The following is a 144179-nucleotide window of genomic DNA, read 5'->3' as shown; positions in this document are numbered from 1 at the left end:
CCAGTGAAAGTGTGATTTCTATGACAATTCAAACCTTATTAATATTCACCAGGCTATTTATTTTCATCTGTCAGAAATATCCCTTTGCATATTATCTGTGTAGCAGGTATAATAACTGTTCTGTATACATATTTGTAAACACTAATCATAAAGCCTTTCTTCTGGCCAAGCATGGTTTCAATGAACATGTATTACACTCTCTGAATTAGTGCTAAGCCCCTTCAGCTGTCTCCCATAGAAATTTAAGCATTTAATCACTTGGGAGTGAAAAAAACATCATTTAACCAGAATAGCAGAGTGCCTACTCCAGAGAGGTCTCAGGCTCAAGCAAATTGAACCTCAATCTCATTAACATGTTGAGGTCTTGGCAGTGGTAAATGGGGAATCTCTTCCAATGTTGGATGACATTGATTTGGCTTGAGTGCCCTCACACTTACATATACTGAAAAATACATGTTTCTTAATGAGAAACAAGGCAAATACAATATTATTATAGAAAAATTTTATGGTAAATAGATCAAAGGCACAACTTGAAGCTGAAAAGTCCATTTCAATTTCATTTGTGAATTAAACAACTCTTTATAAGGTTTTCCCATATTTGTAGTACCCTGGTTATTGAATGGACTATATTAGAAAAGAGTTTAGGAATGCCAGCATTGATCATTCAGTAAACTGTGAATTAAAGGAGATAATCTGTAGTGACGTAATATTAAAGTATTAAAATGTAAGATCTCCTAGACAGAGGCATTTGTGAGCATTGAGAAAAGGCTCTTAATCATTCTGAGGTTCATTGTGCAAGGTAGTATGGCCATGCTAAGAACAGCAGCAGCTGCAGTCCACATGGTGACATTTTCATATGTAAGATGCTGACTGATTATTTATTGATGGTTCAAGCAAACTCCAAAGAAAATCCACATGTTACTGCCTCAGACTGTGTTTACTTTGACAATTGTCTCCTCAATTGAATAAGCATCTTTTCCCAATGTGTGCTCATTAAAGCATTTCACAGAAAAAATGAAAGAAACCCCAATAAGTGCCTGTCAAAACAAAAAAGTAAACGGAAAGTCAATTACTGAGGCTAAAACGATGACTCTGCCCTTGCAGAGGACCTGGGTCGATTTCCATCACCTACATGGTGGCTCACAACCATTAATAACTCCAGTCCTAGGGAATCTGATGCTGTCTTCTGACTTCCATGGGCACCAGGCATGTGCATGGCGCACAAACATGCATACAGGCAAAACATCCCTGCAAACTAACTAAATAAATCAAAAGATAATTCATGTATTTTTGCTATCACTCTGTATCAAAGAAGTTAGTAAAGAAAAGACTGACACAATATACTCTTTTCCTTATTAGTACTCGATATTGTCCAAGTTGACATTACCAAGTTGATGATTAGAAGAAATAATAAAGTCCGGAGATACTAAGGAATTGTCAAATAAAATATTACTTTGACTAGAGAGATCGCTCCATAGCTAAGAGAATCAGTTGCTCTTCCAGAAGACACAGGTTCAATTCCCAGCGTTTGCATGCTAACTAACAACTTTCTCTTAACTCCAGTTCCAGGAGATCCAACCACCTCTCTGGCCTCTTCTGGTAATGCATGCATATGGTGCCCAGGCACATATGCAGTCAAAACACCTATCCACAACAAAGTTTTCTTTAAAAAATCTCTAAAAAATAAGTTAATATATGTTATTTATTTATTATACAAAAGATATGCAGGTTATAACACTATAACAAAATGGAACTGTCTTCCAAACATTAAATGTTTATTTCACATTAACTGTAAGTTGATTTCCAAAGGTCATGCCTAGACATAGTTTAAATTCTTGCTGTGTGCTAAGTATGGGCTCACTATTTTGACATTATTCTCAGAGAGCTCATAATTTCTGTTAATAAATTACCTGTGGGATGATTTTTTATAATTAATGTCCCATTTGTCTCACCTTAAAGTTATGTTTGAGTTACATGTTAAGGACTACTATTTGAAATTCGGGAGTCAAAAGCTTTATAATAACTAGAACTAAATTTCATGCCTTCAAGATTAACCCCACAGTAGTTTTAAAGGGAACAGGACCTCAACACAAAAGGCAGTGATTTGGGGAACAATATTCAAAGCCAATGAAGTATTACAGAGACAGACTAAGGTGATTTTGAGAATAGAATGCCTACCATGAAGACTCATGCTTATACAACATGATGTGAGGATGACCACCAAAGAATTATGAAAATGCTACTGATGATGTTGGGTGGCGGGCGAGCTTGATTTTTAGCCTGCTAACAAGGCTGCCGTTTCTCTGATATTTTTTCACAGCCGACAGTCAGAACTCCCGAAAGAAGGAACAGTGCACTGCATATTCTCTCAGCGAAGTATTTTATTCCTCATTGAAAAGCTAAATAGCTTCAGAACATAGCTCTCACTGGGAGACTTGAAATCAAACCAGTTTTGGATTTTTCTGACTCAGGCTCCTTGCCACTAGGAGATAAATTTGTGGTAGGTGCCTCATGAGGAGCCCAAGAAATGCTATTCTAGGTGTGGTTAGTGAGTGACTTGCAGACAGAAAAATGTTCTTGTAAGTCTAGTGGAATGAAAGACACAAAAAATGCTTTCCGTTCTGGGGTAGAGTTCCGTAGTCCATTAGAAAGAGCATGTGGCAGGATGAAGCCTCCCTGGGACTCCCTTGTCTGGTTTCTTACAGTGAGTAGGAGAAACCCTACTTAGTAATTCTACAGCAAAACCACCAAAGTGAATCATCCTGTAGGGGGCAACAAAGTGTGACTCAGGCTCAGAACTGCAGGAATCAGGGAGGGACTGACCCTGAAGTCTGGAACAGTCTGAAACACACACACACACACACACACACACACACACACACACACACAGAGTAGGCAAGCTTCCATTGTATTATTGTCCTCAAGAATATCTAATGTTCTATAGTAATGATAAGTAAGGAGGCAAACCTTGAGGAACAAGTAGTGAGGCCAACCATAGTTAAACCCTTTGTAGTGGAATTTTCTTCCCTTTCCAAGGGCTTACGTTAAATACAATCCCACATTGAACTCCAGTAGCATCCTTTAGTGTTCAATCCCCTGCATTTGCCATACCTGGCATGGGTAGGTAATCTTTGTGAGCTACCAATGAGTCCCTCAAACTTTAGAACTTTGAACTATGCCATACTTTCCTGGGCTGTAGAATGAAAGTCTATGTTCACTGCCCCCATCTTTGCAATTTTTCTCTGCCTCCTTGCTGCAGAAATAAGAATCTAAGAGGGTAGGATTAAAATTCTCATGCTGATGTTTTCCACTTCTGGTTTTGTAGAAGAAAATGGGACAGATATAGGTGTAGCGTACTTTCCATAGACCTGGTAAGACTCACCTGTCTGACTCAGGTGGAAAAGGAAAGCCAAAGAAGGAAAAATGAAGAGGGGGGAGGATTGGTGTAGGTTGTGCAAAGACATGTGGTCTATTTCTATACATGTGTAAAAAATCTAGTGGAGATGAAGGATAACAGAAGGCATAGTATTAACTTTCAAATACCCATACTCTTCTTACCTCTGTTTCCTTCCAAGAAGAAAAGACCTTCCTGGCTGTATTTTCCATGTAGACTTCGAGTGATGGGATAATAGTTCTGTAAAGCCCAGGGTACAGGATGAGATGAATTTGACACTGAGCTACATGCAAGAAAGAAAGCCCCTGAGAGTCGCTAGAGTAGCTGGTAAGGGATAACTTTTTTAAAAGGTTTACTTTAACATTATGTGTATATATGTGTCTGTGTGCATATATGTCCATGTGAGCAGGCTCCTGCAGTGTCTAGAAAAGTGTGTCAGATCCCTAAGAGTTGTGCTATAGCCTGCTGTGAGCTACAGAATGTGGGTGTTGGGAATTGAACTCAGGTCTTCTATGCACTCTTAGTTGCACCCCATCTCTAGAGCCCACAAAGGGTGGGTCTTAGCAGGAAGACAGGCAGACCTGGAAGCAAGATAACAAGATATAAAGTGGGAGTGGATCATTTGAAAGGTCTGTGTTAGCTATTATAAAGAGATGAAGAATAACAAAAGTATGTAAAAAATAATCCTAAATCATGTGGCTTGTATTCACAGTACACTATGTGACTTCGAGTGTTTTCCCCTACCAAGAGACCTGTCAAGGGTCCAGTGGTTTTACTATTTGAGAACAGTCTACTTAAAGGACCCACTTACATTCAAGTTATAACCCCACAGCATATTGATCTGTAATGCAGTTATCTATCTGCCTTATTTACTTTGTTTAGCTTTCTCTTCACTTTAAGTTTGGTAATATGCTGTATCCAGGAGCAATAAACCTAAAAAGAACATTAGAAATGTATTTTAAGTCAACAAAAAAATTCCTAAGCTTTAACTTAGTAGGAGTAGTTTTTCTGCCAAGCACGGTAATTGTTACTTGTGGAATTTCCTTAGAATGGCCAAGTCTTTGACTCAATAGCTATAGTGCTGGATCGAGTGTCTGGGTGGAGGCACCAGTCTGTTGGAAAACCGATGGTAGTTCAACTCCATATGTTGCAAGAGATTTCTTGAGAGATCCACGCTGTAGATCCAAAACACACAGGGTGTGTTTGGTTCAAATTCAACACAGAATTCCCTTCATATTTGATGTCTGTATTCTTTTCCTTTGAACCATTTTTTTTCTAGCTTCATTTTTTTCCTGTTTTAATCCCAGTGACAACACCTATTAAATTACAATTTTCACATTTACATGCAAGGATCACACTCAGGTCATGTTAAGAAGTTGGTAAGGCAATCGGTTACTTTAAAGCACACTTGTCCTGGTGACAACCCCAAGGCTGTGAAGTATTTAGAGATGAGATAGTCACAGGACTAGGGCTCATCTAAGCAACACAGCAGGCACAGTTCTGAGCCACAGTACCAAGATCTGGGCTTCAAAATTCCTGTTTTATGGAATTTGAGTTGTAACAGTCTTTCCTTGCCATGGATTTTAAGATGTCACTGAGTGTATAGACACAAAGAATATGGATATAAGCCAATCATTTACCAGGGATGTATTCTAAATGCAAGAGTTAACTTAGATGTATTTTCTATTATTTTGCTGTTAATTTATTTATCCCAATCACAGAGACTCCCTTCTCCTTTTATTCCCTCCTCACAAAGCCCTCCCTCCATGTCTTCCAGTCCTTCACTTCTGAAAAGAGTGAGTTTCCTCCTGGGTACCAACCCACCCTCACACCTCACTTCACAGCGGGACTAGGCACATCTTCTCCTACTGAGGCCAGACAAGGCAGCCCAGTCAAGGGAAGAGGATTCACAGGCAGACACCAGAGTCAGGGTAAGCTCCCACTCTAGTTCTGTGGGGTGAGGAGGAAGACCAGCATAAAGACCAAGCTACACATCTGCTGCACATGTGCAGGGGTCCAGGCCTTGTATGTTCTTTGGTGGTGGTTCAGTCGCAGAGCTCCCAAGGGTCCAGGTTAGTTGACTCTGTTGCTCTTCTTGCGGGGTCCCTATCTGCTCCGAGTTCCTCAATCCTTCTCCCATCTCTGTCTAATGTTGGGCTGTGGGTGTCTACATCCATTTCAGCCAACTGCTGGGTGAAGCCTCTCAGAGGACAGTTATAGACTATGGTAAGAGACTAGGCTTCTGTCTGTAAGCCTAAGAATATCATCACTAGTGTCTTGGTATATATGGTTCTTGCCCATGGGACGGGTGTCAAGTTGGGGCAGTCATTGGTTGGCCATTCCCTCAGTCTCTGCTCCGTCCTTGTCCCTGCACTTCTTATAGGCAGGGCAAAGTTTGAGTCGGAGGTTTTGTTGGTGAGTTATTGGCCTTATCCCTCCATTTGGGAGTCCTGCCTGGCTATAGGAAGTGGCCTCCTCAGGCTACAGATTCCTCACTGCCAGGAGCCTCAGCTGGAGTCTCTATTCCCCACCCCGGGGCTCTGGCATGTCCTAGAGATCCCCCACCTCCACCCCACCCCACTTCCCACCTCACTCCCTATCGCCACTCATTCCCCAAGCTCTCTTCCCCCCCCTCCTTATATCCGATTCCCCCACTTCCGTCCCCCGTCCCCTCTCCCACCCAGATCCTTCCCTGTATCCAACTCCGATGAACATTCCATTCCCCATTCTCAGTGAAATTCAAGCACCTCCCTAGGGCCCTCCTCCTATTTAGCTTCTTCAGGTCTATTAATTGTAGCAAGAATATCCTGTACTTTATAGTTAATATACACTTGCAAATGAGTACATACCATGCATGTTGGGTCTGTGTTACTTCACTCAGGATGATATTTTCAAGTCCCATCCACTTGCCTGGAAATTTCATGATGTTCTTGTTTTTAATATCTGAGTAGTATTTCACTGTGTAAATGAATCACAGTTTTTTTTTTTTTTTCTTTTTTTTTTTTAGGGGTATTTCATCTTTCCTGGTTGCAAACATCCCCTTCCCTCCCTTCTTATGGCTATCCCCCAATGAATAAGCATTCCCTGTCTTTACTAGGATATTCATTGCTACCTATGAGGTCAGAGCCCAGGGTGGTCCATGTATAGTCTTTTGGGGCTTGTCCCAAGCTCTGGTTGCTTGGCATTGTTGTATATGGGGTCCGAGCCTCAAGCTTTCTTCCAGTTCTTTTTCTCTGATTCCTTCAACAGGGATCTCAGTTCAGTGGTTTGCTGCTGGATGGAACAACTTTATTTGTACATCCGGCCCTGGTCTGCACTTCTTGCTTCATCCATCTTGTCAGGGGCATCTGGGTTGTTGCCAGTTTCTGGCTATAACAAATAAAGCTGCTGTGAACATAGTGGAGCAAGTGTACTTGTGATATGATGGAACAACTTTATTTGTGAGTATGTGAGTATGAGGGTGTGTGTGTGTGTGTGTGTGTGTGTGTGTGTGTGTGTGTGTGTGTGTGTGTGCCCATGCAGGCACACTTGCTGTGTCTGTAGGTGTGGAAGGAGTCCAGGAGGTGTCAATTCCCTGAAGCAGTGGTTAGAGGTGTTTGAGAATGAATATATGAGGGCATTAGGAGCCAAGTCATTAATCTCTGGTCCTCTGTAAATGTAGTTGGCACTCTTAATCACTAAACTTTTTCTAAACCTGAAAAAATTAAAAAAAAATCATCTGTGAATGCTTTGCTCCATCTTTAAAGTATTAATGTGCATATGCCCAAATGCAAAAGGAGAAATTATTAATGAAAAATTTTAATTAAAATTATGTAGTCTCCATTTACTTGATTGTAAACTTGATCACAAGGAAGTTTCTCCTTCCCTGTTATTACATTTCAGCTGATATTTGTGTGAAAAATTCATTTTTCTTTTCCCACTTAAAGCATCAGCATGAGTGGTTAGAAGTGTGCCTTTCTTCGTCTCCCACTGAGTGTTCACCAGCTGTCACAGGAAGCTGTACAGATCTGATCTGATGTCTGTACTTAAGTCAGTTCATTTGCATATAGGTCACGTGTCTCTGGATTCTCACTCCTCTATTTTCTTTTTCCCCATCTTAAGGGGATTTAGTTTTATTATCTTGGAGAATAATTGTATCAAACCAGAATGCCTTCTTTTTCAGCCAATATGAATAAAAATATTCAGGCAAACAAAACCAAATTTAAAACATTAGTCAAACATGGTTTTTCATCTATAGCATTTAAAATCGGGCCCAAATTTTATAAGCAGGCACTTTCCAAAAACCACATTTATTACAAATTCAAAAATAAGTGAGATCATTCATTTCAACCTTGTTTGAAGTTTGTCTTGAGATTTTAGGGCGGATATGGCAACCATGCGAATGTTCCTGAACCACAGGCAAGAAGGGAATGCTACAATCTATTCCTCTTGGACTTGGCCAGACACTAGAATTTCAGAATTGGGCACTGTAATCATGTCAAGGGCACATGATTTGCAAATGAAGTAAGGCAGAGGTTGTCCTCCAGGTTCTGCTGACTTTGCTGATACACTGGAGGAGCTGGGGTGCCCATGGTACGAGTGGTCTTGGGAGATACTTGATCGTTCAGTGCATCTAGAGCAAAGCCACTTGTAGATTGACTCGGGAGCTCAGGGGTGTTTCTTCCAGGACTTGGGCTGCAGTTAAACACACAGAACAGGGCAACAGTCCCAAAAACGGCTTTCAGATTCCACACTCCCCCAACTGTGGTCAAAGTAGCAACTTCCTCCACGGGCCAGCATTACAGAATCTCTCTGTAATTATTCTGGGGTATAAGCTAGACTCCAGTCCTGCATGGCTTTTAGTGTCTCTTATAAAAATCTTATTCTTTGATTTCAATCATGTTCTGTTTAAAATACTTTATTTTTCTGTTATCTGTAATTGAATCCAGACTGACAGCAAAGTTCTCAGAGAATTTGAGGATCTGTGTCCCACTAAACAATGGGTAATAGTAATCCTTGCCGGCTGGTGGGGAAGGGCTGAAGCCATTACCAGCATTTACCTGGAATGGAATGCCCATGGAAAATACAGATGGGGTGAAAAGTGCCATGTCACAGTTGGAGGACACGGTGAGCCCATTTAACAAAAATTCAGACTCTGACCGTCTGCCTTTCTGAGTCACAGTGTAGGTTGGAGGTCGGCAGAAGTCTTTCCATGCTTCGTGCCAAGACTCACCTTTCTTTAGTTAGGGATCTCTGCTGATAGAGTGCCGGTTTCTCTTAGTTTTACCCTGTACAGCACTCATAAGTACCAAACTCATAAGTAAAATCTTTTCCCAGACGTCAGAGCTAGAGCTGGAAAGATATTTTATCCTTCAAAACACCAGGAGGTTTTTCTAAAGGAAGTGAAAGAAGTAAAGCTGCACCAGAGTAAAAGGCCTTCCTTCAGGTTACAGATGTTACCACGTGGAACCAACGTGGAAGCATCTTATACCCTAGAAGAGTGAAATGGCTCGTGTGTGTGTGTGTGTGTGTGTGTGTGTGTGTGTGTGTGTGTGTGTGTGTGTGTGCATCTGTCTGTCAGTTTATTTCAGTCATGCTGGGATTAAAACCCCAGGCCTTATGTCCACAAGGCAAATGCTCTAGCAATGAACCACATCACAGTCAATTCAGACTTGAAGATGGTATTTATGAGAGGACCACAGACCAACTCTCTGTATGCACCGGCTCCTTTTCCACTGCTCCGGTGAAACACCGTGACCTACGAGACTTACAAAGTAAGGAGTTTATTTTGACTTACGATTCAGAGAGATGAGTCTATCCTGGCAGGAAAGCGAAGCAGCAAACAGCAGACAGAGTGACCAGAGCAGGAAGCCGAGAACTCGCGTCCTCAGTGGTGACCAAGGAGCACAGGGAATGAACCGGAAGTGGTGTGAGAACTTTAAGCCAGCAGTTCTCAACCTGTGGGGTTGCAACCTCTTCCAGGATTAAATAATCCTTTCACAGATATCCTGCATATCACATACTTACATTATTATCCATAACCGTAGCAAAATTACAGTTATAAAGTAGCAATGGAAATATCTTTATGGCTGGGGCTCACCAAAATATGAGGTGCTGTATTGCAGGGTGGCAGCATTAGGAAGGTTGAAAACCACTGTCTATAACTCTCAAAGCCTCCTCTAGTGACACACTTTCCCCAGTAAGGCCATACTCCTTAAAATTTCCTAAATAACACCACAAACTGAGGATCAAGTTTCATTCAAACCACTACATTGTGAGCTGATATCTCAACAGGAAATGAAATCTTGTCTTAACCAGTGACCTGCTTATACATGGGTCTGGATCAGAAGTTCAGCATGGCTTAGAGCTGTCTCTGACTATGGTTGAAAGAAGAAAAAGGAATACCAAGTGGCAAAACAATAGCAACAGCAACAACAACAACAAACCCTGTCTATCATATAGGCAACTGTCATCTAAATCACTGGTTCTCAACCTCCTTAATGCTGCACCTCTTTAATACAGTTCTTCAGTAGTGATGCCCAACTATAAAATTATTGTCATTGCTACTCCTTGACTATAATTCTGCTACTGTTATGAGTTATAATGTGAATATGTGATATGCAGGATAGCTGATTTGTGACCCCTGTGAAAAAGTTGTTCAACCCCAAGAGGGGCCGGGACCCACAGGTTGAGAACCACTGATGAAGCATTCCGCCCATAACGATGAGCACGAAGACTCACCATAGCTACTGCCGTCAATTAAGATTTGACTACCAGCAGATGCCTTCCTCAGGATATTATCCTGACTCGGTTAGAGGTTCTACGGCTGTGATAAACACTGTGACCAAGAGCAGCTTAGGAGGAGAGGGATTATTTCTTGGTACAACTCTCACTTCTCACTCCATCACTGGGAGAAGTCAGGGCAGGAACTCAAGGAAGAGACCACTGATGGGAACTGAGTCAGACGCCATGAAGGAGCAGTGCCTCCTGACTTACTTCTCAAGGCCTGCTCAGCCTGTTTTCTTTCTTTCTTTTTTTTATTGGATTTTTAAAATTTACATTTCAAATGTTTTCCCCTTTCCCAGTTTTCTACCCATAACCCCCATCCCATCCCCTCTTCTTCTTATATTTTTGGTTGTGAGCCTAGCCTTTAACGGCTGAACCATCTCTCCAGCCCCCCCTTCTTCTATAAGGGTATTCCCCCACCCATCTACCTACCCCTTCCTGCATCCCCACCCTGACATTCCCCTACACTGGGAGGGGGGGTGGGTAGAGCCTTGGCAGGACCAAGGGCTTCTCCTCCCATTGGTGCCCAACAAGGCCATCCTCAGCTACATATGCACCTGGAATCATGGGTCTGTCCATGTGTACACTTTGGATGGTGGTTTAGTCCCTGGGAGCTCTGGTTGGTTGATATTGTTGTTCTTATGGGGTTGCAAACTCTTTCAGCTCCTTCAATAGTTTCTCTTACTCCTCCATCGGGGACCCTGCTCTCAGCCAAATGGTTGGCTGCAAGCATCTGCCTCTGTATTTCATGCTCTGGCAGAGCCTCTCAGGAGTCAGCTATATCAGGCTCCTGTCAGCATACACTCTTGGCATCAGCAATACTGTCTGGGTTTGGTGGGCTGGATCCCCAGGTGGGACAGTCTCTGGATGGCCTTTCCTTCAGTCTCTGCTCCAAACTTTGCATTTTCTCCTATTAGTATTTTTGTTCCCACTTCTAAGAAGGACTGAAGCATCCATACTTTGGTCGTCCTTCTTCTTGATCAGCCTGCTTTCTTACACATCTCTTGACCACCTGCCCAGGGGTAGCACTACTCATAATGGGCTGGGGCCTTCCACATCAATCATTTATCAAGAAAATGCACCACAGGTTTGTCCCATAGTTGGATGTGGACATTTTCTGAACTGATGTTCCTTCTTTGAAAATGACTCTAGCTTATGTCAAGTTGTCAAAAACTACCTAACCAATGAACTAACTGACAACAACAGTAACAACAAAACTAACCAATGCAAATCCTCATTACAAAGAGGAGTGTGAATTAGTCTATCTAGTATTGTAGACAGAAGTGTGGAGTGGCAAAGCTGATTCTTTAAAAATATAGTATGCACGTAGCATAAAATCGAAAATGAACAATAAAGGAATGTATAGTGAAAGAGTTTTTCTTTCCCCACTGCCCATCAGACTCAGATACTAGGGAACCCTGGAAGGCTGTTACCAATACCTGGTGTTTCATTCTGTATATGTAAATACAACACACACACAGGCATATACAGTTATCCTAAAACTAGTTAGGACTTGGTTTTCTAATATCTTTTATATTAATATATCCATCTCCTAATTTTGACAATCATTACATATTAATGAAAGTCAAAACTTTTGTAGCTTTTCCTAACTCCTACAGTGTCCATTGGCTATATTAAGCCCCATCTATAAAACAAGCCCTATTTACATAACCCCAAGTCCTGTCCAATGTTTTGCAGGCAACACCTCGATGTGTTTCCTTGTTCCTATAACTTTGTCCTCAGGCTCACAGATACAAGCTAAAATCCTAGAAATGGCATTTGAGTAAGAAGATGTGTACATTTTAAACTTACTACTACTTTCACACGACCTTCCAAAAGGGTGATTTTTGGCTTCTATTCTCATCACCCACTCTTGCTTTCCGAATGTTCCTCGTTTCAGGGTGTCCACAGATATTTTGCTCTCTATCAGTCTGATAAAGGGGACTTTATTGTGGGCATCTTTTCATATAGATAAAAGTAATGTGTTTCCCCAGTCCTAAGCATTCAGAGCCTCCGCCTCCTGAACTATTTAGTACTTTCTATTTGATTTAAGGGAGCAACAGTTTTGTTGTATAGATTGGGCTTTTTCTTTTTGTGTATGGTACTTTTGTTCTGGGAAGAAATGAAATTTCATTTCTCTGCTTTTAGGGAATAACTTTATCTTTTAAACAAATCCTTTACTTTGTTTATAGGCTTTAGAAAGCCTTTGCTAGTTGGAAAGTAGAAAACTTTCTTTCACAGTTTCTTTTCAGCATGTTTATGGGTTTTTGCCGCATCAAAAAATCTGGCAGGCTTTTCAATATGAAGAGAAAATTGAGACTTTCCGCCCCTTCCAGATTGTAAAAATGCCTTTAATGACTACATTTTTCTAGTTTACCTCTTTGATGCTGTGATCAAATTTCATGAGCAAAAACGAGTTAGAGGCAATGGGATTTTTTTTCGACTTGAGATCCAGAGGAATAGAGTCCACCATGTTGGGAAAGGTTAATTAACAAGGTCAACAGTAAAGGGAATCACAGTGGCAGACGGTCAGCAGCTGATTTTCCAATATCATCAGCAGGAGAGCTGGCTGCATTTTTTATCCATTCATAGGTAAGGGAGAGGATAGGGATGGGGGACAAAGGAAGAGAGAGGGGAAAGAGACAAAGGACGAGGGAGGGAGAGAGAGAGAGAGAGAGAGAGAGAGAGAGAGAGAGAGAGAGAGAGAGAGAGAGAGATTAAATAGAGGCCATCTCAAAAAGACTGTCCCTAGAGATAAACTTTCTCCAGCAAGGCTTCACTTTCCTAAGCGTACTAACAACTAGGGACTAAGCAGATGAGCCTATGGTGGGGATAGTTCTCATTTAAACCACTACACTCTGGGACGTTGTCTTCTTAAGATTATCAGAGATGACCTAATAGCTTTCTGTCTGCCATGTGCCCTTTGGAATTCAGTAATTCATCAGGGACATTCAAACTATTTCTTCACAGCTAAGGCCCATTTCACTTTTTATTATAATTGAAAGACAACAGTGTATGCCTAGCGAGCAGACACAGACAAGCCACCAACAGACATATTTTAACCAAGTCTCATGTTGTTCAGGAAAGAGCAGGGAAACTCATGTCTTCAAGGTGCTGATAACCTTAAGGTTGTGTGGAACAGACATCTGTCACCATGTCTTATTTTTCAGATCTGAAATAATGTTCTCTGGGTAACATACCCCAAGTGGGGGGGGGCAGGGGACAATGGGAATGTACATGGAAAGTGTTGATCACAGGACCGCCACCCTCATGAATAAATTAGTCCAATATCGTGAAAGCAGTGGATCAGAACATAGGCCATACCACATGTCAAACCTCTTTTATCCACAGAAACCATAGTCACAGTGTCAGGGTGGCAAAGTCTGTTGGATCCTCCAAAATGGGGCTCACAGGGAAACCACCCTCGCCTACCTGGAAGCTCTAGGACAGAAGGCATTCTGTCTCAAAAATCAAGAGGGACAGCATCTGAAGAATGACACCTTTGGCCTTTACATGCACAGGCACAAACACACACACACACACACACACACACACACACACACACACACATACAGAAAGAGAGAGACAGAGAGAGAGACAGAGACAGAGACAGAGACAGAAAGACAGAGACAGAGACACACAAAGAGAGTCAACTGTTAACAAGTCAATAAAAACAAAAAACAACCTGAATCATTAGGCTAATCTGTGTTTGTGAACTCTTCAGCAACACCTCCTGAGAGGTAAAATCTTAGTGGTTTGCATGTGATGGCTCAAGTTAATCTGGTTGATGCAGCATCCATGATCATGTGAGGATAACATATAGATAGTCATCGGGAGAAACCCAGGTAGACAATTAAAAAGTAAATAACAGGAAGTGGTTCATCCAAAACTTCAGCATCATGTTAAGTGATAACACTTATAATACTCCATGGAATAGGAAAAAACAAAATAGAAAAAAAATCACCAAAATATGAGAGAGGAAACTAACCCCCCAACTATTATTATGTTCTTATGTAAATAAGTAAACTGGCCTCAGAGAAATAAAGTGACTTTCAAGCCCAGAAGCAGTGAATGCTAATCCTGGCTAAGACAATGCTAACCAAGTGGAGCAAAAGAAACTTTGAAGTCTAGGGGCCTCTGAGGTCTGGGACCTAGAAGCTAAGCATGCTGGGAAGCAACAAATACAATAGGAGTGGGAAATCTTGCCCTCAAGTGACCTGGACTATGTCTTCCTAGGACCCATTTCTCCCATTTCTCTGTAGCCCACTCTGGGCTTGAAATGGCAGTACAAGAAAGATGTAGTAGCTTCCTTTCTGAAGGCAGAGGTTGGTCACCTGAGAGCAAGTGGAGAGACTGATCAAAGGAAATGTGAGGCTTCACCATTCCTACTAACTGGACCCCTCTTGGACTACTTGTGGCTAGAAGATCAAGGCTTGGTCCTGGCTGACAAGAAAATAAGGAGACGTCCAGGGATGCCTCCCCTCTGCATTTGCCTGGCACACTGACATCTAGAGTCACAAGTAGGTTAATAGACAGACACCCAGGGAATGCCTTCTGCATCTGCCTGACACATCCACACACTGACTACAGAGACAGCCCTGCTGAGGTTTATAAAGACTGTAGATTAGACTGTAACTCTCTGCTGCAAACTGGAAAGAGGGAAGGATCCCGGGGACCATTCTGACCTGGTGTGGAGCTCCAGAACTCTGTCTTGTATCTGTTCACTTTTCACGTTTTCCCCAAAATTCTTCCAGTCTTGAAGCCTGCCAGGCATGGCCCAGGAGGCCAGTGACACATGGAAAAACCTTGTCTGTTACTGTGACACTGGTGGCTCTCAGAAAGTTGGCAAATAGTGAAAAAGAATTCTATGTGTTTCTGAGATTTGGGATGCCTAATTCTTTTTAAATAAGCTCTCATGTATTTTGTGTGACTTTGAACTTAAAGTTTAGGAGAATGGTTTTAAAATGAGGTGAGAAGGAATCTGATTGTGGTGCATAGATATTTTAGAGAAAATAGACTTCAGCTTTCTGTAATGTATTTTTTTTTACTATAGATAAATGTATATTATTGTTTTAGAAACTTGATTATTTGATCAAGTGTTAGACCCGGCAGTGATGTCCTAATATTTTATCAATTACAAGGTCTTACAAAAAATATGTTATAATGTATCCTCAGCCTATATAATAGTATATGCCATTTGCAGTTATAAATTCTAAGTTTTAACATCCTTCTTAGGGACCCTAAATAATTAATTTTCTTTGTAGTCTGTTTCTGATCCAAATTGAAAAGAACAGGAAGGTAGTTATGGTGACTATATAATATAATAAACTCCTTTGTGTTTATGTTGGTAAATAATTTATGCAATTAAGTAATGGTGGGCATGGCATGGGCTTGGAAGCAGTTACAACTGGCATAACTCTGAATTCTGCTTTGTCATGTGTCGCTGTGTATTTGTGGATAAATTAATGCCTCCACGCTCTCTTCGGTCTTTTCTTCTGTGGGATGGTGATGATAAAATCCATCTTGGAAGGTATGAAAGAGAAGAATAGCATCTAGCATTACTTATTGATGGTGTTAGTTATTATTTATAGTGATGTGGAGTGGAAATTGTCAGCCAAGAGCAAAACGTGTGTTCTTTGAATATGAATTGCATTCCTGGACTGAAGTCAGCTAGGGTTACTGTGATGCAAATCGAACCACAGTCGTCTCAGATGGTAGGGATCGGTTTGCATCTTTAGTGGAACTGAAAGACGAAACTCTGAAGCCCACGGGAGACGAGTAAGGACCCCAGAGAGTGGAAGCGGTCCGTTGCCCCACCGAGGGTGGCTCAGTCACTGTCTGCTACAGTTTCATTATTTCTAAACTCCTGGATATGGGGAGCCACTTTGGGCTTAAATGGAAGATTTGGTGTTTCTGTTTTGGGACATCATTCATCGATATATTTTTTTTTAAATTTGTCCTCCATGGCTATAAAAAGTATTTGAAAATGCAACAAAATCAAGGAGTAAAGGCTCGCGGTATGTTTTTCTCTCATGGATGACGAGGTGCTCAGTCAGACTGCTTGGAAAAGATTATTTTCTGTTCCGGTCAAAGTGGCCTACTTTCTTTTTGTGTGGAAGAGCTTTGAAATGAGAAGCTATTTGTATTTTCCCAGGGAGTGTCCACTTTAGGAAGAAAGAAAATTATATGCCTGAAGAACATGGTTGGCTAGCGCATTGTTTATGTCTACCTTGGGCTTGCAAGGGAGTGAGTACATAGGCTTTGAGTTCATTCTTTTCTGGAAAATATAAAACATCATGTCTCATTTCATTTCATAATGGTATAATATCATTCTCCTTATTTAGTGACACTTAGGGGTGTCCTCTCTGAGTATGGGGTTAGAAACTAAACCAGACCAGACATTTAGAGAAATGGAATAAACAAAAGAAATTTTAAAAAATATCCTCAAGTAAGAAAAAGTGTTTCAATTGTTTAAGTATTTTGACTCCCTATACTGTGCTGATTTTAGCAAACTTTATAAGATCAACTCTGCAATCATTTTATTTGAGAGAAAACATCATTAAGTGTAGGTGGGACATCAGGGGATTCTCATTATGAAGGGTGGAGCACACAGAAAATAAATTAATGAGTGAAGTGTCTCAAGTACTGGGAGAGGGATCTTTAAAGCTGGTGTCAGGATTACCTCATTCACTTGTGCTAGGTGCCCTCTCCTGGTCACTAGAGGTAACGTTTACTGGCTTCCTCTGGCTTGCTCTGAAGCACACGTGCACTTACACACGAACTATGTGCTGGGCTTCGCCTTCTAAAAATAGAGAACATTTAATTTACTGGAGTTGGACTCACCCACCTCAGTCCAGAACTTTCGTTCACCGAGCAGTGCCTGGCTGGCTCTACGTGGCAGAGGTGGCCTTTTGTGAACTGGAGAACTTACTCATCTTTTTGGCTTTACTTTCAGCCCAGGGAATCCTACTTAATGGCCTGTTTACACAACAGAAAGTGACAGACTTGTGGGACAGAAAAATCATCTCCAATGTGAGCAGGCCCAGAAGTGAGCACCTTCCCAACTTCACCTCCACAAGAGTCTGCAGTGCACACCCCTGTTCTCATGCCCAGGGAAGGGGACCCCACTGAGACCGAGTGTTCAATCTGAAACGGTCCCGAAGTCACAGGCGTGTGCACTTTACCATATGTTTTGGGAATCAGGGAAAACTGGGGTTAGTTAGAGCCTGAAGCTTATTTACTGGGAAACTTGTCTTGGTATGTCTACCAAGAAATTATGATCATATAGGAGTTCTCAGGAAAGACAGCCTCAAAAGGACGAAAGGATTTTAGCTTATAATCTATAAACCCTCAAAGTAGGAGTGGCTGTAAATGTCTCTAGTTCAATTTCCAGCCCAGGATATACATGAACTGTCCACTTGTTGTGAGAGATATGGTAGGTATATTCTTCTTCACAACTGATTACCAACCAACCAACTAACCAACCAACCAGGCAACCAACTAACCAATCAACCAGGCAAAGAACCATCAGCACCACTAGGCTTGCTTATTGTTCGTTATATAATAGTCAGTGCTCTATAGCTCTGTTGCAAATCTCTGTCAAACCTATGTGCATCTGTGGAGTCATGGCAGAGAAAAGGAATGTGTTGCTGCTGCTCCTCAGGCTGCTTCCTATGCTGTAGGCAAAAGTGCCCTGTGTCTATGTCTTCAGGAATCCCTGGGTTTGGTCAACGAAACAGAAAAAGACTGGCTTGCAAGTTTATAAGTAGCATACAATAAAAGCCTAGAACTGACAATATGCTTCCAGTAAGTTATAGTTTTCCCTATATCCTATAAGCGTCTACTTCCTTTCTCTATGAGTCAGGTACTAGACCAATTTCAGCAGCCAATTAATTTCCTATTCCACATTGATAATAGGCTGTCTATGGATATCAGTACATTTAGAATATTCAGAATATGTACACACACAGATGATATGTTTCTCATCAGAATTCAAAATTCAGAAGTCATTTCACAAATGTTTTTGCCTTGATTTTTAAACAATAAAATAGCCCAAGCCTGTATAGAACCAATTTAAACTTATCCCTAATTAGCTTAAAATAAATAAGACTCAGATTACAGTTATTTTATTTGGCTTTGACAATTATTGGGGAGTAACTTCTACTTTTTTAACTGCAGACCTGGGTAGCTTCCCAGTGATGTGCCCCAGATACTTCTTGTTTCTCCTAGCCATGTGCTAATGGTCCATCTCCCCTCATGGTAGCCTCCTCCTTCTCGCTTTTGTCCTCCTTTTCCTCCTGCTCTCTCCTCTCTTCTCCCTGTTCTCTTCCCCCAACCAGGTAACTCCAAACCTACTTACCTCTAACCCCTCCAGTAATTGGCTGAAGACAATTTTATTTAACCAATACTTTTAAAGCAAAGAACAACGTTTGCACAACAAAAGCCTGTAAATGTGAGAACCCTTCAGGTACAGAATTTAGCATTACAATACATAGCAACAGACCAATCCTCAATACCAACCCACCATGGACTTGATGCCTAGTCCTTGTCCCAACTAAGATAAAGGGAGTGAATTCAGTCAACACAGAAAACAGGAGTTAATAATGTTGATATGTTTTAAAGTGAGTCAACAGAAATTTTGTTAACTCTGTGATGGTGAGCCCAACATTGCTTCTCAAGCCTTCATACAGACGGTAATGGAGGGCACATAAGTCACATAAATAGTGATTCCCGGAGGGATAAAAACAAAGAGATCATTAGTTAAGAGTGGTGTTATTTTCCTTGAAGGCATATCGTTCTGATTATTTTTTTATCTTCTCTTTCAAAAGGTGAATAAGAAAGGTGAGTTCCCATTTAGAATCTGTGTCACTGGATTTAGGTTGTGTCAATAATTTCACTAGATCCAGGCAAGCAATGGAAACTATGGCATTTCAACGTTAAACATATTTCTACCTTATGTAAAAGAATGGTTAAAAAGGTAGCATGGAAAACAATTATTCCTTTTAAGATTAAAATATAAATGAAGTATTTTCCGCTTCCGTTTCCTCCCACCAAACCCTCCTATACACACCTCTCTGGATTCTTTCAAGTTTTTCATTAACTATTGTTATATAATTTGTGTGTGTGTGTGTGTGTGTGTGTGTGTGTGTGTGTAGGACAGAGGAAGATGTTGGGTATTCCTCCTTATTCCCTTGCCATGGATCGATCTCTCACTGAATGTAGAGCTAGGATGATAGTCAGGAAGCCTAAGCATCTTGTCTGTGCCACCTCAGTATTGGCACTGTAAGTACCCAGCAGTGCTCGGGTTTTTATTTAGGAACTGGGGATTACAGCTCAGGGTCTCATGCAGGTACAGTAAGCACTCTGACCCACAGAACCATCTCCAGTCTCTTCATCCCTCTCTTTATTGTTCTTTCTAGCATTTTACATTATATCCAGACCCTGTTTTAATCTTAACACATAGAGCAAAGTTTAGAATCAATTTTCTAAGACCCACTTCGGCGAGCTCTGAATTTAGATGAGAGTGTTTCACAAGGGAATTTTTAAAGGCAGACCTTTAGACTCAAGCCTGAGCAATTACATTATTTATTAACAGACTGCCTGTCTGTCAACTACTTCCCCCAGGAAGGTGAAAGTCTAGAACTAGGCTTAATTCTGAGGAGCAGTAGAGGAAACTGGCTAACCATGTGGTAACACTTGAAACACCAATATCCCATTAGCTATATTCACCATGGTGCAACATAGCCCATGGTTACTTCGTGCTCCATTATGTCTATTTGCTTTATGTACCTGCCCATGGATATGCCTTTCTGTGATCCAAAGTATAACACCAAGAGATTTCAGGCAAAGAGGGCTCCTAACTGAGACAAGTGAGTACTGTCAATTTGGGAACGCAAATAAGAAAAGTGAGAATTTCCCGATATTTGGTGTAGCTAGTGGATTCTGAAGGAAACAACATTCTCATAAGTCCTTTTGCCCAAAACTGGAAAGGCAAAGGAATGTGGTCCTTGACTCTCTCCTACATAATCCCCTTCAGCTCTTTTGCCCATTTCATTATAGACATGAAGAAAACAACTCCACGCACAGGTGTTTCCTCACATAATAGAACAGCTTTTTATTTTGTCCTTACCAAGGATGGATTGACAGATCCCTGGTGAGCCTGTAACAGCAGAACTACAAGCTCACAGGATGATGAGTGACTCCCATGTACATAGTGCCCGAAGCTAACTGTCATGGCTCTCAAAACATAATCATTTCTTCCTCTTTCTTGTTTATTGCTCTATGGGTTGAATGGACCTAAGAGTTAATGGCACTATATGTTCTCTGTTAAAGATGCAACTTAGGGGTCTGCCAGATAGCTGAGGAGAAAGAGGCACTGACCATCAACCTTGATGATCTGAATGTGATCCTAATGGTGGAAGGATGGAACAAAATTCTGTAAGTAAGTGTCTGGCCTTCATATGCATGCTATATATAGCCTGTGTGCACACAGAAGCACTAAAGTAAATGTAAAGAAAACAAAAAAGGTTGCTACTCAAAATAAGGCAAGAATGTTTTCTCCAAGGTTGCAACTGGATATTTGACTCAAATATGAAAGAGAACAAAACAAGTGTTTGTTTGTGTGTGTGTGTGTGTGTGTGTGTGTGTGTGTGTGTGTGTGAAGTGAATGGACTAAGAAGTAAATAAAACTTACAGAGAAACACAAGGATATAGAGTATTCTCAAAGCATTTCCTTTAACCTGGCACCAGCAGGGTCTTCAATCATGTACATATGTGTGTACATATGTATGTACATATGTGGTTCTGATGGTGTGAAGGCCAGCCTCGTTTCCCTGGCAGTCAGTCAGCCTGTTCCTCAGAACAAATGTTCTCATTTTAGCTGGCTCTTTTAACAGGAATATCAAGTGGACGTGAAAACTTTCTTAAAGGAATTTAGTGATCAGTCTTAGAGTTTTGAAGACAGCAAAACTTTAATTGCTTTTGCTTATCTCACTTTGGGGGCACTATCTAACCAGTACACTAGTAAGCCATGGATTCATGTCTGTCCTTAGGGAATTTCACAGTCGCAGTCCTTGTTCAGCGAGAGCATGGTTTGTTTTTGTTTTTGTTTTTTTTCTTTTAGATTCGGCATTATAATCTGAATAATTTAACTTATGTCTGAAAGACGTAAAAACTACTTATTTACATTGTAAGTCAATAATCTTAATGTATTCGATAAAAGGGACTTGCTAAACGGGAGGCTAGCACACAAGTTGATCTTAGTTTCTATGAGAATTGAACTGAATATCACTGAAAGAAGACAGTAAAGGACTTGAAATTTCTTAGGCTAGTAATTTACAACAATACATTTAATTCTTAGCATAGGAGTAAAGGGGGCATTTTAATCATTAACTTAGTATGCCAAATAAACAAAAATTAACCCAATCAAAATAGAAAAATGGTTTTTCCAACAGTAGTACAAAAGTTAGAGTCTCTCAAGCACTTTTCCCTGAAAGAAAAGCCATTTGATTTTATGGATGGGTTCTCCAAGGGTTAAAGGACATTGCTTGCTTCTTTTTAAGATATTTTTTCCAGACAGTAAACAAGAGTGCATATGACACAGAAGAATCAAGCTAGACATAGTGGTACAGTCTTTAATCCCAGCACAGGAAGACAGAGGGAAGCAGATATTTGAATTAAAGCCCAGCCTGGTCTGCAGAGAGAGTTCCAGGATAGTGAAGACTACACAGAAACTCTATCTTTAAAAAAAAAATCATATAGAAGAAATGCTTCAAACATGAGAATCACGGGAATAGAAACAATGTTCAAAAAGTCTACAGAGAAGAAAACATTAAATATATAAGGTGAGAATGAAGGGCCTCTGGGAAATTGTCCAGTGGCTTCACTTATGCCAAAGGAAAGATGAAAGGAGTTGAAAAGTAACTGCCCAATCTCTCCAAACTTATGGAGAGCTAAAAATTTACATGCGCAGTAAGAGTGGTCCCAGCTGCTAGAAACACCATGCAAAGATTCATCACAATTAAGTTTTGAAAAACCTAAAATAAGAATAAACTTCTCAAAAGAAGCTAGGAAGGAACACGAATAAAATGTTCGCTGCATTTTTCAAAGAAAAAATTTAAATAATAAAACAGGGAAACATTGTTTTGAAGAACTAAAGGGAGAAACTCACAATTTAGAATCCCGTGCCTAATTGGTTTTCAAAACATAAAAGGCTTTTATTTTTTTCTGAGATATTCAAAAGCTGAGAGAGTTTATCAGCAGATCTGAACTAAACTAAATGTAAGCCTTCTGGAAGGAAAGTAATAGAACTAGGAGCGGACATTCATAGAAGCAGGGCATCGGGAAAGGCGTGAGTGCGGACTGGTGTTTGTAAAGGTGGGGATTTACTTTCTGAATATACTTGACATCTAGTAGCCGGGTTGGAGAGATGGCCCAGAGGTTGAGTGCTTGCTTCCTTTCCAGAGGACCCAAGTTTGGTTCCCAGCCCCCACATGGTTGCTCACCATCACCTGCAACTCAAGCTCCAAGGAGTCTGGAGTCCTTTTCTGGCCTCTGAACACACAAGCACGCATGCACAACTACATAAAACATTAAAATATTTAAAAATGATAATGACTATTTAAGACAATAGTGATGTATTGCATAACTTAAAATGATAAATATATGAAAATGGTAATAAAAATCCCGAGGAAGGAAATGAGTAAAGTCTCACAAGGATATTAAACTCCGCAAGAAGTGGCCAAATGACCCAGGCTATTGCTAAGACAATGGGTTGCTCTCCAAGAACTAACAGTGGCCCCATTGCTGCCAATACCCACACAACTCAAAGAGATGGAGAAGTTGAGCTGGTGCCTACGTGGAGCTTTCACCCTGTGATCTAGTGTCTACAGGAAGGGACTCCTTAGGCTACCAAAAGAAAGCACAAACATCCACCCAGCCACAAAACTTTTGACCTACGATCTGTCCTGGAAAATATGCTAAGGGAATGGTGGCACAGAACATGTCAGGGTAACCAACCAATGTCTGATTTGACTTTAGGCCAACACTACCAAATGGACCCCTTCCTGACACTATTTGAATGACCAAGAACCAGAGAATGAGTAGCCCAGACACCCATGGTAAAACCAAACACTACTAGTTTTTTAAAAAAGGTATTGGTAAAATGGCTCCTAATGATATCCAGCTACACTCAGATCAGTGCCTTACTCAGTTAGCAGCACAGAAGCCTCCTCCTGCAGCAGATGGCGAGGGATGCAGAGACCCACAACCAGATATTATGCAGAGTGGAAAGAGATAGAGAAAGAGGGAGAGATAGATAGATAGATAGATAGATAGATAGATAGATAGATAGATAGATACACAGACAGACAGATAGAAAGAGAGTCTGTGCTTGGAATACACAGCTCTGCGTGGGATGTTCCTTCCCCATGTTCCCTCCGAACCTAGAGAACTCCACAGCAGAGGAGGCAAAAAGAGTGTAGAAGCAGAGGAAAGGAGATGGAAGATATTAGGAGAACAAGACCAAGACCCTCAGAAACAACTGATGCTAAAGCAAGTGAACAGCCAAGTACAAACAAGTAAATTCTGAACCCATCATAGGATATCATAAACAGAAGTTAATTCAAATTTAAAACCTAAAATTAAAAGATGGTCAAGAAAAAAAATGGGAAAAAAGTATTTTCGATTTTAGGTCTTAAAAAAGAAACCCAGCAAAACTGACAATAAGAAAAATTGATGAAGTATGGCTCATTGAAATTTAAAATACTCATTTTTAACAGACCTTTTTAGAGAGAATGAAGACATAACAAATGGCTTTTAAAAACTCTCGAAAGTTATTTACACCATCGTGGATAGCTATACCAGAACTTAAAAAGGACACTCAGAATTCAACGGCATGTAAACCATTAAAGTGTTTTAAGTGGGAAAAAGATGTCAGCCATCTGCTAACCAAGATCTATTAAGAATAACAAATATGTAACTGGGTTGGTGTTTAAAGTTAGTCACCATTAGTCAAATCATAGTGAAAAATTGCAAAATATCTACTAGAATAACCACAGTCCAAGACTCAATCCCGTCAGTCCCTGGCAAAGGCAGAGAGGATTCCTAACTCCGACGTGCTGCTGTTGGTAACACAATACAACTATTTTGAAGCCAATGTGGTTACTTCCCACAAAGACAAGGAGACACCTGCCAGATGGTGCAGCCATCCTTCCTAGACACTCACAGAAGATGAAAACAAGATCCACTACAAGACCGAGATACAAATACCCATAGCACCGTTATTTGCCATAGCCAGAAGGTGGAAATGGCCCGACTGCTTACCAATATGAGAATATAGTAACACATTTCGACATACCACTCAGCAGAAACATGACAATCAAGGAATACAGTAATGTGGATGAAACAGAACCTTTTTTTTTCAAGTAGAAGAAGCCACAAAAGAATAAATATGGTGGGGCAGTGGTGGTACTGGAGCAATGATGGTGCCCACCTTTAATCTCACCAGGGAGGCAGAGGCAGTTGGTCTCTGTGAGTTCGAGACTAGCCTGATCTATAAAGTGAGTTCTAGGACAACCATGGTTGTTACACAGATAAACCCCATCTTGAAGGGGAAAAAAGGAGTAAGTATTGTGTGGTTTTATTTGTGTGAAATTCTAGAAAAATAAACTATAGTATGAGAGGTTATTACCGTTGACCTGGGCTGGTAGATTCGGATTGAAAGTGCAGGAGATAACAAAGCCTAAGAAAGCTCGTGCAAATGGTGGACATGTTTACTGTCTTTGCTATGATGGCAGCTTCATGGATACACACACATATTCACACACACACACACACACATACACACACAGTTTAATATTCATAAAAGAGGGACTTTTTTTGCAAACATTGAATCCAACAGCCATTAGCTTATACAATATTGGACACACTTAAGCTGATGTATCTAATATAGAAACATACAAAATGCAGTTTATTGGGGGAACTCAGATACTGTATACCTAATGACCGGAATGTCATTACCAGTATAAAATAACCAGCCTCAAATATTCCTAGGGAGAGGATCTGATTTTCAGTTGGATGATACAAAAGGTGGCTGATATGTAGTTAATATTGGGTCTGATATTGGGTCTGCAGACTTCCTTCAGCTGCTTCGTGTGTCACTGCTCTGAAATTTCTGACTCCTGGATATGGTGTGCCTGCACATCCCACACATCTACCACCCCCCAAATTCGACAAAATAAAATTCTCACCTATGCTTTACTAGATTTATACTACTAGGTTCATGATCAAGTGGAACTTTCCTATCAAAATTATTTTATAAGCTAGAAGCAATGCTTATTTTTATTATAAACATATTCTTAAATAATTACACACACACACTCTCTCACATTTGAATTTCCCTCATCCCCCACCATGTCTTATCTTTTCTTATGATGTCTTGTTTTGTGATCTACTGAGCATAGTCAGGGCTCTCTGAGTACCATGGCTATAAATTTCCCAGAAGAGCCTGGTGCTTTCATCAGTGGGTATACAGCTCAAGATAACGACTCCTCCTCACCATTCAAAATCCTTTGGAAGATAATAATTCAGCATTGAAGGCCAGAACCCCATGAATCTCTATCCAGTCCATGCCTGGCTGTTTTTACGCTTAGTCTTAAATAAACCCTGAACATTCAGTCAGGTCTGCTGTGAATTCATGATCGCAAGGTTTGCAGCAAACAGAGAAGACGACATCTCACAGCCCTTTTTCTACTGTCCAGTTTTTAAAATCCTTCCCACTCCTCCTGCAACATGCCCTAAGCCTTTGAGGAAGTAGTGTAACTATCTTTAGGACTGAGCACCCAAGTGTCCCCTTTTCTCAGCACTCGCAACAGCCAACAACATGTGTATCCACCCCCACCGACAGAACAGAGAGGCTTTCTAATTACACTTGAGAGTAGAGTGTGCCTATGGTTGTAAATGTAGGTGCTGAGAAGGCAGTTTGATGCGATGTCCATTTAGCTGAACAACAGCGGTAAGTAAGGCTGGTGTGTGTGTGTGTGTGTGTGTGTGTGTGTGTGTGTGTGTGTGTGTGGGTGCTCGTGTGTGGTGTGGGGGCCACTCTCGTGTGTATGTATGTGTGTGTGCATGTGCATGTGTGTTGTGAGTGTTTGTGCGTGTGTGTGCACATGCACACGTGTGTGTATGTGTGGGTATGTTTGTGTGTGTGCATGTATGTGTGTGTATGTGTGTGTTTTGTGTGTATACGCACGTGTGTGTGTTCTGAGTATGTGTATGTGCTAGCGCATATGTGTGTGTGTGTGTGTGTGTGTGTGTGTGTGTGTGTGTGTGTGTGTGTGTGTGTGTGTATGCTAGGGCCTATGGCTTCCCGCAGCCTTGAATTTTTGACCGTGTTTACAGCAGCACCAAGCTTGAATTCTCTCCCTTGGAGCGTACCTCCAATCCAATTAGGAACAGGTGGTCACCTCATAACTGTATTGCAGCAGTGGGTGTGTCTCGCTTAGCTGATGGGTATTATACTTCATAGAGTTCACAGCTGGGTGACACTCCTGATGTTTCTTCTTCTGCAATAGCCTTCATAGTACTTTATATATAAATTACTGTTTGGTTTCAGATCCTGAGACAAGGGACGGAGGTGCATATTTTACATATCAAAGAAATTCCGGAGTCCAGATCCTTCTAGCATCCTTCAGTCCCTACTTGGCATACCCTGTCCCCAACTGTGAACTTTCCAATGTCAGCGCTGCCATTCCCCTTAAGGCTTTTCCCTATATAATCCAGACACTTTGGTGTTCACCCTCTCTGTGGGAGGGGGAAAGGTAGCCTGGTTCCTGGTTGAGCTAAGGCTTGAAGCCCTGGAAACCCTGAGGGGACAGTAGGTGCTTCTCCTGATTCCTCCACACCAAGCCCCTTTCACTAGCCACAGGCCCCCATAGATTTGTGACCATCAGTCACGTAGGGGAAATGCCCTAAGCCCCTCCGTTTGTAGAAGACATGATCTGTGGTCTCATAGGCTCAAGAAGACAGTTCTCCATTTTAATGAGGTACCTAAAGGCCTGGAGGGGTTAGCCAATAAACTTTCCTTTGTACACTCTTCTCCCTGCAAAAATCCTCAGGCTCACCCTGAGGTGTTGGGTTTTACTCATCCACTTTCTGCCATGACAAAAACACCTTAAAACCATGGACTGTCTCTTTTCAAGAGGATCCGCCATGAGGAGCCATGGAGGAGGCCTTCCCCTATAGAGCCGCAATCTAATCTGTAGACTGCTTCTCTGTGCTCCCAGCCACAGCTGCCTCCAAGCTCAACCCAAGCCAACCATCAAGTCTACAGCCATCGAGCCAAGGACTCATCTCCTTGGAACCAGCTGGAGCTTACCCCGTTTTGGCTCCCCAGCCCGCAGGCTACATCCATCCCCACTCAATCTTCAAGTCTTCCACAGCATCCAGCGGAGCCTGGGTGTCTGGGAACCTGGCCTCCTTGTAGGCCCGGGGATCCCTGAGCCAGCTCCAACTGTCCTGTACCTCAGACTGAGCTTCCCTACCCCTGGAGCTGTGTCCCCGGAGCTTCCCTACAGCCCAATACCCACCTGGTGACAGCGTAGGGTAAGTGCAGTCAACTTCCCAATCCTGCCCATGCTGAGCAGTCAAGCCCAGGACCCCAAAACCCTACACCTCTCCTCCTTCTCTCTCTGCTCACACATCCCCTGTGTATCCCCCATGGTGATTCCCCTGGCCTCAATCCTTGGAGCCAGTGAACTCTCCCGAGAACACCTTCCCAATAAACCTGTCTTTCACATATTCTAATCTGGCTTGAATTGGTTCATTTCACTGGTGGAGAAATAACCTAGCAATTACCATGTTTAAAAGTTTGACATTAATAAAAATATAATATAATACAAATAAGAAACAAATGGGTTCTTCAGCCATTCTATAAACTGTGGATCTATTATGATTGATATTTGACAATATGACAAGGAGGAAACCGAGCCTGTATTAAGATGAAATACAAAATGTATACACTTGAGAATGTAGGCTGTATCTTTTCAGGTGTCCAAGATCTACATAGCCAAATAAAGTCGATGTCAAATTCTATCTTAAGCTTTAATAATTTCTTAGCCCCACGGTTCTCAGGTCTCTCATATTTAAAACATTGTCACTCTGTTCTGAGGTCCTTATCTTTTATTTTTTATCAAAATTTTTATTGGATTTTTTTTGTATTTACATTTCAAATATTATTTCCCTTTCTCATTACCCCCCTCTTCCATCCCCACTTCCCGATATTTCAGCTCTGAATAACGCTGTTCACCCTCCTGGTGGGTTAGTTGGTTAAGTGTAACAGTTAACAAGCATTTGTAGTTCCAACCCTAGCTTGTCTGATACCATTCAGAAATCCACATTGCTGAATGAGTGGGACATACACACAAACAGGCAAAGCAGCTATGCATATCAAATAAAAATTCATTGATCTTAGAAAAACAAGGCAATAAACTACAAATCCATTGAAATAGACCAAATACACAAACTGGTTAACTACTTTGATGGTCATTCTACTCAGCAAGAAATTCCAAGTCCTCCTTATCTTTTTTTCATTTTTTAAAAAATAAATTATTTATCTTGGATATTTTATGTATTTACATTTCAAATGTTATCCCTTCCCCACTCCCATACCCCACATCCCCTCCCCCTGCTTCTGTGACGATGCTCCCACTCCCATCCATCCACTCCAACCTCAACGCCCTGGCATTCCCCTACATTGGGGAAATGAGCCTTCACAGGACCAAGGGCTTTTCCTCCTATTGATGCCAGACAACGCCATCCTCTGCTACATATGTGGCTGGAGTCATGGGTCCCTCCATGTGTACTCATTGGTTGGTGGTTTAGTCCCTGGGAGCTCTGGTGGGGTCTGGTTGGTTGATATTGTTGTTCTTCCTATGGGGTTGCAAACCTCTTCAGCTCCTTCAGTCCTTTCTCTAACTCCTCCGTTGGGGTCTCCTTGCTCAGTTTGATGGTTAGTTGCAAGCATCCTCATCTGTATCAGTAGGGCTCTGGCAGAGACGCTAAGGAAACACCCATATCTGGCTCCTGTCAGCAAGCACTTCTTGGCATCAGCAATAGGGACTGGGTTTGGTGGCTGCATATGGGATGGATCCCAAGGTGGGGCAGGCTCTGGATGACCTTTCCTTTAGTCCCTGCTCCACTCTTTGTCCCTGTATTTCTTCCTGTGAGTATTTTGTTCTCCTTTTTTTTTAATTGATTATTTTTCTTTACTTACATTTCAAATGTTACCCCCTTTTCTGATTTCCCCTCTGGAATCCCCCTATCCCTTCCCCCCTCTGTCCCTATCTTAAGATTATGTATTACATTCCACTGTATTTTTATTAATGACATACATGGAGTAATGATGTTTATCAAATAATAATCCTTCCATCTCCAGGCCCCGACTTACTCCTGTGTACCTGAGACTAAGCGAGTTGAGACTTTCATCCCTGAATAGGCAGGATGTTATTTAGCCTGGTTTCCAGAAAATAGAACTTCAGTCATTACTCCTTAGAGGGATTAAAATACAGCCCCCAGCAAGAGAAAACAGCAGGGAAATTTAAGGAGATATGAAAAGGGAAAGAATTTTCACCCCCACTCCAGCCCCAGGGTCTGGCTGGCTTAGACCAAAATTTATGCGAACAGCCACGATTGCTTTTCTGACAGAACCTCACAATCTGATGAGGAATGTGACAATCTAAGTACTGACTTGACTTCTTTATGCCCTTTTCTGACCTACAGTTTTCCCTTATCAGCCTACGAGTCTACACAATGAACTTCATAAACCATCTTCTAGCCTTGTCTCCTGAAGAAACTTCCTTAGGTAAAAATCATCATGTGTAAGCATTTTTAGTTAATATTTTAAATCTTCTGAGCAATGGAATTTTGAAGCCACCTAAAATCATGTGCATACAGTTTTTGTTAAGACACTTAGTGGCACTTTCTTGAGAAACCTAACACACCCTTCTTAAGTATTTACCTACAGCTCTCCTTCTCCTACCCCTCCCCCACGCCTGTGCTTAAAAGTATATTGAACTATATTAAAGCTTCTAGATAAGTTCCAAATAAGCTTTGAAAATGAACCAATTGGTAAATATTAGTTCTTGCCCTCAAAAAGTGTAAAAACGGTCATAGCTAAATGATAAGACCTTATTAAGGAGAACAAAGCTTAAATCTGTACTCATTGAAAACGGCAAAAGTAGTTTTCACAGGGCAGTGCATGATTAAGTATCCAGTGAACATTCCAGAAAAGGATCACTACGGGATATCAGAGGTTTGTCATAAATTGAGCCTGTGGACATAGCTTTACTTAAAAGGAGCGCGCCTGAAGCTTGGTCCTGGAGAGTTGTGCAACGGACCAAATGTTTGGCTAGACAGAGGGGACACACAATTGCTTTTAATAAACTGTGGGCCCATGTTCTGTGTTTAGAGAGTCAATATGTTCGGGGAATGCGTTCTGCCAGTAAAGCCAGGCCCTGTGGATGATGCTGGTTCCTCTGCCAATGAGTCTCTTCTCCCAGGCCAAATAAGCAGTGTGACTGGAGTCTCTAGGGGTCACTTAGAAAGAGCGCACTGGTTGGAACTGGGCTGTGTTTGTGGAGCTGGTGAAGCACCTGTGCCCACCCATGACTGGACGTAGTTATTAGCTCCTCACTTTTACAAGTGGCAAACTTGTTCTCAGATGTTCCTGCAGGGGAAGGAAGTGCCCCGAGTTTATGCAGCAAATCTGTTCTGAAGAAATCGTTATGCTCCTCTGAGGAAATACCATCGTTATTTTGGTATGCCATTAATGTTGGAAATTTTTATTATTTGAAAGGCTGACCAAAGGCCTTTAAAAAAAATCCACAAATAAACATCACATTCCTGTTTAATATGGCGAATGTTATTGGCCTTTGAAAAATAAGGAACAGGCAGCTCATTCTTGTCCCCACCCAGCAGCTTAGAGACCTTTCCGGTATCAACAAGTTTGACACATCCCCTTCTATCCTGTCCTTAATGGAATGTCTACTTCAAAACCTTGAGTCTGTGGGAAGGTCCCTTCTACTCCTCACATGGCTGAAATGGTAGCCAAGAATTGGCAGTGACCAAATATTACTAAGGGACATTTCACAATCTCTCCCTCAAGAAATTCCTACTTCATAAAAACTATCACTGGTTCTCTTAAATTGAAGCCCTTTTCAAAATGAGTAAATACAGGACAGTATAGCCGGGTCCTCTCTTTATTCCTCCTGCCTGAGGAAATAATTGTCTCTTAGGAAATCAGGACAATCGAATATAAGTTGGTTGGTTTCTTGTTTGTTTTGCTACTTCATACACATGAAGACACTTGGAGGACTCTAAGGACATTGGGAGTAACTGGAGGCTTTCAATGTATTGCTTTAGATAAAAGTTGCCTCAAACACCTTCGTGACAATTTGTCTGTGGGTGTGAGGGAGTGATTGGGGCTGATGGAGTGACCCTCAGACTCTATTCCTAGCTACCTTCTGTTACAATCCCAATCTCCCTTCTTCCGTCTGCCTACTGAGTGTGACAATGACATTTGCTACCCTAGATATCCTGAACCAAAACTGTGTGACGTGATGGACCAGGTTATAGAGCAGATAGAGAGCTCGGGCAAGCAGTTCCCCTTGCATCTGAGCTATTTGGGTTAAAACACATTCTCCACATTTTTGTACCAACTGGGCCTCGCTCCAGCTCCTCTGCATGCTGTAGCCTGGTCTCTTACGTTCAGCTCTGGTTGCTGCTTTAAATGTTTACTTCTCCTGAAATCCAAGATGACTGTAGTGTCTCTATCTCTCAAACTTGTCCCACACCAGCTCTGTCCAGTAGCACTTTCCCATGAAAATGTCCTACCATGCACTGAATAATACAGTAGCCACTAGTCATGTGTGCGTATTGAGCATTTGAAACGAAGCGTGACATTTCATTCTAATCAGTTTATACCTATATTGCACTAGCTGGCTGTGGCTAATGCTTATTTCATTGAATAGCATAGCTTCCAGAAAACAGTGCTGGCTGAAAGGCGGCATATTTTCAATTACGCAGACCTATTAATATGTGTTTATTATCTGCACAGATGCAGATTTCTCTCCCTGGCATCTAAAAAATCCCTACTTGTTTATAGCTAATATACTCTGTGTCTACGTGCATGAGTCTTACCATATAAGCTAAGGCTGTCAGTCTTATATTTCTCAACAATATTTACTTAAACATATGCTTAAACATTATTACAGGCCAGTATTAGCAAATCACAGCTCTATGTTTAAGCTTTTGACAACTTATAAAGTAGTCAAAAATTTTTGTTTGCCTAAATCAGTGGTTCTCAACCTTCCTAATGCTACAAACCTTTAATACAGTTTCTTCTATTGTGGTAACCCCCAAACCATAAAGTCACTTTGTTGCTACTTTATAACTGTAATTTTGCTAATGTTATGAATCATAATATCATACTGTAAATACCAGACATGCAAGATGTTGTGTTTTATAAAAAAAGAAAAGGAACCAAGGATGTGTTTGTTAGAAGTGCTGGGTACGTATGGTGCTGGGAAGGGGGTTGTCCCTCTGTGAGCCCGTGCTGAGGCATTTCTTCCCCCTGAGGTACCAGACATAAGATGGATATTTAGGGCATGGGAAGGGGAGTTGGGAAGAGAATAGAGATAGAGGAAGAGAAGGGGGAGGAGAGAGAAGGGGGTTGGCACAGAGAGAGGCTGGCTGTCTTAGTTAGGGTCTCATTGCTGTGAACAGACACCATGACCAATGTAAGTTTTATCGAGGTCACCATTTAATTGGGGCTGACTTACAGGTTCAGAGGTTCAGCCCATTTTTTTTAATCAAGGAGGGAGCATGGCTGCATCTCAGCGTCCAGGCAGGCATGGTGCAGGAGGAGCTGAGTTCTACATCTTCATCCAAAGGAAGCCAGGAACAGACTGAGCATCCCAGGCAGCTAGGAGAAGGGTCTCCAAGCCCATCCCCACAGTGACACACTTCCTCCAACAAGGCCACACCTTCTAATAGTGCCACTCCCTGGACCTAGCTTATGCAAACCATCACAGAAAGAGGGGGGAGGTGGGGAATAGAGAGAGGCCAGTCATGAACACATGGAGAGGAGAGAGGGGAGTGGGGAGAGAAGGGGCAGAGAGGATAAGAGTAAGAGAGCAAAAGAGCAAGAGAGAGAGAGAGTAGAGGGGGCTAGCAGTCTCTTTTGTAGTGAGTCAGGCATACCTGGCTGTTGCCAGGTAACTGTGGGGTGGAGGATATCTGATATGGGACCCTCAGGTGGGTAGCAACCCCTAGGTTGAGAGCCACATATCTAAATCATATTTAAATTAATTTTGATTATTAAATTTTAGGCTACTCCACCATAGGTATATAAACTTATTTCTGTCAGTTTTATTTAGGAGAAATTGGCATTTTATCTGTGGAATGGCAGGCTTTGTTTCCTCAAGCAGAATATACCTATATTACTAGTGTCTCATGCTTCTCCATGTCCCTCTGTGGTACAGAGAACAACCCCCAACCCTTGATCCCATTCTTTCAGAAGAACTCTTCTCCTAAGAGCACAGGCTTTGTTTCACAATGTATATTTGCCTTCAACATTCCTTCCTTTCAAATGTTTATCACGAATGTTAATCTTCAACAGCTGGCCTTTATTTTTGTGGTGAATGCATTTAATAGATGCTATGAACACTTCCCTTGACCAAAAGACTGTTTTCTTTGAGCCAAGGCCTGACACAATATTTCCTCTCTCAACCACTGCTTTGTATAGCTGTTTGCTTGCTCTCCATTTAAATTTCTTCTGTGGCTCCACTCCTTTCAGTATTCTACAGGAAAATGGAACTCTCGGATTCACATGTTGATACACACATGCATTCCTTGTTGGACTCAATACATCAGCTTCTATTTGTGTCTTTCTCTGCTTGTGAGGCAATGCTACCCTCCAAATTCTGTCAGGCAAACAGAGTTCCACAAAAGAAACACTCTTTATTGGACGCCCTTTTAGTCCTCTATACTAAGTAGGATCTCAGTTGATGCTGGTCTTTGTCCTTAGCACCTTTATCTTGAAGCTCTCACTAATAGTGCTTCTGTAAGCTCTAATTTGGTCATCCATGATGTATAGTCGTTAGCTTACAAAGTCACAAATATGTTTATTACATACTTAGTTTTTGAAAGTTGCACAACCATATGAACAAAAATATAAAGAAAAATAACGATCTATGACTTTTATGAAATCGTACTTTCTTTTTATGGATATGCCTGAGACTATTAAAGTAATGACAACCACGCATTTTAGGGTCATCCTTTAGAACCAACTTTTTACTAAAGGAGTTTGAATACATTGGGACAGAGTTTACACAACTTTCCTTTCCCCAGTTAGAGAACAAATCTGAAATTGGGAAGAGCAGATATGGTGGTTTGAATGAGAATGTTCCCCACAAGCTCACACATTTGAACACTTGGTACCCAGCTGGTGGTGCTGTTTGGAGTAGTCTAAGAGGCTTCAAAGCTTTGTGACATTTTCATTCCTCTCTCTGCTTTGTGCTTGTGGCAAAGGACATGAGTTTTGGGTGTCCTGCTCGAGCTGGAGTGCCTGCTGCTTGTCCCCATGCTTCCCTAAAGGGACAGGCTCTTATCTCCCAGAAACTACATTCTCATCCCTTTGGAACCACAGCACCAATAGACTTTCTCCTCTAAGTGGCCTTGGTCTTGGTGTTTTATCATCTCAACAGAAAAAGGAACTGTCCCAATAGGCCTCTTGAGAGCGACAGGGGCTGTTTCAGCTTAGGTGGACTTAGGGAGTTAGGCTGCAGAATCTCATGCTCATACAAAATGCCCACTGAGTCCGCAGCTCCAGGTTCTCATTTCACAAATTTGAAGAATGATTTTCATGGGCCATGGGGAAAGGTGGTTTTAGAAAAGGAGTTTAAAGTTGTTTTTTTTTTTTTTTTGAAGAAAATTTAAGACAAAGCAAGCAAGAAGAGCTCTGGTATGCCAGGAAATGTTCTATTATTGTAGATAAACTAAGCAAGCCCATCGATGGACCCCATCTTGGAGTTACTGAAGGAAGTATTTATGAGCTGAGATATGGGTGTTGGACTGCTCATGGGCTATGCAGTCAGGCCACTCTCTCCATGAGGTATCCAGAAGCCTCTTAATTTTGTTTGCATTTTCCCATGTAACTTTGAAGGCAGCTGGGCTCATTCAGGCAGTATAAAAAGGAGAAAAAAAAAGATAAGAAACCAGAGCAGGATTCAGAACCCACTTCTGGCATTTCTTGCCCCTAACCAGGAAATCTCTGGCTTTTGGCCAAGGACAAAAATCAAGATCCTATCTGTAAACTGTCTAAGCAGTTTCCATCTTCTGTTTTCATCCTTTCTGGTTTGGTTCTGGTAAAACCCTTCCAAAATCTGTCTTCCCATTACATCTTCATGTGGAGGAAGGCAGAAATAAACTTCTTTAGGCTTATTCATTTTTTGAAAATTATGCATACTTATGTGTACTTATATCTGCATGTTAGTATGTGCCTATATGCTCAGGTGCCCACAGAGGCCAGAAAAGGATGTCAGATCCCCTGGAACTAGAGTTACAGGGACATTGTGAGCTGCTGTACATGGGTGCAAGGAACAAAACTCAGGTACTTTAGAAGAACAGGAAGTGCTCTTAATTGCTGGCCTGTCTCCCTAGCCTAGGTCTATTCATAATGACACTGACTACATTGTATGAGAACTCTGCTTTTCCATAGTGCTCTATTTTTCTATTACTTGGGTTAAGATTTCAACACCTGAATTGGGTGAGGATACAAATCTTTAGACTATAGCACCAAAAAGAAATACTGTCTCTGTCTTGGAAATCACTTCTTGAAAAGCAAGCACTATTTGGAGAAATTAAAGAATACAAAGCAGACGGAACCTCTTAATCCTAAATCCCTGAAGAAAACATCTAATTAATGCCCCACAAGGGAGGAATAAGCAAGACCACAGGGCATGGCAGAAAAAGATGGTTCAAAAAGAAAAGTAGCGCATGACTGGGAAGCATATCCATGCACAAAAATTTAAAGGAAGATTGTGCCGGGCAGGGGGAGAGCATGTTTAGGAAATATGGACCTTTTCTGCACTTTAACATTCACCACTAACCATAATTCATCAATAGTTCTTGGTTGGCTGATGGATTATTAAGTTTATTATACAAGTTTCCTTTCCAACAAATTCAGCTCACTGCAATACGCAGTAGAATGCTAGCGACTTGTTCAACGACGTATTTCTAGCATTAGATAATAAAACAGGCTATTTTAGTAGCCAGAGATTTGAAGAAAAGATATTTGTGTTTGTAACTACCTTCTACAATCATTTTGAGAGATCTCACAGAACTCACAGAATGCTTTTTAGGAGATCGCACAGGATTCTTGTTTGAGTCTAAAATTCTCATTCTTGCTCTTTTGGCTCAGGGCATAGACAAACCTTGGGGATCTGAGAATTTACTGGTGAGAAGGATGATGTATGAACACTTCTCTTTGATGAATGCTACACATTCTTTTTTACAGTTGTTCACAAGCCATGTCCTTAGAGAATGGATCTCATTAGAGTTGTTTGGATGACATGGAAATGGTCCCTACTAAGGCTTCTACTTGGACTATGTAACGCAGGGATGCTCGCCTATGAAGAAAGGGAAGATGGAAGGATGGGGCAGGAAGGAGGTATTGTTTATGAAAGTTAAAGGATAGAGTTTGTTTGTGGTATTTTGTCTTATTTGTCTGTTTTTATTTTCATTTTTGTTTTGTTTTTTGAGAGAGAAAGAACATGAAGTTAGATGGGCAGCAATGTGGGATGGATCTAGATGGGGTTGGGGAAGGTAAAGAATAGGAATTGAAGTATTGTCTGAAAATATGTTAACATAAAGTCATACAAAAAGAAATCAGAGCAGATAAAAATTAATGTATTCTTATAAAATATATAGCCTTAAAAAGCTAATGAGGCTTAAAATATTATGTTCAGGTATTTTTATGCCAATAAGTAGTCATTCTAGAGGAAAAAAGAATATACCTTTGAGAAAGTAGTGTGACTAACATTGTCGTAATTTTCCTTATGTTTTTAGCTATTAGCCATGCACTAACAGGTGCACTCTGTACCTGAGGAGGTCATGAAGAACTTCTCTTGACAGGGAAGACGGTAGTCAATGTAGCTGCCAGCACCAAGTGAGATGGAGAGCTTAACTTCTATTTGAGTCTAGAAATCACCTGAACCAGAATTTGCAGGCTCACCCTGTGACAGTCACAGCTGTTTAATTCGTTCTGTAGCTGCTGCTTGTCTCTTGAGAAACATCCTGCTTCTCCTTCTACTGCGCATGTCACGCTTACCCTCTTTCCGCTCCTTCCTTCGTCTGTGGCTTGTTTTGGACAAGAAAAGAAGGAAAGTGTGAAGCACTAGGTACCAGAGAATGCAATGTGATGGACTTGGTTTGACCCATACCCATTCCGTATCCACTGGGAAATACAGGACCATCTGGACTACTGACTAAATCAAAATAAAGTCTTCTAGGAGTCACAGCCAGAGGAAAACGGACAATCACAAGTAAGCATTCCTCTGGATACACTCCATCTGCTTTGTAGACAAACCAGAAACCTCCAACTTCTGCCAAAGTAGTCCCGAGATTTCCCAGGAAACTCGAACTGTCTTTTGCAGCCAAATCTTTTTGTTCTCTGAATCACTTTTGCCATGATAATGAACAAAGCAGATGCTATTTCAGTAATATAGCTCTTTCGGTTGTCCATGCTATCATTCACGCTATTCCTGAGACAACGAAAGAGCAATGCCGTATACCAATGACAATGGTCACCATGGAAGAATCACAAATATGAAAGTGCTGTGTAGTTTCACAGACCTCCTTCATTTTGTCTTAATTCTTTTTATGTTCTTGGTCTCCCTCCCACCCCCACTGAGTTCAAATATGATGTCATGAGGGCTAGGTTAAAGCGATTGACAGAAATGGGCCTATGCTCAAGAATCTTTACTTTGTCTTGATCCCCAGTATGCCGAATAAACCCCCACAGTTAGAAGACTCCTTCTCATAATAGCTAAGATGCTGTATCGCAGAATTTGCAATTCTGTAACCATGTCTTTAAAATCAAATATCAAAAGATACCTTAGTGTATCAAGAAATTTCACTGACTAGCTGTACACATTCATCCATGGGAAATCACTTTTCTCTCACATCCTCCAATGATTTGATGAGAATAAGGAAACAGAAGAAACTCTTTGAAATCTTTCCTTCCCCTCTACTCTTCTTTCCTATAGCTTTGTGCTAATGCTTAAAAGAACAGATTGCCATGTTCTTAAGAAATTTTTTTCTAGGAACATATGAATGAATATTTTGTGATCCTGTGAGGCCTGCAAACACAGAAATGCTGTTCCTCAGGCCTAGTAAGCGATGTCTATAACACTTGCTGTCTGGCCCACTGATTACAAATTTAGTTTTGTTCTGATCTACCTAGTTCTTACAATGTATAAGAATTGTTGGTAACATGACAATTGATAATGTAAACCATAATAATATTTAACCAAAGCAAGAATTGGAATAAAGTGGTTCCATTAAAAAACAAAACAAGAAGTCTACAAATGGGAGTTCCCATGATTGTGACTTCGGTGACATGGTGGCACCAGCAAAGGCCTAGATACCTTCTGTTCTCTGAAAGTTGCTCCTGCTTTCAACATGTCTCACACACTGACACAGTCCCATGCTCAAATCCTTCAACATTCTTACAAACTCAAAAGCTGGAACGGAGGCTGTGAAGCAGTTCTATCCTCCATGTTGCTGTATTAACACACAAAGGAACATGTTTACCAGGAGTCTTAATACTTCCCTGCTCAAGCTGTGATTTCCCAGACTTCAGGATTCACTGTCACCTGCAAACTTACTCAGATGCAACGTTCTGGGACTGGCCTCAAATTGGTTATTCATATTTTGCTTCTTAACAAAATTCCTAGGTAATTCCTATACTTGCTAATGCTTGGGAGTGACTCGCTATGTTTACGTTTTCCTGTGTCCTTTAGACCCTGGAGACAGACCTATTCTGGGGTGGAACAGAAGACGGGAGAGTAATCTTTTCTTGGCCTCTTCAGTGGAAACCGGAAAGAGCACACCACGTGGAGTGTCCGCTGGGTAAGTTGTTTCCACAGTGTGATGTGGTATTTTTCCATGGACCGAGGGCTATCACACGTCACACTCCCTGCACTTGAATCTTGCCTGCTGTGATTCTGAGGCCTGGAGCATGAAGGCTGGCTTCAGGAACAATATTTTCAAGAGAAGTTTGAGACTTTACCCTTGTGGTTTTGGAAAGGCTTCTCATTTTTATAATAGTGAGGTTTAAGAGTGCTGTCTGACCCAGGGGAATTCAAAGGAAAAACATGGAAGCTGGCAGAAATGGAGGAGATTGTAAATTAACAGGTTTCTTTTGAGTTCCGGTTGGTATATTTGTTTTCTCCACCAGAACAGCTAATAAAATTCATTCTCAGGTACATTTTCCCCTCTTACTGTGCATTAGTTCTAAGGATTTATGACAAAAGTTCACAGAGAAGTTTGTTTTAAAATATGAAATGACTGTCTCAGAAGAGTTTAGACTAACTTTTCAAATGAGAATCGCACTGTTCCACAGTTCAACCATTCATGAACTGAGTCTTGAGAGTTTTATAAATTAAAATGGTGACATTTTCCAATCATATGGAGTAATAAAACACAATGGTAAAGAGGATTAAAAACTAATGAAGGGGCAAAACATAATATCTCATCTTGGACCGACAAGAGTTCAGCCCTAATTTAAGTCCATTTAGTTGACCCAATGGCTTATAATTACATCTGCACATTTATTTAGAATACTCCCAGGAATTAACCAGTCCTACTGGCTAGTCAAGGGTATTTTAAAAATCAAACTTGGTCTCCATTTTGTTTCGTCTCAGGGAAATACATGTTTTTAAATAAACTTACCTCATTGTAGCCTTACTGAGTAGATGGGAGGCCACGAGACACTGTCATATCTGCAAGGGGAAATCAGAAGAGTCTTCAATATCACATGTTTGGCTTCAGAAATGCTGCTTCTACACACAGTACATTCTCCTAAGCTGAACACATAGATAGCGCGACTGTTTGCAGGACAGCCACATACCAGGGGACAAGACTCTCTTCACACTGCTAATCATGTTTTGGGTGCACATAGTTCTCATGGGGTTGGTTGGGAGGCCCCTGCTGAGATCTGCTGGCAGACTGTGGTACTCACTAAAACAACTGTGACCTTCAATAAAAGCTCACGCCCTCTGTGCCAAAGCAAACTTGTGAAAATTGCCCACTTTCAGACAACCCGGACAAAACCCTAGGAGGGCAGGAGTCACTATTTAAAGGCTCTTTTATAAGCCAAGAGAAATGGATCCCTGGTCTATTTGAATACTGGTTCTTGTAAATGGCAAGGCCACAAGGAGCCAATTCTCGCTTCATACCTACAACTGGATTAAGCTCAGACTAATCTGGTCAGTGGAAACAACTCGAGTCCTTGGCACTGTCCTCTTAGATACTACCTGGAGATTTCACAGATTTGGGAAGTTTGACCTTGAATATAAAGATGTAGTCATTAATTGGTGATTTGGAAGGAGTCCCATTTGTGTGTTTTAGAAAGTGTTTATTGGACTAAAGAAAAATATTTACAGAAAAGCAGGAAGCACATTTGATTAAGAGACTGTAAACCTTAATTCAATATGGTTGGTGTGTGTGTGCGTGTGTGTGTGTGCGTGTGTGTGTGTGTGTGTGTGCGCGCGCGCGCGCATGTGTGTTTTGTGTTTAAAACTCTCATTGTGTCCTTTTAGTCTAGTGCTAAATCAGAATGTCACCACTTCATCCTGGCACAGGTACCTGGTAATGAGGATGAAAGGTACACGGAACAATTTTTGTCCCTCTGAGTCACCGAATGTTCCTTCCACAGCACAAATGTGTCATGTGTTTTGTCATGTCTGGTCTTGAGCAATAGAAGCTGCGTGTGGTATCCACAAGTAGGGGGACGGGCAGGGTCCTGTCTTGCAGGATATGGGACAATAACTATATACGGATATTCACCCATAACTTCATACATTTTTCTGGAATGCTACATAAAAATTGGTCATAGGCGTTGCTATTGGAATTGCGGCAGGAGCTAATGAGTAAAAGTGAGAGGATTTTTTTTTGTTTGTTTTAAAGTTTGCCATGTGAATGTGTGTATCTCTGGCTGGGTGACTGAGTGCACAGATACAGGTAGATAATCCACTCCAGAATAAAGAACAACAAGCCACATTTTTTGCTGGTTCTATTTTCAACCTGATAGATAATTTTTTCCCTTTCAACTTTTGTGCCCTTTTTTTTTTCCTAAAATAAGGCAAAGAAAATGCCATACAGCTAATACGTACCTCTGTGGCTATAGCAGCACACCTTTTTATCGAAGTCTGATGTTGGAAAGAGGTAATATATCAAAGACCACAATGTGGGCTATCAGCCATACCTATCTGGTCAAAAAGTCCAAAGTCCCACATGGACAGAGAAGACAAAGAGCAGAGGGAGAGAGGTCTGGTGAGGTAGAAGCTGTAGAAGGCGGGAGATGTGGATAGTTCAAGGCCTGAAAAGTACAATAAACAGGGAAAATGATAGGACAGAATCTGGAGGAGACCGGGCTCACCTGGCTGGGATCAGTACCATGTAAGAGTCCTTGCCATGTTTTGTTTTAATTGAATGCACTCTGACTTGGGTGTGGTGGCCCTAATGGACCCAACTGACCTTATCAGTCCCCTTTTCTGAAATTTGGCTCTGGTTTCACACCTCAGAGTCTAAGCTGCTTACACATCAGACAACCCCCACCTTCACAGTTGCCTACTCATGTAGATCCATTGCAGCTGCAGTGCGAACAAGCGGCTTCTGTAATCCATCCTATACTTTCTCTAATCGGCCTGTGTGTTACAAAAGTGATTTTGTGTTCAGTCATACTCCCAGTCACCTACAGTTAGTTCTATGCCTGTGGCTCACATGCTTACAGTAGATGATGTTACAGAGAACACGGGCCAGGAAACAAGCCCACCAGAACCACCATTCCTATGTTGAACTGTCCTCACAAAGGACAGAAATAAGACTATCTGTGCCTGCTGCCTCATATCTAGCAGAAGCCCTTACTTAAATGCTCTGTTTAGAAAGAGCCTGTTGGCTCACTGTATTTTAGAAACACATCATTCTTGCTTACAGTCCACTCCACAGACAGTTCAGAGCACAAAGATCAACATTGGCACTCTTGCCACTTTAGACTAGATAAATCTTTTTGTGCTGGACTCAAGTGTACTTTTTAAGAGGTTTGGCAGCATCTCTGGTATCTAGCCATGAGCAACTATGCGTGATATCCTTGTGTGATATGTAACAATATTAAATACCTGTAGATCTAGATGTTGCCAAATGTACCCAGAGGTAGAGGAATCACCAGCACTTGAACACAACTGAGGGAGGATGATTTCCCTATAACATTTTGGCTCACATAGAACTATGGTGGGTGTTGGGATAGCAATGGCTTTTTCTGGCATCCTCGTCCCTTTAAGCCGCATGACGCTCCATCTGGCTGCATTAGGCAGTTGCCTAGCAGCAGGGCAAGACACGAGAAGTCTCCACATGAGAAAACCTAAGGTGTTAGAGCCCAGTGTGGCATCTATATGGCATCCAAGCATGGTCTTGCTAATACAGACTTTCTCTTCCCTAAAACTTTCCTAAGCAATTACTGAAACTGACTTGGCATTTTATCACAAACATTTGAGAAATCAGGAAGTGGAGAAGACAGAAGACTCCTGGCAAATGGAGATCCTGGTCATACACTGCCTGCTGCTGGGCTTATTAACCCACTGCCACTTTCTCCTCTACTCCAACGCTGACACCAGGGCCTATGACTGCAAATTAGGATTCAGACATCTCACTTCTCAGACGGATCACATTTGTTAAGTATTGACTTGAATGTGAGGAATTTTCTGCAATGAAAGAGAGCATTTCTTAGTAGGCTAAAGGGCAACAAAGTAAAGCCTTAAACTTGCTGTGGAGCAGGAATAGGGAAAACTCAGGAGTGGACTGGTTGACTCCTGGGATCACTGGTGAAGCTTTAAGAGAATATTTCAGTATGAGAAAAGAATAAAAAATATACTATACAAAGAGAGAGAGAGGGAGAGAGAGAGAGATTAGGGGATATATATAGTAGGAGTGGGGCACGGTGGCTTATACCAATCTTTCTTCAGAAGAGAATCAGAAAGCGTATTCACTGCAGAATGAATACACATCACAGAACAATAATGTGTATTATTGCTTAATGACAAAACGTTGAATAAGAAATACACCAAAACAAATATCTCTGAAATTCCATAAGGTATAAGACTGTGTAAGCATTAAAAAGCCATAATCTTAGAAACGCCCTAAGCTCATTCATATGTTGAATGATGATGGACAATGAGTGAACAGAACCATTTAAAATTCAGTGCTCAAAACCTCCAGGAGTCTGCTGAAAGCAGAGATACGTACTCAGTGTGAATTTTGTTTTCAAGAGAAGACACCAGAACTGGTGAAGAGGAGGCAGCTGCCAAATGAGAGAAATGAAAAGTGCTTCAGAGGAGGAGATAAATGTTGAGAAAATACAAGACACATGAAACATCCTGTTCTCTGAGAATGATGGGTAAATGAACACGGGAATGGAATTTTCTAATAGCTCATGCTCTTCAGTTAAGACATTGAAGTACTGGGCTGCTCTGCAGAGAGTGAGTTACCTCGATTGACTGTCCACAGTCAGCTGCACATTGAAGCCAATTCTACACTTTCTCCCTTCTCACCACTGTACTTAGCTACAAAAGAAAAAAGAGGAAAAAGCTGAATTGTCCAGATGACTGACAAGACTAGGCATTACACTGTCATCAGCCATGAACACCAGTTTAAGCCAGCTTTGAAACCTTTGTAAATTTATGAATAACTATATACTGAACCTCCATTGTTCAAAAGCCATAGTGTTTCGGACATGTCAAGTGTCTGAAGAGAGGCAAGTTATTTTTATTTTTATTTTTTTTTTTTTTTGGAGCTGGGACCGAACCCAGGGCCTTGTGCTTCCTAGGCAAGCGCTCTAACCACTGAGCTAAATCCCCAACCCCAAGTTATTTTTAAAAAGTCCACATTGTATCAACAGGAAGTACTGACCCAGCCTTAACATTTTATATTTTCTGTCATCTTCGACTGGCCATTATTACCTTAAAAATAGTCCTAGGAAGTGCGCATTTGGTTGAGGGACAAATGTAAGCATCCATTTTGTACAAGTGTGATTTAAGGGAGTTGAAAAAGAGCTCGAGGTGGGGGGTGGGGTAAGCATATAATTGGTAGAATGACAGGAAGGCCAGAGCTGCTCAGACTTAAAGCAAACACTGAAAACCTAGAATGGTTGTTTCTTGAAACAATATGTTTTATAACATGTTGTAGAGAAAGCACATCATCATTGCCAGGTACTAAGTAAAATACTGAAGAAATATCCCCTTGCTCATGGGAAAAAAAGAGCCATTCCTTCTATATAAGGTGAGAGAAAAGCTTAAAGGGCCATTGGAATGTGTTGGTTAAGAGAGGGAAGACAGGCTAAGGAGTTGAATTCAAACTAAGGTAATATAAAAATGCCACGTGCAAATCTACTTTGTGCAAGTGAATTTAAAATATATTAAAAATGACATGATATAAAGTTGGCTGGTATGGAATGGGCATTTTGGAGAAGTTGGGCAAGGGGTTTAATGTGATCTGAAAAGTGTATGAAATTCTCAGAGAATTAATAAAGATCTTTATTTTCTAAAGTAGATTGAGAAAACCACATTGTAAAGAGAAGTATCCTGCATGGGTGAACATTTAAATGAAAAAAATCTAGTATGGGTTACCTCCTTTTGAGTTATTGGTCAGGGAACCCCCAGAAGCCCTTAAAACAATATAGGCCATTGTCATTACTCTGAGTTATCCACTAGAACTAGATAAGACGCTGTTGCTGGAAGACACCACACACTCATGCTACAAGACAGAAAAATCACATTGAAACTGAGCAGCAGTGAGCCTCCCTCCCACTTGCCAGCTTTCATGGTGTGTAAAGGCGCTGTGCAGGATGCTGGAGAGAAAAGCCATTAACAGTCTTCCCCAGATGTGAAATCGAGCTACAACCCTAGCTGACAGGCAAGGTATGCCCTTGTGCAATAATGGCATGACTGTTATGGAGGTAACCACACACATCCTTACTGGATTTGAACTCCCTTCCAGGCCATGCCTAGGGAGTTCATAGGCCCTAGAGGAGAGTTTGCTACTGTTGTTCTGCTAAATGTGTGAGGAGTTAAAATGCTTTTAAAATATTTATGATTACACCCATAGACTAGTGCTCCTCTCAACATTTGTTAGAAGTTTCTGCCTATGGTGGCCGGCAATTTTATAGTTATATGGCCTGCATAGCATCTTTAGGTACTCTGAAAGCTAGCCAGCAGAAAGGAAATTTAATTTCAGCCTGATTTTTCTATGCCTTCCCACTCATAACTGATCAAAATACTTAGAATAAGTGAGAGTTGAGTGTTCATTCCTAAACAGAGCAAGCATATCACCCTTTCCAAGGGTCAGGGAACATGACAGGAGAGGGCCAGACTGTGTACAAGAACTGGAAGATGGGTTGGAGTGCCGTGAACTGCTTTCTTGTAGACATGGAATGCACCCAAGAACTGACAGCAGTTACCTGTACAAGACCGAACCCATCAGTAGTCAATCACAGCTGGGAGGGGCTCATGACACTGCACCCTTCCCTGAGGACGTGTAGGGAGTTAATGGTTGTTAAGAGAGGAGAAATCATTCCTGAGTGGAGTAGCCAGTGGTTAGTGGTTAATTTCTCTTGTTTAAGTAACCCAACATGTTCATGTGAGCAATTTTATTGGACACACACTCAGAAACAGACATAAAAAAAAGAATGCAACTAGTTGGAAAGAAGTAGGAAAGTGGGTAGAAAGAGTAACTCAAAGTAAAAGTTTCTGGACACGTCAAGAGATGTAGACTCACGGGGTGTTTTGCATAGACATGGTGTTTTGCTGAGACAAGGCTCATGGGAGGACACATGATATTTGGAGAGGACTCAATGACAATGATGGTGCACTTGCATAGCTAGCTTTGCAATGCTTCACCGGTCTTGCATCTTTTGCTTCAGTGAGAGAGGCACAGCAGAGAATTTCTCTTGTCATCAAGATTGGTCCTGGCTGCTCCAGCTGATTCATGCTGACTCTGCCAAGGCCTGGTGGTTTCTGCTGGATCGTGCCACTGCTGCTGATTCATGGTTGGCATCCTGACACTACTGAATTCGACTGCTGGTGTCCTGACAAACAGAGGTTGGAATTGCCTCAAGAAAATACTTCTTAAAAGATTTACACCCCCTTGTCCTATTTACCATCTTTCCTCCCCTACCATTGGACGGTGGGCTAGAAGGAGTGTCCAAGGATTTAAAAACCCTTCATAACGTGATTGTTGGGGGGAGGGCAGCAATGGGGGGACGATGGGGAGGGGAACACCGATAGAGAAGGGGAGGGGGAGGGATTAGGGGGATGTTGGCCCGTAAACCGGGAAAGGGAATAATACTCGAAATGTAAATAAGAAATTCTCAAGTTAAAAAAAAAAAGAAATACCCAATTTAATAAAGATGGAGAAAAAAACCCTTCATAAAAGTGGGTTTTAAAAAATCTAAGCCTACTGCAATGGGGAACTATAATCAAGGTTACATCTATACATATGCTATTTACGAAAAGGTGTGAAATAACTAAATCAATAAAAAGGCTTCTGTTTTATCCATTCATTCATTTGATTTTTTTAAGACAGGGTTTCTCTCCATAGTCTTGGCTGTCCTGGAATTTACTCTGCAAACCAGGCTGGCCTCCAACTCATGTACATCTACCTGCCTCTGCCTTCCAAGTGCTGGGATTAAAGGCATGAGCATCGGTGTCCAGGAAAGCAGATATTTAAAGAGTAATAACATACTCTTATTAAATTACCGGATCTTTAAAAGAAAGAAAACCGTAAACAAATACTTTCTCTCTGCCTTAGCAAGGTTTTTATTGTGCCAAACATAAAGCAAGAGGATCCTTTGATAGCTTTTTCCATCGTTGTTAGAGTCTGAACTTAGGTCTCAGTTACCTAAACAACTAACTTAAAATCACCTGTTTATGTCTCATTGATTTAAAAAAAATCGAAACCAATAATTTCTTTTTGTCCAAAGACAGCATGATGTATAGACTAGGTAATACTCAGGTGGCCTTTTTAACTTGTATTTTATGTCTTTCTATGAAACCACTCAAAAGTATAGAAAATAGCACACTTGTTTCTCCTTTTCAATATGTCTACATTTTCTCTTGAACATAGATAAAGAAAAACGTTTTGTATGGTTTTGGTTCCTGCTGTCTCCTGATCTTCCACACATCACCTTGTTCCTGAGGTGGAAGGAACTGCCATCTGTGCATTGCCTGTATGTCATCTGGCATGAATGCACTGTGGGAGCAGCAAATACTGTCTTGGGGTCGGGTGAGAGGCTATTTCATTGGTTTGTGGTCCATGAAAGGGCCACAGTCTGTAAGCAGGCATGAGGTACATCTGTAATGTTGAAATATGATTAGAAGAATTCTTGACAAGGGTGGGGTGCTGTGGAAAACACACTTGCAAGACTCTGCTCCAGGGCAAGGACTGACTCCTCAAGGTCCGAGCTGCTGGATAAGACTGGATAAATGCTCTCCCCTCCTCCTCCTCCTCCTCCTCCTCCCCTCCTCCTCCTCCTCCTCCCCCCCTCCCCTCCTCCTCCCCCCTCCTCCTCCTCCTCCTCCTCCTCCTCCTCCTCCTCCTCCTCCTCCTCCTCCTCCTCTTCTTCTTCTTCTTCTTCTTCTTCTTCTTCTTCTTCTTCTTCTTCTTCTACTAGAGGTTTATATTTAAAGTGGACCTCTTCCCCTTTCTAATCTATCATATGACATTTATTTGCAATGCTTCAAATTTAGATATTTCAAATTCAATATGGTTTGTAAAACTTTTTTTTTTCTTTTGAAACTTTTTTTTAGGTCAGAATTTTCAGATGGCAATCTGACAACAAGATCTTCCAAAAGGCAGAGTGGAAGCCAAAACATTAATTGGGAGAAAAGCATACCACCGGATTTCCTTTGAATTAACCTTGGATTCAGTGGCAAGACCCTTAATGCCCTAAGAGTATCTTTATCTATCAAAGAAGTATACTACAGCCAGGCTGTGTGAGCTGTTATAGAATTTGAAATAATTGATGTAATGTGGCTGGCACTCACTATTTATGAGTTAGATAATAAAAGTGAAGCAAATGATATGTGAAATCTGGAGGGTTGCCTTGAGTCGGAGGCCAGCCTAAGCTCCAAATCGAATTCAAGGACAGCCTGGAGTGCATAGCTCAGAAGAAGAGAAAGAAAGGGGGGGGGAGAAAGGGAAAGGGAAGGGGAAAGAGGGTTGGGGGGAGTGGGAGAGGAGGAAGAGGAAGAAAAGGAGGAAGAGGAGGGGAAGAGAAGAAGAGCAGGAAGAGGAGGAGGGGAGAAAAGGGAAAGATGCGAGATTGGAAGAACATAACTGGGTGGCCTACAGCAAGGGACCCAACAGAACTTACCTCAGTAGACCTCAGAAACACCCTAGTTACATATTGCAGCATCCATTGGGTGGGGAGGATCCTTGCACACAGGACCTTGCCAAATTTAAATAAATGTAAAAGAGTTATCAGTGGCTTTGGGGGTAAAATCCAGGCTTTCATCAGTGAGAAGACATGGAGATTGTCAAAAATACCGGCAAGGAGAAGAAAGCATCTCTCCTGCTCTATAAAAATCATCATGATTTATTCTTTTAATGAAAAAGGCTTGGGAAGGCACACCATCTGTGGTTTATGAGGGGGAAACGAGCCAGAATTCCTTGCGGGCAGGGTCGTTGCCACAGGTCAGATCTGGATTCTGGGTGGAGGCTGGCATCACCCCAAACTGACATAGGCACGCTCAGGCATCATGTAGTCTGTGGTGACTAGCTAGTTCTTGGGTGATATTGTCAAGCGACAGAAAGGCAGCTCAGCATTCTCCATTGGTGTTGAGCAGCACTTGGGTCAAATGTTTGGAGCTGGGGCACAAGTAGCAGGCTTATATTGAAGCTCTAGCTGGTTGTCCACTCAACACGTGTGAGCAGTTTAGCCATCGCTGTAAATCACAGTCCCCTCCACCCCCAATGTTATAAATAGGGATACGTAAATATTTTGGATTTATCAGCCTCCAAGTATTCTTCAGATGTCTTGGGCTCACCCAAACAGAACACATCGTGCAAGCACATTCTCCCTCTTTTTTTTTTTCAGAACTGTTTGTGATTTATGCGAAATAGAATCCATATGTTTCTGCTTCATTTACACTTAAATAATCAAAAGGTCCTGTGTTGTGAGAGCTGTTTGCTGTCCAAGCCATGTCTGAGCTCACTAACCCTCCCCCATTCCCAGAAACACAAGCAGTTTGGTCCCTTTGAAAAAGCCAAAGAAAAAGAGAGAGGGAAGGGGGGTGCAGGAATAATGTAGGGAGGCCTGCTTTGCCAAGATGAAATAATCTTCAGTACCACAGAGTTCAATTTAGACAGAAATGGCAAGCCCAAGAATTTCAAATGAGTCCAGAATATGGGTATAAACAAAGGCACCTCTCCAACCATGTTAAAAGCAGCTTCAGGAACACACACACACACACACACACACACACACACACACACACACACACACACACACACACACCCTGCTGGCAACCTGATAACCACACTCTGAAGGCAGGGAAAGTGTAGGCCTATAACCTTAGCACCGAGCTAACAGCTGCTACAGATTGTCGTTCCTGGTTCCCTGAGAGTGGCCTGTCCAATCCAATCCAGATACAGATCTGCCCTACTTTATCTTGCTCTGGTGGCGTGTTCTGGTGCCTTAACTTCCTACTTCCTGTCATTCTGTCACCTGGGCCAAACAGTCAGCTATTGAGTTTGTGTGTGTTTGGAAAGGTGTGTGCTTGTGTATCATGTAGTTTCTTCAGAGACAGCTTCTAGCTCATAATAGGGTCAACCTACAAACCGCAGGTAGTGTGAGGAATATGTTAGCCAGGGACTGGTGGCTCAGCCAAAAGCCACACTTAAAGGCTATGTTTGGTCACTGATACCTTAGCTGCTCTTATGTCACTTCAGGACTAAGTGTTTAAGCAGTTAGAAGAAAAATATCCAAACTAGAAATACTATACTGATTATCTAATCTTTAAATATCTGTGGAGGATATTGCCGCTCATTTTCACAGCATTATCATACATTCATGTGAAGGAATTCATGCTCCAAGGCGATCTTTACGTGTGAAGTTTGCCATGACCCCCCAAGGAATTAACAGTTCTGTGGATCACTTCCTCTGCTGGGAGGTTAGGTTTTTTGCTAACGTAACACATCTAGGAAGACGGATCTTCAACTGAAAAAGTGCCTCCACCACACTGGCCTGAGGCATGTCTGTGAGGCGTTTTCCTAATTGCTGATTGATGGAGAGGGTCCAGCCCACTGTGAGTGGTCCCATTCTTAGGCTGGTGGGCCTGGGCTGCAGAAGAGGCCGATCAAGCCAGTAAGCAGCATTCCTCCAGTGTCTCTGCCTCAGCTGAGGTCCTCGCCTCAAGTTTATGCCCAGGCTTCCTTTCATGGTGGACTGCCATACCTTTCTTCCCAAATTAGTTTTAGTCAGAATTTTATTCTAGTAACTAAAAGTAAATTAAGGCCCATACATACCCCAGTTATCCAGGTGGCAGTGAACAGAACAATATACCCTTTATTTTCTCAACCTTAACCCTAAGAAACACAAATGATATATTCCTTAATCTTGTCGTAAAAGGCAACAGGAAGTATCACCTTGGTATGTCTTAAACATACACATGCATGTGCCTGCTTGTGCACACATACAGTATGCACGTGTAGAGTATATTGAGCTCCTGCTATGATGTTGGTGGATGGTCCTTAGCAGTGGGGGTATACATTCCTCATAATTATAAGCTGTTTTGACTCTCAAGATTTAATGTAGACAGAACATTCCACTACAGAATGGTACCGCAGTCCCCTTAATATCGCTAAGTTCTTTTATATATGAAATAAATTTAGATCACTGGGTGAAATATATTTTAAAGGTTGAACTTAGTTTTTAAAGTGCCTTAAAACATGCTTTAGGGTATGCTAGAAAAATAAATCAGACATCACTTCTATAGTGGGCAGTTCCATGCACTGGAGATTAAAGCGGAGAAACAGGTGGAATATTGTGTTTGGGGGCGGGGGCTGTTTTATACAGAAAACCCTCCCCCCGCGTCCCTAGATAAGGATCAGTAGTCTAACAAGTAAATGCTGGGGGCATTTTCTTCCAAAAAGAGTAAGTTGTGTTCCTACATGAAGAACTGTGGCAAGCTCATTTGCCTCTGCTTCCTGGGTGCTCAGAACTTTGGTTCCCAGAGAAAGCTCTGGTCCCATCCACTTTCCATTCTACTTCTGCTTCCTTTGCCCCTTGTTTTGAAGTTTACTGAGCAGTTGCTAGGGAGCCAGCCCTGTCCCTTCTGTTGCCAGGTTGCCAGGATATATCCAGGCAACGGAAGCTGGGGTTCCTCTTACGTGCCAGCCATACCTACTAACTCCATGTCCCACAGGAGAAATGTGAATCTCAGAGTTCCCAGGTCCTGCGCCATCCTCCGTGGATCCTCACAGTGGGCTGGAACGCCATAGTAAAGGCCAAGCATCGAGAAGAGGACACATCCAAGGTACGTCTGTGACAGTGTGTTCCCTCTCGTCTCACAGCTCCTCATTCTGAAGCTTTACTTTCAGTCATCACTTACTACCTTGAATTCCTCCACACCCTCCTCACCTGTGGGCAGTAATTATGTCTCTGTGAGAGGAAAGACGTTTAAATAGAATTTAGTCCTAATGATTGTGACGGTATTTTCCAAATGAATATTTACTTCCTTGGATAGTGTCAACAACGAGGATTGAACTGTTACTTAAATGCTATAATGACTAAAAAGAGAATCGAATTTCACTGAAAGACACAACCTAAAGAATTTTCTTCCACATGAATGAAGTTTGTTTTAACCTTACTACTATATTAAATTTATTAGCCAGTTTATCCACAAAAGAAACGGGGAAAAAGGCTCTAGTTACTCAGTTGAATTAAAGGTTTTAAAAAAGTCAACTGAGTGAAATACAACCAAACTTAAGCTCTACATTTCAAATTCCTAAAATCAAATAATTTAATAGACGATAGCCACATAGAAATCCTCTCAATCAAGGCAGGGGCATTTGCGTCACCCCGGAAATTGTTCTTCTGACTTCCGGTCTGCCTTCTCGGCACTGTGCTGGCTTCGGTCACCAGAGTTGCCCCGAGTGAACTCCGTATGACTCTAGTCATGCAACATGTGCTTCTGTTTCTGACTCCTATGGACGCGGAGAAGTTTCTAGGCTGTTCTGTGCCGCTCTGTGTGTCGCTGCTCAGTCTTTGATGGGTGAGCATAACTCTACGATTGTTCCACATTTGTTTAGCAATTCATTCGTTAGTATTTGGTTTCTTTCCAGTTTGGTCCTGCTGTAACTGAGCAGCGGTAAACACTTCTGCACAAGTCTTGTCTCTCCACAGATTTCATTCTTTAAGTCTACCAGTGAAACTGGTAAGAGTAAGGAGAAAATGTGTCCTGGCAGAGTAATAATTTGAATTTGCCATCAACTAATGAAGTGGGGCACTTCCTCACAGGCCCCCTTTTAATTGCCTATTCACACTATGGCCCATTTAAAACTTCTTCCTTACCTTTAACGAGCCATGGGCCACCCACTGGGCACACCCCTTTTGAGTGGCCACACTGATAAAATGGACAGATGATGTCATCAAAGATGTCAGCATGACCATGCATCTTTTTGCTTGCTTCAAAATGTGGTCACCTTCACACCAGGGAAACATGATTAGTGCTCTGTGACCACAGAATAGCATTGCCTCCGCAGGTCCCTTGTCATTTACATGCAGTAATTCAGCACATACTCTTATGTATCTGACATCATGTGTTTTGAGAGGACTTATGTTGTGCCTTTGTAGGGCTGTTTGTCAACCCTTTATGTAAGAAGACACCATGATTTTTGTATTTTGCCTGCTGATGGGTAAATGTGTTTTTAATTTTCATTATTATGAGTAAGGCTCCTGTGGACGTCTATCTGTATGTTAGCTTTCGTAGATATATAATTTTATATTTTATACAACGTGTAGCCTATACATATTGCTAAGTGCCAAACAGTTCTTCAGAGTGGTTGTAACACTTCACGTTCCTACCAGGAAGATTCCGCACATCCTTATTAACACTTGGGTTGACAATCCTTTTAGCTTCAGGCATTGCAGTTTGTATGTCTACGATCTCTGTGGTTTTGTTTACATCTTTTCTATTTAAAATGTTTTTTTTAAAAAAGGTTTTGTGCATGGATGTTTTGCCTGCATGTGTCTCTGTGTACCATGCATCCAAAGAGGCCAGAAGAGGCTGTTGGATCCTGATACTAGAGTTACAAACAGTTGTCAGCCATCATGTGGGTACGAAGAATTGAACATGGATCCTCTGCAAGAGCAGCCAGTGGTCTTAACCACTGAGCCCTCTCTCCAGCTCCAGAAAAATGTTGACATTTTTTTTTCTGATGCCAAACAATCAGTAACATTCTGTATTATTTCCCAAGCTCTGTGACTACATAACTTTTGTCATCAGCCATATAGGCAAAGGTTTGTTCTCTTTAAAATTTGGGCTATCTTGTTTTATGTGCACACACGCAGACATACACAACAAATTCTTTGTAGCTATAAATCTTAAGTATATTTTCCACTCTTTTGCTTGTCTTTTAATCATCTTGGTTTTGAAGAGCAATGGTTTCTGACGCAGAAGTATCATTAATTATACATTTTATGTTTCCATTATTTTTTGGTTTGCCTATGAAACTTTTGCAAATATCCACATCACATAATATTTCCCTGTGTTTCCTTTCAAGAACCTTCTAGTTTTATCTCTTGTGATTAGCTCTGCAAGTTATTTCTGAGTGCTAAAAGTAGAGAATGGATACCGGATTTTACCCATGACTGCACCCAACCTTTCACTGCTGTGTGTTAAGAGAGGTTTCTTTTCCTCCACGGAAGCATCTTTGGCAGTTTTGTAAACAAATGAACCAAACAGTTGATTATGTACCTCTCAACTCTATTATATACATCAATTGTTTATCTTCATTAATACTATTAATTTTAATAAGCCAATTTTTATTGGGATATAAGTATGGAAACAGGTATTTGAAGCATGCATCGGGACCACTTGCCAGTGATCATAAGACTTGAGTGAGACTGGGCTCTCTTCCTTGATTGTCATCTCCATGTCCTCCCAGGCAGGAACCAAAGATATGTGATACACTTATTCACAAAACTTAATACCAGAAATTGTAATTTTAAATTACCTAATTTTATTTAATTAAGTTTCACTAACTTATTCTCTACTGTATTACATGATCTATTCTAGACAGAGGAAAAAAGAGGAGACCCTCTTGGTTCAGAATTTCCACACAGAGACATTATTTATGCTCGTACCATCTTGCCTACTTAACAGCATGTGTTTCACAGTGAAAAATAAACATACTACAGGAGCTTCAGACTAAAACTTTTAAAACCTTAGACTTTTTAGTTTTAAAAGTTTTAGACTGAGAGAGAATTAACAACACAAAATGCAAAAAATATGGCTTATCCACACAAATGCAAAAATATGAGGTATCCATTCCCAGCTTTCCCCCCCCCCATCTTTATTAACTTGGGTATTTATTTACATTTCGATTGTTATTCCCTTTCCCGGTTTCCGGGCCAACATCCCCTTAACTCCTCCACCTCCCCTTCTGTATGGGTGATGCCCTCCCCATCCTCCCACCATCACCACCCTCCCCACAACAATCACGTTCACTCAGGGTTCAGTCTTGGCAGGACCAAGGTCTTCCCCTTCCACTGGTGCTCTTACTAGGCTGTTCATTGCTACCTATGCAGTTGGAGCCCAGGGTCAGTCCACGTATAGTCTTTAGGTAGTGGCTTAGTCCTTGGAAGCTCTGGTTGCTTGGCATTGTTGTTCATATGGGGTCTCAAGTCCCTTCAAGCTCTTCCAGTCCTTTCTCTGATTCCTTCAACAGGGGTCCCGTTCTCAGTTCAATGGTTTGCTGCTGGCATTCACCTATATATTTGTCATATTCTGGCTGTGTCTCTCAGGAGAGATCTATATCAGGTTCCTGTCAGCCTGCACTTCTTTGCTTCATCCATCTTATCTAGTTTGGTGGCTGTATATGTATGGGCCACATGTGGGGAAGGCTCTGAATGGGTGTTCCTTCTGCCTCTGTTCTAAACTTTGCCTCCCTATTCCCTCCCAAGGGTATTCTTGTTCCCCTTTTAAAGAAGGAGTGAAGCATTCACATTTTGGTCATCCTTCTTGACTTTCATGAGTTCTGTGCATCTAGGGTAATTCGAATATTTGGGCTAATATCCACTTATCAATGAGTACATACCATGTGTGTTTTTCTGTGATTGGGTTAGCTCACTCAGGATGATATTTTCCAGTTCCCTCCATTTGCCTATGAACTTCATAAAGTCATTGTTTTTGATGTACCACATTTTCTGTATCCATTCCTCTGTTAAAGGGCATCTGGGTTCTTTCCAGGTTCTGGCTATTATGAATAAGGGTGCTATGAACATAGCTGAGCACGTGTCTTTCTTATATGTTGGAGCATCTTTTAGAGAGGTATAGCTGGGTCCTCAGGTAGTTCAATGTCCAATTTTCTGAGGAACCTCCAGACTGATTTTCAGAATGGTTGTAACAGTCTGCAATCCCACCAACAATGGAGGAGTGTTCCTCTTTCTCCACATCCTCACCAGCATTTGCTGTCACCTGAGTTTTTGATCTTAGCCATTCTCACAGGTGTAAGGTGAGATCTCAGGGTTGTTTTGATTTGCATTTCCCTTATGACTAAAGATGATGAACATTTCTTTAGGTGTTTCTCAGCCATTCGGCATTCCTCAGCTGTGAATTCTTTGTTTAGCTCTGAACCCCATTTTAATAGGGTTATTTGTCTCCCTGCCGTCTAACTTCGTGGGTTCTTTGTATATTTTGAATATAAGCCCTCTATCAGTTGTAGGATTGGTAAAGATCTTTTCCCAATCTGTTGGTTACCATTTTGTCCTCATAACAGTGTCCTTTGCCTTACAGAAGCTTTGCAGTTTTATGAGATCCCATTTGTCGATTTTTGATCTTAGAGCATTAGCCATTGGTGTTTTGTTCAGGAAATTTTCTCCAGTGCCCATGTGTTAGAGATGCTTCCCCACTTTTTCTTCTATTAGTTTGAGTGTATCTGGTTTGATGTGGAGGTCCTTGATCCACTTGGACTTAAGCTTTGTACAGGGTGATAAAAATGGATCGATCTGCATTCTTCTACATGCTGACCTCCAGTTCAACCAGCACCATATGCTGAAAATGCTATCTTTTTTCCATTGGTTGGTTTTGGCGCCTTTGTCAAAAATCAAGTGACCATAGGTGTGTGGGTTCATTTCTGGGTCTTCAATTCTATTCCACTGGTCTATCTATCTGTCTCTGTACCAAAACCATGCAGTTTTTAATCACTATTTCTCTGTAATACTGCTTGAGATCAGGGATAGTGATTCCCCCAGAAGTCCTTTTATTGTAGAGGATAGTTTTAGCTATCCTGGGTTTTTTGTTATTCCAGATGAATTTGCAAATTGTTCTGTCTAACTCTATGAAGAATTGGATTGGTATTTTGATGGGGATTGCATTGAATCTGTAGATCGCTTTTGGTAAAATGGCCATTTTTACTATGTTAATCGTGCATTGAGATCTTTCCATCTTCTGAGGTCTTCAATTTCTTTCTTCAGAGGTTTGAAGTTCTTATCATACAGATCTTTCATTTGCTTGGTTAAAGTCACACCGAGGTATTTTATATTATTTGGTACTATTATGAAAGGTGTCGTTTCCCTAATTTCTTTCTCGGCTTGTTTCTCTTTTGTGTAGAGGAAGGCTACTGATTTCTTTGAGTTAATTTTATACCTAGCCACTTTGCTGAAGGTATTTTTCAGGTTTAGTAGTTCTCTGGTGGAACTTTTGGGATCACTTAAATATACTATCATATCATCTGCAAATAGCGTTATCTTGACTTCTTCTTTTCCAATCTGTATCCCTTTGATCTACTTTTGTTGTCTGATTGCTCTGGCTAGAACTTCAAGAATTATATTGAATAAGTAGGGAGAGAATGGGCAGCCTTGTCTAGTCCCTGATTTTAGTGGGATTGCTTCAAGTTTCTCTCCATTTAGTTTAATGTTAGCAACTGGTTTGCTGTATATGGCTTTTACTATGTTTAGGTATGGGCCTTGAATTCCTATTCTTTCCAGGACTTTTATCATGAAGGGGTGTTGAATTTTGTCAAATGCTTTCTCAGCATTTAATGAAATGATCATGTGGTTTTGTTCTTTCAGTTTGTTTATATAATGGATCACGTTGATGGTTTTCTGTATATTACACCATTCCTGCATGCCTGGGATGAAGCCTACTTGATCATGGTGGATGATTGTTTTGATGTGCTCTTGGATTCAGTTTGCAAGCATTTTATTGAGTATTTTGCATCAATATTCATAAGGGAAATTGGTCTGAAGTTCTCTTTCTTTGTTGGGTCTTTGTGTGGTTTAGGTATAAGAGTAATTGTGGCTTCATAGAAGGAATTCAGTAGCGCTCCGTGTGTTTCAATTTTGTGGAATAGTTAGGATAGTATTGCTATGAAGTCTTCTATGAAGGTCTGATAAGAATTCTGCACTGAACCATTCTGGACCTGGGCTCTTTTTGGTTGGGAGACCTTTAATGACTGCTTCTATTTCTTTAGGAGTTATGGGGTTGTTTAAATGGTCTATCTGTTCCTGATTTAACTTCAGTACCTGGTATCTGTCTAGGAAATTGTCCATTTCCTGCAAATTTTCAAGTTTTGTTGAATATAGGCTTTTGTAGTAAGATCTGATGATTTTTTGAATTTCCTCTGATTCTGTTGTTATGTCTCCCTTTTCATTTCTGATTTTGTTAATTTGGACATACTCTCAGTGTCCTCTTGTTAGTCTGGCTAAGGGTTTATCTATCCTCTTGATTTTCTCTAAGAACCAACTTTTGGTTCTGTTGATTCTTTCTATGGTCCTTTTTGTTTCTACTTGGTTGATTTCAGCTCTGAGTTTGATTATTTCTTGCCTTCTATTCCTCCTGGGTGTATTTGCTTCTTTTTGTTCTAGAGCTTTTAGGTGTGCTGTCAATCTGCTGATATATGCTCTCTCCTGTTTCTTTCTGCAGGCACTCAGAGCTATGAGATTTCCTCTTAGCACAGCTTTCATTGTGTCCCATAAGTTTGGGTATGTTGTACCTTCATTTTCATTAAATCCTAAGACTTCTTTAATTTCTTTCTTTCTTTATTCCTTGACCATGTTATCATTGAGCATTGTTCAACTTCCATGTGTATGTGGGCGTTCTTCCCTTATTGTTATTGAAGACCAGCTTTAGCCCGTGGTGGTCTGATAGGAAGCATGGGATTATTTCTATCTTTCTGTATCTGTTGAGGCCTGTTTTATGACTGATTATATGGTCAATTTTGGAGAAAGTACCATGAGGTGGTAAGAAGAAGGTATATCCTTTTGTTTAAGGATAGAATGTTCTATAAATATCTGTTAAGTCCATTTGGGTCATGGCTTTTCTTAGTCTGTCTATGTCTCTGTTTAATTTCTGTTTCTATGATCTGTCCATTGATGAGAGTGGGGTGTTGAAATCTCCTACTATTATTGTGTGAGGTGCAATGTGTGCTTTGAGATTTAGTAAGGTTTCTTTTATGTATGTAGGTGCCCTTGTATTTGGAGCACACACATTTAGGATTGAGAGTTTATCCTTGTGGATTTTTCCTTTGATGAATATGAAGTGTCCTTCCTTATTTTTTGATGACTTTTAGTTGAAAATTGATTTTATTCAATATTAGAATGGGTACTCCAGCTTGCTTCTTCTGACCATTTGCTTGGAAAGTTGTTTTCTAGCCTTTCACTCTGAGGTAGTGTCTGTCTTTGTCTCTGAGGTGTGTTTCCTGTAGGCAGCAGAATTCAGGGTCCTCATTGTGTATCCAGTTTGTTAATCTGTGTCTTTTTATTGGGGAATTGAGTAAGTCCATTGATGTTGAGAGATATTAAGGAATAGTGATTGTTGCTTCCTGTTATATTCGTATTTGGAGGTGAGATTATGTTTGTGTGCTTTTCTTCTCTTTGTTTTGTTGCAAGAAGATTAGTTTCTTGCTTTTTCTAGGGTGTAGCTTGCATCCTTATGTTGGGCTGTACCATTTATCATCCTTTGTAGGGCCAGATTTGTAGAAAGATATTGTGTAAATTTGGTTTTGTCATGGAATATCTTGGTTTCTCCATCTATGTTAATTGAGAGTTTTGCTGGGTACAGTAACCTGGGCTGGCATTTGTGTTCTCTTAGGGTCTGTATGACATCTGTCCAGAATCTTCTGGCTTTCATAGTGTCTGGTGAGAAGTCTGGTGTGATTCTGATAGGTCTGCCTTTATATGTTACTTGACCTTTTTCCCTTACTGATTTTAAAATTCTTTCATTGATTTGTGCATTTCGTGTTTTGACTATTATGTGACAGGAGGAGTTCTTTTCTGGTCCAATCTATTTGGAGTTCTGTAGGCTTCTTGTAACTTTATGGGCATCTCTTTCTTTAAGTTAGGGAAATTTTCTTCTATGATTTTGTTGAAGATATTTACTGGTCCTTAGAGCTGGGAGTCTTCACTCTCTTCTATACCTATTATCCTTATGCTTGATCTTCATTCATTGTGTCCTGGATTTCCTGTATGTTTTGGACCAGTAGCTTTTTCTGTTTTACATTATCTTTAACAGTTGTGTCAATAATTTCTATGGAGTCTTCTGTACCTGAGATTCTCTCTTCTATCTCTATCTCTTGTATTCTGTTGGTGATGCTCATATCTAGGACTCCTTGTCTCTTGTTTTGGTTTTCTATATCCAGGGTTGTCTCCCTTTGTGCTTTCTTTATTGTTTCTATTTCCATTTTTAATTCCTTCACCTGTTTGATTGTGTTTTCCTGTAATTCTTTCAGGGATTTTTGCATTTCCTCTCTATAGGCTTCTGCTTGTTTATTTGTGTTTTCCTGCATTTCTCTAAGGGAGTTCTTTATGTCTTTTTTGAAGTCCTCCATCATCATGATCAAATGTGATTTAAAATCAAGATCTTGCTTTTATGGTGTGTTTGGATATTCAGTGTTTGCTTTGGTGGGAGAATTGGGTTCTGATGATGCCATGTAGTCTTGGTTTCTGTTGCTTGGTTTCCTGTGCTTGCCTCTTGCCATCAGGTTGTCTCTGATGTTACCTTGTTCTGCTATTTCTGACAGTGGCTAGACTGTCTTATAGGCCTGTGTGTCAGGATTTCTGTAGACCTGTTTTCCTGTTTTCTTTCAGCCAGTTATGGGAACAGAGTGGTCTGCTTTCAGGCATGTAGTCGTTCCTGTCCACTGGCTTTCAGCTGTTCCTGTGGGAGTGTGTCCTGAGTCCACCAGGCAGGTCACTTGGAGCAGAAAATTGGTCTTACCTCTGATCTCAGGCCTGAAGTTGCTCTGGGGGGCCTGTGCTTCAATTCCCCATGAAGGCGGCAACCCGAAGAGCCTGCCCCACCTTTTCTCGAGCCCCTGTGCACAGGGGTCCCAGATGGCGTTATGTGTTTTCCTCTGGAGTCAGAAATGTGGGCAGAGTGTAGTCTCTTCTGGCTTCCCAGGCGTGTCTGTCCCTCTGAAGATTTAGCTCTCCGTCCCATGGGATTTGGGTGCAGAGAACTGTTGACCAGGTCCCTTCAGATCCGGGCGGTGTCTGGACCACAGGGGACCTGCTGCTTGAGTGCCTCTATCTTCCTGTTCTGAGAGGAAGATTCTTATTCTTATTCTTATTCTCTCTCTCCCTCCCCCCTCCCATTCCCAGCTTTGAAGCCTCTGTCACACATATCCATTTTGAGCCTGAAAATGGCAACTGTAAGTTTTGTTACTTGCCCTTTCTTGTTTACTTCAGAACTTGAATCCCATATATTTGCCTCTGATAGAAATTTGAAAACAGTGAAGAGTGCACACAATTCCAGAATACATCACCTGAAGGAGCAGGGATGATTCCTACTAAGTATTAGACACAGGGGAGGTATTCTCCAGATGGCAAAAGCAATATACATGGTACAGCAGCAGGGGGAGGGAGGATGGAAAGACGTCATTTGCTAATGGTTTAAACATGGCGATAACCTGTAGATTTTATGTGCAGAGGACAAAGAAGCCAAACATTTATTTGAGAAAAGACCAAGAGGATCCTGGATACAGTCGGGCACAAGCAAAAATTGATAGTATTTTGAGTATTATTTTAAAATTCACACCGATGAAAAATTGGATGCTTCACTTTTTTTTCTTTTCAAGCATGTGCGCTATGCGCATTCAGTGCCCATAGAGGTCAGAAGAAGGCGAGATGTTCTCTGGAGCTAGAATTACAGATGGCTGTAGTCACCATGTGTGGGGGACAGGGAACAGAACCTAGGTCCTCTGGAAGAACAACAAGAGCTCTTAACTGCTGAGCCATCTCTCCACTCCAGATACTTTACTTTTAAATCAAGTCTTGCTTTTATGTTCTCATCCAAGACTACACATTTTCCTTATGTGTGCATGAGTAGGAAACAATTTAACTGCATAGGGTACATACCCTCCCATTACAAGATAAGACAAATACAATAAAAGACAAATATGTAAAAGAATAAACATGACTATTCTCCCATAAATATTTATCAAACGAGGTGGGAAGCCGGCCAAATCTGGCCTATAGTCTATAGTTTGTGTACCCTTGTCCTCATGTTTGAGTAATTCCGGTGAATTATCTTCTCCAAGTCCTACATTAATTTAGAAAGTCTATGCTTCCACTGTGGAACCAAGTCCTTTGAGAGCTTTTCAGAAGAGAAATGACTTTTGAGGAGAGTTAAGTTTGAAGTTCCTAAGTACTCATAATGCTTATGTATAAAAGGGATTATGGAGAAATAACCTCCAGCCTGGAAACCCAAACACTCACTTTCAGATTCTGCTTAAACGTGCAGTGCCCTGGCACATGCCATAGCTGTCATAAGGCCACCATTGGTGCCCCCATAGCCACCACACCTGGGGGCTGGTGGCTGTGGCAGCCTCTGGTCAGTCATTATTCTCTGAAGGACTTTTTCCCAAGGCACACTCTTTGGTTTGATACATAGTCTTTGCCTGGGGTCTTATTTATCTTGGACTAATTATAGTTACAAATCTCAGGCTAAATAGAATAGCAATCCCTTTATGAAGAGGAATTAACAAGATTTATTTGTTGAAGTATTCCTAAGACCTAAAAAATAAAGCCCGAAAAGTCTTCACTAAAAGTCCTTTTCAGTTGTCTTTTTTTCTATTTAAATAATAATCTTGAGTTCTGTTGAAAATGTAATGTAAAACAAAGCTAATTTCATTCAACATAGGCTGTGTTTTGTTAGCACCTACCGTGGGTCTGGCAATAGGCCATGTGCTGTCAGTTCAACTGTAGAGAGCAGCAAATAAGTCCCCAGTGCCTTGGAGTTCATGTCCATATGAAGGAAATGGATACCACACGTGCAAACCAAAAACCAAAACAAAAAACCACATGTTGTAAATGCAGTTCAGAAAACAAGCCGTGATGTCACTGAACAGAACTGTTGGCAGTGGCTGCAGAACACGTACGTGCGTGCATGTGGGTATGTGTACACTTGGTTGTGTGTTTGAAAGAAAATGACAGCAGTTACTAGAAGAACAATCAGGAAAAGCCTCTCTGGGTTGATAATGTTTGCAGAGAGATAGAAAAAGAGAAACCAGAAAGCCAGTCAAAGAACTAGAGGAAGGTTTTAGGCAGGAGGAAGGTCACATGAGAAGCCTCCACCCTGTCTGTCTACTGAGGAGGGAAAAAGACTTTGACTTGTCTGAGAAACTTGAGGTAAAATGACTGTAGCACTCTACAGAGGAAGGGAAAAGGGAACCAAGATAGAGACCTGGGAGAGAGTAATCCTAGATTACAGAGGACCTCAATAGTCAAGAGTTTGAGTTCTATCTCGAGGAGGGTGAGTCGTCTGTAAGCATCTAGTCTGGGTCCAGGCACTAGGTTCTGGTTGTAATTTGCAGACATAAATGTAGTTGCTAGGAAAATAAATGACTTGGGGAGTCAAGGTGAATGTGGTCCTTCTATGCCATGGCCAACACGGAGTGTGAATGGTTAGGCATCCTTCCCGGCAGTGGTATTCTGAGCACAGGCAAGGATTCAAAAAGGATAGCTGGGTTGCTGGGGTTAGATTAGGAACAGCCGGTGTGTGCTAATTCAGTATCACAAGGTATCCAACATCAGGTGGGAGAATGAGCACAGAAGTCAAGTCAGTGGAGACACACCCAAACTCATAAGCAGAAAAAGAAACGGACCACACACAGAGTGAATCTCTTCCCTATGACTTTAGCAGATGCGTCCACAGGGAAGAAAAGCTGCTAATGTTTTAAATGTGTTGCTGCTTTTCTCCATTCTTCCTGTGCTGGTCGCATTGGCCCTGAATCCCACATGCAAACTGTGGTGAGATTGGGGCTCTAGCTGGAGAGTTAGGGCAAAGGAGAACATCTTATCCCAAGCTTAAATAGTTGTCAAAAGAGCAGCTTATGATATGAACAACAACAAAGGAACAATCAATCAATCAAACAAGAGAGGCAACAATCTGGAGATAGAAGAGAAAAACAATTTGGAAAAGCCATACTTCAGGTTCCAGCCATTGCTGTCCTAATCAGTACCATGTGACCTAGTTACAATCCAGATTTGATAAGAAGCCATCCTGGATTAAATAATTGCTGGGCAAAGGTTAGAGTTATATATGGAGAGGTGTGTGTGTGTGTGTGTGTGTGTGTGTGTGTGTGTGTGTGTGTGTTTTAGCAGCTGAGGCGTTCTGTATTCAGAGAGGGGCAATTAAGAGCAGAGCACGAAATGAAATGATAATAAATATGAGTAATAAACCTCCGTCTAGCTCATTACTGGTCATATATATTCATTAAAGCATTAAATGCAATATAGTCAAAGAACATGCATACACATGTAATAAAAAGTTAATATAACATTTGACCTGGTCCATGGCATTTTTCTCTCAAAAATACTAGGTGATTGTGCAATGTTACAATCAGATAAATCTTGGACTGGATTATCTGTTTATTTCCAAGTTAGCCATCTTATATATGAAACACATGATATTGAACAAACTAAAATTAAAACCATATTTTCCTCATCAGTCAGCCGATTTCCTATGTAAAACACAGCCTCAAATGGAATTTAATTATCCTAACTATTGGGGCATGAATGGGTGATAAGAAATTCCCAAATAAAGTTTTCTGCAGAGTCTTCTGGGAGAAACTTATGGTAAACAGCAAATGCTGTTTTAAATTAAAGTGGACTTAAGTGGATGCTATCCATCCCTTGCCTAAATAACATAGGTGTTGTTGTGGTTCACTCAAAATTTCATTACCTCTAATGTGACCAAATTCATTTTATTATTAATTTTATATCCAAAACTTCACTAAAAAGAATCAAGATTTGCAGCCCAAAATTTTGTCATCCTTCACAGGGCATTTACAGGATAAACCTACAAAATTGAGTCCCTTCTCAAATTCTGACTCCAGAATGTCTCGAGATGTTTTCCCAGACTCTGCATTTCACCCGTGTGATATGGAGCTTAAAGCTGCAGGAGTCTGGGGCAGGAAAGAGGCCTCTGTGAAGAAAGTACTTGCCACACTAGCATGGGACTAGAGTTCAGATCCCCAGAAACCATGTACAAAACGAAAACAGTCGGAGGCCGTGGTGCCCTGGCAACCCCAGCTCTGCAAAGGTAAGGACGCAGCTCCCTGAGCTAAGTTGGCCTAGACCAGGTGAACTGGCAACTTCCTGGCTCAGGAAATAAAATGGAGAGTGACCAAGTTAGACACCCAACCTCATCTGACACCCCCCACGCAAGTACACGCGTGTATCCACAACATGTGCATCCACAGACATGCAAACCCACATACACATATGCACTCTAACCATACACAGAGTTACAAACCTTAGAAAACAAGCACCACGGAGACAAGGAAATCAGGAGTGTACAACCTTTAAAAGAAGTTAAAGTCAACCACTGGAGGAGACAGTGATCGAATTCACATTGAGACCGCCAAGCCACAGAGCACACCGGGGCCTGGTGGCCCATGAGCAGTCAATACTTCCAGGTGGAAATCCCACCTCTACTGCTCACAACCCAACGGGGACCCGTTAAACACGGTCTTCCCTTTACACCCAGGCTCCAGCTGCTGGCAACCAACACCCTACTCAAATGGCTGATAGGTAGATGATGATGATGATGATGACGACGACGATGATGGTGATGACGATGATGAAGTTAAACATCACTAATCATCAAAGAAATGCGAGTCAAACCCACCTCATATGAATTAGAATAGCATTTACCAAAAAAAAAAAAAAATTAAAAATGAGGAAATGGCAAAGGTGGAGTGAAAGGTGGGCTCTCAGGGGCACACCGATCATCAGAATATAAATTCACACCACTATTATGGAAAAGCTAATGAATATTCCTGTGGAAATAAAAACTAAAACTACCATATGACCCAGCACTTCTCTATATGTCCAAAGGACACTTTCGTCTCACTTCTGCTTATGTCCTATATATAAAGCCATATGCTATATGTTCAAAGAACATACATACGATGGAGTATGCTGTACTCCATGTGCACTGCAGCTGAGGATAGATTTTTCCATGCTTGTCACTTAATGGCAGTGACCTTGTTGATGGACTTCTGAGCGTGCGTAGACAATGAAGGAAGATATGGCCATTCTTGGTGCTAGGATTGGTGTTTTGTGAACCTTGGATGATGGGATTCCTGAAGTTTCACCCAAGAGCTGGGCAGCCACACTCTTCACACAGAACCTGGGCGAAGAGCTGGGTTAGATGTAGAACCAAAGTTACTAGGATTGACCCATCTTTGGTGCACGAAGAGAGCGGAGGGAATTATCGAAGCCACACAGCAGACACTGAAGAAAAACCCCATGGCCTCGGTGCCGTTTGGCTTCTGGTTACCTCCAGATTTTCTGTCTGATGCAAAGATATTTTTCCATTGCCCTAAGTGACTGATGTAGGATTTTTCTTTACTTACAGTGACAAACAAATCAAATCACAGATACAGAACCAAAGTAACCATATTGTATCAATTAGGCTGTGAACGCTAAAGTGGAAGGCTTAGGTTGTTATGGAATACTGGCCGTGAGTTCAGCATAATGGTGACAGGAATGCAGAAGTTATGCGAGTTACCTGCTCTGGTCTCCACTACCCGAGGCAGGACCCTGGGTGAAATGAATCAGTGTCTTAAGACCAGCCCCAGACCCTTCTCACCCGCCCCAAGTATCCTCAGATAATGGGAGGCATAGCATCAGGGTGCATGCAGAGGAAGCCACAGGGGTCTCTATGGCCATGTTTGGGTCAAAAGCACACAGAATACCTGTTCCAAGGGAATTCTTAGCTTGAGTATAGGAGACTCTGCTCTTGGGTCTAGAATCCAAAATAATTCCTTAGCCGTTGTTTATGACCTTCAGAAAGCTAAAAAGCAAGTCTCACTGTTGCCGGGCAAACTGTTAATCGTGCATTGCCCACACTGGGTTTTCCACTCCATATTTGTTAAAGTTACTTGCTTGAACTGCTTTAAAATTCTGGAGACTGCCCTGAGCCACCTTGTAAGATGGGTTTGGAAAAGGCCAGTTCACAGCCAAGTGCTGCGAGCCAGCCTGTGTCCAGTACCCAGCACTGGGCCAGTCAGCTGCAGTGCCAAGGAACGTGGTCCCCTGGGGAAGCTAACTGGGAGATGGAGCAAGTGTCTCTAGCAAAGGGACAGTGTTGTCATAAAGACCACAATGCTCCATATGGTTTGGATGAGGTTAGAAAACACACTTACGTTTCTCTAGAGTCCTCAGTATTTCCAGGAATATGGCTGCAATGTCTTTCAATTGAATCTAAATAAAATGTGGTTTGAATTAGCTAGGAAATGAAAACTTGGGAACTTTTTGGGGTATTTTAATAATAGTGGGAATAATTTCAGAAATGTTACTAATTACATTTTCTGGTCTGCTTCATTATGTACAGAGATATGATCACGTATGAAGATGGTATTTGAAAGCATTGCAATAACAATCGTGATATATATCATACCTGGCCTCTGCCAGCACTTTTATCTTATGTTTCATCTTAATAACAACCCTGCCAGGTGACTTTCACATCCAGAAAACAGGAAGAAACAGGTCCAGAGATGTTAAGAATTTCACTCAAAATTCCAGCTGCTAGGACTTTGGGAACTGTGCTCTGAAGCTAAGCCCAAGTTTATGCAGAGATAATAAAGCAAAACAAATAGAGAGACAACATCAGTAGAAACCTTGGACACTAGAGAAGCAGCTCTGATACTTTGGCAAATGATATTTTTCTGCTTTTCCTTAGAAAATTAGAACGTACCAATACATTTATGCAATTTGCTTGGCTCTGTACTTTTCCCCTACTAATAGCGACCATTCAGTTGCAGTTGAGAACTGAGGGCCTGGAGAGATGACTCAGTGGGCAGTGTTTGCTGTGCAAGCATAAGGGCCAGCACTGGAATCTCCAGTATTTAAAATCTGTGGAGGTTCTTGCCTGTAACTCCACCGTTTGGGTGGGAGAAGAGACAGACAGATTCCAGAGCTTGCTGGCAGGTCGATTTATCAGAAACAGAGAGCTCCAGGTTCAATGAGGAGCCCTGACTCAAAAAAAAAAAAATGAGAGTGATAGAAAAAGTTACACGACAGAAAAGCAAATGGGAAACCATCTGGGTTTCCTAACAAAACATATTGTTGAAAATGAATTCTGTCATTATTTAAGCTCTGTGCAAATAATTCAAAACAATATAGCAGAACAGTTCAGAGGTGTTTGTCAACCTGTTTTAGCAAAAGTACTTAGTCATAAGTCATTGGTGACATAAGATGGGTCATGGGTGGAACAACGGAAATGGCTTATCACACGTGATCTTGGTGTTGGAAGGAGCATAGAGGTCATGCTAGGTAAGCTGGGTAAAAGTTGTAGTTTTGTAAATTATGCCAATCTCTTTTCCTGCTAAAAGTTTTCTTATAAAGGAAACTAATACATTGTTACCTGTGCCCTGGACTACTCGAAGCCAGACCCTACCTGCCCTTGGGGGTTGGAGGTGAGGTGGTGCAGTAACGACACAGACTTCATGAGCAGTGAGAAACTGCAGCAAGCCCATCTGAGCACTGCTGCAAGCTCCTTTAATACCACCCACCCGGGCCCATTGGTCCCAAGAAAGAATCTCTTCTAAACGGCAGTTCCTGATTGGCTGGCATTGTCTGCATCAGCAATCCTTGGTCTCTCAAGCCTTCAATTAGGTCCTCCTGCAGGAGCTGTTTCTGCGGCTGCAAGGCCCCTTTCTGCTACACTGCACCATTTTAAGACACTGAAATTTTCCTTTACCTGGTTCCTAAGAATTAGAAGCTAAAGTTCTTTAGATTTCATCATCTATGTTCTTTTGTCTATCAAATATGACACATGAGAAAATCTGTGGACTGTTTTTATTCCCAATAGGAGAAACAGAATTCCTGATACTAACTGTAAGGCTCATCATTCGTGTCGATATATCCTACTTAGTTAATTCAATTTTTCTTCACTTTCCTTCTCATTTCATCTGTAGTTCTCAACCTCCTAGCCTTCTTCCCTCCCTCCCCTCCCCCCTCTCTATATAAATCCGTGTGTGTGTTTCCACTCACATCCATGCACACATTCCATCAAACAATGGAACACTAGCAGCTAAGTGTTCACATCTATCTACACTTCTATACCTTCAGTGGCTCCTTTATTCATACTAACCTTACACACACACACACGCACACACACACACACACACACACACGCACACACACACATCTGTGCATACACATGCTCACTGTCATAATTGTGTGTACGTATTCCCATAAACTGTATCCACCACACATTTACCCACTCACAGTTAATGCTGTACTCAAGCACTCATCTACTCATGACCCTATCTACCCATGTGCATACATACACTTAAGCTCCTCCCTAACAAAACCTCATACATATCATGCAGAAACCTGACCCTGGCTGTAAGCCAGATGCTGCCATTTTGTAAGAATGCCATGCTTTGGGTACTTGGATCTGTACAAATGCTGCTGTTCCATTGATTAGAATTATTTTCCCTTCCATACCTACTTGACTTCTATGCATCCTTCAAAAACCAATTCAGTGCGTTTCGTCATAAGGATGAGCATAATAACAAAACTGTGACTGTCTAAATGCAACTGTCTAAACTGCGTCAGCGGTGAAGCAAAGTAGGACATACATGAAGTCCTATATTATGTAACAATTAAAAGCAGTAGATTGTTGAAATATACAACGTGGTTGAACCTTCGTGAAGTTGTACTCAGTGAAAAAGTCTATATACCTTCTACATCTACATATAATATTCTGAAATTATAACATTTTGAGAATGAAAGGCATATTTGTGGTTAGTGGGGGGAAGGGATGAGGATGTGAGAGAAATAAGGGCAAGAAGGTGGATAATGCTAAAAATAGCAAGTCTGACTCCTTATAGCACTGGAGCCACTGGCACTTTGTGGATGCTTACACACGCAGTAAAGCTACATAAAGCTAAATTCACACAGGCAGAAACTGGGATGAGGATTCCGGATTTCACTCATAGATATTTCTCGAGTTACACCTTATACTTTCATTTTACAAACAGGAGGAAAGTGAGTGAATGCACAAGGGATCTTCAAATTATTTCTTTTGACTACATTGAATCTATAATTACCTTAATAAAAATTACAGTTAAATGTAATTATAATGCCATCATTAGACCTAAAATTAACGTGATTTTTAGTGTCTGGGCAAGAAGATACATTTCGAAGGACTATGCTATGAGAAAAGGACAACATGAACCACGGCCAGTGGAAACTCCCTCAGTATATGAGAACAGTCGATTCTGTCCCACACAGAGGGGAACTTGGCACACAGCAAACCATATGGTCACAACTGGGATCTGCAGGCATGATGAGAAACAGAAATGGACCAGGCTTAAGCACCAAGCTCTGTGACTGAGTAACCGTCCTATCTTATTTCCTAAGGGGTTACACAGCAGGAAAACAGCAAGACACTCCCACCCTTGAGGGTGGGTACATCAGGTTAACAGCAATCATCCTCCTCTGTGTGAGGTTTCTCTAGCCTGGGAGAAGACTCAAATATGCTCGACTTAAGAACCAAATAATCTCTCGAACTAAAACGAAAAGCATGTTTTTTTTCTGAGTAACACAAGCAGCAGTCTCCAATGTTCTTACATATTTTGTACAGCACACTAGAGTGTCATCTGTGATTTCTTCACGTTTATGCAGTTCATTCATGGAGTATGAGTTGGGTAACAGCGATGCCTGTGAAGAGCTGATGCTGGGGAAGAGGGGGCATGTAAGGGGGTTACACAGGAAGGCTACACGGGGGGACAGCAAATTAAGTTCTCCATTATGCTAGAGTTCCATACAGAGAATGAATGACTGAACAAAGCAGAAATGCATTTTCAGAATCAAAGCAGACAGCCACTCTTCCTTCCAGTTGTTAGAGAAGGCTGCTAGCAGTGGTGACAGCATGGTTGCGGGAAGTAAAGGACCATGACACCTCTGCATTAATAAGAAATATCAGGAACTGGGTAAAAGCAATAGGCGTTAAGTCAAGTTTCTGAAGATTGTACTTAATGATGATTCTCTCTGATGTAAATAAGCAATGCAAAACAAATAGCACAGTCAAAGAAGAAAGAGGATAGTAAGTATGAGCCAGGAAAGACATTCTGACCACAGGTGGCATAAAACAGAATCAAAACCTGTCAGGCACCGTGGTTGGGGATTCTTACCTACCTAGAAGATGACACTAGGACTCACTGCACAATGTTGTGTATTTGTTCATCGGCTGTTATAGAGTGAATTTCATTATAGTTCATGTAAGACAAGTAACTGGGGCATCTCATCAACCCCTGAGTTGTCACTTGTGGAAATGAGCTTTCCTACTGGGCCATGAATTAAAATTCCAGGGCAAAGCATGATAAGACTGGCAGAACAACCCCTTTGCAGGAGGCTGCTGCATTCACAAAACTGATTTCATCTTTTCATGACGATTTCATTTCTTATTATATGTTGTAAGTTGCCATAAAATCAATGGCTTTAAAAAATCACAACTTCATTATTGGAGATGTCTGTGTCAGAGGGCCGGCAGGGTCCTCACTGGGCACAAACTGAGATGTTAAGAGGTCACATTCTTTTCAAAATCCCTTAGAAAAAATCAGTTTCCTTCTCTCTCCAGATTCCAGAGCAACCACTTATCTTGACTCTTTGGTTCTTCCTTTGTCCTTAAAGTCAGCAAGTATTTGTTTAGCTCTTTGCATGTTTCAGATTCCTTCTCTCTCTGCTGCTTGTGAACAGGCAAGACTTCATATTTGTGACTGGCAAGAGCCCATCATGTTGTAATATACAATGATATGCTTTGTGTCAACTATGATAGAGTTAGTATCTAAGTAGCATATTCTAGATGGGAACTTGTTAACACTGTTGGCCTTCCAGCCAAATTATGGCAGCTATAGAGTTGAGCATGGGATGCTTCATTCTGTATTAATTTCCTGGTTCTGCCCTTATTACATTGGCTTGTCCAAGATGTAAAGAGAGATAGCACCAAGAATGATGTTGGTGACATAGGACATGAAAGAAAGGGCAGAGGGAAGCCAGTTGAAAACACAAAATAGGGCAAATACTTGGCCTTTGCTGTCTTCTGTGCAACTGAAAATATACACATAGACCTTTTCTTCACTACAAAGAAGTGAGCGGATATTCTGTCATCCATGACATTTGATAGTAATTTGACATGGAGTAGCAGGAAGCATTCAGTATGTTGTAAACCACAAGATATCTAAGCTGTAAGTGATGAGGTTTTAAAATAAAGAGCTCTCACCACATTTCATGCTTTGCTTGGGCTCATGGGACACAGAGAGGGTGCAAGTTCCTCGCAGAACACAGGAGATGAATTCTAGTGGTTTTCAATAGCAAAGGGTATCTTGTGTAAGTTTTCCTGAGAAGGAAAAAGATGTATTACAGAGGGTTCTGAATCATCAATGAGTTCTAACCATAAAGGCTGTGAAAGAGTTCACTTCATTTGGTGACATCAATAAGAATGACAATAACTTTTGGGTAACATATCTGCATAGGACGATCTTAGGTCCACAGCAATGAAACAGTAAGAAACAGCATTTAGCCTGTGGGCATAAGTAAACCACCAAGTCTCCAGACTCACTCACTGCCTGTCAATAAGGGAATCAGAAAATAGAGCCTCATTCACTGACTGACACAGTAGAAATCCAGCATCTCTGTGGGTCCTGGTCTGCTTTTGACTTTCTGCCCAAGGACTTTCTTCAGATACAGCTTTGGGTAAAGAGAACATTATTAACAGTGTTGAAGTTAGAAATGAATGGTCTTAATGATAAGTTTAAGAGTTAGCCAGGCTCTGGGAGACTCTGATCTCCTGGGGGTAGAATAGAGCTAAGGCACAATGCTGGGTCTGTTATTAGGTCAGTGGAGGGTATGGCTAGAAATTTCCTTCTAGGATACAGTGACAGCCATCTGTCTTTTGCCAATCCATCCCAGTCAAGGGCAGCCCTATGCATTGTGTTTGTTCCCACCTGGACACACTAGTGTAGTACAACACTTCAAATGCTGTCACCCTTGGCTTGGCAGCCTATGCCAAAATCATTGCACTGATAATGAGTCAGGAGAATTTGAACAGTAGAACTCTGTCTGGCATCTCATAGGATGAGGCTAGTAAGCTATGCGTCGATTTCAATTTTTTTTTAAAGTTTGAATACTGAAATTTGAGTATTTCCTCCTCATTTTTGGTAATTAACTTTGGATTCTTGATAGAGTAGAGAGATCTCATTCTAGGTTAAGAAATTACAGTTCTGTTCTTCCACATTTTCAGTTCAATTCAATTTATACTCACTTCTTGACAAAACAGTTTGGCAGAGGAAAAAATAGACCAAATTCTTCCATCCTCTCCAATGAGGGATTACCAGACCAAGTCTGAAAACCCAGCAACTGCTTTAGTCTTTACAAAAAAAAAAAAGACATCTAACATCCTCCATACAGAAAGACATTGAGTGGTAAAAGCAAAATCCATTGGCTTATGTAGAATAATTCGAATAACATGGATCAATAATTACATATGCAAATGACTTCAAAATAGTCAGATGATTCCAAGAAACACTTTTCTCCTGCTATTTTTCCCCTTCTGTTGTCCTTCTTATGGGTTTTCTAAATACAGAGTCCTTTGTCCTTTCTGTTTGGAATTACATGTGGCTCCAACAATAGCTTATTCCTCCTTACATCATTGATTCCTTTCTCCTTGGATCTTCCCTCACTCCTCAAACCATGCATTTCCTCTTCAGCATGCTTTCATTTGCAAGGTTAATTTTTACTAAATTTTTACCAAGGAGTATGCTATGACTTCAGTAGTCAACTCTTTAAGAAAAGATAACGTATCTTCAACTGGATCCTCAGTTTCTGGAGAGTTGGGATTTACAAATCTTTGAAGTGATTTTCAAACATGCAATTAAAGAAGAAAACTGTGGGAAAGGGTCAGTTTCAAATGAGGTTCACAAGCAATCTTACAGATTCAAAACAGCCTGAGGGGGAAGCTTGACCTATAAATTAGTGATGTGAAGTGGTTGAGAAACTTTGGAAGAGTCCAGATTGCCCACATGACCTGTGGCTTTCACTGTGCTTTGACTCATACTAGTTGTGGGACAGGAATGTAGGCTCTTCAGGCTAGATCTTCTATGTCAAGTAAATTCGAACAACCATTCATATGACATCTCTAAATTTAAATGTAGTGGCTATCAATTCATTCTTAGCACTTTGACTACCGCAAAGAATGTATACATGTGGGGCACATTTGGCCTCCAGGCCAATACTTGGGAAAAAACTATGTGAAATATGGTAAACATAGTATGTGAACTGCTGGTTAGTTTGTGGCTGTTGTTGTTATTGTCAATTTGACAAAAGCTATAGTTATCTGGGAAAAGGCAACCTTGATTTGGAAAATGCCTCTATCAGATTGTCCTGTGAAACATCTTCTTGACTGATGATTGATGTGGAAGGGCCCTGCTCACTGTGGGAGGGGCCACCGCTGAGCACATGGTCTGGGGTTGTATAAGGAAACAAGCTGAGTGAGCCATGGGGAGCAAGCCCAAAGCTGCTTTTTCTCTGACAGTCTGTTTCAGTTCCTGCCTCCAGCTTCCTGCTTCCTGCTTCCTGCTTCCTGCTTCCTGCTTCCTACCATTTCCCTTGATGGCGATAGACTGTAACTTGTAAGCCAAGTAAAGTCTTGCCTCTCCAAGAGCTTTGGGTCAGTGTTTTATCACAACAGTAGAAAGCAAACTAGGACAGTGATACTCCTGTGGATAGACCTTATTCTCCTGAATCCTCCCACTCCACTCTTCTCTTCTCTTCATCTCTCCTTCATCATGCTTTGTCTTTCTTCTATACATTACAGGGCATGATCATATTGGTGGTTTCCATAGTTACTTCTCTACTTCACCACATATCAGTGTGACAGTTCTGTGCCCATACCTGTTGGCCTTTGTGATTTTATACCCTGTGATTTGGATACTCAATATAGAATGAAAAGTATAGGTTAGGTCTAATACTAGCTTACATGGGGTGATATTACAAGTCTCAACAGCATAAACTACCCATGCAGTAGGCTCTACTTAGAAGAATAAAATGTCCATTTCTCTCCTTTCCATGTGCTTTTCTAATACCACAGACTATTGTGTCCACACATGGCAGTTAGGGTGAATGAAAGTAAAAAAAAACTTTGAGGTTCAATGTCTGTTATAGTGAAGAAGAAATGAGGAAGGGGATTATTTTAAATTAGCAATTAAGATGAAGATTAGAAATGCTCACATTCCCTCAGAGTCACACCTCCACCTACATGGCTCTCTTCAAAGCATTCCTTACGTCTCCAATACCATTCTTGGAGTTTTTGAGCCATACAACGTCCAGGTCCTGGCTGTTCTCGTAGGACCTTTTGTCAGTTTACCTCAGATTTGTTGAGAACCACAGACACCCATTTCCCTAGTTCTTTCCAGGGAGAGTGGGAGCCGCTCAGCTCCCATCAGCCCTTCTGGTGATCCTTGTTCTCTGAGTGGGCTGGGCCGATTTTTCTTCATAACACTGGAGAGACTGCATTATCAGTAGAGAAACGGAGTCATACAAACTTCAAGAAACTGTAGCTTGACTTAAAATGACAAGTTTGCCCTCACGATTTAGTTAAATTTGTAACAAGTAGAGAAGTGACATTTTGTAACTCATAATGCCATTTTGTTAAAGCCATACAACCACGTTTTCAGGGGGAGTTTTATTGTTGAGGCAGGCACCTGAATTTCTATCATGTTATAAAAGAGTTCCTTTGAATCTGTACTTGGCTGCAGCAGTTAAATAATGTGTTGCTCAAATAGAACAGAATTTTTAAACTACTTATTCTGAATCTGCCTGCATCCATCAGGAAACAAACTATATATGTTATTTGAACAAAGAGAATTTAAGGTGCTGTTGACTAGGAACGAAGCTGTTACCTAGGTAACTGGCAGTAAAAGTGAACAGCATAAGAGAGGTTACAGTTCCACTTCCAAGACTGGAAGGTGATAGGAAATATCCTGATTACAACAACTTAGACATCAGAAGAGGGATCGGAAGAGATAAGAACCAGATCTTCCAGGAGAAAGTGCCTACTGGTGGCAGATGATGTTCTTGGAGAGGTCCATAGGTCTTCCCAAGTGTTTTAGACAATAAAACAGTCATTTACGCAATAAGAATTGATTTTGTGCTGTAGCAATGACCATTATTAAATTACAAAAAATACTCAATTACTATTAGGTTTTCATGAGTAAGCAACCTCTAAAATCTACAAATAGAGATTTGTCTCGAGTGAATAAAGCCTAAGAAAGGTACTTGGGTTCATGTAAGGGGTTTTACACTTAACGGAGACTCAAGTTCTTTCAAGCCTTATGCTGGGTTGCATCACGTGTCACATGGATATAAACAATTCCGAGATGTCTGCTCGGGTCCAGACATTATATGTGTGTTCTAAGTATCAGCGCCTGTAATCCTAGCACTTGGCAAGTGGAGGGCAGTCTGGGATACATGCTAAGGCCTTGTCTCAAAAGAAAAAATAAACTTTCTCAAGTTCTATCAATGTGTTCACGAACTACAAAAGAACTCATAGACTTTTAGCTAAAAACCTGGCCAGCGAAACATTAGGGCTGCATTAACCAGGGGAGTTGAGCGCTGTGGCTTTTGGTAAGTAGCTACCTCCACAGACCTGGGAGAGAGATTACCTGCCACAAGCCTCCCTGTGAGTGGCTATATTTGTTTCTTTTAAAAAGCAAATTTTCACAGGTAAGGAAGACCAGAGAGTACATTAGGAAACTGTACTCACGCAGGATATTAGAGAGAATGGAGGCTGCTGAAAAGTGTAAAAGACAGAACAACCAAACCTTCTTTGCCTTTGAACTGTGTCCATTCAGTTCAATTTTTTCTTACATTTTTGCCCCATTTGGAGAATTTAGGTTCTATACTTATAGGAAGGAGCCATTTCATGTGTTAATTATATTCATTTTAAAAGATTGAAGTAGTTTTAAAAGACTCGGTCACACTTGTTTGCATCAGATGGTTTTCCTTTTAAAGAACATCAACTAAAGCCAAAATGGGCTCTGGATTCTCACAACTATTGCGTTCAAATATGGTGTTTGCGTCTCCCTTCTCATGAACCCTAAAGGGAATGGAAAAGGTCATTCTCCTGATAAAATATGGACCCTACAAAGCATTCCTGAAATGTTCAACTTGCAAATATGGTTAAAAATGCCTAATTCAGGCCTATCGCCATAGACACCGGGGGCGAAGCTGGCTGGCTGGATTTTCACAGTGCTTCTCTTTACGTGCTAGCAAAGTTGTTTTACGATGTGTCTGGGTGACAGGCCGATTTCTTTACATGAATTAAGTATATGTATTGAGTGTTTGTAGCATTTTTGCTTTTATAACCAACTTACAGTGTGAACACCAACAATCCTTACCCTGGCGCATTGCCTTGGCACAGTCAGCAGCAGGGACCTTACACGCCATTCCTCGTCTTCCCCAAGTCCACTGCCAGGTTCCTCCTCCTTTTCACTTTCATACGTTCACTTGCAATGAGAAATGTCGGCAGGAGAAGGACGGAGCTGATGATTAAATGGGAACGGTAAGGGGTTTCCCTGTGCTTGCTGCAGGGACCGTCTTCACAGTGAACATGCGTTCTCATGCAGTAAAGACAGCGGCGAACAGCCTCAGGCAGGACACCAGTTGGCCTCACTGAATGGGCTTCAAGGCCCTCTTGTGTCTATTGTAACTACAACAGGTCATTTTCTCACACACCTCTACCCCACTCCCCGCCCCTCCCTTGCCAGTTGCATAGTGGAGCCTGAAGAGAGGCTGTTAGGTCCAGAGAAAGGATGTATCACAGTTCAACCGGAAGAAACTTCTAGCAAACCCTACTTACTGCAGAATCAAACGACCCTGTCTCATACAGAACATCCTTGCTTTGGGGAGCGTCTCTGTCCCTGTTCTGTTTTTTCCATCTGCGATCCTCCTCTCTCCTCCCATTGCAAGCACAGAGTCTGGAGAGCACTTAGGCGCCTGCCCAAGAGGCATATGAATAGTGCATTAAATCAGGGACGGAAACTAAAGGGGAGACGCTCCATGGAATTCAGGTTGAATGGATAATGGAAAGAGCTCTACCCTGGTGCCAGCGAGCACTGGAATTGAACCCCTGTCGTTTAGAAATTGTCATGGGCAACTTGTCTTTTCTGAGTGGCAGTTTGTTTATAAAATTGAATAATGACATCTGCCTCACCACTGTCCCAGAATTAACTGAATTATATACATGAAAACTAGAGCACTGTTGGGCCCACGGCTGCTATTCACTAAATATTAGTCTCTTCCCTCAGGAGAAGGGAGTAAAGGAGTTGTTTATTCACAGGGCTTTCTCAGTATTACACCAAGAATCGGCTGTGTGTGTGTGTGTGTGTGTGTGTGTGTGTGTGTGTGTGTGTAGGGAGGGAGAAGGACAGACAGACAGAGACAGAGACAGAGACAGATGGAGAAGCAGTTTAAGGCCTGGGAGTCTATTTTATTATATTGAGTTTTCTAATCTCTTCACTACTTTCAGAATCTGTAACTTCCTGGTTTCAGGGGAAGAGGATAACTAGGTCAGAATAGACTGGCTCTGAGTGTCTTACTCAGTGCTGGTAGATGTGTGTTCCCTCACCCCTTAGCCTGTACTCCGTGTGTTCCCGAGTCCACTGTCTTTTCGAATGGTACTGAGAAAGCGATCCATTTCTCTGAGTTTCATTTTCTGTGCAGGCCACTCTGGTTGAGCCAACACATTCTTTGGTTGCCACGTGTTAGCATCTCTGCCTGAGGAGCTGTCAGGATGAAGAATCACTTCCTTCTCTGTGCCAGACCTGAGTTGATCTCTAAACTACAAAGGTTCAGGCTTTTCTTGGCACCAAAAATACAGGAACTGGGCTCAGATCTCACAGTTCTTTTTGTCCCTTATAAACCTTTTACCTGGGGTTTTCATATTACCAGCTCCTTCGTTTGCTGATATATGCTGAGCCTCAGATCTGGTGCAGTCCCTACCACCTAAATGGATGCTTTCAGGCTCCAACCCTGACCTGGTGACCCAGGAAAGGAACAGGGATCCAAGGTTTCTGATAGGTTTAAGTTGTTTACCCACAATAAAATGTATTCATGATTTCTCCCAAGGTTAAATCTTTTGCTTCTGCCCATAATGAGATCTCAGTATCCTATCAGCTTCTTCTAGTTTGTTTGAAAAAAAAAAAACTGCAAGCATATTCTTCTTCGTTTGTTCGTTCCTTTCTTTCTTTCTTTCTTTCTTTCTTTCTTTCTTTCTTCCTTTCTTTCTTTCTCTACCAAAACTGATTGGCAAACATACATGTATAAAACAAAATAAATATGATGCACAATGGAAGAGCATCCTGAGCATAGCAGCCCCAAGGAAGTTCTCAGATCTCTCTTCTGGGTCCTGAATATTCAAGAAGACTGTAACACTACATTTCCTAATACACAGTCACCTCAATTACCTGACTCATTTCAACAAAATTTGTTTCGCCTTTAAATAATGTTTAAAAAAAACAATTTTTGTTTGTTTGTTTTATAAACATCCCAAGAAGCCTGGTGCTTTCACAATTATCAAAGGAGTCTTGGTCGCTGAAGGGTTAAGACTCTGAAGAAGGGTTTGAGGGATCACGAAGGTTTCCTACCGGGTCTGTTGATCCCATTAATTTTTTGTAGTTTTTGGTTTACTCTTTTGTGGCTAGAAGAAGCTCCATCTTTCTCTTCTTTGGACAGTCCTCCTCCTGGACTCAGACTGTTTGTGTCATCTATGTCTATGGGATGTCCTCTTCAGCCTTCTTGGTGAATAATTTTGCTCTGCTAATTTTAGCACACTGCCATGTGTAGATGAACGAGTCACATTTGTGTGGATGTTTCTTGACTATTTCTATTGTACTAAGCTAGCCAAATAGATAGACTACATGGCCAATTTAAAAAAAAAATGCTGTCTTTTATCAGTTTATCAGATCTAAGGTGTCTGTCTGTCTGTCCCTGTGTATAGTAACTTCTTATTTATGTCTCCTGCTCCTTCCAGATCTTGGAGACATCTAAGGCTTAATGGGGACTTTTCCACATTCCTGACTGCTGCTCTCCAACGAAGCTCTGAGTACTGGCAACATGTGGAAGCCCGTGACAGATCAGCGTCACTAGCCTTCAGTCTAAGCAGCAGCCCAGAACCAGTGTGGCCTGAAACTCCGGCAAGCATTTAGAGAAAGACTCCTCTGCTCATGGAAAGAGGAAATGAAAGGATTTCCAGCCAACCACGAGGAAGTATCCACCACTCCAAAGAGCTCACCTTCTTTATCCAGCATGCTGTCCCGCCTAGTGGTTCCCGTTCAGCCCTTGTGCAGAAAACGCAGAGTGGTGGTCTAACCAAAAACCTAAAGGTCAACAATCAGAAAAGGAGACCGGGAACAGCGATTCTATCAAAACACTCAAGTCGAATTATGTCAGAAAGCCAACCTAGACCCCCTGTGATTCCATCCCGCAGGCCAGGGTTCCGGATATGCTACATTTGTGGCCGAGAATTTGGGTCCCAATCACTTGCCATTCATGAGCCTCAGTGTTTGGAAAAGTGGCGCATTGAGAACAGCAAACTACCCAAGCACCTGAGGAGGCCAGAACCCTCCAAACCACAGCCCATAGGTGGCAGTGACTCCTACAACCTGCAGGCAGTCAAAGAGGAGACATTTCAGAGTGCGCAGGCTCAGTTGCTGCCCTGTGAATACTGCGGCCGCACATTCTTGCCAGATCGTCTCCTGGTTCACCAGAGAAGCTGCAAGTCAAAGGGTGAGAATCCTAGAACAGCAAACACGAATAGTCCTGACGTTCCTACTGGCCTCAAGAAAACTTCTAGCGGTATCCCAGTCCGACCAAGGACTCTCATCTGTTACATTTGTGGTAGGGAATTTGGCACGCTGTCCCTTCCTATCCACGAGCCCAAATGCTTGGAAAAGTGGAAAATTGAGAATGACCGTCTCCCTAAAGAGCAGCGTCGGTCACTGCCCCAGAAGCCTCAACCTCTTCCAACTGGACAGCCCAGCCAAAAGAGGGCGAGTCAAGCCTCACTTGTGCCTTGCCCGAATTGTGGCCGGACCTTTGCTGTACACCGCCTATCTGTACACCAGAGAAGTTGTAGATCTCAACCTAATGGACTAAAACTTCTAAATTTGAACCTAGAAAGGAAAGGCGGTCCAAATGGATCCATTAATTCCAAGCATCAGAGGAAAATGAAAGCGCCCAATGGGGACAAGGTAACTGGTGTCATATAAGATGAAGTAGGTGGACTGGGGACATACTCCATCTTCAAAAGGATAAGAGAACTATTCCCAGAGCCAGCCACCTCAGCCCCAACGATGGTTTCTCCCAAAGCCTTACTTGGGTCTCAAAGCAGCCTGTCCAAGTGGATCTTCTTTTGGACTCCAGGGGCTGTGTGTGTGTGTGTGTGTGTGTGTGTGTGTGTGTGTGTGTGTGTGTGTGTGTGTGTCTGTTTTGCAAAGTAGACCTAACAGAATCCTTGTCTGGTTGGTTCATAATCCTCTTCAGTCCTACATCCTAAAAGAGATGGACTTTTTTTTCTCTGATCCCTCATCCCAGTCATCCCTGGGAGAGACTGTTACTTAAAATGAGTCATTAATGCCGTGTCTACATTACAGAGATATGGTTCCTATTCCAACGGCCAATGTTTACTGCTGGTTTATTTTAGTCATCTACCTTAGGAATTCAGTTCTGGCAATGTTGGGTTATGCTGAGTTTATCTTACTAAAATAGAATCTGTGTCAAAAACCCCAAATGACTTTAGCAATAATTAAACACTGGAACACTTGCTAAGTCTACGTGCTCTGCAGACGCAGGGTGATTCTGTTGAAGGCATATATGATTCTTAAATGTGTGTGGGGGTGGGTAGGGTTAACCCTTTCAGGGATGCCGAAGTAACTAGATATGTATGCATGGTTCTGGGATGTTCTCAGTCCTGTGTTCTGTACCCATTGTGGAGATTGTTCACAGGATGGTGTCCCCCAACCTCATTCTAAGCAGTGAACCGAAGTATTGTCAGCCTATAAAGTTAAAGTTATTAGCCTTGACTTGGGGTCTCACCATTGTCAGGATTGGGTGGGGATGTTTATGAAGGTGGGCAGCTGAACAGCAGGACCTGTACACGTCCTGCTATAAAATCAGGGCACTGCCCTGTCACATCTTATATGTCAATTGTAAGAAAGAGGTGGCCTTTCCTCCTGGCTGTTTGAATTCCAAGCATGCTCATAACTCCTAATCGTGGCCTCCTGACAACTATCTTTAGCCAGATAATGTTTATAAATTGAGTAATTTAAGGAAACAAAGATAATTCAAACCATTATTAAACTAGAATGATAAGGACACATCTTTTGTTATGATCTAATTTCTCTTGCCTTTGCTTTTTATTACTCTGAGAACTGTCTAGTCCTTGTTCCTAATTTCCATGACTAAAAATTATGGACTCACTAGTTTCGAAGATCCCATGACAGTCATCCTAGAGCAAAGAAGTCAGAACAACATGCAGAACATTTTTTTTCAGAAAATATTGAAGACAAAAAAATTCAAAATGGCTAAACTCTTTGCCTTGTGGAAATCCAAATGCTTAAGTATGGCGTGGGCTCTGAGCTGGTCTCATAAACCTGATCTGGTTTTCCTATCCTCTGCCTGTTGCTTTCCTTCCAAGATGTGTGGGGTCTGGAAACAGAGTTAAAGATCAGTGTCTTAGGGTCACCAATCAGCAACCATCCCAGCATCCTAACTCTCAGCCCTGTTTCTTGTTGCACGTTAAACATTCTCGTCACAGGTCTAGAGCTAGGGAGGAGTATGGCCAGGATTCTTGCGCTTCCTGTTGTTACACATACTTTCTGCTCCAAGACTAGAGCCAACCGGCTAAGCACAGCAGGTTCCTCAGTCACAACTGCCAAAAGAGACCAACTGACTGGGCCTGTGTTGTCATAAAAAGCCACCTCCCTCCCTCCCCCACCCAGCTGTCTAGAGGAGAAAAATGTCAGCAGTGGTGGTTTCTCCATGATGCCTGCATGTATTTGAGAGTCCAGGCAGGCCCCAAGAAGACTAGATGTTGCCAGTGTGTACCCAGACCCTCAAAGGCATTGCCTGCCATGCGACAATGGGAAAGTGCCACCCACCATTGTTACCTGTGTCCTGACAGATTTGGGAACCCTACAGGTCCCGGTGAAAACATTGACAGGTCATCTAAGCAAAAGGTCATAGGGGCCACATTTAAATCAAGCTTGGGTCAATTAAAGTGGATCAAGTTTAGACTTCCCTAAATCATGAGATATTTTGGAAGTGACAGGCATCATCTATTCCCTCAGACATTGCTTCTCATTGCACCTCAGACAGGTGCATTCAGAAGAGGGTCTTTTCTGACCAGTTTACTTTGCTTTCTGGATCCCATCTGCTGAAATTTTAGTTTCCTCACACACTTTCCACTTCTTATAATGAGTCATTTGTTTTCGTAAAGAGCTCTGACCTATACATCATTAGGTTCTGGAGTCGGATCTGCCTGTGACAGCTAACTTTTGGCTGACTGAAGTGCATTGCCTTTTACAATTTGGACGCCTGCTTCATCTCGTTCTCTTGTCAATTAGAGCGGTTTTACTTTGGAATTCTGGATCTGGTCTTGGATTAGTGTCAGCAATCTTGCCTGATATTCTCAAGAGACTCAATCTGAATTCCAGAGAGGGAAAATATATATATGTTCACATTAACAGCCATGGTATTGGGGAAACAATTTGCTCTCACTGGGTGACAGTGATGTTTGATGGCCAACTACAGTGCTGCTAAGGCTGTCTGTTGAAAGTTCTCTTGTGATGCAGTCCATCAAAGGAAAAAAAATGCCTATGAGGCAAGCTCGCCTGTGAGATCTAAGTGGACCCTCTCTTTATCCTTACACGAACTCAAACTCTCCTGCTATGTATAATCTGAAATACAGAGCCAAATCTATTCTTTGTGATCTCATAGAAAAGTTGTGAAGATTATGTAAAAGTTGATTGTCCTGAGGCCATCACTCTGGCCCTAATGACCACCATTGTGACACTTCCTTCCCCTGAAAGAAGAAAAGCTTGGGTGAGCTTCACCTAGTTAAAAACTTCATATGAAGTTTCGATGCTCAATGTGGAAAAATACAGATTATTGTTTTGATTTTTTATTATTGTGTTTGCATAATCAAACATTCATTTTGTAAGTATTTTTCCATGATATCTGCTGAAGAATGTGATAGGGGCCATTGTTATTTCTTATTTTAAAACAAAAGGAGGAAATGTTGACAAGTTGGCTCTTTTTTGGAAGCTGATTGTTACAGTCTTTAGCTAGAGACCTCTTCCAGTTACTTGAAGCCCAGGATGACAGTTAAACACATAGTTATAAACCTGAATTCTGTCTTTGCCCAATGACCCTCTGACCCTCTCTAAGTAAGGCTGGGGATTTATTGTCTTAGGATTTTGTTGGTAACACATGAAGTGTTCCTAAGAATCCTGCCCTTACATTGCAAAGCAGAAATTATTTTTATTCAGTGACACTATCTTTTCTACAGAAGACTGTGTCTCTGAACTGAATCAGTGCTTTTGGCATCCCCAGGACTCGAGTTGCAGCTGAACACATCACTAGCATCTGGTGCTGCCATCTGCTGTCTCATTTTAATGCCTTCTACATTGTCAAATTATATGACTGCCTTTCTCCTTAGGAAAAAAAAGATGTATTCTTATTCTTTTTAATTATGTGGATATGTGTTTATGTGTAGGTATTTGTACCTGATTGAAGGTACCCTAGAAGACCAAAGGTGTTCAAACCTCCTACAGCTGAATTACAGATGGTTGAAAGCTATCTGATGTGGGTCTAGGGAAGTGAACTTGAGTGCTTGAATGCTGTTAACTGCTGAGCGACTTATGCAGACCCTACTCATTTTTATTTTTATCTGTGTGAATGTTTTTCTCTCTCTCCCTCTCTCTCTCTCTCTCTCTCTCTCCCTCCTCCCTCCTTTCTCTCCTCTCCCCTCTCTCTCTCTCCTCTCTCTCTCTCTCCCTCCCTCTCCTCTCCCCCTCCCTCCCTCCTCCTCCCCCTCTCTCCCTCCCTCTCTCTCCTCTCTCTCTCTCTGTGCGTGTATGTGTGTGTGCACGTGTGTGCGTGCCTGGTGTCCTCAGAGGTCAAAGAAATTATCAAATTCCTTGGAGCTGGAGTTATGGATGGTCGTGGACCATCATGCAGATACTGGGAATCAAACCTCAGTCCTCTGTAAGAACAACAAATGCTCTTAACCACTGAACCATCTCTCCAACTCCTCCAGCCCCTCCCCTTTGCTTCCAAAATCTAAAAAGGTTCCTTTATAATACAACCATGAACTTCAGTTATTTGTAACTATGGTCATATTAGATTTGAACTTAGAGGTGCTGCTTCTGAGGGAGAATCTCATACCTTAAAGGCAGAATAGCTAATGGGACTGTCACAACAAGAACGGTAGAGCAGATATGACCCATTTTCATATTTGTGCATCGATTTCTGCTAAATAGAACATAAAGTATAGTGACAAGAAGGAAAATATGAACTATTTTTACTGAGTATCTTTATATATTCATCCATTGTACTATCAAAAATGCCTGAGACAGAGTAATTTATGGAGAGTAGAGATTTGATTCTCACATTCTGGAGACAAGGCCGTACAAATCAAAGTACCAGCAAGCACTGCTGTCTTGGAGGGATGCTCTGTGTCCAAGACGGGGCTGTGTGCTATTCTGGGGTAACACTTGTCTTCACAACAGGGGAAGCATTAGCTTCAAACTTGAACCCTTTGAAGAAGGTGTTAATTTTATTCACAAAGGTGGAGGCCTCTGTGACTCGGTCATTGCCTACATCCTGAGAATCACTATTCCACTGAGGATTACGGTTCAGCGTGGCTTTAGAAGGAGCACCATGACTCAGTATGGCTTTTCCTGATTAGCACTTTGTTTGTACACATAATCTGTTCTAAATTTTCTCTAATTTTCTGGTGGGAAGTATGAAGTTAAGAGTTGCTTAAAGTTAGGTAGCAGGTTCTAAAGTAAGTGCTATGCTAGGGCCAGTTCTAAATCTAAATGGTACTCATCAAGGGTACAAGGCAATGTAGAACTCAGTGGTAGAACTCAGTGGTCGTGTACCTGTGGTTCCAATTCCCAGCATGGTTAGGTGGGACCATTGTTACCCTGGGAAGCGTAAGCATGAGGCAATACGAAGAAGAAACAAGTTAGCTAACTTAGGAGTATTCATCATTAGGTGTTGGCCTAAACACTAGTATACATTCATAAAAATAATAGACCCAGCTCTTAGTCTTAGAAGAAAATGATAAGGAAATATGAAAAGTAAAAATACAAACAAACAAACAAAAAAAAACCCCAGATAGTATGAAATTTTGATAGCCCAGTGTGTTATGATGAGAGGTTGCAACATTCAGAAACTTGGCTAGAGAAAACCTCAAGGGAGATTCTTCATCTGAAACCCATGACCAGTGACAGCATTAACCCAGCGGGTTGTTGTGAGGGTGTGGGGGTTGTTGTGAGGGTGTGGCTGAAGGGGGAGACCGATCTGACCTTACAGTGGAACTAAAGAGCCTACAAGTGGCTGGCACCTAATGGGGGATGATGTTGCACAAGAAAAAGCATAGGGGTGGGTGGCATCAGGGCAGTGGTGATCCCTCACGCTGCCCTTCACAGAACACCACACATTGTTTAGCTGTATCATGATTCCAGTGATTGGTGGCAGATGAAGTATGGTGGGCATTCTTTGTAAGAGTTGAAATATGGAAGGGTGAGGAAGGAGACCAAGAAGGACTCCAGTATTTTAGTGGGAACAAGCAGGCTTAATTGTGCCACTTTTTAAGAAGGTAGGCCATGGGGAGTGATTTCATTCTAGAAATAAATTAAAATGTACTGGGGTATTTAAGTAATCTGAGCTGAGATGAATGAGTTTGGGACTAAGAAGAGAGGGCATGGCTGGAATGTCACGTGTTGGTCATTAGTAATTACAGAAATCTGAGTGAGTGTAGGATTAGAAAACCAACTGAGGGACTGGACTGGCTCAGCAGTTAAGAGGACTTACTGTTCTTGACAGGGAACACAGTTGAGAGTTGAAGATTCACATGGTAGTTTACAACCATCTCTAATTCCAATTCCAGGGGATCTGATGCCTCTGTTGACCTCTGGGGCACCAAGTATACATAGACATATATGTAAGCAAAACATCAATGCAAATAAAATGAAAACAAATAGATTTTTAAAATGATAAAGGAAGAAGGATTGAAGCTGACTCCTGAAGGAGTTGGAGAATGAATATCCAAAAAGATGACCGACTAGAAAGGCCTGGAGAGAGACTGCTCTGGAAGGTGGTAGCTTCGAACTGTGGAACTGTCAGTGGAGGACGAACAACAGAAGGCATGCCCAGAGAGGAAGTAGAACCAGAACTGAAAGTAACTGTTCATCTGGCCATATAGATTTACCTATGAACATTGGAAGGGACACATTCATTATGTTGGAGCTGTAGCATGTGGGTATGTTTTGAGAAATTAAGCTCTCTAGCCTAAGAGAAAAATCAATGGATAACTTAGAAGTAGGGGTTTATTAAACCGTAGAAGCATTGAGACTACAATGAATGACCAAAATAACAATTCAGTGGAGAGGAGAAGTGAATTGAGGTGACCAGAAAAGGTAAGACCCCTCAAGAGAAGTAGACACCAGGACCTAGGATTGCCAGTGCATGGAAAGAGTTCTTTTATAGGATGGGTACTTCTTTATTCCGGTAGGATGTTGAATGCAGAAAACAATAAAGACAAAAACAAAACAAGTGCATCCACCAGCAGTGGGAAGATGGAGGGGCTGAAATCTGTTCATGTTTTCTAAATTCAATATTGAGGCTAACTCTGAGGGTATCCTTAGTGCTTGTCCCCTTTGTGTCCTCTGTTAAACTGAGTCCCTGAAGTCAAGACCAAGGCTCTTAGAACTTTTTGCCTCTATTATCCCTAAATCCAAGAGTGACATGGGACTCTTTTTGGAAATGGCAGATAACACATTAAGTGGCCTATGGTTCTCACACTTGGTCATCTCCAGTGGCCACAGCCCACCTGCTCAGCAGGGCTGATGTCATGAAAGCCAGCCTTACCTCATAAAGTGCCTTTTGATGCTGCTGCCAGCTGGGCTACTTAATGGCCAACTCCACATGGCGCTTGATCATCTTTCCTTGGGGCCAACCATGCCCGCATATCAGGGCAGCATTCTAGGATCCCGTGGCTCTCAGATGTTCAAAGAGCAACAATAAGGTAATGGTCCTGCTGGCTCCTTTTCTTCTCTCTCTCTCTCTCTCTCTCTCTCTCTCTCTCTCTCTCTCTCTCTCTCTCTCTCTGTCTCTCTCTGTCTCTCTGTCTCTCTGTCTCTCTCCACTCTTGGCTCTGAAAGCCAAGCCAGGTGAACCTGTGGACAGATGTGAAATGTGTGAAGTGTGTGTACTGGGAAGAGCTTTAAATTTTTAACAGAAAATGTACTATATATGTTACTCATAAAAAATTTAAAGGATAACACCTACACAAATGGTAATAACATAATAACTTAAAACATAAGAGATCTGCCTTAGACTGTGCCAGAAGTTAGCAAGACTCTGATGGATACTCCTTCTAGGATTTGCACCAGGATACCTGTATTTTGCTTGCTGCTTCTTTAGAAGGGTACATGTCAATTATGTGTTACTCCTGTGAGAGGATAGGATCACATGCTCACACACCGAATATTGTTTAGTCATAAACTCAATAAGACAATACTATGGCTACATTATTTAAAAGTTTCTCTATCCTGGGCTGGTGAAATGGCTCAGTGGGTAAAGTTGCTTGCTGCCAAGTTCTATCTCTGAGACCCACATGGTACAAAGAGAGAACCAACTCCTGCAAGTTGGTCCATGCATGCACACCCAATAAATAAAATATGATAAAATGTTAACCTATCTTCCATGTCTCCATAAGCCTGACTCTTCATTACTCCATTTCCTTGTTTCCAGCCTCAAATGCATGCATCTGTATTTCTGAGTAATGTGCACTAATGACTGTGGTTTGGAACATGATTACGACCGATCCAAATCCCAGCATCAGCGCTAAGTTCTTCTCCATGAGTTTTGGAACGACGTCAAATGTCGCTGAGTATATGCTGGCAGGGTCCTTGATGAGCAGGCACGTCACTGATCAACATAAGGCACTAATTCTGCTGTATGATTGGACAGAGAGCCTGGAAAGAGCCTTACTTGAGCTCTCTTCTCTCGATTGCCATTAATCTATATAGCACTTCTCCTCCTTGGTCATTGCATCTTTCTATGGCCTTTCTCAGAATTGTGTTGTCTTATATATAAAACATAACTCAACAAATGCCCAGTACAGGATTTAAATAAGTTTCTCATTTTTGTCCAGTTACCTGCTTCCAATACCGTGATCCCATCTTTAAGTCTCTGAGGAACATACACATATCAGGCTGGCTTTAATTAGAGAATGCCAAAGCGTAAAGGTGTTGCTCCCAACTTCAAGATTAAGGAAAATAGGGGCACTTTGGGGAGCAAGGGCAAATCACCACCATGATGGGAAAATTTTAAAAGAAGCTTGCCTCTTAAACTTAGAATTATTTCTGGCCTATCTGACATAGTAGGCTTTGCTTGTTTGTTGTGTTTACTTCTAAGTACATTCCCTGAGCTGGGGACTTGTGCATCTAAACCATAAAAAAAATCAGTCATGGAAACCAACTTTCTGACCTAAGTCCAGGTGGACTATCTATCCCTTCTTCCTCATCCTCTATGGTCACTGGATAGGTTAGCTGCCATCTTGCCTGTGGGTTCTCCTCTGTGCTTCCTCCTCCGTCACCTAGAAGCCACCTAACCATGAGTTAGGCCTGTCACCCAACTGATGAGCTCAGAAACAAAACACCAAGACATCTTGTATCAGTATTATTCTAAGAAAATCATTTTTAGGGCAAGAATTTGTCCAGAAAAATCGACATCCTCTAAGGTATCAATAGTAAGGGCAGTTTTATTTTTAGTCTCAAATAAGGTAAAATGAAAAAAAATGTTTAAGTAAGACTCTGTCCCTTGGCTGGGAGATGGCTCATGGGGCTGGCACAGCTCTTGCCTTATAAATATGAGGCTCTAATTCAATCTCCAAAATGCAGTTTTAAAAAACCCCACCATATGTGGTAGGGAAGATTTATAATCCCAATGTAGGGGAGATTCGAACAAGTGAATCCCCGACAGTCATTGGCCTGCCAGCTAACAGTAATCAGGGAGCAAGATTTCCTGAGAAGGAAGAAAATATCTTGAGGGAGAAACTTCATGCCTCAGACAAGGCTGCATTTTGTAAAGAAGCGAATTCATGTAAAAGAAAAGTCGAAGGTCAAGACATTCTCTGTTCCTCACAAAGCAATTGCCTAGGAAAGTGCTTCCCTGGGAGACACACACACACACACACACACACACACACAGAGAGAGAGAGAGAGAGAAAGAGAGAGAGAGAGAGAGAGAGAGAGAGAGAGAGAGAGAGAGAGAGAGAGAGAGAGTTCCAAGAGGACAGGAACTTGAGAGTAGTATAAGCACTTTTCAAGGTAGTTGTGACAAAAGAACAGAAGCATAAATGGGAGGGAGCTCTGCTGGTTTCTCTCAAAGCCAATGCCTGTCTTAGAGGCAGAACATAGTACTCCATTGACTACAGACAGAGGATTTGGTTTAGGATCCCAGATACACAACAAAGTCATGGTTTTTCTTACCGAATTCACCCCTTAGTGTAGTAGCTTCTTGTTCCTGAGGATAGCTTCAAACTTCACTGAGCTTCAAACTAAAGCACTGATTCTCAACCTTCCTAATGCTGTGGTCCTTTAATATAGTTTCCCATGCTGTGGTAACCTCCAACTACAAAATTATTTTTGTTGCTACTTCATAACTGTAATTTTGCTAGCTATGAATCATATATAAATATCCTTGTTTTCTGATGGTCTTATGCTCCTGTGAAAGGGTCATTTGATCCCCATATTGAGAACTGCTGGACTAGAGCATGCTACTAGCTGAAAGGACTATGGTCCATCTACTTGCAATCTGAGATCTAAAGGATACTGACGGAGGCCTGTCTCTGGAGTCCCTGTAAAGAGGACAGTCTGGAACCTGGTAGACTAAATGGGCATGTCCAAGGGATTCATGTGACCATGCACAGTGAAGATACATTATTTTATCGTGTTTTATTCCCCAAAGGATAAAATACCATTCACTTACATTGTTTCTCTCTTCATGCCTCCCAGTCCTACTAAAGAACATTTGAGCAAAGGTGCCTTTAATGTCACTGGAATCTCTTGCATATTTTGTCACTCATTCTTCTTTCAGGCACCATTTGGATGAACTATAAAAGTTTCTAAATCAGTGATTCTCAGCCTGTGGGTCATGATCATTGGAAAGAACATATTTCTGAAGCCTTAGGAACTAAGACACTCCGATTCAGGAGCAAAATTACAGTTATGAAGTAGCAACGAAAACAAATTAATGGTTGGGAGTTACTAAGAACCACTCACTGTTCTAGATCAGGAGGCTGTTTTTACAGGCCAAACACCAACTCTCTTATGAAGCTTAAAGGGTCACAAAAGTTCAGCCATCTAACATCGTTTCTTGCCTGGAAACCAGTTCTCAAAATCATCGGCCCAATTCAAACACATCAATGGGCATAGAAGTCTCTGCTCACCAGAAGCCTTCTTATCTTCCCTTCCTCTGTTACTTCAGCCATTTCATGTGTTATGAGCTATGCATAGGCAAATGGGGATCCATCTGCCTGATATTCACTCATAGAGTTAAAGAATATTTCCCAAGAAAAGTGGGTTCAGTGTGGTTATATCCACTGCTTAGAGAGAGTTCTTGGTTCTGTTCCCTACACAGAGCCTGGCACATGGCAACAGCAACTTCCACAGCAACAGTATTTCCACTGCAGTTGACTCTCTAAGAGATGCCCGCCATTTCCTTCTTCCACGGCCTTCGGTGCAGGCACCATTTGAATCAGTCACAGCTGTACCTCCAGCAGGCACCTCTGCTTTTTTCTGCCCAAATCATATTGGCGCCATCACTATTTAGAATACCATTGTCTTACTGACTTTTGTGGAGTTGGGAAATCATTGATTAAATCCAGATAGTCATAGACTAGCTGGGCCTGTTACTAGTGAGGCTCCATCTGAAAGACAAAATACACAGAGATAGAAAGGACAGCTCAAAACCCAGTTTTGAGATAGGGTAAGGACTGTCATGTCTACCTCTCTTGTGGCCACTGCTGTTTTGAATTTAGATGTTTTGACTTGTATCATCACAGATTAACGATTCTAGTCAAATGCTTGGGAGGAAGCAGATGTGTCTTCTTTTAGACTCCTGGGAGTTGTGGTTTAGGTCTACGTTCTACTTCTCTTTTAGGATACCTCATTTTGTGGTCCCCTGGGTGGTTTTTTGTTTTTGTTTTTATTTTTGTGAGGTTTTTGTTTGTTTGTTTTTTACTTTTAGGTTAATGAATGACCTCAAGTAAACACAAGGAGTAGGGCTGTTTTGATACAGGGATGTTATGACACAGTCCCCCAGATAAGAGTGGAAAAGCTCTGTTTTTTAAGCTTGTTTCCAAGTAACATAAATTGTGGCTTACTTGTGTGGGGGGAGTGCTCTGGTATTTCATTTAATTTGAATACACATTTAGTAATAAGGATGTAATTTGCACTGTGGTGTAGTTTCCTTGGCATAGCCTCACTGAAATGGTCTCCTTATGAAGAACAGACAAAATGCTTCAATGACAGGAAACAAATCTAGGCTGGTGACAGGGCTCAGCAGGTAAAAGGTGCTTGCCACCAAGCCTGACAACCTGAGTTCAGTCCCTGGGACTCAGTTGACGGAAGGAGAGCACCAGCTGCCATAAGTGACTTCCACATGCGCTGGCCTGGTACATGCCTGCAGCACAGACTCATGATTCATAGGAGAAACACACACACACAAGTACATACCCAAACAAAAAATTTAAAGTTGTATATTTGAGTCGTGCACTCATAAACATCCTGTAATACTGCACCCTGTAGTCTTCTATAAAGCTAGTGTAAGAACGTAACAGGTGGCATAATTTCATTCTCTACTAAAATTAGAACTAAGCACTTCCATTTGACTTTCAGGGTCTCTTCTATTTAGACTCATGTAACTTTGCTCTTATTTTTTTCCTTCTGACCAATGTTTCCTTCAAGACTGCCCTTCAGCAGCTCTGGTCTATTGAGCCACACTGAGCTATGCCGAGGCCATGCTCCACAGTGCCTCTGAAATTATCATATTTATTCCACTTCTGTCAATAATTCTCTTCAGCTTTTCCATTAAGCTACCCCCTTGGTCCTAATCTTTACCCTCTTATCTTTATAGTGCTATCAAAACTATTAATTTTCATTGTATAAGGCGAGGCAATGGATGGGTGGCAGGTTATACCTACACCGATCGGAAGAAGAAGTTCCAAATGTTCACTTGCCTCTGGGTTAACCAAACCTGTCCTAAACTGTCAAACGTCAGGTACGCCCGACAGAGAGGGGCAAAACATGACCAAAAAGTAAAAGATGCTGCATGGAAAATAGTATTCGAATTCTATCAGTGGGCATAAAAATGGTTAAAAACACATGAAAAGTTAGTGGATTCAAGTTAACACACACACACACACACACACACACACACACACACACACACACACACACACACACACTTTCCCTAAAGCGTCTATGTTTGTATTCAGCCTGAAAGGACTAGAGCAGGGGAAGGGCGAACCCTGATCGACACACCTACATGGTGACTATTTCTTACTTCATAAAGTGCTTCACAGCTGAACAATGCTCATGTCCAACTAGACATTCGCTTTGAAAACGTCAGCGCCACCAGTACTGTCCGAAAAGTTGATGGGAAAACTAACTCCAGTGCTTTGTCCTGTAGAGAGTTCAGACTTGTGGGTTTTCCTTTGCCTTCCTTTGATTTCACAGTCCAGCTGTGGGCTGGCCCTGGCAAGCTCCATGTGAACAGGGCTTGCTGCCCTCCTGTGACCCCTGCCCTGCCCTGTTACGCTGTTATCCAATGCTGCCTGTTGCACGTTGGGCAAGAGGGGGCACTTGGTTGGCTTTGTCAGGGTAGGGTCTCTTCTTGCTCTCCACCACCCAAACCCCACCACACACACAGACACATGCATACAAATCCGTCTCTGCCTGCAAACCCCGAAGAAAGAACTCAACTACTAAATCCCTGGTAATCAGGGTAATGGCTTTGACCACAAGCCACAGCTTGTTCCATGAAATTTCAGACTAACAATAGTGAAGTTAATGAAAAAATAAATCAAGTTATCTTATCACCCTTCAGACCCACTAGGGAGCGTTTTCTCCTCAGCAACAGATGGGTTTCCTGCACTCGCCTGCAGCATTCCTTAGCAAGAAGATGCTACATCTAAGATTATGAAGTATGTTTCAGGTCAACTGAAGTTCAACCCCAAATATACAGCATAGAGAAAGCTCTCAAAAGAGTTATAGAGAACGCCATTCCCTTTTACTGTACTCATTTTCTCCCACATTCTTTGCAGTTCTCGGGGTATCTTCCGGCCTTTGGGCCAGCCTGCTCGTTCACAAAGGAGCCTGTATGACGATGTGATGTGAGTGTCTTCATTTCGGAACCCTGCCATTTGTTTTGCTTGCTATGCTTGGTTCAGTGCTGGGCTTGGCTTGTGATCCAGATTCCATATGGAATCTTAATAACTACATCCTTCTTAGAGTAAAATGAACTTCATGTTTTTCAATGGAAAGCCCTGTATTTAATTAATCTTCCAAGTGAATAAACGCTAAAAGACAGAGTAGGGAACCTCGAGGTGTCTGAGGTGTTTCAGAAATGATGGTTTATGCTTTATACCCTCCCTGTGTCTTGAATTCCCTGCTTCCTAAATCATTCTGCATGGGTTATGCTACATGGCATGAAAACATGAGAAACAAACACTTGCTTACCTTGGTGAATGCAGTTTACTGGTGTAGTTTGGTACTCAATAAAAAATTACACCTCAGATAAAATCCACATTTAAGGGACTCACTCCAACTGCAGTTTTAATTGACCTCACCATTTGCTGTTTAGTCTTATAGAATCTATTTTACTCCTGGTAGAAATAATACTGGCTTCTTTTTCTTTTGTTTTGTTTTGTTTTGCTTTGCTTTACTTTTTATTGTGATCTTGTTTTCTGTTTTCTTCATTAAGAAGCTGCGCAAAAGCTGTGATTTAAGGCAGGCTGATTCTAAAAACATACATTATTTTATCGTGTTTTATTCCCCAAAGGATAAAATACCATTCACTTACATTGTTTCTCCCTTCATGCCTCCCAGTCCTACTAAAGAACATTTGAGCAAAGGTGCCTTTAATGTCACTGGAATCTCTTGTGACTCTATTTTTGCTTTAGTTGGGGAGTAGTTCTAATTGAATCACTGTTATATTCCACAATACCCAATCATATCATTTTATTTCTTGCTGTCTCAGAAATCTGAATCTCTTCATTCCCTGAAAATCACGCTACTCAGGAGATAAAGTTCCTCTCTGTGAACTCCCCAACCCTGATTTTCCTACAGCTCCCTTCCTCTGACTTCATCCCCCTCCTCTTCCTTCCCTTCCTCTGATCTTCAATCCACCCTCGATCCCATCTCTCACTGATGGTGGAGGAAGACCCTGGCTTACCATGCTGTCATGGGAACCTTTCTTGACTCCACTCAGCTTTCATTTCCTTCAATCCTTTAGGAAAGCTCTCCCCTCTCGTAGCTCTGATTTTGAGTCGAGGGTTCTGTGGTTTGCTGGCACTGGGAATCAACACCTTGATTACCTTTTCTCCTCCATTGGGGCCGAATTACCCTCTGACATGTGAACCAGTAGAAATCTCACATCATTTGCTCACCGGCCCAATTCAGTTTTCTTTAACATTTTACAGAGTGATGACTCTGCCTTGCTGGACCAGGAGGCAGGGTTTTCTCCAAAATTATAGATGGAGCTTTTCTCTCTGTGACTCAGTTCCTGAACTAAAAATTTAAAACTTTCTCTGTAAATTTTTTACATATAGTTTCATGTTTTCAATATTTTTTCTCTATCTTTATTAAATTGAGTTTTTCTTATATACATTTCAATTGTCATTACCTTTCCCAGTTTCCAGGCCAACATCCCCCTAAACCCTCCCCCTCCCCTTCTATATGGGTGTTGCCCTCCCCATCCTCCCACCATTACCGACCTCCCTCCAACAATCCTGTTCACTGGGGGTACAGTCTTGACAGGAACAAGGACTTCCCCTTCCACTGGTGCTCTTACTAGGCTATTCATTGCTACTTATGAGGTTGGAACCCAGGGTCAGTCCATGTATAGTCTTTGGGTAGTGGCTTAGTCCCTGGAAGCTCTGGTTGCTTGGCACTGTTGTTCATATAGGGTTTCAAGCCCCTTCAAGCTCTTTCAGTCCTTTCTCTGATTCCTTCAACGGAGGTCCCGTTCTCAGTTCAGTGGTTTGCTGCTGGCATTCGCCTATGTATTTGCCATATTCTGGCTGTGTTTCTCAGGAGAGATCTACATTCAGTTCCTGTCAGTCTGCATTTCTTTGCTTCATCCATCTTATCTAGTTTGGTGGCTGTATATGTATGGGACACATGTGGGGCAGGCTCTGAATAAGTGTTCCTTCAGCCTCTGTTCTAAACTTTGCCTCCCTATTCCCTCCCAAGGGTACTCTTGTTCCCCTTTTAAAGGAGTGAAGCATTTGCATTTTGGTCATCCTTCTTGAGTTTCATGTATTCTGTGCATCTAGGGTAATTTGAGCATTTGGGCTAATCCACTTGTCAATGGGTGCATACCATGTGTGTTTTTCTGTGATTGGGTTACCTCACTCAGGATTATATTTTCCAGTTCCATCCATTTGCCTATAAATTTCATGAAGTCATTGTTTTTGATAGCTGAGTAATATTCCATTGTGTAGATGTACCACATTTCTGTATCCATTCCTCTGTTGAAGGGCATCTGGGTTCTTTCCAGCTTCTGGCTATTATAAATAAGGCTGCTACGAACATAGCTGAGCATGTGTCTTTGTTATATGTTGGAGCATCTTTGGGGTATATGCCCAAGAGAGGTATAGCTGGGTCCTCAGGTAGTGCAATGTCCAATTTTCTGAGGAACCTCCAGACTGATTTCCAGAATGGATGTACCAGTCTGCAATCCCACCAACAATAGAGGAGTGTTCCTCTTTCTCCACATCCTCGTCAGCACATGCTGTCGCCAGAGTTTTTGATTTTAGTCATTCTGACTGGTGTGAGGTGAAATCTCAGGGTTGTTTTGATTTGCATTTCCCTTATGACTAAAGATGTTGAACATTTCTTTAGGTGCTTCTCAGTCATTCGGCATTCCTCGGCTGTGAATTCTTTGTTTAACTCTGAACCCCATTTTTAATAGGGTTATTTGTCTCCCTGCCCTCTAACTTCATGAGTTCTTTGTATATTTTGGATATGAGCCCTCTATCAGTTGTAGGATTGGTAAAGATCTTTTTCCCAATCTGTTGGTTACCATTTTGTCCTCTTAACAGTGTCCTTTGCCTTACAGAAGCTTTGTAGTTTTATGAGATCCCATTTGTCGATTCTTGATCTTAGAGCATAAGCCATTGGTGTTTTGTTCAGGAAATTTTCTCCAGTGCCCATGTGTTTGAGATGTTTCCCAACTTTTTCTTCTATTAGTTTGTGTGTATCTGGTTTGATGTGGAGGTCCTTGATCCACTTGGACTTAAGCTTTGTACAGGGTGATAAGCATGGATCGATCTGCATTCTTCTACATGCTGACCTCCAGTAGAACCAGCACCATTTGCTGAAAATGCTCTTTTTCAGTTGGATGATTTTGGCTCCTTTGTCAAAAATCAAGTGACCATAGGTGTTTGGGTTATTTTCTGGGTCTTCAATTCTATTCCACTGGTCTATCTGTCTGTCTCTGTGCCAATACCATACAGTTTTTAATCACTATTGCTCTGTAATATTACTTGAGTTCAGGGATGGTGATTCCCACAGAAGACAGAAGTCCTTTTATTGTTGAGGATATTTGAGCTATCCTGGGTTTGTTTTCCATTCCAGATGAATTTGCAAATTGTTCTGCCTAACTCTATGAAGAATTGGATTGGAATTTTGATGGGGATTGCATTGAATCTGTAGATCGCTTTTGGTAAAATGGCCATTTTTACTATATTAATCCTGCCAATCCATCAGCATTGAGATCTTTCCATCTTCTGAGGTCTTCTTCAATTTCTTTCTTCAGAGGTTTGAAGTTTTTATCATACAGATCTTTCACTTGCTTGGTTAAAGTCACACCGAGGTATTTTATATTATTTGGTACTATTATGAAGGGTGTCATTTCCCTAATTTCTTTCTTGGCTTGTTTCTCTTTTGTGTAGAGGAAGGCTACTGATTTATTTGAGTTAATTTTACACCCAGCCACTTTGCTGAAGGTATTTTTGAGGTTTAGTAGTTCTCTGGTGGAACTTTTGGGATCACTTAAACATACTATCATATCATCTGCAAATAGTGATATTTTAACTTCTTCCTTTCCAATCTGCATCCCTTTGATCTACTTTTGTTGTGTGATTGCTCTGGCTAGGACTTCGAGAATTATATTGAATAAGTAGGGAGAGAGTGGGCAGCCTTGTCTAGTCCCTGATTTTAGTGGGATTGCTTCAAGTTTCTCTCCATTTAGTTTAATGTTAGCAACTGGTTTGCTGTATATGGCTTTTACTATGTTTAGGTATGGGCCTTGTATTCCTATTCTTTCCAGGACTTTTATCATGAAGGGGTGTTGAATTTTGTCAAATGCTTTCTCAGCATCTAATGAAATGATCATGTGATTTTTATCTTTCAGTTTGTTTATATAGTGAATTACGTTGATGGTTTTCTTTTTTTTTTTTTTTTTTATTAACTTGAGTATTTCTTATGTACATTTCGAGTGTTATTCCCTTTCCCGGTTTCCGGGCAAACATCCCCTTCCCTCCCCCCCTTCCTTATGGGTGTTCCCCTCCCCACCCTCCCCCCATTGCCGCCCTCCCCCCGACAGTCTAGTTCACTGTGGGTTCAGTCTTAGCAGGACCCAGGGCTTCCCCTTCCACTGGTGCTCTTACTAGGATATTCATTGCTACTTATGAGGTCAGAGTCCAGGGTCAGTCCATGTATAGTCTTTAGGTAGTGGCTTAGTCCCTGGAAGCTCTGGTTGCTTGGCATTGTTGTACATATGGGGTCTCAAGCCCCTTCAAGCTCTTCCAGTTCTTTCTCTGATTCCTTCAACGGGGGTCCCGTTCTCAGTTCAGTGGTTTGCTGCTGGCATTCGCCTCTGTATTTGCTGTATTCTGGCTGTGTCTCTCAGGATCGATCTACATCCGGCTCCTGTCGGTCTGCACTTCTTTGCTTCATCCATCTTGTCTAATTGGGTGGCTGTATATGTATGGGCCACATGTGGGGCAGGCTCTGAATGGGTGTTCCTTCAGTCTCTGTTTTAATCTTTGCCTCTCTCTTCGCTGCCAAGGGTATTCTTGTTCCCCTTTTAAAGAAGGAGTGAAGCCTTCACATTTTGATCATCCGTCTTGAGTTTCATTTGTTCTAGGCATCTAGGGTAATTCAAGCATTTGGGCTAATAGCCACTTATCAGTGAGTGCATACCATGTATGTCTTTCTGTGATTGGGTTAGCTCACTCAGGATGATATTTTCCAGTTCAACCATTTGCCTCACGAATTTCATAAAGTCGTTGTTTTTGATAGCTGAGTAATATTCCATTGTGTAGATGTACCACATTTTCTGTATCCATTCCTCTGTTGAAGGGCATCTGGGTTCTTTCCAGCTTCTGGCTATTATAAATAAGCTACATGAACATAGTGGAACACGTGTCTTTTTTATATGTTGGGGCATCTTTTGGGTATATGCCCAAGAGAGGTATAGCTGGATCCTCAGGCAGTTCAATGTCCAATTTTCTGAGGAACCTCCAGACTGATTTCCAGAATGGTTGTACCAGTCTGCAATCCCACCAACAATGGAGGAGTGTTCCTCTTTCTCCACATCCCGCCAGCATTTGCTGTCACCTGAGTTTTGATCTTAGCCATTCTCACTGGTGTGAGGTGAAATCTCAGGGTTGTTTTGATTTGCATTTCCTGATGACTAAAGATGTTGAACATTTCTTTAGGTGTTTCTCAGCCATTCGGCATTCTCGGCTGTGAATTCTTTGTTTAGCTCTGAACCCCATTTTTAATAGGGTTATTTGTCTCCCTCGGTCTAACTTTTTGAGTTCTTTGTATATTTTGGATATAAGGCCTCTATCTGTTGTAGGATTGGTAAAGATCTTTTCCCAATCTGTTGGTTGCCGTTTTGTCCTAACCACAGTGTCCTTTGCCTTACAGAAGCTTTGCAGTTTTATGAGATCCCATTTGTCGATTCTTGATCTTAGAGCATAAGCCATTGGTGTTTTGTTCAGGAAATTTTTTCCAGTGCCCATGTGTTCCAGGAGGCTTCCCTAGTTTTTCTTCTATTAGTTTGAGTGTGTCTGGTTTGATGTGGAGGTCCTTGATCCACTTGGACTTAAGCTTTGTACAGGGTGATAAGCATGGATCAATCTGCATTCTTCTACATGTTGACCTCCAGTTGAACCAGCACCATTTGCTGAAAATGCTATCTCTTTTCCATTGGATGATTTTGGCTCCTTTGTCAAAAATTAAGTGACCATAGGTGTGTGGGTTCATTTCTGGGTCTTCAATTCTATTCCATTGGTCTATCTGTCTGTCTCTGTACCAATACCATGCAGTTTTTAATCACTATTGCTCTGTAATACTGCTTGAGTTCAGGGATAGCGATTCCCCCTGAAGTCCTTTTATTGTTGAGGATAGTTTTAGCTATCCTGGGTTTTTTGTTATTCCAGATGAATTTGCAAGTTGTTCTGTCTAACTCTTTGAAGAATTGGATTGGTATTTTGATGGGGATTGCATTGAATCTGTAGATCGCTTTTGGTAAAATGGCCATTTTTACTATATTAATCCTGCCAATCCATGAGCATGGGAGAACTTTCCATCTTCTGAAGTCTTCTTCAATTTCTTTCTTCAGAGTCTTGAAGTTCTTATTGTACAGATCTTTCCCTTGCTTGGTTAAAGTCACACCGAGGTACTTTATATAATTTGGGTCTATTATGAAGAGTGTCGTTTCCCTAATTTCTTTCTCGGCTTGTTTCTCTTTTGTGTAGAGGAAGGCTACTGATTTATTTGAGTTAATTTTATACCCAGCCACTTTGCTGAAGTTGTTTATCAGCTTTAGTAGTTCTCTGGTGGAACTTTTGGGATCACTTAAATATACTATCATATCATCTGCAAATAGTGATATTTTGACTTCTTCTTTTCCGATCTGTATCCCTTGACCTCCTTTTGTTGTCTGATTGCTCTGGCTAGAACTTCAAGAACTATATTGAATAAGTAGGGAGAGAGTGGGCAGCCTTGTCTAGTCCCCTGATTTTAGTGGGATTGCTTCAAGTTTCTCTCCATTTAGTTTAATGTTAGCAACTGGTTTGCTGTATATGGCTTTTACTATGTTTAGGTATGGTCCTTGGATTCCTATTCTTTCCAGAACTTTTATCATGAAGGGGTGTTGAATTTTGTCAAATGCTTTCTCAGCATCTAATGAAATGATCATGTGGTTTTGTTCTTTCAGTTTGTTTATATAATGGATCACGATGATGGTTTTCCGTATATTAAACCATCCCTGCATGCCTGGGATGAAGCCTACTTGATCATGGTGGATGATTGTTTTGATGTGCTCTTGGATTCGGTTTGCCAGAATTTTGTTGAGTATTTTTGCATTGATGTTCATAAGGGAAATTGGTCTGAAGTTCTCTTTCTTTGTTGGGTCTTTGTGTGGTTTAGGTATAAGAGTAATTGTGGCTTCATAGAAGGAGTTCGGTAGTGCTCCATCTGTTTCAATTTTGTGGAATAGTTTGGATAATATTGGTATGAGGTCTTCTATGAAGGTCTGATAGAATTTCTGCACTAAACCCGTCTGGACCTGGGCTCTTTTTGGTTGGGAGACCTTTAATGACTGCTTCTATTTCTTAGGAGTTATGGGGTTGTTTAACTGGTTTATCTGTTCCTGATTTAACTTCGGTACCTGGTATCTGTCTAGGAAATTGTCCATTTCCTGCAGATTTTCAAGTTTTGTTGAGTATAGGCTTTTATAGTAAGATCTGATGATTTTTGAATTTCCTCTGAATCTGTAGTTATGTCTCCTTTTCATTTCTGATTTTGTTAATTTGGACACACTCTCTGTGTCCTCTCGTTAGTCTGGCTAAGGGTTTATCTATCTTGTTGATTTTCTCAAAGAACCAACTTTTGGTTCTGTTGATTCTTTCTATGGTCCTTTTTGTTTCTACTTGGTTGATTTCAGCTCTGAGTTTGATTATTTCCTGCCTTCTACTCCTCCTGGGTGTACTTGCTTCTTTTTGTTCTAGAGCTTTTAGGTGTGCTGTCAAGCTGCTGACATATGCTCTTTCCTGTTTCTTTCTGCAGGCACTCAGCGCTATGAGTTTTCCTCTTAGCACAGCTTTCATCGTGTCCCATAAGTTTGGGTATGTTGTACCTTCATTTTCATTAAATTCTAGAAGTCTTTAATTTTTTCTTTATTTCTTCCTTGACCAGGTTATCATTGAGTAGAGCATTGTTCAATTTCCACGTGATATGTGGGCATTCTTCCTTATTGTTATTGAAGACCAGCTTTAGGCCGTGGTGGTCGATAACGATGGGATTATTTCTATCTTTCTGTACCTGTTGAGGCCCGTTTTTGACCAATGATATGGTCAATTTTGGAGAAAGTACCATGAGGAGCTGAGAAGAAGGTATATCCTTTTGCATTAGGGTAGAACGTCCTATAAATATCCGTTAAGTCCATTTGGCTCATGACTTCTCTTAGTCTGTCTACGTCTCTGTTTAATTTCTGTTTCCATGATCTGTCCATTGATGAGAGTGGGGTGTTGAAGTCTCCTACTATTATTGTGTGAGGTGCAATGTGTGTTTTGAGCTTTAGTAAGGTTTCTTTTACGTATGTAGGTGCCCTTGTATTTGGGGCATAGATATTTAGGATTGAGAGTTCATCTTGGTGGATTTTTCCTTTGATGAATATAAAGTGTCCTTCCTTATCTTTTTTGTTGACTTTTAGTTGAAAATTGACTTTATTTGATATTAGAATGGCTACTCCAGCTTGCTTCTTCCGACCATTTGCTTGGAAAGTTGTTTTCCAGCCTTTCACTCTGAGGTAGTGTCTGTCTTTGTCTCTGAGGTGTGTTTCCTGTAGGCAGCAGAATGCAGGGTCCTCGTTGCGTATCCAGTTTGTTAATCTATGTCTTTTTATTGGGGAGTTGAGGCCATTGATGTTGAGAGATATTAAGGAATACTGATTATTGCTTCCTGTTGTATTCATATTTGGATGTGAGGTTATGTTTGTGTGCTTTTCTTCTCTTTGTTTTGTTGCCAAGACGATTAGTTTCTTGCCTCTTCTAGGGTATAGCTTGCCTCCTTATGTTGGGCTTTACCATTTATTATCCTTTGTAGTGCTGGATTTGTAGAAAGATATTGTGTAAATTTGGTTTTGTCATGGAATATCTTGCTTTCTCCATCTATGTTGATTGAGAGTTTTGCTGGATACAGTAACCTGGGCTGGCATTTGTGCTCTCTTAGGGTCTGTATGACATCTGTCCAGGATCTTCTGGCTTTCATAGTCTCTGGCTTAAAAGTCTGGTGTGATTCTGATAGGTCTGCCTTTTATATGTTACTTGACCTTTTTCCTTACTGCTTTTTAATATTCTTTTTTTTTATTTTGTGCGTTTGGTGTTTTGACTATTATGTGACGGAGTGTTTTTTTTCTGGTCCAATCTATTTGGAGTTCTGTAGGCTTCTTGTATGCCTATGGGTATCTCTTTTTTTTTAGGTTAGGGAAGTTTTTTTCTATGATTTTGTTGAAGATATGTACTGGTCCTTTGAGCTGGGAGTCTTCACTCTCTTCTATACCTATTATCCTTAGGTTTGATCTTCTCATTGAGTCCTGGATTTCCTGTATGTTTTGGACCAGTAGCTTTTTCTGCTTTACATTATCTTTGACAGTTGAGTCAATGATTTCTATGGAATCTTCTGCTCCTGAGATTCTCTCTTCCATCTCTTGTATTCTGTTGGTAAAGCTTGTATCTACAGCGCCTTGTCTCTTCTTTTGGTTTTCTATATCCAGGGTTGTTTCCATGTGTTCTTTCTTGATTGCTTCTATTTCCATTTTTAATTCCTTCCACTGTTTGATTGTGTTTTCCTGGAATTCTTTCAGGGATTTTTGTGTCTCCTCTCTATGGGCTTCTACTTGTTTATTTATGTTTTCCTGAAATTCTTTCAGGCATTTTTGCGATTCCTCTCTGTAGGCTTCTACTTGTTCTCTAAGGGAGTTCATCATGTCTTTCTTGAAGTTCTCCAGCATCATGGTCAAATATGATTTTGAATCTAGATCTTGCTTTTCTGGTGTGTTTGGATATTCCATGTTTGTTTTGATGGGAGAATTGGGCTCCGATGGTGCCATGTAGTCTTGGTTTCTGTTGCTTGGGTTCCTGCGCTTGCCTCTCGCCATCAAATTATCTCTAGTGTTACTTTGTTCTGCTATTTCTGACAGTGGCTAAACTGTCTTATAGGCCTGTGTGTCAGGAGTGCTGTAGACCTGTTTTCCTCTCTTTCATTCAGTTATGGGGACAGAGTGTTCTGCTTTCGGGCGTGTAGTTTTTCCTTTCTACAGATCTTCAGCTGTTCCTGTGGACTTGTGCCTTAAGTTCACCAGGCAGGTCACTTGCAGCAGAAAAGTTGGTCTTACCTGTGGTCCCGAGGCTCAAGTTCGCTCGCGGGGTGCTGCCCACGGGCTCTCCGCGGCGGCAGTGACCAGGAAGATCTGCGCCGCCCCTTCCGGGAGCCTCCGTGCACCAGGGTTCCAGATGGATTCTGGTGCTTTCCTCTGGAATCAGTAATGTGTGCAGAGAGTAGTCTCTTCTGGTTTCGCAGCCGTGTCTGCCTCTCTGAAGGTTTAGCTCTCCCTCCCACGGGATTTGGGTGCAGAGAACTGTTTATCCGGTCTGTTTCCTTCAGGTTCCGGCGGTGTCTCAGGCAGGGCTCCTGCTGCTCCTGGGCCCTCCCCCACAGGAACCCAGAGGCCTTGTACAGTTTCCTCTTGGGCCAGGGATGTGGGCAGGGGTGGGCAGTGTTGGTGGTCTCTTCCGCTCTGCAGCCTCAGGAGTGCCCACCTGACCAGGCGGTAAGGTCTCTCTCCCACGGGCTCTGGGAGCAGAGAGCTGCTGCGGGCCGGGATCCGCCAATGGTTTTCTGTATATTAAACGATCCCTGCATACCTGGGATGAAGGCTACTTGATCATGGTGGATGATTGTTTTGATGTGCTCTTGGATTTGGTTTGCAAGAATTTTATTGACTATTATTGTCAATTTTGTGGAATAGTTTGGATAGTATTGGTATGGGGTCTTCTATGAAGGTCTGATAGAATTCTGCACTGAACCCATCTGGACCTGGGCTCTTTTTGGTTGGGAGACCTTTAATGACTGCTTCTATTTCTTTAGGAGTTATGGGGTTGTTTAAATGGTTTATCTGTTCCTGGTTTAACTTCAGTACCTGGTATCTGTCTAGGAAATTGTCCATTTCCTGCAGATTTTCAAGTTTTGTTGAGTATAGGCTTTTGTAGTAGGATCTGATGATTTTTTGAATTTCCTCTGATTCTGTTGTTATGTCTCCCTTTTCATTTCTGATTTTGTTAATTTGGACACACTCTCTGGGTCCTTTGGTTAGTCTGACTAAGGGTTTATCTATCTTGTTGATTTTCTCAAAGAGCCAGCTTTTGGTTCCGTTGATTCTTTCTATAGCCCTTTTTGTTTCTACTTGGTTGATTTCAGCTCTGAGTTTGATTATTTCCTGCCTTCTACTCCTCCTGGGTGTATTTACTTCTTTTTGTTCTAGAGCTTTTGGGTGTGCTGTCAAACTGCTGATATATGCTCTCTCTTGTTTCTTTCTGCAGGCACTCAGAGCTATGGGTTTTCCTCTTAGCACAGCTTTCACTATATCCCATAAGTTTGGGTATGTTTTACCTTCATTTTCATTAAATTCTAAGAAGTCTTTAATTTCTTTCTTTCTTTATTCCTTGACCATGTTATCGTTGAGTAGAGCATTGTTCAACTTCCATGTGTATGTGGGCGTTCTTCCCTTATTTTTATTGAAGACCAGCTTTTCCCTGATGGAAAGCATGGGATTATTTCTATCTTTCTGTATCTGTTGAGGCCTGTTTTATGACTGATTATATGTTCAGTTTTGGAGAAAGTACCATGAGGTGGTAAGAAGAAGGTATATCCTTTTGTTTTAGGATAGAATGTTCTATAAATATCTGTTAAGTCCATTTGGGTCATGGCTTCTCTTAGTCTGTCTATGTCTCTGTTTAATTTCTGTTTCCATGATCTGTCCATTGATGAGAGTGGGGTGTTGAAATCTCCTACTATTATTGTGTGAAGTGCAATGTGTGCTTTGAGCTTTAATAAGTTTTCTTTTATGTATGTAAGTGCCCTTGTATTTGGAGCATAGATATTTAGGTTGAGAGTTCATTTTGGTGGGTTTTTCCTTTGATGAATATGAAGTGTCCTTCCTTATCTTTTTGATGACTTTTGGTAGAAAATCGATTTCATTCGATATTAGAATGGGTACTCCAGCTTGCTTCTTCAGACCATTTGCTTGGAAAGTTGTTTTCCATCCTTTCACTCTGAGGTAGTGTCTGTCTTTGTCTCTGAGGTGCACTTCCTGTAGGCAGCAAAATACTGGGTCCTCATTACATATCCAGTTTGTTAATCTTTGTCTTTTTATTGGGGAATTGAGTCCATTGATGTTGAGAGATATTAAGGAATAGTGATTGTTGCTTCCTGTTATATTTGTATTTGGAGATTATGTTTGTGTGCTTGTCTTCTCTTTGTTTTGTTGCAAAACAATTAGTTTCCTGCTTTTTCTAGGGTGTAGCTTGCCTACTTGTATTGGGCTTTAGCATTTATTATCCTTTGTAGGGCTGGATTTCTAGAAAGATATTGTGTAAATTTGGTTTTGTCATGAAATATCTTGATTTCTCCATCTATGTTAATTGAGAGTTTTGCTGGATACAGTAACCTGGGCTGGCATTTGTGTCTCTTGTGTCTCTTCCTTTGTTTTTCTATATCCACGGTTGTCTCCTCTTGTGCTTTCTTTATTGCTTCTATTTCCATTTTTAATTCCTTCACCTGTTTGATTGTGTTTTCCTGTAATTCTTTCAGGGATTTTTGCATTTCCTCTCTATAGGCTTCTACTTGTTTATTTGTGTTTTCCTGCATTTCTCTAAGGGAGTTCTTTATGTCTTTCTTAGTCTTCCATTATCATGATCAAATGTGTTATAAAATCTAGATCTTGCTTTTCTGGTGTGTTTGAATATTCAGTGTTTGCTTTGGTGGGAGAATTGGGCTCTGATGATGCCATGTAGTCTTGGTTTCTGTTGCTTGGTTTCCTGTGCTTGCCTCTTGCCATTAGGTTGTCTCTGGTGTTACCTTGTTCTGCTATTTCTGACAGTGGCTAGACCATCCTATAGGCCTGTGTGTCAGGGGTGCTGTAGACCTGTTTTCCTGTTTTCTTTCAGCCAGTTATGGGAACAGAGTGTTCTGCTTTCAGGCGTGTAGTCTTTCCTCTCTACTGGTCTTCAGCTGTTCCTGCGGGCATGTGTTCTGAGTCCACCAGGCAGGTCACTTGGAGCAGAAAAGTTGGTCTTACCTCTGGTCTCGGGCCTGAAGTCGCCCTTTGGTGCTGGGTTTCAGCTCTCCGTGAGGGCAGCAACCAGAAGGGCCTGCCCCGCCTTTTCTCAGGTCCCTGTGCACAGGAGGCCCAGATGGTGTTAGGTGTTTTCCTCTAGAGTCAGAAATGAGGGTAAAGAGTATTCTCCTCTGGCTTCCCAGGCATGTCTGCCCCTCTGAAGGTCTAGCTCTCCCTCCCACGGGATTTGGGTGCAGGGAGCTGTTTGACTGGGTCCCTTCAGATCCGGGAGCAGTCTGGACTGCAGGGCACCTGCAGCTTGAGTGCCCTTTTCTTCCCATTCCCTAAGGCCCTATACAGTTTCCTCTTGGGCCAGGGATGTGGGCAAGGGTGGGCAGTACTGGAGGTCTCTCCTGCCGTGCAGTCTCAGGGGTGCCCACCTGTCTGGGCGATGAGCTCTGTCTCCTGCAGGGTTTGGGAGCAGGGAGCTGTGGCTTCAATATTCTTATTATGGGCATGCTACCTGTATTACGTCCCCATGCTCTAATCCCTTTATCTGGCATTTTGCTATTTAAAATAGCCTTTTCTGAATGAATAGTTCTAAAAACCATTTACATCGAATGACAGGCCTGTCTCCTGGTTTGGCTAGGCTTAATGAGGCTAAATTCTAGGACTATGTCAGTCTCCCTGAGTCTCCAGAACACCATCTTTTCCTCTCCCTTCAGTTTACGTTTCTTCATTTCTCCCATTCTGGTCCTGTTATCTTCCTGAATAAAGTATTTCCGCATCTAGTTCCGTTCTGCCCTTGTCTACAGAACAGCCATTTATTGGATGTCACAGTCATGTTGACCTGCTAGTCACACACCACCAGGCTAACACCCCTGACATACAGTTATGGCTTACTTACTGTCTCCTATCACAGTAAAATCCCTATCTCAGCTTGGGTCTCATGGCTCCCCATGTCCGTGCAGCCTCTTACCTATCTGCCTCAAGCTGCCTACACGGAACATAAGACATGGCAGCTTTTCTGTTCGCTAACTGGTCACATGGAATATTTTTCCCATCCTTTTACTTGAAGTCTATTTGTATGGTTGTGTTCATAAAAGTGTAATAAAAACAAAGTTGGATATTGTCCTTTCTTAGTGTGGAAAATATGTTCTCTATAACTCTTACTACTTTTAATTTGAATTCTTCTGGCTTTTTGAGACTGAGTCTACCTCTTTAGCACAGGCTGGACTAGAACACATTATGTAGCTTGGGCTGGCCTTGAACTCATGACAATGTTCCTACTCAACCTCCTCACATTTCCTAAGATTGGGTATGAGCCCAGCAGCATGTCTTTAGTTGTTGCTTAGACTATTTGTATTTACTGTAATTATTGTTTTAAAAAGCAGGGTTGTTTGAGGAATACTGAAGAGGCATCAGTGTAGGCAGTGACAGCAATACTGCCCCTGGCCAGTTATCAACACATTTGGCTTTATTTCTAGCTGTCTTCCTTTATTAATCCTCTCAATCACCATGTTTGAGTGGGTTGGTGTTTCTCTTTTATTACCTTTCCTTCTTTGTGGCTCAGTTAATGTATCATATTTGATGTTTGGTTCTCCATCTCACCTGTCAACTTTCGTGTCTCCTTAGCACATCTGCATGCACTAGTGGTTACTATACAAGTTAAAATAAATGCCTCTGGCTTACAATATTCATATTTTAAAATTATTTCAAGAAAATATAAGCAAATTAATATTTATCTATTTTGTTTTTTGCTCCACACTGCATTATTAACGACTATCACTTGGTTTGTACAGATACAATACAAACTCTGTCTTAGATATTTTCACCTTAAAAAGTTCATTAACTAAGAGACATAGATTAAAAGAATAAGAGTATTCTGTATGGTGAAACTATGAATACTTCAAAACATATTTTATTGACTGACCTATTTGTGTTTTATATTATTCCCCCATTGCTTCTTACAGAACAAGACTATTTGTTGATATTTCCTTTTGTAATTTAAAACTTCTCTTAAAAATTTTGGTTCAATAAGTCTATCAATAATGGATCCTTTAACTGTTCTTCTGGCCAAAAATATCTTTATTTAATCTTGTTTTGAAGACTAATTTTACTAGACTAAAATTCTGAATTGTCATTGTTTTATAGTAGGTTAATTTTGTTTTCTCTTACTATTAAAAAAAATATGAGGTCGTTATTTTGTGGCCTCCACTTTTCTTTCTGCAGAGATTCCATGGGAAGAGGTATGTGGGAAAGAAGTAAGCTTATATAGTATGTAACATATATGGAACAATTTTATTAGAGACTTCTGAAAACCTGTATGCTACAGCCTTAGTGATTTATTTATCCACCAACTCTCATCTACATGAGCTACTCTTATTGCTGTTGTGATCAAATACCTGACAAGAAGCAGTTTAATGGAGAGTTGATTTGGCTGTAACTTGAGGGTACATTTACCACAGCAGCAACTGGAAACTTCTTCAAGGATACACTCAGGGGTGTCTGAATGAGTTGACAAGGAGGACTGAGCACCATATCCTATGTCACCTTGACACTGCTACTTTTAAGCTATGCCCTTCCATGCCCAGTCTCAAAGGCTCCTCCTTTTCCTATAACGGAGAGTTCATAATCATAGCAGTCTTGATGCTGTCCAAAGGCCAAAGGCAAAGTCCATCAGAGACTAAAGACGATCCCTTAATCATGAGTCCTCATAAAATAAAACAGACACACATTTCTACTATACATTGGCAGAACACACATTCCTATCCAAAAGGAAGAAACAGAAATCGCAAGCAAAGGTCGGGCCAATGCAACACTAAAATAATCACAGGAAACACAAGTCCCTGCAGCTCTATGTTCCATCATCTAGAAATGTGTTTGTTTGTTTAGTTATTTATTTATTGGAGTGTGTGTGTGTTCACATGCTCACGGAATGCCACAATGTGCACATGAAGGTCAGAAGACAACTTACAGGAGTTTATTCTCTCCTTGCATGGGTCCCAGGGGTCTAACTCAGGTTCGTCAGGCTACGTGGAAAGCCCTTCTACTCTCATGTCCCAACTGGAGGCTCATTATGCTGTCATATGGGATTCCAAATACTATTTACTATAGGGTGCCTTCCCACATCAGTCATACCTCTTTGGAAGTTCCCTCAAAAACCAGAAACCAGACCTCTAAATCCAGTCTATTGGCAATGAAGATCACAGACAGGATGCTGGGTATTCATCTACCAACTTGATTGCTGGTCTTGCCTGTGGTGGATAATACTCCAGACTCATAAAGTAGGTGCAGGTACTTGCAGTAGAAAGAAGCTGAGGAGAGAGTGTGCAAAGGCCTGTTTCCTGCTTTCCGATGGCACCTTCATTCCAGACATATTGGCGCATTAGAGCTTGATGTTACTGAGAGGAGAATTCTAGCCTCCCTTCCTATTGTGTTGCCCAGCACTACACTCAGACATAAGGATTAGAAGATCAATCAATCTTATAAACAATGAGAATGCAATCTAGATAATAATACTTTATTCCCCTCCAAGGTCATATCCACTCATGTAACAGCATAGTTTGATCTCTTAACCGCCAAAGAAGTTACATTCACCAAAATGGTTGGAGTTTTCCCCTCCTCCTCCTCCTCCTCCTCCTCCTCCTCTTCCTTCTTTCTTCTTCTTCTTCCTCCTTCTCCTTCTCTCCCTCTCTCCTCCCTCCCCTCTCTCTCCCACCTCTGTGTGTGTGTGTGTGTGTGTGTGTGTGTGTGTGTGCATGCACACACACAGGTGTTTGCCTGCACATGCCTTTGAAATTTAGAAGGAGTTATAGGCAAGTGTGACTTCTGGGAACTGAATTTAGGTCCTCTGCAAGAGCAGTTCTCTTAATCACTAAGCTATCTCCTTTGCTCTGATAATTGGAATTAACAATGTTGACTTTCCATATTACTTGATTTTAGTGTAACTTTTCCATACTTTATCTAATGAGTTATATTATTTTCAGCCAACGATGATAAGGCGTCCACCAACAGTTGTTTGTTACATCTGTGGCCGTGAATATGGGACCAAATCTATTAGCATCCATGAGCCACAATGTCTGAAAAAGTGGCATAATGAGAACAATTTGTTACCTAAAGAGCTAAGGAGACCAGAACCCAGGAAACCAGAAATCAGAACCATTGCCGGTAAGTTCTTACAGGAGGGGTTGGGGAAAAGAATGAGTTCAGAGATTTTTTTTTTCTTACAGTTCAACAAACATCTGGAATCAGCAGCACTCACTGTCTTGAATGAAGTCAAATTTGATTTTTAAAAGACATTCTGGAATGTCTGTCCAGTGGTGTCTCCAGATGCTGACAGATAGAGATGTTATGTTCTGGCAACACCTAGTGAAAGGGACCCATGAGAATTTACCATTTTTTCCTAATGACGTTTGTATATTGTCATGCATGATACTCTTTTAAAAACATAAAGCTTTAAAGACTTTAGAGAATATTCACAGACTTGTTTCATTTATAAATAAATGTGTCTTGAGTACCAAACTCAAGATGCCTACCAGGTTAACTAGTCAGGTTACAAAATTGAAAAAAGTGTTTCTTGTCTGAACAAAGAGGGGAGATGCCCCCATCCAGCTGCTGTTGCCATCAAGAAAGTTAGCCTGAGAGAGTTATATGTTTGAGTGAATGCAAAGGAAACCAGAAAGCTAGACATCTGGATGGAATGTTCAGATTTTTATTTTTAATTTTATTTATTTCATTTTTGCAACCAGTATTATAAGGTGCTATTCACCCCAAGTGAAAGAGGAGCTGTACTTTCTCATTTGAGGGTTTGCAGAGTGCTGTGTTTCCTCAGAGTATGAACAGTTAAGAAAAGAAAAATACATGTCAAATCATATTGGTAGACATATATTTATATAATTGCCATTCCAACTCAGTCTCAATGATCATAGTTCTATCATTGATGTTTTTTTTTCATTTGATTTCCTCATTCTTTATGGCATATTTTAAGAGAAGTATCTTTCAGTGTTCTTTTCCTGCGTCGTCATAGCTACTGCACAGGCTGTTTCTCATTGGCTAGTGTGATCTGGGAAGAGATGGTAACCCATGGAGTGACATCTAGGCCGCTTTCAGTTCTAGATACTATTGAAACCCAGCTATTTACAGTCCTTGGCAAGAAGGGACTTAAAGGCTGAAAAGGAAATTCAGAAAGAATATACTGGGGCTGGAGAGATGACTCAGAGCTAAAGAACACTGAACTGCTCTTGGCGGAGGACCAGAGTTCTGTTCCCAGCATACACATGGCAGCTCACAACCATCCATAACTCTAGTTCTTAGAGATCCAGCACACTCTTCAGACCTCCTCTGGCATAATGCACACATGTGGTACACATACACATATGCAGCAAAGCACCCATACACATAAAATAAAATAAAATAAAATAAAATAAAACTGAACTCTCCACTCATTGAAATCATAGCATTTGACTCTGGAGAGCCTACCCAGCACTTCTGATGTGGCACACAAAATAATCTTCCCTAATTCTCTGTTTCCCTTATTCTGCTTGATCTTTATCACCATATGGCTAGAAAAAGTGGGAATGATCATGGGCAATCCCTGGGGAGTGTGGGAAGTGAGTGTTTGCCATTGTTAGCAGAGCAAATGGCTAGATCCTGTCATTTCACTTACTTGCACTTTTCCTCTTGGCTTCATGCTACTTTTATCTCTGAAAGTGCCTTTCTCCTCTACGTAAATAAAATTGGCATTTCTTCCCCCACACTCAGTGCAATGCTTCTTTTCCTGGACCCACAGTCAAAGGTCTATACAGAAACGTTGCAATGAAAAAGTCAATGCTACTCTTATCTCTACAGAGTTTTCAAAGCACTCAAAATGCACATTCATGTGCTGGAGAGATGGCTCAGCCATTTAGTACATAGATTGCTCCTCCAGGGGAGGGACCTGAATTCATTTCCTTGCACCCATATCTGGCAGCTCACAATTGCCTGTAACTCCAGCTACGACACATCCAATATCTCTGGCCCCCAAGGCATATGTATTCATGTACACACACACACACACACACACACACACACACACACACACACACAAAGAAAAGCAAATCTTTCAACACACATTTGTGATTTATATAATAGTGATACTTGCTTTATCTAAAGGAGAAATACCAGGCTGCATGGGGTTGAAATCTCCATTAAAAGCAGGCATGCTCAGAATTTAAAGGATTGTTATGGTTGTGTGAACCATTAAGATAGAAATCATGGACGTAGTCTAATGTTTAATGGAGTAACATACACTGGCCAATGATAAAAACAGATCCATTTTGAGTGCCTGGCCACATTTGAGGGACCTAGTTTCAGAGATTTTGGGACATAGTCAGTTTAATGTACTAAAGTCATTCTATTTAAATAAGGCTTATTAAAGTTAAACCCCACATTGTTCCTCTAAATAAAGCCATATGCTTTCTCTCCCGTGTGCCGCCAAAGAAGATTACACATTTCTCAGCTCTTTTTGTTTGATTAAGGGTACTTCTTCCCCTCAGTTTCTTTTCTTTGCATTCTTCACTTTAATTAGTTAAAGAACATCTGTGGTTATGGCCATGAAAAGATGATATTTTTTTAGAGTATAATTCGTTTTAAATTCACTCTCAGTTGTCAGTTTGGGTCTCTGAAAACATTCCAGGGAACTATTGTGTAGAAGGAAAATACAAACACAAGTTCTTTTCCCGTTGTAAGTTTTGTATTTATAACCAACAGAAAGGAGCCAAAAGTTATATTTGCAAGATAACAATGTGTAAGCAAAGATGTTAATAATTAGTGAAGAATGCATATCATAACAAGAAACTACATTTCCCTTTTTAATATTCAAAACACAAAAAGCCTCCAGTTCATAGCTGAAAGAATGCTCATCACTATTTACTATTTATTTATTAAGTTCTGGCGAAGTCACATGATTTGCTTGAAAACGCCAGTCAAAAGGTATTCCCTGTGACTGTTTTCTATAAACAGTAGAATATGGTTTCCGAGATTGTAAACTAACCCATTTTACCATTTTATTTTCCTTTTCATATATATAGTATTTCCCCTCCCTCTTTTCTTCCTCTTTGCAGCCAAAGGATTCTACGATCTCGACGCCTTAAATGAAGCCGCTTGGACAAGTGCCCAGAGCCAATTGGTTCCCTGCAACCTTTGTGGGCGTACCTTCCTGCCAGACAGACTAATTGTTCACCAGCGATCTTGTAAACCCAAAGCCTCCAAGTAAAGCCCTTTCCTCAGCATCGAGAGTTGTAGGAGTGAATGCCTTCCAAAATGAGGGCGAAGAGATGGCGGGGAGAGGAAGCCAGGAGAACTGGAGTTGAAGGAGCTCTGGCTAAGCCTGGAGGGACCAGCTCTGTGTGGAGGTGGCCAGGTTATTTCCAGCTATTAGGGGACCTTGTCACACTTTGTGTCGGGAAGAATTACTAGCAGGCTGCTTCTTATCAGAGTTGGAAGTTTTATCCAAAGGACATTTCTCAGGCAATTGTTGCCAGATTTCTCTCATTCTGGTTTCCTCAACAAGGTTTTGTACCTCAGAGTGAGGCCTGTGCCTGGAAAACAGAGGCTTAAAAAGGCGATTTGAGGCAATTCTAGGTTGTAGGCAGCACAGACTTCCTTCTCTCCTAATCCTTTGCTTTCTGACCCATGGATGCTTTTACACTGACTGAGAAGTTTCCTTTCCTTGTAGAATCATCTGACAGGATAGATTAACTTAAAAGGGCTGAAAGATGTTAATTGTGTTAAAACTGTGTTTAGCGCGGTTTCTAACAGTAAGAATTGCTGCCTCACAAGAGATATTGCCTGACCAATAGCAGCAGCCTCACATGTCAGGAGACCACTATAAAACAATTCATCAAAATGGGTGGAGGATAGCTCTTTCCTCCTGTAGCGGTCTAGCATCTAGCAAGGGTTCTTTATGCCCTATTTGGGTTTTATAGATTCTTCATTGTTTTTTTGTTTTTTTCTAAAGCCTGCCAGGAAGTTCTGTGCCTCCCCGCCCAGGCCCATGCACCACAAGTGGGTTGTGAAAGAGCTTTGTATTTTTAAGACTTTGAATGTGTTTTAATCCAGGAACGGCTCTCCTGGAAGGAGGCCTGGGGCCAGAAAGGTGCTCTGCCCAGGAAACTCTGCTCTCCTGGGCAGCATTGGCTTTGACTAGACTCCCAGCATTCTACTTGAGATCTTTGTTCACGATTGGGCTCAATTCCAAGACCATGAAGATCCACTGGGTTCCCGAAGTTCTTGCTTCTACCAGCTTACAAAGTGCAGCCAGTTATAAATCACAGGCGAATTCATTCAACCTTATATTTTGGTCCTACATTCTACTTATTATCTGGGCTTGGGTTAGGATAATTGTGCCAATCACTCTGTTTTCTTTTCCATTTGCCAGAAGGAACCAAGAGATGCTTTTTTTAAGCCTGGAGATGCTCTGAAACAAGAATGCTGTGAACGACTTGGCAATTAATGGCTCCATTTAATGCTGGCTCCCTTCTTTCAGCTTTCTAACTTAAATGATGCTGTGTAGCAGGGGGTGTCCAGGAATTGAGCTAAGGGTTTTGTATACAGCAATGTATGTACATCTTGTATCAGCCCCATAAATAGATGGAAGTTATGCTTACTTTGCAAGTGAGAGAACCCATACCTAGGCTAAACAGCTAACTCAGGGTCACACAAAGATTGAGGTAAACAACCAAATAAAGAAACAAACAGTACTAGCTGAGTTTTCAGGCTAGCTAGAATCTGTTGCTGTTTATGACAGACATCAGCCTTGATACGATTATCCGACAACGATGACATTTCTCCCACAATATCTAGTAACTAAGGCAGCAAGAATCCTGCCACCCTTGTCATTCTCCTGATCCTCTAGATTTATCTTGGGCTGAGGTGAGCACAAAATTTGGAAGTAAGCCATCTTAACAGGTTTTGAAAGATATTTTATTGTTTTGCTGATAAGTGGGGGGGGGGAGAGGGAGAGTTAGAGCACACATTCTGGTCTCGGCTTTGAAAGCAGTTGTAGCTAAGCATCACAAGGAGATTCGTGGGCACAGCCCAATAACAGCAGCTTCACCTATATGAAAGAAACCTCCAAGTTCCTGAAGTGTTTGAAAATGAGGGGCTCTTCCAGGGATTATCGGGTCCTAAGAGAACTGAACGGGTTTGAAAATCGATCAAGGAATTTACCATGGGGATTCCACATGGGGTTTCAGTTCAGCTGGTCCTCAAATGTTCCATGGAATTAAACACGAAGAAAGACAGCTCAGTTGTAATGACATCACCCTCGAGTTCTGGTCCATTATGAAGGCAAGTTATCCAAACCTTGCCTTGTGTAGGCATGAGCTCACCAGCTCTTTGCCAACTGTGCCTTCGCCCCAGCCAGTTCACATCTGTTGAAGATCTATGCAGTTCTCCAAAGAAAATCAGTGAATAATGTTTGGCACCTCCACAACTCATGGAGTTGAACCTTATAGCGTCCATAGTAATCTCCTACATGATAAAACATAGTAGACAAAGCTACGTAGAACTTTCCATTAACCCAAGTAGCTATTGGTGTGCCCTTTGATGGCATTAATAACACCAACACTAATGCAATGCCTTCTTCCCATTACCTGCTGGAGCACATACTTATCTGAATTATCCTCTGGGAGGCTATGGAGATGTTCCTTTACATATTGAATCTACATGAAAGCGACAAATTATGTCATGCCAAAAGACAATGAATGGCAAGGGGGTTGAAGTACCGGCATCGCTACTATGTATAAGCACTTAAACATTTTCTATCCATTATGGGGGCTCTCCAGGCAGCTACATCATAGTATTTTTGTAACAAGTATTTCCAGATGATGTTTCAAAGTGACTCTCTGTTGAATAGCTTTAGTTTGAGGAACATGGGTTTCTTTGTAGCAAAAAAAGCTGCTATCTGAGTTTCTCTGGAGCAAGGAAGAGAGATCAGAAATCCAATCTCTTCTGCTTCCTGAAAGCAGGCCTTGGACTTTCTGTTCTTGTCTCCTTCTGGTATTAATTTCTTCTTCTTCTTTTTTTCTTTTACTTGCATCTAACACCAATTAGAATGGCTTGAATCCCGTATCGTGTCAAGGCAGGAAGCTCAGCCCTTTCCTTCCGCTACTCTGAGAGGTCCTTCCCCTCATCTGGCAGCAGGCCACTTTTCCTTATCACTCGCCTTTCAGAAAGATTCGCTATCTAGCCCGTACAAACAGTCGGCCCCACCCTTTCTTCTTATCAAAGATGAAAAGTAAAGTTTTCCCTGAACTTGGAAGAAATATCACAAATGAAAAGCAGTCGGGCTTCTAGCAGAGGCCAACTTGACTGGAATTTAGGGAAAAGTGATACAGGAGTGTACTGGGCTATTTTTTTTTTTAATTGTGTTAGAAAGATACTCAACTAGATACCCTCAAACACCAAAGTAGAATTAAATCTCTCCTTATCTACATCCAGGTAGACTTGGTTCTGCAATCACATTAAGGCTTCATTTGAATGGTTTTAATCCCACTGTTATCATCTGGGACATAAAGGAAGATGAAGACATCAGAGACAGGTGCTGCATGAGTCCCCTGTGTCTCTCTGGAAATGCTTTTCATTCCTAGTTATGAAAGCACAATGTTGAATTAAAATGGTAATGACAACTGGAAAGTGATAAAATGATAACCGACCCAGGTGTCATAAAGCCAGGTTCTATCGCTGATTCTCACTGAGCGAGTCCATTGGTCTAGGGTAGTAGCTGACATACCTTTTAGTTAGCAGAGTGTGTATTACGCAAAACCTCGAGGATGTCAATACCATAGTATCTAAAACTGCTTTTCTCTTGCTTTGATAGAATACCCTGACAAGAAGTAACTTAAAGGTGAGAAGTTTTATTTTGACTTAGAGTTCCAGAGAATACAGTGCATCATATTGAAGATGGCTCGGTAGCAGGAGCTCTCTAGTCAGTCTGCCACATTTTTGTCTGTACATAGGAAACAGAGAATATGGAAAATGGGAGCCAGGCCATAAAACCCCAAAGCCTGCCCCAGTGACATACTACAGGCAGCAAGGATCTACCTCCTACAAGTTCCATAATCTACCCAAACAGTACCTCCAACTGGGGACCAAGTGTTCAAACTCATGAACCTACTGGGGACATCTTAAAGCCACAGCAGAAGGCCAAGGACCTTTAGAGGTGTGATTAAAGCTGTTATGGCACTCAGCCATCTAGAACTGTAAGCCTAAAGAAACTTTTAAGTTGCCCTGGCCATGCTGTCTTATAGCAACAAAAGTAACACATAGCATCCATGTGGCATAAGGTAGAATCCCCTGTTAATCAGAGAGGAACAGCTCTAAAAGCCACAGAGCAGAGTGGACATTCCACTGCTGGATCTATGAAAATACAACTAACAACACTTCCTGGGGCAGACAGAACAGGAAACAGTGGGTGAACCATCAAAACAATTTGAAGTATAGAGAAGAGGTGAATTCGTTGATGGATAAGCTACCACGTAGTAAATTGACCTTCAGAACTTCTGTCTCCCTACTTTGAAATGTCTTCCCTCTGTGACCCCTTCATAGTCCTCATCAGTGTCCCCACTTTAACCATACACCTCACAACTGCCCAGATTCTGCTTTCTGTTGGACCAAAATATAAATACTCTGTGCATCAGATATTCCTCTGTACGAGTTACTTCTGTGTACCTGTAAACTAAATATCTAGCAGAACAACTTAAGAAGGATTTATTTGGGCTCATAATTTCAGGGAAGCATCAGGGCTCGGAGGGCAGCGTGAGCAGAGTTTGTGTCCTTCCACCTAGGAAGTAGAGAAGATGACAAGAAGTGTTCAGGAGCAGATGCTCACCCTTGATGATTGGCCTCCCCCAGCTTGACCCTCATTCTAGTGTTCTAACACTTCTGAACATCCCAGGCTGTGGGGGCTACTTCATATTCAAGTTGTAACAATTTCCCCTCATGTCTCCAAAGGCTCTCACGATTATCTCATAATGAACAGTCTTAACGGTCCCTCTGTTATTCAAAATCCCAGATTCAAAGTCACTTCTGAGTCTCAAAGCTCCCATAAAACAGTCCAAAATAAAACTACCTTGGAGAAGAGAAAACATTTCCATTTCAAGTGGGAGGAGGGAGGGCATGGTAAAGAAGATGGGACCAAAGCAGGGCACAAATCCTTTAGCTATGCGTGTGTGGCACTGGGGGCATGCAGTATCATGAGTTGACCCAGAGAGAGCTTGTGCAGCCTTGTCTGATGGGCTTCGCTTGCTCAGCACCCATAGTTTCTCCATGAGGCTGACTCCACTCATTGCCTGTGGCTTTCCTTAATGGATAACCCACATTGCTGACATCTCCAGCAAGCTGGGCTCTCCACTACAGGTTAGATTTCAACCTCACGGCTTCATACATTGTCTTCTCGGGGCCTGCCTACAGGAGTGCTCCCCTAGCATAGTGCTAAAATGGTCAGACCTTCTTTTGAAATGTGTGTCAAAACTTCTATGGTTCTATAACTCATGCATTCTGCACAGGTGAAGAACCATTATCTTATAGTCTGCCATCAGCCACACACGCGCAAGCATACACACACACACACACACACACACACACACACACACACACACACACACACACACACACGCTCTGTGTGAAGGGATATTTCTTCTCTGGGAAATATCTTTCAAGTGAGTTCATACTTTTATTCTTGAAGCCTGTGACAAGTGTTTTCTAGCCAGTGTTCTAAGGTGTTTTAGAGGCATCTTTTCTATTGTCCCAGTACATCTTTTACCCCCCTCCACCGCTGTGTGTGTGTGTGTGTGTGTGTGTGTGTGTGTGTGTGTGTGTGTGTGTGTTTATGGGGGAGCTCACTGAGCATATATATAACCTGTAAGATCTGGTGAGAGACAGAGCAATCAGATGAGCTGCCTGGAAAGGGCTCAGAGAAACTGATGTATCTGGAAAGAGCACTCAGCCTGTTGAGCTGCCTGCAGGCTGTACAGTGAGCTCCAGGTTTCCAGTTTTCATGAGCTGCCACCCATGCTAGAGTGGAATTTTGGTGATGTAGTTATTTGGGGGCCATTTCTGCTTGCAGAAGTAACACACCCATACAGCTGTAAGTAATCCAATAAAACACATTGGTTCACCAAGCTGGATTTTAGTGGTATCCATACTTAGGTTGGTATTTGATATTTTTCTTAATCTGGGGTGATAGAAAAAAATAAAAAAATAGGTGTTTGTGCATGTTACTGCAGAAAGAAAGCCACATGTCAATCAGACACAACATGCATGGTTACATGTGTGGAGGTTAGGACAACTTGTTGGGAGTTTGTTTTCTTCTTCTACCACACGGGGCCCTTGGGGTACCTAGATTATCAGGTTTGGTGACACATTTCTTTACCAGATGAACCATTGTACTGGACTATTCCTTCTAATGGTATTAATCTTCTTAATAGTCACACCCATCTGGACAACTTTAGAGAAGTTTTTTTTTCTGACCACACTTCATATTATTCAGATGTTTTTGCTCTGCTCTTTGCTCCCAATCCCCACTACAAACCAACTTAAAAGCACACAGCAATAAGCATTCCATGTAAGATGTGGTGAATTTGGTCAGTTTCAGGGACTTCCTGATACTACTGAGGTGTTACTTCCTAAGCTTAACATCAAACGCTCTTGAAATATCTTCTGCCCAATTAACTTGTTACTTTTAAATTTGGATTCACTCAGGGTCACAGGACACAGAGAAAATATAAGTTGCATTATCTACAGGTTTCCTGTTACTGTGATAAAATACACCAAAATCAAAGGAAATAGAGAGGACAGGCTTTTCTTGGGCCACAGAAGTTTGAGGGGTAGTCCATCATGGCAAGCGAGTCATGATAGGAGGAACTTGAAGAAGCTGGTAACCTTGCTCCCACAGTCAGGAAACAGTAATAACAGTAAGTAGCTGTAGTCAACTAGCTTTCTCCTTTTTTATATAGTCCAGAAGCTAAGTCTATGGTATAGTGCTGATCATTTTTATGGTTGACACCTAATTAACCTGTGCTGGTTAATTTATGTCATTTTGAAACAAACTAGAGTCATCTGGCAAGAACAAAACACAGTTGAGGAACTGCCTCGATCAGACCAAATTCTGAGGCATTTTCTAAATTAGTGATTGATATTCGAGGGCTAAGCCCACTGTGAGTGTGCTGCCCCTGGACAAGTGGTCCTGGGTTATAAGAAAGCAAACTGAGTAAGCCATGGAGATCAATCCAGGAAGCTGTTGCTGTCCACAGTTCTGCCTCTGTCCCTGTTTGAGTTCCCACTCTAGCTTCTCTCAAGGATGAAACAGATCTGTCAGCCAAAGAAATACATCCTATCTTACTCAAGTTGCTTTCTGTAATGATGTTTGTCAAGGCAACAACAAACTAAATGAATAGCTCACCCAAGGAAGAGATTCTTTTATTAGTATGTCTCTTAGGTGACAGAGTTTCTTAAATCTTGTTAAATTGATCATCATTATCAACCATCACATATATCACAAGAAGTCTTTCCTCCATATTTTTATCAGCAGTATGATCTTCAAGCTCCGTCAGAATTGTCCATTATGCTGTTTACGAAATTCCCAATCTTCTCCATCCTCATTCTTCAAATGCTTCCAAATTATTTCTAAATAGAATTTCCTTTCTTTCTTTCTTTCTTTCTTTCTTTCTTTCTTTTTTTTTTGGTGCTGGGGACCAAACCCAGGGCCTTACACTTGCTAGGCAAGCGCTCTACCACTGAGCTAAATCTCCAACCCCTCTAAATAGAATTTCAAAGTCTTCTTTAAGCCACATTATCAGATGGCTGCAGCAATAACCCCACTTCTTTAGTGCCAGGTTTTTGTTTGTTTTTTTGTTTTGTTGTTTTGTTTTTTGGGTTTTTTTGTATTAGTGACATTTTTCATTGTTATGACAAATAGCCCCAAGAGAACAAAGGAGGAAGGATTTATTTCAGCTCACGGTTTCAGGAATTTCAGGGGGAAGCATAATAGAGCAGAGTAGTCCACAACATGCCACCCAGAAGTCAGAGAAAATGGCGAGAAAAAAAGGGTCTAGGGATGAGCTACCCCCAAGGGCTTACCTCTGGCAACATGCTTTCTCCAACTAGTTACCACCCATAAAATCCCAAATAGTCCAAAAACCTTTCAAAATAATGCCACCAGCTGGAGGTCTAACCTTTAACCAGGAGTTTGGAGATGGTGGATATTTCATCTAAATGACATAAAATCATCCATCTTTCCTAGTCACTTCTTCACTCTTTACTACCTGTTTCTCAACTTGTATTGAAGAAACATCTTTACTAAGCAGTTCCCAGAGAATCGGTTGAGTGAATTATTGCATCAATATGATAGTGTTACTTTAAAAGAATACCCATGGTAATATTGAGTGTTGAGCTGAGCATCATGGTGCACTCTTGAAGTTCCAGCTAGCATTCAGGAGGCTTAAAAGACAGAGCCAGTGCTAGTTTAAGGCCAGCCTGAACTTTATATTGAGTTCCTAGGCTATAGTAGGAGATCTTGTCCCAAAGGAACAAATGAAGGAGATGAGGTAGTGTACTGGCTGTTTTTTTGTGTCAACTTGACACAAGCTGGAGTTATCACAGAGAAAGGAGCCTCTGTTGAGGAAACGCCTCCACGAGACCCAGCTGTGAGGCATTTTCTCAATTAGTGATTGATGGGGAGGGCCCAGCCCATTGTGGGTGGTGCTGTCTCTGGCCTGGTAGTCCTGGGTTCTATAAGAGAGCAAACTGAGCAAGCCTCTTGGCCTCCTCATCAGGCTCCGCCTCCAATTTCCTGCCCTCTGTAAGTTTCTGTTCTAACTTCCTTTGGTGATGAACAGCAATGTAGAAGTGTAAACGGAATAAACTCTTTCCTCTCCAACTTGCTTCTTGGTCATGATGTTTTGTGCAGAAATACAAACCCTGACTAAAACAGATATAAGAGGAGAAAGAAAGGCAGAAAGAAAGAAAGAAAGAAAGAAAGAAAGAAAGAAAGAAAGAAAGAAAGAAAGAAAGATCTTTATGTAGAGTTTAAATCAGAATTTCAGACAAATACCGAGAAGACGTAAAGAAAGCATGAAACCATTACTATAAGTAACTGTTAGTATTCTTTTTCCCAGAATGCAGACCTCTGCAGACTCCAGAGAAAAGGCATGTCTGACTCTTGGGATATCCATTTACAACCCGTATTACTCTAAGGTATTTATTATAGCAAACAAACCCAAAACAGAGTAGTGGCTTAAAGTGAGACCCAGGCTTATTTCCTGTTCTAAATAGAGCACTGAGTAAGAAAACACTTTATTGAGATTTGTCTCTTTCAGACTAAGGAATATCTTTTGTTTTCTTCATTCAACTAGGTGGTCTCAGAAGTTATCCTGAGGTAAGGGCTTCTTCTCTCAGTCTACCCAAAGGAGAAAAGTGAAAGATATTTCAAGCCAGGTCTGGGAGAATATTAACCATTCCTCCCATTCACTGGCCAACAAACAAACAAACACAACAGCGGAACCTCAGTCACATGACTGCATCTAAGTGCGGAGGAGACTGGGAATCACAGGAATCACATTCTCATCGAGACAGCAAGGGGAAAGGAACAGAGATTAGGGAACAATTAGTTATCCATGTATTTATATGTAAATTAACACTATTTCTAGAAAAAGAAGACAGGATACTGTTCTTGGCAGAGAGGTAGGTAACTGGTGAGAAAGGAGAAAAATGGTAACTCTTTATTGGCTGCTGTTTTCACACATAAGAATCCTAGCATCAGTTACTTTTTAGGATAAAGAAACGTTTGTGTTACTTGCTTAAAGGAGTGCTCTATAGATATTTTCCATACACAAACTTCGGCTCTGAGTTTAGTCTCACTGGGCAAAAACTAAAGGCCGTATTGAAAAAAAGATGCAGACATTCATACTTATGGCAGATAGAGCTATAATTTAGAGCAATTATTATGAAAAATGAGTTTCTCATCCTCCTGGTTTCATTTCTGTCTTTCCTAATTTCCAATCCCTCACAATATTATGCCCACCCTTTCTACTTTCAAAGGTAGGTATTCACACAGCCTTTCTAATAAGCCCTCTGGGCACTTTCTGTCCAGAAGAGGGCAGCATTTAGAAACAATCAACACAAATCACGGGGTAGCATTTACAAGCCATCAGCACAAATCATTTTAGTTCAGCCACAGTAGTGCCAGGCCAAGGTTTGTTCTTTCTCTTTTTGGTTATTTATTTGTTTACTTACTTTTGTGCTAGCAAACTATAAAATGTGCTAGCATTTACTCCTGAAGTCATAACATGTGACCCTCTCATCTCTCCCTTCCCTGCCAACTTTCTGAAGAAATAACCATAAATATTTAGGGTATAGATTTCAATTTGGCTTCATAAGAAGCAACGCTTTGGCCAGATTCCTCACAAAATGTACACACAACATAAACTGTAACCGTCTAGTTACTCTGAACAGAAAGATCATAGCAATTCAAGCAAAAATATTTTTCTTCAAGTGTGTCTGCTTTTAGGCAGTGTGGCCTAAAAGTGAATTAGTATTCTCCCCCAACCTCTTGTTTTTTTTTCTTGAGTATAAGCAAGTTATTAGCATTCCCGACATAAAGTTATTGGGGAAAATGCTGGCTAGACAATAGGGAGACATACAGCAAGGCTGGGGCATGTTCAGTTTGAGATACCTAAAAACTAGGGGGGTGTTTACATCTGTGAGTGGATAAGAGTAACCATGATGATCTGAGAATGTTGAGTTTCTGGTCATGCTTAAAGTGTACTTTTGGGGAGTGATGTACTGGCCTTCTGCTAGTGAACCATAGTTTACCATTCCCCATTAAAACGTTCTTCTATGGCAAGGCGGAGGGTTTGAGAGAGGTGTTCTGCTCTGTGGAAGTAGGATGAGGAATAAGGGATGAGGTAAGAGGCCCTGTCTAGGGTTTGGAGGTCCTAAATTAGGCTCAGATTACTTTGTATCAGTTGCTTTATTTTTAAACTCCAGGCTAAAGTGTGGTAGAGGATTAAAGGGAGCTTTCTGGGCCTCCCTTAAATCCTACCGTAGGCATACTGTGTTGAAGAAACATTGCCTAATTGGAGGTCACATGCCAGCCCTACATTTCAGCGCAGTAAAATATTAGATTCTTGCTTTCTCTCTCAGGAGTATGATGACTGACTTAAAGAGCTCTATCAACTGTCATCTCCAATCTGTATAGTCGCATTTGTTTCTTTTTAACAATTTTGCTTTTATATTTAATTTTTAATTCACATGGGCTTTTAATTATCACATAGTAGAAATATAACTTTGATACCCAGTGAAGTTTATGATTATGATTTCAGTTATCCTCTATGTAAATGGCTCCATCTGGAATGTTCTACTCTCTTCTACTCTGTATCTTCATATACGTGGTATCACATCACATATCCGGTCATATCCTTAAAGTGAATCCTGATGCTTTGTAGCAAAGGGCAAGTTCAATGTTAAATGCTTTCTTGATTATTCATCTTCATTTCTTCTTCCAGCCAAAATTTAGAGTGGAACTTGTCAAATGACATAAACAACTCTGCTAGGATCTGTTGACTCCAACTGATCAATTACTCTAGGAATTTCCAGCTTTTCTACAATAGGAACCCCTTCCTCTTGGGGACACAGCCTGGGAATTGAGCTTAAAATCATACATTTTCAATCCTGACCTCTCTCTACTCAACCATGCTAATTTGTTTTAGCCATATTTTTCAGTGCATAAGTGGGAGTTTGAAGACAGTAAAAACTTCACATTCAGACAATTTCTAAATAGTGAGAGTTTAATGTTCATGTTTCAAACTTGTGTTGCATGTTATGGTAATATTTATTCTTTCAGATGCTTTAGGAAATTCTTGCAAAGTTTCACCTTAGACCATGAATGTGGTATTATCACTATCTCCTTCATATGAGCACAAGGCATAAAAGAAATATGAAATTAATAGTGAACATAGTTGTGACTCAATATGGAGTTACCATGTACCCCATTTCTAAAAAAAATATAAAATGAAAAGAAAACTAACACCCTCAGCAATAGCTATCTGTAAAATAAGGATAGCCCTTTAAAAATGTTTTAGTCAGTTCACTTACTCACCGTCCAAGACTAATCATAGCATCTGATTAATAATACATCATTGCCTTAAAATTGCATCCTGGGAAGTGTTTTCACTTCGGTCTAATGGAAAACACTTGGCGACCACTAAGCGCTGTGGAGAAGTGGTTAGCTATTATCCTTGTTTATGAAGTAGGGTGAGTTGAAAGAGGAGTGGATGCTGAAGGCTAAACTCTTTTGTTTCTTTTCCGTCCGTATTTTTCCAACCAAATTGAAACCGAATCATTGACAGACGTCAGCAAGCTAAAGTTAGCTGACAAAAGAAGCCAGAGGCAGAAATCTGGACCCAGAGATGACTCAGCAGATGGCCTGATGAACCCATAGAGCCCAGCAGGGGGCAATAGAGGCTCTTTCCTTCCCTCCACGTCCACACTTCTCGGTCTGTTGTTCAGCTACTTAACCCATCATTAAGGCAAACATAATTTGAATTTCCCATGGTCCCCTGGTTCTCGTGGAAATAATGATGAGAAGGGCCACGGTTGGGTAGGAAGAACGCAACACATAAAGCGTAAGCCCAGGAGTGCTTCACTTTCCCAAGTCACTGAGCACAACTTTGCATAGGCAATGTGGGCATTTCTCTACCTGTACAGGCTAGCCATTGAAAAGATGATTTTGGTTGGCAGAGAAGAGTAAAATTTAATCAGAAGTATCGTTCAGCCTACTGGTTAGATTCAGTTTTTATTACTTCTAAGGGAGCTCATGAAAATGTTTGAGCTACTAATGATTGTTATTTAAAAAAAATTTCCAAGTGTTTTTATTCAAAGCAGAGAGTGAGGGAGGGCTGAGATGCTGCCTAGGAAACAGATATGAAGGCAGGGAGGGCTCTGATAGGATGGAGTGGTATTTCAGGGTCATTCAAAGTAAAGAAAAATTATCCCAATAGGATGTTTCTCTTGCTTTGGCCTGAGAAGAGGCAGGCGTTTCTCCTACATAAGGGTTTTAGTACTCATTTCATATTATTTTTAAACTACGGTGAGTGTAAACAAAGTAAAATTTGACATATAAAGCCTGAGATTAAGAGAGAGAGAGAGAAAAACCCTAGACTTCTCTATCGTTTTATGTAGTATCTTTAAGAAATGATTCATGCTTCCTGTGGCTCATTTCTGGATCCATAAAGTCGATTGGTGGCAGCGCTTGCCTCACAAGATAATCAGTGTGAAGTGCACAGAAACGTATGCTTGTAAAGAAGCACTCAACTAATACTGAGTATTATTGAAAAAGACCATTAGTGTTCCTGCTTATTTATTTATTTTCATGTATTTCTCAGGATCCCTATCAGTTCCTATCGGTCCATGTGCCTGATGTAGTCATGAACATATTATCAACATAGGAGAGGACTGAATTGGGAACTGAACCAGTGTGTGCTAAACTCCTTCCCACATCAGGGTGTGAAGAGGGTAAGAGAAATGTGTGTGAAGTCACTGAAATTGAAGAGGTCTTCGTTTACCACAACACATCACAACGATGAAGGAAGATGTGGGCTTTGACTGCTTGAGTTTCTTTGAGCATTGTTACTGCTAAATAAGGACCAACAAAATGGACAGCAGAACAGCTTCTAGCTCTCCCTACCAGAATGCTTTCAGAGTATGGCCTTTGTCTTGCCATTGAAGCCTCAGTGCCAAGAACAAGTTTTGGTGCAGAATAAATGCTTAAGCGCATTTCCTCTGAGTTCTGTATATTTTGAATATGCACAGCCTTCTCCATACATTGCAGAGTATATTAGAAAGTCAAGACATGGTCTTTGCCCTCAAGGCAAAAGGAAAAGACAATTACTCCAGTCTCTCCCCTCATCCACTCTATAAAGTATGCAAATCAATGCCATTAATGCTTCAACCAAGAAATATTATATTTAATTGCTAATTTATGAAACAGGATGTATGTATATTCAAAGGCAGAGTGCTCCCTGAGGTCTGCACAAACTGAAAGAGGAAGAAAGAATAGCTCAGTAGATTAAAAAAATAAAAGAGCAACCCAGGCCAGCAGTTAGATGAAAAGTCCAATAAAATGGCTATGACAAAAATTTAATTTTTTTACTGTTATGAAAGTTTTTTGGTTTTTTTCTTCTTTAATCCTTTTACAGTCCAGTCTTCATCCCCCTCCTGTTCTGCCACCAACCACTCCCCCCTCCAAAAGGATGTCCCCACCCCACCCTGAACCCCCACCCCACCAGACCTCCCCATTCCCTGGGACCTCAAGTCTCTCAAGGGTTAGTTGCATCCTCTCTCACTGAGGCCAGGCCAGGCGGTCGGTCCTCCACTGTATGTGTCAGGGCCTCTGATCAGCTGTGTATGCTGCCTGACTGGTAGCTCAGTGTCTGAGAGATAGCATTATATTCCTCCCCTCCTTCATTCCCTTCCTTCCCCCCCTCTTTTTCTCTCTTTCTGTCTGTCTTTCCTTCTGTGTGAGCTAGTGTGGCTTCTATGTAGAGGACAACTTGGCATGAGCTGGCTCTGTTCGGGCTCTACCATGTGGGTCCCATGTGTCACTCAGGTCATTGCACTTGAGAGGAGATAACTTACCCATTGAGCCATCTTGCTAACTCTGTAATTTAAAAGAGTCTAAGCATGTGGGTATGAATATTCATGAGTGTTAGTACACACACACAGAGAGAGAGAGAGAGAGAGAGAGAGAGAGAGAGAGAGAGAGAGAGATACAGTTCTCCTCTTAAAGTGAATGAAATTATCTACCATATTCCCTCTTCCCTGTGTGGTCACTGTCAGAGAGAATCAGTCATGGCACAGAGATACCCCATGACCATGGACCTCAAAGAGGCTACAAGGTGACTAAGAATGTCAGCAAGTCAAGGCACAGCATGGCACCTCATCGAGATTATCAAGTTCATGCTGGACATGATCTGAGAGGTGTGCTGCTTTGTGCTCCACACCCTATGAGTGGGCACATCATGGAGCTGTTCAAGGAGTCCAAGGATAAGGGTTCTTGAGTTCATCAAGAAGAGGATGGGCGCATACATCTGCACTAAGAGCAACAGAAGGAGCTAAACAATGTGTTTGCTTGCTGCCAAGAAGGATTGATGCCGTCTTCCCCAGGAAATGTTTGTGCCAAGTCCCCCCACCCAAAAAGAGTGCCATATGCTGGGGTCATGTTGAGTCACTGTAGCCTGGGATCACAGATTTAGATCACCCTAAATTCCATGTTCCAATGTAGAAGCATTTTTCTTGAAGTTTTATAGTTTTATAGAACAAAGTCATAAATCAAGGCAAGTTTAAGTAAATTGGAGGGTACATCAGAGAGGTGGTTACAGTAAGATGGCAAGAAGCCAGTGGGACAGCTAAATCAATAGATTCTTGTCACTTATTTTTTTTAATCAGTTAGTCACAGGATGTTAGCTCTGACACACAGATGGGCAGGGACTGGCTGTTCCAGGATCTAAAGCTAGCCCAAGATGAAATAATTATCTTCTACCCTTAACATTCTGACCTTCCATAGTCCAGAAGTTCTAATCAGTCAGTCTGTTTGGTGGCAGCTTCTTCTCAGGAGTGTTTCTTCAGTGGTGACAGGTCCTGGTTTAGCTGGAAAGTGAAATCTCCCCTACGGTTCGTATATTTGATCAGATCTCTGAATCCCAACTGGTGATGCCATTATGAAAGCAAGGTTCTGAACCTTCCTGAGATGGTGTCTTGCTAGAAGAAGTGGGTCTTGAGGTTTTATAGCTGGCCTCTACTTCCTGACTTCTCACTCCTTCCTTACTCCAAATGTGGCCAGAAACACAGTAAGACCAAGAAAAAATAATCTTGTATATCTGCAGAGCACATCACTGCAGTTCCACAGTCTATACGCCAGCATTTCTGTCTGGAATGTGTTTAGTATTTAAAAGTCCACTGAGGACTTTAAAGTGCCATGAGCAAAGGGAGGTGAAATTTCTTCTTTGGCTGTACTAAAAGTGGGATCATTTGGTGGGAGGTGAATTTGGTAGGAAAACAGTTAAGAGTGAACTCCTGGGACTGTGAAAAAAATCTCAGCATTTTGCAACCTTTTTCAAAAATAGCACCAAGACTCTGAAAGAAGGAGCCTTGGAAGGAAGGATGCATCTTATGACAAGCAGAAGATAGCAATTCATTCTTACCAGTCAGATCCTAGCATTCAAGGACAGTACTGGGCCCAGAACTGAATAGGAGCTGACAATCATTTTCCATTGGGAGGAGGAAAAACAATGAGAGATGGGTGGAGGAAGAAGTAGGAGGAAGAGGAGCAAGAAGACAAGGAGGAAGGGGAGGAATGAGAAGAAACAAAAGCCAAGACAGTCAAATAGGCTAAATAGATGTGAGAATTGTGGTGAAGATAAATCACCGGATATTGTTAATTTTTTATATGATTCTAAGACACAGCTTACACTCCATGCATGAATTTTCCTCCAAACTTGTAATGAGACATTTCTTCTTCCCAACATTCTTTTGATTTTTTATCTGCTCTCAAAATGGTGTTTCTAATGACCTGACAATGGAAGGAACAGAGTATCAACTATCATCACTCTAATTGCTATGATAATGGTGTTAATTTGACAAAAATCACCTGCAAATCTAATGCATATTTTTAATGGGTTTTGGCAGAGGATGAGGTTAGTTGGAACAATTCTAAGAGTACTGGTTTACAGTGTAAAATAAGACTCAGGGTGTTGGGGAATGAATCTTCCAAAATGGTCTTATAACATGAGCTATTAGTTCAAGTGAGCTTGGCATGGCTTATCAGTGGCCAGGCTAGTGGCCTTACAATGTATAGCTCTGGCAGATCTTATAATTTATAGAGGTGGACTCTTAGCCAAAAGAAATAAAAGAGGGGACATTTGAAGGCAAGATGCAAGTAGGCAAAGGGTGCTTTTAACGTTACTGAGCCCCCTGAGATGGGAATCATGTAACTTACAAGCACAAGCAACAAGCATCCTTTAAGATCTCTAGCATGTGTCAAGCACTACAAAAAGCACACTTGGAAAATTTAGGAAAAAATCGAGTTTGTAAACTCAGAAACATGAGGGAAAGGCAAAAGAGACAAAGGGGTGAAGGAAGAATAAAATTTGTAATTGGGAAAACAACAGCTAACAGGGGATTCTGTGTCTATTGTGAGAAACAGCCAAGTTCCTGGAGTCATCAGCTACATCAAGTGATCTTGTAATTTTTTGTAGCAGACGCACTTGAGACACTGAAGAGTGGCTAGAAGAATCAATCTGCCCTAGACTCAGACTGTATCTATTTCTATAACTCTGGGATTTTGCATAGGTTCATTTAATTCCTCCAGCCATTTCTACATCTGCACAATGAGATTAGTAATGCCACTTCAAAGAATCATTGCTGGAAATCAATGAAATAACTCGTGTGAAGTGTGGCACACAGCAAGTGACATTCTAAAAAATAACTTATTAACTGTATATTCATATAAAGCACAATGAAGGGAGTAGCATGGGGAGGGCAGGAGGGCTAGCATTTGTCCCTGAAATATAATCTTTGCATAAGCTATACCCCTGAGTTCCTGGATGGGATGCAGATGGGAAAGTGCTGAGCAGAAGCAGTTGGGGTCCATTCTCTCTGGACCCCCTCACCCCACAGCAGACATTCACATCAGCAAGCAGCTTCTTTCCACTTGGGTGCCATAGTGGCTGATAGACTTCAGCTCCCTTCTAATGAAGCTTACACCATTATCTTCATTTTTGCTTAGTAAGAATTTGCTGGACATGCCAAGTCTGAATAGTTTCTGACAGATGAAACAGTTGATTATTCCTCAAAAGCTTTATAACATGTCTTGAAAAAGACCCTTAAACTTACTGTCTATGTGCAGGAGTGCCTGCGCATGGAAGAGTCTCCAGTCTAAACAATGAAAGTAACTTAAGATTTATACTTTTTAAAATATCAGAGCATAATCTTCCTCTATGACTAAAGCTCTCTGTTACTCCAAATGTTAAAACTACTGTTTGCTTTTAGTATAGATAAAAATACAAGAAAAAGTGTGAGCCCTGTTCATAATCCATGTCAGCATTGCAGGGACTGTGCATGATGACAAAGAAAGGCTTTTCTTTGCCCTTAAAATTCATGGCATGTCAGAATGCAGCAAATACAGAGGTGAATGCCAGCAGCAGACCACTGAACTGAGAACGGGACCCCCAGTGAAGGAATCAGAGAAAGAACTGGAAGAGCTTGAAGGGGCTCGAGACCCCATATGAACAACAATGCCAAGCAACCAGAGCTTCCAGGGACTAAGCCACTACCTAAAGACTATTCATGGACTGACCCTGGACTCTGACCTCATAGGTAGCAATGAATATCCTAGTAAGATCACCAGTGTAAGGGGAAGCCCTTGGTCCTGCTAAGACTGAACCCCCAGTGAACTAGACTGTTGGGGGGAGGGCGGCAATGGGGGGAGGGTGGGGAGGGGAACACCTATAAAGAAGGGGAGGGGGAGGGGTTAGGGGGATGTTGGCCCGGAAACCAGGAAAGGGAATAACACTCGAAATGTAAATAAGAAATACTCAAGTTAATTAAAAAAAAAATTCATGGCATGTCTGACTTCTTGATTTTGGGTCTTCTCTGGCCTATGAAAAACACTAAGCAGCTGTGTATTAAGCAGAGATCAACCCTTTGAAAGGGTTATTTGCATTTTACATGAATTTACTGAGAATATAAGAAAATAAGGAGAAATAATTTAACTTGTTCCAAATGACAATGTATGGCAGGAGAGGATCACAAACATCTATATATTTACTCATCTAGTTCTGTTTTTTGCATCAACCGTCAGTTGTCATCAGACATGCCAAAAGCCATTGGTAGAAAAGGTATTTGACCTCTGCCCTCTTCTTTCTTATCTTGTCGTTTGGCTCTAGGTCTTCAAATCCTTATCCCATCCTTCTATCAATTGCATATGTGAGCCATGGGAAACACTGAAAGACATTTTTGCTATTATTTGTATGTGCATGACCAGTTAACATAATAAAGCCCCTTGATTTTCCTAGACATGACATTGAGATAATTCTCCACTTGTCTCATGTTTCTTAAAAATAACAGACCTACTACCCTATTTTCCAGGTCATTTTTAAGGATGATTGTATGATGGCGAATAGCCTTGGAAGAGATGGTGGCTTCCTCATGAGCAGAGATCAGGGTGGTACTGTTGTAGTAAAAGTTCGAGATTCCCTGAGCTCAGGATCTCTATCCTGTAACCATCTACCATGGCTTCAGGACCATCTTGGTCCTCCTTACACTGACCTGGAAGACTAGGGCTCTACCACCAGCACAGAAATATTTTTCTTACTATTGTGTTCAATAAGCTCTTTACCTCTGATTAGGAACCTATGTCCTCTTCCAGTAGCCATAACACTGTCACACTCAATGAACTTGTATGTAGGCTAAAATCATAGACTTTCCCCACTTCTGGGTGTATAATTCCAAACTGGAAATGATCCCAAAAGACCTGCTGAGGTACAAAAAGCCATGGCAACAATGTTCACACATTGACCAAGGCAATGCTTTACAAAACCACAAAGGGCTCTCTCTCTCAGTCTCTCTCTCTCTCTCTCTCTCTCTCTCTCTCTCTCTCTCTCTCTCTCTCTCTCTCTCTCTCTCTCTCTCTCTCTCTCTCTCTCTTTCTCTCTCTCTCTCTCTCTCAATTTTTTTCAGAAACAATCTTGATACTAGCATACAAAAATAGATGCATTTAATCATACTCCTGTAAGTCCTTATTCTGAACATTTTTAAGATGTGCCAAAAAAGCATCTGACCCTTAAACCACTTTCTAAATGTTATCATGTACCAAGGGTTAAACCACTATAAATGACTACGGCTATTTATGTTTAGCAATAACATGAAATATAACTGTGCTCCCATTGTAAAAACCTGGCTCATTCATTTACCTAGATCAGCTTATGTGTTAACATTAATATATATATATATTTCACAGACACGAATAAAACAGGTTAGTTTCTTGACTTTAGGTAACTTGCCTACTAATGGAAAGGAAAATATTAAAAATGATTATATTGAATCCTTCACAAATGATGAAGACTAGAAAGCTACAAAGAAAATAAGCACTCAGAAATATTAGAAACATGATATTATAGGATAGGTAATTTTGGGTTTTTTTGTCTCAAATATCAAAAGTTCCATAGATTAACAGGACTATAAATCATTTTTCTTCCACAGTTTGTGTGCGTGCCTATATGTGTATCAAGCAAACAAAGAAGAAATAAAAGCTAAATCTGGGAGTGGTGACACATGCCTGTAATTCCAGTACTAGGGAGTTGGAAGCAGGAGGATCTGGAGATCAAGGCCATCCTTGATTACATAGGGAGTTTGAGGCCAGCCTAGGAATATATGGGACCGTGACTCAAAAAAGAAAAAGTTGTAAAAGAAAAAAAAAGTAGAAAAATATATGTTCTTCACAAATTTACCCAACTGAAATAACACTTCCCTTGAGTAAAGTGGGTTTGGAGATGGAGTCTTTCTCCAGAGAAAGAAAACATTGTTCCATTGAGTCTTGGAGAAGAACAGTTTGTTGGTTACTACACGGGAATTAGTAGTTGGAGAGCCTGAAAACAGAAGAGGCGTTTCGTGTCCCAAAGCAGCAAAGCACATTTAAACACAGAAGATTCTTTCACTTTTCCCAGCAACGTTTGGCCCATACTCAGATGACTGTAGTCTGCAATGACAAGCATTTAACATATTAATTATAAGACAAGCCCAGACAAATGAGAATCATTTTGAAAAACTAAAAGAGCAGTTGATTATAACTTAGTAAATTTTTAAAAATCAGAGAAGCAGGAACCTATCAAAATTCCTAGGTAATTCAATTTCATATGAATGTATGTACACTACTTTAGCAGAAAACTCACTAAATAGACTGGATTGCCTTGTGTTCTGGTACTACTGGGAATGTTCTAGCAATCATATCTGTCTGTCTTTCCCCTTTCTGTATGCTTGTGAAGAAGTGTATATTTGTATCCTTGGTTTTCTAAGTAATTAATTTATTTGTATTTGGACTCTTCTAAATTATGTTCATGCATTGCCAAAATCTTGGCATTGGAAAGGCTTTGTCATAAAATCTGAGTATAAAAGGCAATTTCTGAGTATGGATGAAGAAAAGATGAGATAGAGGGATTTGACGAAGTCTTTTTAGAAGCTATTATTATGTACATGTAGATTAAAGGAACCTAACCAGTTGAAATTTTTCTTTGAAGGTGGTGCCAAAAAAAGGAATTTATTTTTCTTTGTAGTAATGCTTTGACTTAAAATAACTTACCTAGTAATTAGTTCCTTCATGGGAAAGGAAAGTTTCACTAGTGTTTGTGTTACTAGAGATGAAGGCAAAGAAGCCAAGATGCGGTAGACCAGTTCTCTTCATCCGTCAGCAATGGGAGATGTTTATCTGTTCTCCTTGATCACTCCATGTGCATCTGGATGAGGCCAAGGCTTTCAGCCAAGTGTGCAGAGCTGAGTCCTGCTAGACAGAAAGCCACACCACTTGTAGCTATTGCTCCTGGCTTGATTACCCTCACTCTGTAGCTCACTTTGAACAGTGATGGGGCAATATAAATTTCTTGCTGCTATAAGTAAATGTACTGCACCTAGGTGTAAGATTCCTGCCTTCCTTTCAGAGCCCAGAGAAGCAAATACATTTTCTCTAACTCTCTGACTCTACTTTCCTTCAACATTTTAATTTTATGAAGCTTTCAATCCCGTCATTAAAGTCAAATGAGAGGTTAAGGGGCTACAAGATATTTTGAATCACTTCTGTGTCCTTGTAAGAAATGACCAGCATGGACACAGGATTTTTTTTTTTAACCACTTCTCTGTCTTAATAAGGGAAGGCACCATGGGACTGGTGCTTGAAAGGTTTTTTCATGTAAAAAGCAAGCTTTGACTATATTATCAGCATTTGGAAATATCCACAGTTATTTGTTCAGTTTCTTTCTTTACAGCCAATGCTGGCTGCTTCTGCCAAAATCTTTGTGTTTTCTGTAGGATTCTCGATGACTGCTGTTTCCCTCCCCCCTCTCTTGCAAAATAAAGTAAGCAACTGTCTCATACTGTATTAATGAAGGAACTTCTCCCACTGGGTCCAAGTCAGGCTCCTGTCACCTAATATCACATTAAGATGGCACTCTTATCTATTTCTATAGGTTGAAGGCATACTGCCTTGAGCATGTTGAATGGAGTAAGCTATTTCCACTTAGATGAAACTAAGACACATATCTTCGTCTTTAAAGAGTTAACCTAGATAGACTTAAATTTTTTTTCCATTGACGAAATGAAATGTTTTGAGCCAACTGTACAAGTTTTGTCGTTGTGCACATTTTAATCAATGGAGTACAGCAACTCTGGATGCTCTGCTGCTATAAAAAGACTTTCACTCTGAGTACCAATTTCTTTTAGCTATGTCAGACTCAAGTTGGGGGCTTTGAAAAATAAAGGTAATTGTTTTTCTAGCTTTAACTCTACTGTGGAGTATTTTTTCCCTGTTTGGTGGTGGATAACTGCATAAAAATATATTTGGCAGTTTTACTGGCTGGTTTTGCCTGTCAACTTGACACAAACTGGAGTTATCACAGACAAAGGAGCCTTCGCTGAAGAAATGCCTCCATGCGATCCAGCTGTAAGGCATTTTCTCAATTAATGATCAGGGTGGGGAGGGCCTCTTGTGTGTGGTGCCATCCCTGGGCTGGCAGTCTTGGGTTCTATAAGAAAGCAAGCTGAGCAAGCCAGGGGAAGCAAGCCAGTGAGTAGCATCCCTACATGGCCTCTACATCAGCTCTTGCCTCTAAGTTCCTGCCCTGTGGTGAGCTCCTGTCCTGACTTCCTTTGGTGATGAACAGCAATGTGGAAGTATAAGCTGAATAAACCCTTTCCTCCCCAACTTGCTTCTTTGTCACGATGTTTTGTACAGCAATAGAAACCCTGACTAAGACAGCAGTGTGAGTGTAAAACCCAACATGAAGTTGTGAAACTTCATCTCCTCAACCCAGATATGCTATACTCCACAAACAGTTTTTGAATCTAGAAGATATTCAGTTACTTTTCTCAGAATGCTTCATTCTGAAAACATTAAAATGTAGGATAATGGTCTCTGGTTTTACTAAAACAAATATGCTGGTGCTTTGATTATTTTTAATTTGAACTTCATATTGGCTGTTCTAACTATACAGAAGTTCATTGAGATGCATCGACTTTGAGTATCATTAATTCCATTGAGTGGTGTCTTATTTGTCAGTACTCCATAATAAAGTTTTAATGCAGTAAAAATTTCAATATATTAAAAATATCTATACTAGTGTGAATTATTCATCTTAGAGATTCATCACATTCAATCAGTCTGGAGAGTTGGTATAATTTACAAGTCTCTCATTTGTTTTCTTGTTTTTATATTTTTAAAGAATTTCTCCCTTTCTAAAGAGATTCATTTTTGATTAATGTGCCTGAGTGTTTTGTCTGCCTATATGCCTATGTGGCACACATACCACGGCAACAGAGGCCAGAAGAGAGCAATGTATCCTCTGGAACTACAGTTAGAGATAATTGTGAGATACTATGTGGTTTCTGGGAATTGAACCTGGGTCCTCTGCAGGAACTGCCAGTAACCTTAACTAACTATAGAGCCATCTCTCCAGCCCAGGTGTGCTGCTGCACATGGTAAACAGCTTTTGAACCAATAAAATACTCAGCTACTTTTCTCAGGATGAGTTTTCTGAAAACATGGAAAAATACAGTAATGTTCTCTGGATGTGCTAAAACAAATATCCTGGTGCTTTGATTATTTTTAATTTTGAACCATCAAATGTTGAAGTCATAAAGTGCTAGGCTGTGAGGAAAAACCAGTTCTAGCAACCTGTGTAATGTGTCAAATCGTTGGGAATTGCCAAACCCTCCCATTGCCTGTTGTTGCAAAGTACCTATACCAGTCAGGACAAATTGAGTTATAACTGTATAAGCAGTCCCTAAATCTCAATGGCTTAACTAGCAAAGTTTACTTACTACATATGCTGGGATGGACTATGGCTTTGCTCCACAGTGTTTTCTCTGATCCCAGACTGACAGAGCAGACCCTGTCTCCAACATTGTTAGTTCTTGCAAGAGAGGGGCATTGTGAACAGTCTCTTCTGTGTTTGCCTGTGAGAGTCATACAACTGGGCCTGAATTGAGGGGTTCTACATCTGATTCTGTCACAGGGAAAGAGGCCAAATAATTGACCTCTTTCAGGCCTCATGGTACTCTAGAAATAAACAATGATGATCTTAAACTTCAGGAAACAAACCAAAACATGTTCATAGTAAATATAAAACATGCTACAACATTATTTGTTACCTACTCTGTTTGTAGATTAGAGAGTAAGTGTGGTGGGAACGTCGGGACCTTCATTTAGACAGGATGGGCAGACAACTGTCTTTGGAGATATTTGAGCACAGGATGTAAAGAGAGCGGAGACCATTCCTAGTGAAGGTGTCCATGTGTGTAGGGGAAGGTGCTTTGATACAGAACAGCAACTGCTGATGTCTTAAGGCAGGAACACAAGTGGTCTGAGTAAAGACAGGACATCCAGTCTAGAAGGAAAGGAATAAGATATGACTATGAATCTCACAGTTAGAAATCTTCAGACCATCAAAAATAAAAACATTGAATTTTCTTGTAAATGTACAGGAAACAATGAGAAGTATTTGAACAAAGAACTACATGAACGTATTTTCATTTTCAGGAAATCTTGCCTGAGTTTGAAATCATCCTAAGTTTGAATACAGACTTTTTTTTATTGGATATTTCATTTATTTACATTTCAAATGTTATCCCCTCTCCCAACTTCTCCTCTGGAAACACCTTATCCCATCCTCCCTCCCCCTGCTTCTATGAGGATGCTCGCTGTTCACCCACCCACTCCCGCCTCCCCACCGTGGCATTCCCCTACACTGGATCATCCAGCCTTCACAGGACCAAGGGCACCTCCTCCCATTGATGCTCTACAAGGTCATCCTCTGCAACATAAACCACTGGAGCCATGGCTTCTTCCATGTATAATTTTTGGTTGGGAGCTCTGGGGGTGGGGGTGGGGATCCTGCTTGGTTGATATTGTGGTTCTTCCTATGAGTTGCAAACCCCTTCAGTGCCTTCAGACTCCAAACACTTTTAGAACAGAAGACTTAAGGGTCATTGGCCAGGAGGACACTGTGGTAGGTTATTGAAGAGAAAGGTGCTGCTAACTTGTACCAAGATGATGGCAGTAAGTTGGGCAAGCAATAGTCACTTAGATAGAGAATTTACTAGATTTACTGGTGGGTTGCGTGTAAGTCTTAAAAGAATAAATATAATGTGCTAGGATGTTGTTAGAACAACTGAGCAAATTAAAAATGTTTAGTGAGCAGGGAACACAGGAGAGTTGAGGGAGTGACTTAGGTTAACTTTTGGACAACTAAAGTTTAAGATATCTGGAGAGCAGGAGAGACCATGGGTGATGATGTAATTGCCAGGAAGTCAGAGATTCAGCCAATCACCTATGGTCTCGTACCTGCCCCTCCTCCGCCCACTGTTGTCACCAAGGAAACCAGACGCGATAACCCGCCACCAGAGCTGGATTCATGGCAGACGCTCCGAAAGCGGTTTTGGGGCCGTTGGTAGGGGCAGTGGACCAAGGTACCAGCTCAACACGTTTTTTGGTTTTCAATCCTCAAACAGCTGAATTACTTTGTCATCATCAAGTGGAAATAGCACAGGAGTTCCCAAGAGAGGGATGGGTAGAGCAAGACCCACAGGTAATCCTCCAGTCTGTGTACGAGTGTATACAGAAAACATGTGAGAAACTTCGACAGCAGAGCATTGACATTTCCAACATTAAAGCTATTGGTGTCACCAACCAGCGGGAAACGACCATAGTCTGGGACAAGTTCACTGGAGAACCTCTCTACAACGCTGTGGTGTGGCTTGACCTAAGGACCCAGTCTACTGTGGAGAATCTCAACAAAAGTATTTCAGCAAGCAATAACTTCGTCAAGACCAAGACAGGCCTTCCAATCAGCACTTACTTCAGTGCAGTAAAACTTCACTGGCTCATTGAGAATGTGAAAAACGTGCAAAAGGCTATCGAAGATGGCAGAGCGTTTTTTGGGACGGTAGACTCCTGGCTAATCTGGAGCATGACGGGAGGTATCAACGGAGGTGTCCACTGTACAGATGTAAGTAATGCGAGTAGGACCATGCTATTCAACATTCACTCTTTGCAATGGGATGAAGAGCTCTGCGAGTTTTTTGGAATCCCGATGACCATCCTTCCCAGAATCCGGAGTTCTTCTGAGATCTATGGCCTAATGAAAAGTGGGGTGTTGGAAGGTGTGCCGATATCTGGGTGCCTGGGAGACCAGTCTGCTGCTTTGGTGGGACAACTGTGCCTCCAGGATGGACAAGCTAAAAGCACATATGGAACAGGCTGTTTCTTACTATGTAACACCGGCCAGAAGTGTGTAAAGTCTGACCACGGCCTTCTGACCACGGTGGCTTACAAGATGGGCAGAGAGGAACCTGTCTATTATGCCCTGGAAGGTTCTGTAGCCATAGCCGGCGCTGTTGTTAGCTGGTTAAAAAACAATCTTCAAATTATTAAGTCGTCATCGGACATTGAAAAACTTGCTGAAAAAGCAGGCACTTCCTATGGCTGTTACTTTGTACCAGCCTTTTCAGGCTTATATGCACCTTATTGGGACCCCAGTGCAAGAGGGATCATCTGTGGGCTCACTCAGTTCACCAATAAATTCCACATCGCATTTGCTGCATTAGAAGCTGTTTGCTTCCAAACCCGAGAGATTTTAGATGCCATGAACAGTGATTGTGGAATCCCGCTGACACATTTGCAGGTCGACGGAGGAATGACCGCAAACAAAATTCTTATGCAACTGCAAGCAGACATTTTGTGCATCCCAGTGATGAAACCTTTCATGCCAGAAACAACTGCCCTGGGGGCTGCCATGGCTGCAGGGGCAGCAGAAGGAATTAAGGTGTGGAGTCTGGACCCTAAGGATTTAACAGGTGTCCAGATGGAGAAGTTCGAACCCCAGATCAATGTCGAGGAAAGTGAAGGGCGTTACTCCACATGGAAGAAAGCTGTGATGAAGTCAATGGGCTGGGTTTTGACTCAGTCTCCTGATGGTCACGACCCAAGTATTTTCAGCAGTCTGACGCTGGGTTTTTATATAGTGAGTAGTATGATGTTATTAATTGGCGCAAGGTACATATAAGGTGTCCCATAAATCATGCCTCCTTGTGGATTCTCCAGTCGAGAGCTCTTTAACAAATGAAAGAATCCAACAGTTATCTCAGTGCGGTGCCACTATATGGACTCTGAATTTGTTTCTGTGCCCCTATGTTGCATGTTATCTCCAAGAATACCTGAGATGTGAAATAAAGAAAAAGTAGCAGCAATATTGGTTTTTTCCTCTCTCTTTCTCTCTCTCTTTCTCTCTCTCTCTCTCTCTTTAAATATCAACCATTTTCATTGGGGCTGATCACATGTGGGACAGAAACCTTCCAGGGTACTAACACCCTGCCCATTTCTTATTTTTATTTTGTTCCTTGTAATCTTTGATGAGACTGAGATACTCGTATGTCAGGATTTGTACCTCTGCATAGCATGCCTAAGGACAGGTCTTACTCCTCTGCTACAATGTTTAATGTTTTGTTTATAGCAGAGCCTCAAAGGGCATTTTCTCTGAGGCCATATATGATCCTATACTCTATTGAGCTTTTATGACCTACTCTGCTCCTAATCTTAACCTTTAAGTCCTCTCCTTCTTTCCTGAGATGTGCGTTTCTCTTTTTTCATTAAGATTAGTTTACTTATATCTACTTCTTACTCTTAGTTAAATATCATAAGTGTGCCTTGTAAATCACCCTCCGTGGTTTTGCATTTTCGAGTGGACTGATACCCTTCTCTTAATGGTGCTCTCTGTCTTGTCTTTAAGAGATTTTCAAATTTTATTTGACCGAATTTTAGCTAGAAGATATGACACTATGGTTTTTGATTGTACAATTATTATGAGTTTATGTTCAGTTGAATGGTCTGTTACTGTGAGTCATGTGTCTGAGGGAAGATTCTCTTTTGGGGATGCGTGCCCCCATTTTCAAGCATTTTATTAGATCCACACATTTATGCCAGTTTTCTAACCACTTGCATTTCTGAGGGTGTTGTATTAAAATCTAAACCGCCATCCTTTTCTACCCCCTGACTACATGTTTCAAAATATCAGCAGAGTGCCTCCCCTCTCTTTGTCATAACCAGCTCAGCGAGATCTAGAGGGCAAGAGCCAGCAGCGCAAGACCCAAAGATTCGTAATTCAGTGTCTGCTGCATCACAGTTCTGCTTCTCTAGATAAATCCAGGTTATCAGATTTGACTAGACGCTGGAGCTAAATACCTGTAATTAACAAGCAAAGCAGGCTCTTTATATATGATGTAATTTTTTAGGATTCTCTTATTCTGATGAAAGAAATTGTATATTCCCTAGGGAAAGTCTGTGAATATATTCTGGGCATTTGTTTTCTTTCATAAGATACAATTTTGAAAACAAATGAGCAGATGACTTTGACAATTGTACTTCCCTTTTATGATATATATGTATATGATATGTATATATATATCATAAAAGCCATTGAAAATGCCACAGCTTCAGAGACTTTTTTCCCAAAGCAAATTAAAATTAAAGTGTATTATAATTCTCAGAAATTTTCATGTGCATCAAATAATTTTATAATGGCAACGATCAATGACAAAAGTAAATGACTGTCAGCGCCATTCTGACAGATGCCACCTACTGCTAAGGATTAGAAGTGACACATTCAGTTTCACGACTCATCTGTGACTAAGCCAGTGTTGAAATATGTATCTTATGACAGCAACTTTCAATGTTTTCACACTTTAAATTCTCTTTCTCCGACCCAGAGAGTTGGTGTCTATGGGTAA

At 41.3% G+C, this 144179-nt stretch overlaps 3 protein-coding genes across 4 annotated transcripts; all 3 read left to right on the top strand.

The window, feature by feature from the left end:
- The first annotated feature begins 51851 nt into the window (after positions 1-51851).
- Positions 51852-82582, top strand: LOC116884626 (zinc finger protein 474-like). Its single transcript, XM_032885765.1, has 4 exons — positions 51852-52023; positions 67673-67783; positions 68552-68672; positions 80257-82582. Exon 4 carries the CDS (start codon positions 80450-80452, stop codon positions 81491-81493), a length of 1044 nt encoding a protein of 347 aa, XP_032741656.1. The 5' UTR covers positions 51852-52023; positions 67673-67783; positions 68552-68672; positions 80257-80449; the 3' UTR covers positions 81494-82582.
- On the top strand, positions 81433-115362 carry LOC116884627 (zinc finger protein 474). 2 transcript variants are annotated; one of them, XM_032885768.1, is made up of 4 exons: positions 88204-88539; positions 110328-110372; positions 112085-112265; positions 115199-115362. In XM_032885768.1, exons 3-4 carry the CDS (start codon positions 112091-112093, stop codon positions 115348-115350), a joined length of 327 nt encoding a protein of 108 aa, XP_032741659.1. In that variant the 5' UTR covers positions 88204-88539; positions 110328-110372; positions 112085-112090; the 3' UTR covers positions 115351-115362. The 2 variants fall into 2 exon arrangements, with proteins under 2 accessions (XP_032741657.1, XP_032741659.1); XM_032885766.1 differs by lacking the exons at positions 88204-88539; positions 110328-110372 and adding an exon at positions 81433-81475 and having other exon boundaries at positions 115199-115350.
- A 25447-nt stretch (positions 115363-140809) lies between these two features.
- Positions 140810-142459, top strand: LOC116884784 (glycerol kinase-like). Its single transcript, XM_032886017.1, has one exon. The coding sequence runs from the start codon at positions 140810-140812 to the stop codon at positions 142457-142459; it is 1650 nt and encodes a 549-aa protein (XP_032741908.1).
- Positions 142460-144179: the final 1720 nt, after the last annotated feature.

Source organism: Rattus rattus, chromosome 15 (genome assembly GCF_011064425.1).
Source record: "Rattus rattus isolate New Zealand chromosome 15, Rrattus_CSIRO_v1, whole genome shotgun sequence".
Lineage (NCBI taxonomy): Eukaryota > Metazoa > Chordata > Mammalia > Rodentia > Muridae > Rattus > Rattus rattus.
Note: the sequence above shows the minus strand (reverse complement) of the source record. Positions and strands in the feature narration are given on the sequence as shown.

Bases quoted from the DNA above. Each gene is read 5' to 3' on its own strand.
- LOC116884626 (XM_032885765.1), top strand. From the start codon at position 80,450: ATGGAAAGAGGAAATGAAAGGATTTCCAGCCAACCACGAGGAAGTATC.
- LOC116884627 (XM_032885766.1), top strand. From the start codon at position 81,452: ATGAAAGCGCCCAATGGGGACAAG. The intron at 81,476-112,084 runs GTAACTGGTGTC...TATTATTTTCAG, and splicing joins AAGCGCCCAATGGGGACAAG to CCAACGATGATAAGGCGTCC. The intron at 112,266-115,198 runs GTAAGTTCTTAC...TCCTCTTTGCAG, and splicing joins AGAAATCAGAACCATTGCCG to CCAAAGGATTCTACGATCTC.
- LOC116884784 (XM_032886017.1), top strand. From the start codon at position 140,810: ATGGCAGACGCTCCGAAAGCGGTTTTGGGGCCGTTGGTAGGGGCAGTG.